The following is a 144,179-nucleotide window of genomic DNA, read 5'->3' as shown; positions in this document are numbered from 1 at the left end:
TCAGCAAATCAATCAGACGTTTATACGGCCGTCTGAACAGACTATGGGAAACTACATTAGGCTTTTCGTGCATGTGTTTTATTCATAAAACAGCTTTAACAGCTCATCTGTTATATCTGAATACCTTCAGACTGAAGCCAGAGTCGTTTCACAGAGAAATACGCCAGAAACATTCACTAGATCGACTAAAAACCTCAAACCTGCTGGATACTAGCTGATATTATATTATATTATATTATATTATATTATATTATATTATATTATATTATATTATATTATATTATATTATATTATATTATTGTGCACTGATAAATCATTCAGAATACAATCATGAACATAATTATTATATTATATTATATTATATTATATTATATTATATTATATTATATTATATTATATTATTGTGTGCTGATAAATCAACATAATTATTAAATCATGTTATAATAAATATTTAAATACGATTTTTTAGAATTTAAAAATATATTTTGCTTTAAATATTTAAATTCAAGGAAATATATTCACATATGTCTCAAGAGTGAAGAAATCTAAATGTCATCTAGCTTGAATACAATTCTTTTTATTGCAATAAATGCTTAAGTTTGGATTTTAGTTTTAGTTAACGATTATACGCGTGCCACACTGACAGATATTTGTTCTTGTTTTGAGCAGAAATTCATTTAATATCTCAGTCTATGCACATCTCAAGTAAATGTGTCTTGCATCCAGTCCAATCTAAATAAAACATTTAAGAAAATAAGAAAAAACCTCTTCATCTGAAAGCTCACAGACGAGCAGAAAAGCTCACGGAGGATGAATAACTTCTCTTGTGTGGAAGATCATATTTGAGGCTTTCTAGCAGTCCCAGCGTTGTTAATAAAGCGCTCTAATGTTCTCAAACCTGCTGAACTCACACACACTTCATCTGCTCAGAAACACACCGAACACAAACGCTCCTCTGGATCCTGAGACGCAGGATCAAGTTTAACTTTATAAAAGTGAAGCTACAGATTTCATTGCGTTTGCAGAAACCACAGCAAAGAACAAGAGAGAGGCTGACATCACCAGAAAGATCTGAGCCATGCATCACTGCGATGCTTGAGCCGTGACGTAACCACACACACACACACACACACACCGCTGACCCGGCGTCGCTCCAGAATACAGACATTCGAGAAGCGTTTAGGGAAGCAAACATGATGAAAATCACTCAGTTCTTCCTTCCTTTCTTTCCTTTCCTCTTATTGTGTTTGTCAGTGATTGATGGACGGCCGTGGCCAATCAAAACGTCCGAAACAGTCCATGTCTAATGAATGAACTCATGCATGACCTGCGTAAAGACTTCATCCTGATAGTGTAAAGCTTAAACTCATGTCTGCTGAAAATACATCCTCTTATTTTCACTTTATATTCACACAAAGAAAACACTATATCAGTAACGTTTATCCAAATTACATCTAGATGCAAAAGTCTGACCAAAAGGATAATATAACAGCTCAAGTATAGATAGTATGTTTGGAATCAGCTAAAATACTTATTTTTTTTTATTAATTTTTATAAGTGCATTAAAACAAATACGATAACATGTGTTAATGGTTAAATTAAATTAAAAATTATTTGATTATTATTGTAATGACAAAATATAATATAATATAAAATAAAACGATTATCTTATAATTTTATATAAAAAAAGACAAAACACAAAATTATTAAAGATTTAACTAAGACAAAAATCAAAACAGAAAATGTAAAAATAAATACTAAAAACTATACAAATTTTAAATGTCAGTAAAAAAGTATAATATTATCTCACTGATACTAAAATAAGTCTGCAATTGTGTTAGAATATAAATAATTATTTGCATTATTTTTTTTCCTTATAGATTTAAGCATATTATTTATTTGTTTTAACGATAAGCTTTCTTTGATTTTAATAAATATTTCGAGGTGCACTGGGAAAAAAAATCAACACTCAATACCTGTATGGATATAAAAAACCAAGAATATGAGTAATAAAATCACTTCTCAGACTGTAAACTCATTTCATTCAGAATAAGAATACATACATTCCTGCCAGTGAAGCCAAAAATAATGAATGTATTACATCTTGCATATTTCTGATTCTGTTTGTCAGAAATATTTTACACTGTTGCTCATCCAAAGGTTGTTTCATGACCGATGTGAGCGATGTGAGAGACAAACTCCTTGCTATTGTTGGATCAGATACAAATATGAGTGCAGATCATCATCATAACTCATTCTGGGAAATTACACTCATTATATTTGTCCTCTCCGTCCAGATGTTCATCCACATGTTTTAGCTAAATATTCAGGTAAATATTAAAGGGATATATTTGAGTAATGATGTTACTGTGAAATATAAACATGTGTAGAGGCCAAACAGGTTTAGACAAAGTTCATTTGAGGACAGGGTTATTAAAGGTAACTAAAAACATCAGCATCAGTAGAATAGAATAAAATAAAATAAAATAAAATAAAAACCTTCCAAAGAGAAGTGACATTTTCATTTAGTTTAACTTTTTCATTTTAGGCCAGGGTTATTATAGTTAACCAAAACTAAAAGGATAAAAAGAATCAAAATAAAATAAAATAAAATAAAATAAAAATAAAAACCTTCCAAAGAGAAGTGGTTTTTCAATTAGTTTAACTTGTTCATTTTAGGCCAGGGTTATTATGGTTAAGCAAAACATAAAATGTATTAACTAAAAACTAAAACATTAAAATGAATTAAAATGAATTAAAATGAATTAAAATGAATTAAAATGAATTAAAATGAATTAAAATGAATTAAAATGAATTAAAATAAAATAATATATATATATATATATATATATATATATATATATATATATATATATATATATATATATATAAATAAATAAATAAATAAATAAAATATTAAACAAATTTCATATCCACTAAAAAGTGTCTCATTTTCTTTTAGTTTAGCTTAAGTTAAATATTCGGATAAAAACTAATTGGATTTACTGATGATTAATATACAGACCTGGTTATTGTGCATTAACATGTATTACAGGAATCTGAGCTGTTTGATTCGTGCATGACTGACAGTATTTAGCACATTGAGTTTATTAGTGTTAAACCAGACGCATGGAAACTAGACATGCACAGTTTACAGTAATCTACTGCAGTGTGTGCTGCTTCTGTCAGGTTCAGGTCATCTGCAGTTGTGTTTCTCTAAGATGGTGTAGTTTCGTTCTCCAGCGGTGTGTGACGGCCGGCCTCAGGCTTCTTCACAGCATCTGTCAGTCCATCTGTGTTGGACAGGAACCACGGGCTGATGTTTGGGTTCGACTCTGAGCTCTGTCTGCGCTCAGGAGCTGAATCAGAGATGAATCCGTGTCTGTTGAGTTCAGGACGGTTTCATTACATTCGTGCATTCAGCAGTGACTTCACACTCAACACATTTGATCAGTCCATGCATTCTCTGGGAACCGAACCCATGACCTTTGGCGTTTAGAGACATTATTTGATTATGCTCCATGTATTTCTGAATCTGGAGTTGCTTGTGTTCAACAGTGATGTTTGTCCGTCGTCTCATTCAGACTTCTCCACAGTATTCCCGTAAGTGACCAGCTCGTCCAGCACTGATGGATTTGGTGGTTTCTCCCGAACTATTTCTGCTGCTGAAACTCCTCTGCAGCTCTTCTGTCTTCGTAGGTTTCCTGAAGGCTCTCTGTGTCTGGTTTTGAGAGATATGTGGATCTACGATGGCCCACAAATAACCTGGACACTTTCTGTGCTCAGTGCGTTTGAATGAGCGGCCGTTTGGGAGTTTTAGTTCATCTCTTGGTTTCTGCATCTGCGTGTGCAGTATGTTTGTGTTGTCAGTCTTTAAACTGCATTCGCATTCATGCTTTTATCCAAAACTTTTACCCAAAGTGACCTTCAATCCAATCCAATCCCATGAGCTCGATCCACCAGCAGAGCAACAGGAAACAAATCTATATTGTTATTAACTGATTAATTAAATTATTAATATTAATAGGAAACACAGACATAAAAAAACATATGCATACTCTCACTCTTCTTCATATTTGTTGTTGTAATTATTATTATTTAGCAGTCTTCAAAGTGTTAAAGACACTTGATAAAAGCATTCAGATCTTGTGCTATAAGATATATTTTTGCATGCTATTGATTTTATTGTGCACATTTCATCCGTGCTTGTTCCCTTTCTTCTTCTTAGTGCCACACCTAGACTTGAAGAAAGAGAGAAAGCCCTGAGTGTGTGTGTGTGATGTCCAGACGTCTGACGGAGTCTGTGTTGTTGTGGTCACTCTGAGCTTGTGGTCAGATGCTTGTTTGATGACTCTGCTGTTTGTGTCTTCACTGGAAGAACATGATGTGCAAACATCAGAGCAGTGACAAACCAAAGATGCTACAGAAGTATCATGTCACTGCGTGCTTAAAAATATCAATAATTACTTTGTACTCATTCACTTTGTTAGTTTAACTTAGTGAAGTATTACTTAATTCCATGTCTAAAATCGACTTGCAACATCTGAGTGCAAAAGAAAAATGTATTTTGATTTGTTTATTATTATTCTTTTCCACAATGCGTCTCAGGGGATGTTTGCATGACTCAATTTTCAACTAAAAACCAAACATTTGATGTGTTTTTTCCATTGGTGTATATGAATGCGATCTGAGGGCTTTTCTGACTTCAGCTCTGTGAGTCTCTGTGATAAAAACTCTTAGTCTCAGTGTGATCTGCTGCTGCCGGAGCGTGGCCATGTTCTTCACGTGTGCGTCTCTGGTGTGGAGCTGAGAGTCTCAGTTTCATGTGGTTTGTGGATCGAAGCCAAACTATGGGAAGCAGCTCCTCGCTCTCTGAGAGCAATCCTGCAGCCGCGTCCTTCTTCTGTCTCTCGGCTCTCGCGTCGCTCCTCCTGCTCTGCGTCTTGTAAACCGGCTCGAATAATCAGGAGTGTATGTGGAGGCCCAGAGACCCACAATGCCGTGCTGTCAGAGTTCAGAGCAGAATAAATAAATCCTGAAGAGAACACACACACACACACACGCACACACACACACACACACACACACAACGCTGGACTAAAGCCACTGCATATGGTAGTAGTCACTCTCTCTCTCTCTCTCTCTCTCTCTCTGGCAGAAGAGATTCAGGCAAGCTAATTTCACACGTGTCACATCTCTGCTGTGTCTTTCCACTGCCCTGGCCAGACACACACACACACACACACACACCACTGACACACACAAGTACACACACACAGACTCTCACACACACACAAATACACACAAACGCACACACACACACACACACACACGTTTTTTTGTGAAAAGAAAGGAACTATGATTATGTTCAGAATCACATTGTGTGTGTGTGTCTTTGTGTGTGTGTGTGTGTGTGTGACTACACAAAAAGTTGTTGTAGAATTGTTGTTTTACTTTGAAACCATTTTCACTCCAAATTTTTAAAAATACTTTTCACAAATAATTACAAAGAAATGGCAAGAAACACACATGAGATTTTGAAGTAGAAAAACTGAGATAGTGTTTTGTTTTTGTAAAACATACTCCGATCATCTTTATTTACAAATAATCTCATGCATGTTTAGTAGAGATGCAATGACATTATCCTAACAATATCAGCCATACTTATATTATCTTTAATGCAATTAAGTATGTGTATGAAACCACTGCTGTTGTAATTCAGCCTTATTCGAAATAAATCATTACAGTGATATTACCTGAAAATGAATGATAATTCAGATCAGGACTTCGGATCGCGATTCACTTAATTTAGATCGGGACTTCGGATCGCGATTCACTAGTTCGGGACATCGGATCGCGATTCACTATATTGGGACTTCGGATCGCGAATCACTTTATTTAGATCGGGACTTCGGATCGCGATTCACTAGTTCGGGACATCGGATCGCGATTCACTAGTTCGGGACTTCGGATCGCGATTCACTAGTTCGGGACTTCGGATCGCGATTCACTAGATCGGGACTTCGGATCGCGAATCACTTTATTTAGATCGGGACTTCGGATCGCGATTCACTAGATCGGGACTTCGGATTGCGATTCACTAGATCGGGACTTCGGATTGCGATTCACTAGTTCGGGACTTCGGATCGCGATTCACTAGATCGGGACTTCGGATCGCGATTCACTAGATCGGGACTTCGGATTGCGATTCACTAGATCGGGACTTCGGATCACGAATCATTTGATTCAGATCAGGACTTCGGAGTGTATATCACAAAAAAAAAAAAATCTGATTTGTTTTTTCATTTTTTTTAAACAATCGGATCGCGAATCACTTTATTTAGTTATGTATCTAAATACATAACATCAAACTATTAAGACCATGCAGTTATGAAAAACAAAGGAAAAGTAAAAAAATAAGAAAGGATACACAAATAGAAATCCCTAAGCTAATTAACCGTGGTTACTAAAAGTGTGATAACCATGTTTTGTTTTTTTAGCCTTGAGGGCCATTTAACTCCAGTGCATGATTGTGAAGGTCGTATTAGAGCAGCTCATGATCAGATAACCCACAGAGACGTGAAGGTTTTCATTTGGATCTTGTAGTTTGTCTTTTTTAAGCGTGTTGTATTTGCTGTTCTTGCAGTCAGTGTTATATTTCCCGCAGCACTGATGCAGCGTGTGTGTGTCTGGTTCTGATCTTCATGGCCGTCGTGATGGTTAAACATTATTTCTGGAGCTCAGTTGCTTCAGCACAGAGCAGCCTCTATATTTACTGGGACGGCTGTGAGCTTTACACCTGTTAAAAAAGACAATTCAACAGTTGTGTGAAACCAGACTCGCTCTGAATGAAGCTGCAAGATGCTTTTCAGCATGAAGATTTTAAATAGAAGGTGTTTGGTGATCGGTTGAAGGCTGTGAAGCGGGACGGCCCGTATTTTGAGATGCCACTGCTTTTTTTGATGGTGTCACATTTACAGAAACAAGAGACCAGATATATATATATATATACATAAATATATATATATATATATATATATATATATATATATATATATATATATATATATATATATATATATATATATATATATATATATGCTACTGGTCAAACATTTGGAATAAATTATGTTCTTGAAAGAAGTCTCTTCTGCTCATCAAGGCTGCATATATTTGATCAAAAATACAGTAAAAACAGTGAAATATTATTCTAATGTAAATCATCTGTTTTCTGTGTGAATCTGTGTTAAAGTGTAATTTATTTCAGCATCATTCCTCCAGTCTTCAGTGTCACATGAGCTTCAGAAATATGAATAATATGATGATTTACTGGGCAAGAAACACACTGCAACTCAGTTTTTGAAGAAAACAAATTGATCAGAAGTGACAGTAAAGACATTTCTAAATTTAACAAGATTTCTATTTCAAATAAATTCTGTTCTTTTGGACTTTCTGTTCATCTGTGAATTCTGAAAAATAAGATGCATCACAGTTTCCACAAAAATATCAGAAATGTTTCTTGAGCAGCAAATCAGCATTTTAGAATGATACACACACACACACACACACACGCACACACATACACGCTCATGCACACACACACACACACACACACACACACACACACACACACACACGCACACACGCACACACGCAAACACACGCACGCACACACACACACACGCACGCACACACACACATACACACACACACACACACACACAGCTCAGCCTCAGCTGTTCAGATTAATTAGTTCCTGGTTTTAACGAGCTTCAGCTGAACTGGTTAGTTGTGTCAGTGATTAGGTTGAGAGCGACTCTAAATGTTTAAAGCAGATGAAAACAGGCTTAATCTGCTCCTTCTGGAGAACGCTGCAGTCTGTAAATTTGATCTTCTGGGATTTATGATCTCCTTCTCAGAGCTGATTAACACTTCAATTAATAATAATAATGCACACTTTTGATGTTTTCTATCCAGCGTTCTTGAGCTGTTTATCTCAGTAAACACATTCTGGATTGATAAATACTTTATTTTATACATTTATTAAATACTGACCGAGATACTATTATAGTTTTTATTTATATTTTGAATCCGTTTTTTTTTTTCGTTCTGAAGTTTTATTAATTTTATTGTATGTTTTTATAATGTTTTTTTTATTTATTAGATTTTTTTTTTAGTTTTAGTAAATCAGGTTAAATTATGATGAGAAAATAAAGTAATTTTGATTATTTAAAGTTAAAAAAATATGGTTTTAATTTTAATTTCAGTTTTAGTTACTGTAATGACAATGTCTTGTTCGGCTGCATATTCATGTTCATGAGGATGAAATGATCTTCAAAGCCTCGGTGTGAGTCTAACCTCTTTATTATTCCACAAAACATGAGAGAATATGATGATGAGTGTTTGAGGCCATGATTAATAATCGAGAGAAACAAATGTGTTTTTTCTGTTTTTGATCTTGGTTTATTCTCTCTCAGATTGTGATGGTGATGTTTCAGACGGAGTTGAATGTGGTTTTGTCGGCTTGTTCACACAGTTAAACCGTCTCTAAACAATCTCTCTCTCTGTTTCTCAATTCAGAACATCAGAAACATCCCGAACCATTTCACTTTCCTCCAGTCGTTTCAGGAAAGTTTCCCGATCTAGTGAATCGCGATCCGAAGTCCCGAACTAAATAAAGTGAATCGCGATCCGAAGTCCCGGTCTAAATAAAGTGAATCGCGATCCGAAGTCCCGAACTAAATAAAGTGAATCGCGATCCGAAGTCCCGATCTAAATAAAGTGAATCGCGATCCGAAGTCCCGAACTAAATAAAGTGAATCGCGATCCGAAGTCCCGAACTAAATAAAGTGAATCGCGATCCGAAGTCCCGAACTAAATAAAGTGAATCGCGATCCGAAGTCCCGGTCTAAATAAAGTGAATCGCGATCCGAAGTCCCGAACTAAATAAAGTGAATCGCGATCCGAAGTCCCGAACTAAATAAAGTGAATCGCGATCCGAAGTCCCGAACTAAATAAAGTGAATCGTGATCCGAAGTCCCGATCTGAATCAAGTGATTCGCGATCCGAAGTCCCGATCGAGGTTGGTTTGATCTGCTGCAGTATTAAACATCTCAGCATCACACTTTCACGTGTTTTCTAAATCTTAAACACTACATGAGATCAGTCTGATTTACTGAGTCTGTTTCAGTGTAAGAAATCATTTCTCAAAGTCGTAAAAAAATAACAAAGATTGTTGGAGTATGTGTTACAAGAAAATATAATTTCAGTTTTTCTCTCTAATTCATTGTGCTACTTGCTGTTTCAGAAAACCTTTTTTCTTTACACCAAATTTTCTGGTTCAGTTTGAAAATAAAACCAAAAAAGATTTATATATAGAATTATATTTAAGACACACAAACACACACACACACACACACACACACACACACACAAATATATCTATCTATCTATCTATCTATCTATCTATCTATCTATCTATCTATCTATCTATCTATCTATATATATATATATATATATATATATATATATATACTAATAAATATACATATAGACTTTAAAGAACAATTACTATTTATATTACAAGTTAAATTTATATTGAAATATTGACTCTCTAGCAGTGTAAAGACGTGGATGTGAAGTCTTCTGTGGGTTGGTAATGAATCTCTCTCAGGATGAGCGCAGCGCTCAGGAATACAGCGATGGCAAACAATCAATGAATCATTTTTCCATCTTCAGGAACAGCTCTGAAGACCAGATCCAGTCCTTAAACCAAACCAAACCAAACCAGATCACTCACATCCTGGTATTTGTGCTGAGCTGAGCTAATAATAGTATCCCCTGGAATATCTCTCTCTCTGTCTCTGTCTCTCTCTCTGTCTCTCTCTCTCTCTCTCTCTCTCAGGTCCACCATCGTCAATCAATCCGGGTTAGTGGGGAATGTTCTCTGGAATGACAATTAAACGAAACAAAGACGAAGCAGCGCAGTGAACCGGGACAAATGAGAAGGTGAGCAGCTGCCAAAAGCCATAACTGTGTAGAGATCGATTTCATTCACTGTAAAAATACATGCAAGAGCATCAGCGCTGATCTAGAGCTTATCATTCCTGAACACAGACGCATTACAGTCTTCAGGATCACCGGGCACTGATGCTCTTACCTTCCCAGTAATATCAGAACATCCTTAAATCAAGACACATTTACTGCAGAAGTGAAGTGGCATGAGATAAGACGTCTGATACTGATATAAACTGATGTAAATATGAGTCTGTGCTCTATATCTCCAGTAATGTGTCGAGATGTAAATGATCCGCACATATAACACAGTGATCAAGAGCTGAAGAAATCAAGGCTCCTCAGAAGATGTGAGATGTTCTGGAGGCTTGTGAAGATCATTCCTCCGCTGAGGAACAGTGAAAGTAAAGCTTCTGGAAACAAACGCTCCTCAAAAGATCCTGAGGATCAGATTTGAGACTCTAAAACATGATTGATGGAGAATCCAGTAAAGCTGAGCTGCTTCAGTCCAGGAGGAGTTCATCTGGAGATATTACTGACCTGATTCTGACCTTTACTGGATCAAAATCAGGAGAGATCGGAGTCAGTTACACTAGAAGAGCTTTGAGTCGATAAAAAAACACTTGGAGACAGAGGACACGAGGAGATCGAGAGAGAAACAGCAGAGTTTTGATCATTAGGAGGCCTTAGAAATCATGAAATTCAAAGATTAAAACTATTCAATGGTTGAAATCTAAAAAAAGAGAAGTGAAAAAGAGGTTTTAATGACTAGCTGTGAAAGTAAACAGTAGGATGTGTGTGTGTGGAATAGTAATGTCCTGATGGGCTTCTGTGTCCGTCTCTGAACAACCTGAGCTAATTAATCCTGGTCCCTCGGTTGACGAGCTCTCGGCTGGACGTCTTTGTCTCTGCGTTCTCTCGTCTCGCTCCAGTGTGAGAATCGGCCGCTTCAGCTTGTTTGTGAGAGAGTTCAAAGCCACGGAGCAGAGATTAGACATTGTTCCTGCTTTCGGACGCTCATCTACAGCTGAGAGGAATTAACAGCTTCGACACAACGAGAGCGGTCATGTGTGAGACCGAGGAGACGAGCGGGATATCACTAATGAACACACACTCACACACCGCAGACGCTCGGATGGACGGAGAGTTCATCAGGAATACAACAAAAGTTATCTTTAAAGAAATCTTTAATCAGACTCACAAATACAAAACCATAACTTACTTCACATCCATCTATCATCTGTCCCTGGAGCACAAACCAGTCTCTGGGGAATATTTGTAGCAATAGACAACAATACATCGTATGGGTCAAACTGCATAAAATCATCAGGATATTAAGTAAAGATCATGTTCCAGGAAGATTCTTACTAAATTTCCTACCGTAAATATATAAAAACCTAATTTTTGATTAGTAATATGCATTGATAAGAACTTAATTTGAACAAATTTAAAGAAGATTTTCTCAATATTTAGATTTTTTTGCACCCTCAGATTCCAGAATTTACAAATAGTTGTATCTCAGACAAATATTGTCCTCCGAACAAACCACACATCATATATATATATATATATATATATATATATTAAAAGTGACAGTTGGGCCTAAAATTTTGTTTTCTTAACTTTTTTTGTTATTTATATGTTAATGTTAAGAAAACATTCAATTTATCACTTCAAAAACATTGTGGGGACGTTACTTTGGAATGTTCTGAAACAAGTTGTTACATTTAAAACTTTTTTTTTTTTTTAAAGGTTCCATGAATAATGTTTTTTTTTTTTTTTTTTGCTAACATTTCAAGAACATCTTAGAATGTTCTTAACCAAACGTTCAGCTGACATTGTATTTTGGGTGGAAATAGAAGATTTCAATGTAAATGTAAATAAAGAAATGTTCAAAAAAGAACATTTCAACAACTTTTCAAAACACAGTTCTTATAACATTATTATAACCTAAGAACTTCAGGACTGTGGATCTGTGCAGAGAGTGTGAGAGAGGATCAGTGTGTGATGTTCTGTGCGTCTGCTGTGTGTAACGTGAGCAGCTCAGTAAAGGAGCTGCACAATTTCCTCTGAGTTTAAGGGCACGTTTACTTCATTACCGGAGCTCATAAGAGCTGCTGGGTTTGTCTGTAAAATCATTCTTCAGATTAGCAGCGCCGCGCTCATCTGGAGCTCATAAATGTGCAGCGTAAAAAGACACGGTGCTTTGGAAAGGCGTGAGATCTCCATCAGCTTACTGAAGCACGAGCAGCAGTCATGTGAACAGGTGTGTGATGATGGAGATATTACAGGGATGTCTTCATAAGCTCAGATTCACTGTGTGCAGAGCGTCACTTTCACTTTATACAGCATATAGCCTACAATATATTTCTGCAATTTGCTTGACAAATTATTCATATATTCACCATAAAATTCACCTGAATATAAGTGTGCTGAGTGATAATTCAACCTAGAACAGGTTTTTATTGTTTAGATTTGAATACCTTTTATTATTCAACTAACAAAAATATGTTCTAAGTGATGAAAATGTTATTTCTGATTTTTTTGTTATGTTTTAAAACCTTTTTTTTAAATATATTTTTATGCAAACATTAAAGGAACATTTTATAATTTTGCTGATCATCATCATGTTTCAGAAAAAAAACTCAATGCTTAAAAAATATTTTCATACCAGCATTCCCTAACAAAATTTTATTGCTATATATTCTCTTTATGTAGGTTTTTTTTATATATATTTTTTCTTGGTTATATGAATGTTAAGAGAACATTTCATTTTGTCATTTTGCGAACGTTACTTTTCGTGAGTGTTCTCCGAATGTTCTGAAACTTTGGACAAATGACGGAAATGTTTCTGTGTTTTGTGTGAGAGCCACTGTGTTTTCCTGGAGTTTATCAGACAAACTCAAACGCACAGGAGCTGAACACGCATCACGTGTGGATCTTTATGATCAGATCAAGCTCTCCTGTCCTCCCTGAGCGTGACACAGGAAGTAGTTTTCTGCTTAATGCCTCATGATTTCCTGCCGGCAGGAGAGACTCATATAACTAGAGTTAGAGAGGCGCGTCTAATCCCCACGGCTGCAGAAAAATCATATTTGGGCTGTAAAACATGACATGTGCAGTGATTCTGGCAGATGATTCACTGTGGAGCCAGCCGTTTTTCTTCTCTCCGGAGACGCCCACAGCTTACTATCTGCACTCGTTTGGGGGATTTGAAGATTTCATGCTCTCTGTTTTCACTGCAGATGGAAAAACGGCCCACAGAGCGTCCGGGGGGAATGTGACACGTCCCACTGGAGTTTATCATCTGCTTAACCTCCAGTTATCCAGTCTGAACCACAGTCACTCCTCTAGCTGCTGTTATCACTAAACACACACACACACACACACACACACACACACACACACACACACACACACACACACACACACACACACACACAGTTCCTGCTGGAGTCCTGTCATACACCCACACTCAACTTCACACACTGCACAATACACACTGTACACTACACACTAGACACTGAACTCTGTACACTACACACTAGATACTACATTAGACAATGCACACTAGACACTGCATACTACACACTAAACATTACATACTAGACATTGCGCATTACACACTAGACACTACATACTAGACACTGTACACTGCATACTACACACTAGACAATGCACACTGTACACTGCATACTACACACTATGCAATACACAATGTACACTGCATACTACACACTATGCAATGCACACTGTACACTGCATACTACACATTATGCAATACACACAGTACACTGCATACTACACACTAGACAATGCACACTGTACACTGCATACTACACATTATGCAATACACACTGTACACTGCATACTACACACTATGCAATACACACTGTACACTGCATACTACACACTATGCAATACACACTGTACACTGCATACTACACACTATGCAATAAACACTGTACACTGCATACTACACACTATGCAATACACACTGTACACTGCATACTGAACACTAATGCATACTAGACACTGTGCACTGCATACTACACACTAGACAATGCACACTGTACACTGCATACTTCACATTATGCAATACACACTGTACACTGCATACTACACACTATGCAATAAACACTGTACACTGCATACTACACACTATGCAATACACACTGTACACTGCATACTACACACTATGCAATACACATTGTACACTGCATACTGAACACTAATGCATACTAGACACTGTGCACTGCATAGTACATACTATACACTAGAGTGAGTGCCAGCCCATACAGACTGGGGGGGGGGGGGGTCTCATTTCTAGAGGGGGCCTTCATAAAAATTGGTTTCTGAGGGGGCAGGTTAGTGTGCTTAACAGAGGTGAGGGGGCACAATGAACTAGGTGACACCACACACTGCACACACTACACTTTGGTAGACTAGACACTGCACACTACACATTACAAACTTCACAATACACACTGCATACTAAAACTACACACTACACAATGTTTATTGCTGTGTATTACTGGCACCATTGGTCTATAGAGACAGTATTAGTACTGAAATCAACCAGCAGATAATATCGGGCAACCACTAGTTTGAACCTTATCAGTCAAGTGCTTTTACCATCTGAACAATTATAAGCCCTTCTAGATTGACCACTCACTCAACAACATCTCACACACATGAGAATACATTCAGGACAGGATGCTGAAAATATGAGTAATTTATCATGCTGGAGCGGTCAGGATTTACACTCCTGTCAGAAACACGTCCGAACTCCAGCGTTCAGAATCTCTCCAAATCCCAGATCCACTGCGACAGACTTTACTACAGACGTGAGGATATAACGACAGCAAACATCTAAACACACTACTCCTAAAATGATTTACCAGCTGTTTTCCTCAGGACACCTCAAAGTCTACCGCAGTTTCAAACCTTCCTTCAAACTCTGCATTTTTGTGTTTATAATTTATAATGAATGCAGTGCAGAAGTAAATATTCATAATGCATTTACATGCACTGCACAGGTGTGTTTGAAATGAACTTCCTGAACTGCTGCACATCCACAGACACTCCTCATGAACGAGTTCAGAGCTGCTGAAACTCATGACGGGAGGAATTTCAACATCCATCGCTCGGCTCTGAGTTCAAGACTGAGGATGAACCGCAAACCCAGAGACACAAGCCACACAGAAAGAGATGGACGGGAGGAGAAGAGAAGGTGTGATGCAGTGAAAAACTGAAATGATTATCCACTAACACACAGACACACACACGCACGCGCGCACACACACACACACACACACACACACACAGTAGCATACTTAAAACAATAATACAAAGAAATTAATACACCAATATAAATAATAAACATTATTTAAACCCCTTTTAAAAGCAGCTTCTCAAAGTGCTTTACATATTTTTTTTATTTGACATTAAAAAATATAGATTAATGAAATAAACAAAAATGAATAAAAACATAATAATACATGACCAATTAAAACAGTGTTTTAGATAAGTTTTAAAAATACAATAAAATGATATGTAATATACAGGTCATATAATTAGAATATCATCCAAAAGTTCATTTATTTCACTAATTCAATTAAAAAAGTTAAACTTGCATGTTATATTCATTCATTACACAGAGACTGATATATTTCAAATGTTTATTTCTTTTAATTTTGATGATTATAACTGACAACGAAGGAAAATCCCAAATTCAGTATCTCAGAAAATTTGAATATTGTGAAAAGGTTCAATATTGAAGACACCTGGTGCCATACTCTAATCAGTTAATTAACTCAAAACACCTGCAAAGCCTTTAAATGGTCTCTCAGTCTAGTTCTGTAGGCTACACAATCATGGGGAAGACTGCTGACCTGACCGTTGTCCAAAAGACGACCATTGACACCTTGCACAAGGAGGGCAAGACACAAAAGATCATTGCAAAAGAGGCTGGCTGCTCACAGAGCTCTGTGTCCAAGCACATTAATAGAGAGGTGAAGGGAAGGAAAAGATGGGGTAGAAAAAGGTGTACAAGCAATAGAGATAATCACACCCTGGAGAGGATTGTGAAACAAAATCCATTAAAAAATGTGGGGGAGATTCACAAAGAGTGGACTGCAGCTGGAGCCAGTGCTTCAAGAACCACTACACACAGAAGTTTGGATAAGAATCGGAATCTAACCCTGATAAGCACAATCGGAATCGGAATCAATAAAATTCAAACTATATCTAACCCTACTGATGAAAGTAAATTTAGCATTTCATTTGGATATCAGGGTCCCAGAGTCTGGAGGAAGAGAGGAGATGCACACAATCCACGTTGCTTGAGTCCAGTGTAGTTTCCACAGTCAGTGATGGTTTGAGAGAGTTTGTGTGTGTGTGTGTGTGTGTGTGTGAGCGTTTGAGTGTGTTACTGTTTGTGTGTGTGTATTTCTGTGTGATTGTGTGTGTGTGTGTGTGTGTGTGCGTGTTTGTGTGTGTGTGAATGTTTGAGGGAAAGTGTGTGTGTGAGTGTGTATGTGTGTATTTGTGTGAGATTGTGTGTTTGTGTGTGTCTGTGTGTGTGTGTGAGTGTGTGTGTGTTTTTGTGGGTGTGTGTGTGTGTGTGTGAGTGTGTGTATTTGTGTGAGATTGTGTGTTTGTGTGTGTTTGTGTGTGTGTGTGCGTGTGTGTGTGAGTGTGTGTGTGTGTCTGTGTGTGTGTGTGTGTGTGTGTCTATTCTATTCTGTTAATGTTCATACTGCTGTGTTGTGTCTCTTTCTTTTGTTTCCTGTATCGGCCGCTTCACACTGAGAGAAGCTCATTTATCGTCTTCTCGTTCTGCTCGGCTGCTCTGAGGGTGTTTCATTCCTGCTCTCCCATTTAACACACACACACACACACACACACACACACACACGCTTCCAGCTATTGTGGAACAGGATACGAGAGCTGCTCCCAAACTTCCTGCTTTCCATGACATCTGGCACAGACGCTGCCACCGAACACACTGAACCAGCTGATCCAAACCTCCACAGATTTAAACAATAGTTCAGCCAAAAACATCAATGTGTTGAGAATCAGAGATCAGGATGAGTTTGTTTCTTCATCAGGTTTTGAGAGATGTATCATTGTATCAGAGTCTCATCAGTGAATGCTCTGCAGTGAATCGTCTGATAGACAGAAGAGCAGTAAACTCACGCTGGACATGACACGGTGCTCAAAAGTGACGCTGAATTCTCAAACAGTTCAGTGTTTCACTGCTGACTGAATTCTGGCCAATTCAAGCAAAATGACAGTGTTCAGATTTCATATTCTCAAAGACCCTTTGAACGGGTTTATTTTTCCTCCAGAAAATGACTGACCTCAGTTTAGTCTTTCTGCTTCCCTGCTGACATGATTCACTCTGACAGCACACACACACACACACACACACACACACACACACACACACACACACACACACACACACACACACGCACGCACGCACGCACACACACACACACACACACACACACGCACGCACACACACACACACTCTGATGTCTGATCACAACACGTTTCCAAAGTATTCATTAATGAGGCCCATCATCTTTCATTGATGTATGAATGGCAAATATGCATCACATTAACTTTACTAGTTTATGGTGAAACTGTGGAATCCAAATGGATGGAAATTTGATTTGCAATAAAAAAAAAGAAGTTATGAACAGACATTCCAGTAATGTTGACAGAACGCTTAATTAATATCATTCTCAAGACATTATTTATGTCTGATACATTTTAGCGGGAAATACTTCTGAGATGGTTTAGAGAACATTCAAAAGTGACATTCCATAATGTTTGCAAAATAATAAAAAGGAACGTTTTAAATATTGTCTTCAACGTTCACATTAACGTTTATTTAAAATCCAAGAACATTCAGAAATAAGAGTTTCAGTTCCTTTAAAGATAGGTAGCTATATAGAAAATATATGCTGAAAATAAATGAAAAATACAATGAAAATCACAATAAATAACAAAATAATTAATAAAATATAATAGAAATAAATAATACAAATATACAATAGAATAAAGAAAAAATACACACACACACACACACAAAAAATAAAACAAACAAAAAAATGCAAAAGTACATTAAGATATATATAATAGACAAATAACATTCAAATAGAAATAGAAAATAAGCATAAAATGAAAATAAAAATTAAAGAGAATATATAATATCTAACCAAACTATACATTAGCAAACACATCCAAAGAATCACAAAAACAGTTTATATAAAGAGTATAGGACTATAATTATAAAATATATAAATGCAAAAGGTTTTAATGCTTTTAAAGGTTAAAAATGCATCTCAAATGGGAATAGTCGCACATTGTTAAATGCTGACCTCTGATTTTTCATGCATTTCTATTCATCCATTTAGATGCACATCCAGTTTATTCCTCAGACACAAAAGTCTCATGCATCCTCGTTAAATAATAATGTTAATCTGAATGCTGTTGGCTCTCGACTGGCTCCTGACACAGAGACTGAGATCCAGTTTCTCTCATAAACGAGAAGTGTGAGCGAGAGAGATGCAGACAGAGCAGGAGAGAGAGAGGATCCTGTGATGTGGATCTGTGGGTTCACTGAGTGTCTCTCAGCTCCGCTCCAGAACTGTGAGGAAGGCTTTGGACCGCTCAGATACCACAGTATCAACCGCACAGTGTCTGTCTTCATCTGCTGACCTCCTGAAAACACAGGAAATCTCCTGAAGAATGAGAACAGAGTAAGAAGAACGCGCGGTTCATCCATCGGTCAGTCACACCGAACAAAAACAGCTGAAAGTCAACAGACACCAGCACATTTACTTCCATCATGTGACCGAACACTTCCAGTGATATTATTCTAGAATAGAATGATATTATTGTGCATTATTTAACACCAGGAACGTGATTTAACGTCAGCAGAGTTCAGGTGTGATGTTAATGCTTCAGCTAGCACTACAAATACAAATACAAATAGAAATGGAAATGGAAATGTAAGAAAAAAAAAAAAGTAAAACATTTTTTTTTTAAATGGATATAAAATATTTTTGACGTTTTCTATCTAAACATTCAAGATACATTTAATGGATATGAAAAATGACTTTTTTTTAAGGAAAAGTGAGTTTATGTTTAAAACAAGAACAAATATCTGCCAGTGGTATAAAAAAAACTAAAAAAAACTAAAAAGAAATATATATTCTTAGGGAAAACAAGATTATTTTCTGAACCTTTTGAAAAATATTTTGTCTTGTTTTATGCATTAATTTTTTCCCTTGTTAATTATATATATATATATATATATGTTAAAATACATTTAATAAGTTAACATTTAATTTATTTAGCATATATACACTCACACACATCATATTAATATGGATTCCAACCAACAAAGATCCAAGTAATCAAATAATAATAACAACAACAACAACAACAACAACAACAACAATAATAATAATAATAATAATAAGAAGAAGAAGAATAACACCAGGAACTCAAATGCAAATGCAAAAAAAAAAAAACATGAAAAAAAATAAAATTAAATGGATATAATATATTTTTTGACGTTTTCTATCTAAACATTCTTAAATCAAGATACATTTACTGGACATGAAAAATGACTTAATATATAAATTTTTTTATGGAATAAAAAAAATATATTTTATATATATTTTATTCAATTTCTATTGCATCAAGCAGGACAGTAGCATTTTGATCTGTCTGTCATAGTGATGCATCAAATCAATACCTCACAGATAAACAAAAAGTCTATTAGCTATTTCTTGCTAAATATCTTGTTTCAGCTATAAAGTTTTATACATCTCCAGTAAATCAGTAGATATCTGTACTGGAAAACAAGACCAAACTTCTGCAGATTTGACACACACATACTGCAAGAAAAACATTGTTTGCTGATGGAACAGTGGTTTGTGTGTCGCTGAAAGTAAATGTAGTCGTTCTGTGAGTGTTTCTGTGAAGAAAGCGTGTCAGACGCTGCCAGCCGAGTGTTTCTGCTCCGCTTTAGATGGAAATGACTGTTTAGTCATATTTGGCATCTGAATGGCTGTGTGACATCAACAGTGACCAAAGAAAACACTCGGAGTTGAGAAAAGAATTACAGCGTATTATTATAACCTTCCTTTCTGGATCTGCTGGTTATAAATTGGACTTAGATGAATTAAGGCATGAAATGACAACAGAGCTGAACTCACAGGACGAGCGAAGCAGAACTGCTTTCCTTCGCCTTTTAACACGCGGCTGAAATCTGAGGTTTGTTTTTGAAGCGTGTGGGAGAAGAGATCTCTGAGGGACGGGGTTAAAGGTGACGAGGAGGGTGAGACGTCTGGAGGAGTGTGGAATTCTGGGACGGTTTGAGCAACATCTGACCACAGTCCAAACCAAGAAGAGTTGATCTTAAATGATGGATGGATGCTCACTCTCAAGTCTTTCGAGATCAGGATGAGTTTGTTTCTGTAGAAATGTAGCATTTCATCAATGGATGCTCTGCAGTGAATGGGTGCCGTCAGAATGAGAGTCTGATAAAAACATCCCAATAATCCACAGCACTCCAGTCCATCAGTGAACATCTGGAGAAGACAAAACCTGAAACAAATCCAGCATTAAGATGATTTTAACTCAAACACATAGAGTCTATAATCCAGAATAACACTTCCTCCAGACGTGGAAACAAGAAAGTCAATATTTATCCCCCATTTTAATTAAACAGCAATTTCACTATAAAATGAAGCATTTCAATCATAATTTAAACAAACATGAAGCTGATGTTCTGATCCTTGAACGCCGGCGTTTCTAAAAACGAAAATGACACAGAAATAGCAACAATGTGGAAGCAATTGATGCTAATGAAGCTTTATTTATAACTCAATAATTGAGACGTGGAGGTGTTTGTTCTGCTGGAGTCTGTGATCAAACGCTCTCTGTGTGTCTCTCTCGAGGCTGCGGAGGTCTGTACGAACACAACGAGTCTTCTTCACCCCTTTAACCCATTAAAGTCAAGATCTCTCGCTTCTGAAGGGCTTTTATTACCCAGACTGCCACGGTTTGTTAGAGACGCTGTTAACTTCACAGAGAGACTGATTGAGTCGTGTTTTACACCGTCATACACAGATACACAGCTGTCACACTCCTGGAAGAAGATGTGTTTAACTTACTGCATACATGACTTATATTCTGTCATAACCACGAGATACTTTACAAACACTGACACATCAATTATTTAAAAAAAGGGTGCAATTTCCTTTATTTACATTATTTTTAGTACATTATTTCAACATGAGATAAAAAACTTTTTTTTTTTCCTGAAATTATTTCTTGATTCTGGGTTTACATCACAATTCTCTCTCTCTTTTTTCCCCCCCAAGATTGTATCTCAATTCTAAATTTCACATCTTAAAGTTTACATCTTAATTCTCAATTTTTGTCTTGCTTTTTTTCACACATGAGAAATTATGAGATAAAAGCTTTCCGAACAAGTGTTTTACTTCTTAATGGCCTTCATTGAGCGATAACAAAAAAACCCACAACATTTTGTGAAAAAATGTAATTTCTTTTTTTTGCATCCAAGCAACCACGAGATACTTTACAAACACTGACAGATCGATAATTTTAAAAAGTGTGCAATTTCCTTTATTTACATTATTTTCAGTAATGTATGGATTTTTTTTCTAACATTGAAATTATGTCTTGATTCTGGGTATACATCACAATTCTCTCTCTCTTTTCCCCACAAGATTGTATCTCAATTCTATATTTTTTGACATGGAATTCTATATGTTTTTCTAAGTTTACATTTTAATTCTCTTTTTTTCTCACACATGAGAAATTGTGCGAAAAAAGCTTTCCGAACAAGTGTTTTACTTCTTAACGACCTTCATTGAGCGATAACAAAAAAGCACAAAATTTTGTGAATTTTTTTTATTACTTTTGTTTTTGCATCCAAGCATAGGCGAGTAGCTCACAATTTATTTGATTAAAATGCTTTAATATTAACTGCATGTGTTATTAGTTGTCAGAAAGTAACTTAATGTCTAATAGGTGTGGGATTTTTGTGTGCAAACATTTTTTAATGCCATTCTCATATTTCTCAAAGCCTTGCTTTGTGTCTGCTTCAGATTGACTCCAGAACCGACTCCGAGCTCGACTCGGTGTGTGTGTGTGTGTGTGTGTGAGCTGCTTTATAGCAGTGGGAGGAGACGCTCCTATTGAGAGACAATTAGCATGAAGAGCAAAGCTTTGAGATCTGACAGATGAATGCACGAGAGGAGGAGAAAAGAGACGAGAGCATGGGAAAAAGCCTGCGGCTAAACACGCCGCTCACCGGCACAGACGCACAATTAGCCAACGAATGTTATTGTGGAAATTAATGTCGTCTAAAGACGCTGCCAAGAGCCCAGTATTCTCTGCATTCTCCCGTTTCTCAGGCTGGAATGTGGACCGTGCAGGATTTTTTGTCTTTGCTTAAATATGCACGAAATGTGTCAAAGACTGCAGAGAGCGAGATGGACGGAGCTCAGGGATTGTTCTGCTTGTTTTAGCACCATGAGCTCATGAAGGACAGTATTGACTGTTTGAGAGACTGTTCTCAGAGCCTGCACACAAAACAGCTCTATCATAGTATATACAGCTCACCAGGCTGTATTTATTTGATAGAAAATACAGAAAAAAACAGTTATCTTGCAAAATGTTATTGCAATATAAAATAATGGTTTCTATTTTAATATCATTTAAAATATAATTTATTTCTGTGATGCAATGTGGAATTTCCATCATCATTACTCCAGTATAAAGTGTGGCCAAATTTAAATAAAGAAAGAATAAAAATGTACTGACACCAAACTTTTGAATGGTACTGTATATTGTTAGAAAATCAAAAAATCCTAAAAATATGAAGCAGTTGATAACTAGTTGAAACTGTTGATAATTCTAATAATAAATCATCATATTATTCTGATTTCTGAAGATCATGTGACACTGAAGACTGGAGGAATGATGCTGGAAATACAACTGCACATCACAGATATAAATTACACTTTAATAAATATTAAAATAGAAAATGCAATGCAATATTTCAAACTTTAACCCACGATCTGATTGGAGCGCTTCGAAATGTGAATAATTTTGTGATGCAATGGTTTAAAAGGGTCCTTGATTATGATTTGACCTTTTTAACTTTAGTGAGCATGTATTGTTGCTGTTTGAGCTCAAACAACATCAACGCTCAAAGTTCAGAGTAAAGATAAATATTATATTTGACAGAATTAGCTTTTTTAAGGCCTACAACACACGGCTGGTAAAGACTACAACTAGTTTCTTCCTGGGTTGGTGACATCACTAAACCTAAAATTTGCATAAACGCCGCCCCCGGAAAGTCAACAAAGTGGGCGGGGCCATGTTGGGTTTCATTGACCCAGGAACTCAACGGACCCAAGAGACTGGGAATTTAGTAGTCACTGGATATTGGTGGGGACTTGTCTCGAGTTTCTCTGTTAAATTCTACACCCTCACTGGAATCAGATACTTTTTATAAAATTATTTTTGATTGTTCGTATCGATTCCTTTGTGCACATTTTAAAGAGATACTCCACCACAAAATGAAAATGATGAACGGAGCTTTTATGGGTTTGGAACGACATGGTTAATGAAAAATGGAGTATCTCTTTAAGATGACAAAATCATTCAAGCACAAGAAGACTTGTGTCTGTATAATGGATTTCCTGGAACATCGTAAGTTTAATACTTCTATGAGTCTCGCTTCTGAAACAAACATTACACGAGAGTGTTTAATGCTCCATAATGCTCACACCAGCACATTTGGGTAACAATAGAAAATGAATACTGAAACCCTTTTTTTAACTGTTTTTTACCTAATTACTCTGATGTTCTGAGATGAGGCAGAACATCTTCAAAACACACTTATTGTGAAAGTTACTGCTGTAGCTAAGGTTGTGTGTGACATCTACATGAGTGAATATATATATCTGTAAATATATGGCAGCCAAAACTATTTATTACTGGCCATGTGTTATTATGTTAATCAATATATTTTGGTCAGTATGTATGACAATGCAGTTGTTTGTGTGTGTGTGTGTGACCAAATAAATATTTGAATAATTTCTAGATCACCTGATTGGTGTAGAAGGAAAGGCAATCAGCATTAGCCCCGCCCCTCTCTCCCTGTGCTCCAATCAGCTGACGGGGAGCAGCTGTTGTTGAGTATAAAGATCAGTGTTCTGTGAAGAGTGTTGATGAAGACACTGGTTCTCGAGCATAAATCAGCTTTTATTTTCTGTCTTTTCCTTCCTGCTGCTTTGATATGTTCACCACTTTTGTTTATATGGTTTGAGCCTGATTTAATTCCACCAAACAGATTTTTGAGTTAGTTTCAACTTTTTGGTTCCCTCTTAAAGCTTAGGCCTGTTTGAGTGAGAATAATCAGCAGACAAATCTTTATATTTATGCAGCAGATGCTTTTATACAAAGCAGTCTACACTGAGTTCAATGCAAAGACGTCCTCTTCACACTTATGGACAGGAGATAGACGGGACGTGTTTGGAATGGGATGGTCAGGCAGATTGTGGGAATCAGACGTTCAGAGAGAATTAAGGGTGTACAGTCTCAGTAACTTTCTGAAACCATCCTGAAAGAGATTACCTTCATCAAAAATAAAAACCTGAATTGTTCAAAAAGTTCCAAATCAATGTGACCACCTATTTGGAAATTGATTTAAATGATCATTCTCATGAAAGCCATGCTTGTGTAGGTTATATACTGTAAGTCTGATAAAATATGTGTGATTGTTAAAACTTCAAACCACAGGAAAAAAATCCAGTCACAGCAACAGTTTTAAAGTAGCCCAAAACCGCAGCGTTGGCGTCTCGGCAGCATCAGTGACACGCTGGTTTATAGAACGTGTGATTGTTTATTCACAGTCGCTTCCTGTAAGTTTGTGCAGAATCAGCTGTGTTGCTTTAGCAAACAACAGCTCCGTCGCTCGTCTTTTGCTCATTCTGGCTGATTCTTCATTTACAGTTTTAAATTATTATAATTAGCTTTAAATGTGTCTCTTTTGATTTGACATATCCTGACTTTTAAGAGTGTTAAAGCTACATTTGCCAGATTTTTGGGAGAAATTGTCACTCAGACATTTGAACCTCCCTTCTATAATTTAAAGTGTCTGTTGTTTTTGAACAGCCTCTTCTTAAAGCTACACTGACAGATTCAATAGAACTTTACTTAATTTACAGTGAAATGTGCTGCTCAGACTGTTATGTGTCACCTTTAATTAAATACTACTATTACTACAGTAATTGTTTCAGTTTTTTTTGGTCGTGGATCAGGACTCATTTTCATCCAAACTCAGCTTTTAAATATTTTATTCTCTTCATATCAATTTCTTTCTGTCTACAAAAGCAGCTTTTCATAGTGAAATGCATTGAAGCTTTTTTTTTTATTTCCTTGCTTTCATTCAGTCTAGTCTCATCACATCAAACCAAAATTGAGTTTTTTTAAATAAATATTTTTTTATTCTGTTATTGGCTTTTACACGTATAAATCAGACATTGTGTTATAGTTTTATCAAAATAGTGGAAAATACTGATGTTACATAAGTAACAAATGTAAAAACAAAAACAAAAAAGAAGTTCAATTTTACTTCCGCTGAAAGTAAGAACCTCATTTCCAGCATATGAAAAATATCCATAAAAACGAACCTTTAAGTTAATAAACAGTAAAAAAAAGTACATTTTAAAAACACTGAACAAAATAAAACAACAACAAAAAACACAAAACCACAGAGAACATTGACTTCCAAGAGCTTCCACATTAATACAAAATGTACACAAGTTCATAGTCTCTTAGCAGGTGGGCGTTGCGTTAAACAGGTCAAGCGTGTTTGTACGAAACCTGCAACACACCAATACAAACAACCGTTCAAAGCCATAGTGTCCGTGCTCCCACATGTAAATCCTCAAATATCCAGAAGGCAGAGGCCTGATTAACCTCATATCTGGAGGTTTTGTTGTTTTAGACGGCAGCCAGTTATTCAGGATGAGAAACACCCATTCTTGGCGGATGGTTCCAGAGCTTTTCTTTCTATTTTGGCTGAAGTGTGCAGAACCGGAGCCAAATATGGCCTTGCTTTTCACACCGAGCTCATGGATGTGATTCCTAGAGGTCGAGGCACTAACACAAAGGAAAATCAGTCCAACGGATGGAGCCCAAACTCCAGGGCTGCAGCGCCGGACGGTCACAACGACCTTTGATTGTGGCCAACTTTATTTTAGCACTCTGAACTCACAGGACAGAACAGACTGATGGACTAAAACTGATTCACTTCATATGTGTGTTTGTGGTAGTGCCTCACCTCTCACAGTTCCTCTTCCAGACTTTGTGTTGTTGGTGTGTTTGTAAGAAGAGGTTGCACAACTATTCGTTTACATGTGGATTTCTGTTTATCTTAACATAAATGACTCATAACATGGTATCCAGCATCAGCGGTCTGTTGCTGCTGGTAAATGCAACACTCGGAAGACCTTAGTCATTACATAGCACCAGTGGGGTTCACTTACAATATGCTTTGTGAGCACAAAGTGCTCTAGGTTCACTAAATTACAAATAAAATTGGCCAATACTGTACAAAAAAAAAATGGCATGCAAATATACTGGGATGAACCATTGCATAATCCACGATTAGTCAACCTAACACACCAACTAATGGCAAATGAAATGACTAGTCTGTGCAACCCCTAGTGTGTTTCTTTATTGCACTCTGTGAAAGGTATTTGGTGCTCGTCTTTTGAATCAGTTCTCTGCCTTGCTGCATTTAAGTTCGTCTTAATCAAATTTCAGAAATTAATTTTGTGTGTTTCGCAATGGCTCCTGAATACAGTCTTAGAGGGCGAAGAGATGAGGACTCAGTGCTTCTCATACATACTGCTCGGTTTCGCCCTCATTCAGAATCGTGATGGAGCCATCGCCACTCTTCATTTCGATGTCTTTAGCAGCAGAGTTCTCTGGTAGCAGTGCTAAGTCTTTAAAAACATCCACGTAGTGGGTGAACCCCGGACCCCAGTTCAGTAGGTTGTCCCAGTTGAAGTTGTTGGACCCTTGGCCCAGTTTGTGGGGTAAAGTGTGGTGCTGATACTCCGATAGTGTGTTGTGGCCACTGGCAGGCCCACCCTCGGCACGTCGACTGGAGTATCGCCTCTGTCGCATCCTCCCTCCATGATCCTCATCATCTGCATCCGATTCGTTGACCTGCGAGAGCTTGGGCATGCGAGAACTATAAGAAACTGGTTTCTCGCGATCATACTCCATCTCCGAGCAGGTGAAGGAGTCATGGGAGTCGCTCTCGGAGGAGGATTCCGGAGCAGGGATGCCATCCGCAGGGTTCCTGACACGTGAGAGAGGTCGACGGCAGTCTTCCTCAGATGAAGAGCGCCCGTGATCGGCGCTGCAGATGCTGGGATTCCTGGGTCGAGGTGTGTTGAGGCGTTCCACCTCCTCTATGGACAACCCCACAGGAGGGCCGCTCTCCAGGGGAATCTGCTCGATTGGCTGTTTGAGACGACTCCCAGGCCGAGAGCCATGGCCCGCCATGGTCTGAGGGCTCTTGCTGCGCCTTCCCAATCGGGTGGCATAGTTGAACATACCAGGCTGGCACACATCGCCGTGGAAATCTAGAGGGCTTCCCTCACGGCGTGCCAAGTTGAGTTCACGGGTGGGAGTGTTGCGGTAGAAGGAGGGTGGCTTGTTGAAGGGTGCTGGGCTGTGACGGGACAGGGGATTGGGCGTGGGGCAAGCTGAATGGCTGAGAGGGGTGGAGCGTAGCCCCTGGGTGTAGGTCGGCTGATAAGTGTAGCTTGTGGCACCTAGAGGAAGAGGGGACTGGCGAGCAAATCCCAGTGGACTGTGGCGCTGAATGGAAAACTTGGGAGTATGGCTTCGGAAGTGTTTGTAGTGTTGGATGATGTCTGCATCTGACGGAGCAATGCTGCTGGCGTTGTCAATGTCGTAGTGTTCCATGTCTGCTTCTGGTCCTGCACATGGAGCACAAGGAGCGCTGGGAATGGTTTCATTGTTGTGTGCAATGTCAGTTTCGTCATAGATCAGGTAAGGATTCTCCCGCTCTATAATATCAGGTTTGGGGTTTCCCTCTGGCTGTTTCCGGACTGTCATGTCATCTCCGTAAGGCGGAATATTGTCTGGATCATCGAATGCCACATTCTCGCTGCCTTTCTTTTTCTTTTTCTTCTTCTCCTTTGTTTTCTTCTCATCCTTTGGCACTTTGGTTTTCTTGCGGCCCTTGCAGTGGTTGCACAGGATGAGACTCAAAACCACCAACGCCAAGACAGTCGCGCTGCTGCCCACTATTGCAGGAACGGCCCAGATGGGCAGAACCATCTCCTCGGTGGTGGGGCTTGGACTACAGGTGAATCCTCCATTGGCTCCTAGCTTACACTCCGTACCCTGTGGACACCGGACTCCCAGACAGGCCACCAGGCTCTCGCAGACTCTGCCCGTGTAGGACTCCTCACACGCACAGGTGAAGCCTCCACGAGCGTTGGGCATGCAGCTGCCACCGTGCTGGCAGGGGTTCGAGGCACAGTCACCTGGTGGGACACACTGGTAGGTGTACCACTGGTTCACACACATCAGCCCATCCCAGCAAGGGCTGCTCTCACAAAGATTTGGGCCACGACAGCCGATCTTCACAGAGGGATCAGTCTTGGAGATGGAGACAGTCCTGTGTTCACCACTGAAGGGGAGCATCTCTCCATTATATTTCACATAGGCGTAACACCCATCAAAACCTAGAAACACAGAGAGAGGAATATTAACTAGCACTCAAATCAACTCAGAAACAGTTGAGTACTATTTTAAGATGTACCCGCTCCTAAAAGGTGGATAAAAGGTCACAGTTTGTTTTTATGTCAATCAAATAGTCCTAAATGGGTGGATTTTTGGTCAAAAGCTACAAACTGCAATAAAATGTACAACGCAAGTCAATCGTTTGGCTAAATGAGAGACTAGAGCTTCCCCAACATGACAAAGAAATGAGACTGACTGGAAGAAATGGACATTGCTTAGTTTAACGCTACACAGGAAGACATTTCGTTTGGCATTGTGATTGCTGTAGTATCAGCCAACATTTAACAAAATACACCCCTGGGAAACATATCAACAAATCATCACTTTTACATCAGGAGGAAAAGAAACAGACTTCTCTTCAGCACAAGTATCCTGCAAGCCAAAAATGCAATCTTTTAAGACTACACCATCTGGGAAAATCTTAATGTTACTGATTCAGACCTGCACTATCATGTTGCCTAACGATTAACCATCAACAATGAAAATCAATGTTTATTGAATTTATCTCCCATTCAAACACAGAACATTTGGTTCTGTTTAATAGAATGAAAAAGCAGATTGGCCCAATTCTATTTCACGTTCTCCCACTTCCAGACCTGGAATCTAGAAATGGCATGACCTGACGTGCACAAAACATGTTTACATTAAAATAGTTCGAATAATTTCATTTTATTATTTGGATTGCCAGTAAAGAGTGGGTTACAACCCAACAGCTCAATTTGACCATATATGAACATCTGCTTGTGGTATTTTTGCTCTGAGTTTCCTCAGTAAGGTTTCATTTAGATTTCAACTTTGTTTTATTTCACCCAAGAAATATCAGGAGAAACGTCTGAGATGGACAAAAGTTAGTCAATAGTTGACAAAAGTAATGTGGATAGCAGCTCAGATTATGTTCATATAAATGCCGTTTGAGTCTTGGTGAATCAGAGCAAAGTTTGAAACATTGAGATCTCTTCTGAAACTACAGACATGAGCGAGGGACACTAAAGAAAACCCAAAATATTTTAAAAGATTCTTTCCCTATCCTATGAGACTTCACCGAACACATCTTGCTCAGCCTGTCTGGAGCTCTAATAAAGATTCCAGTCTTATCGCAGGCTAAACGGTTGTCTTTTCTCTTTGTGAGAGCTCTAGTCTGAAGTGTCTACAAGTGTCTGTGGATTGCTGCACTTTGCAGGTCCTGCAGAGAAAAGTTCAGACATTTTTTCCTGTTGGCAGTCTGCTGTTTAACCTAGTTAGCACACAAACACGCACACTTTCTCTGAACTTTCTCCTGTCACTTTCACTCGTGGAGGAAAACACTCTCAAGATTGGATTCGGGAATAAAATCTGAATGAGCGTGCCAACTATGACACATCCTTTGCCTGCGAGTCAGATGTTACTCAATTGTAAAATTGTTTAGTTCATAGCATGCAATTTTGTCAGAGTCGTTTCTGTAGATTAAAATATTTACATAAATTATTGGAAGCAGCTTGCAGTGCAAAATTCTCCACAATGAAACTTAAAGCCATCATTATGAGAGGTTTTATAGAACGTGGACTGAAGGAACTGACCTGGGCTGGTTTTTTGTTGTGCTGATCGGGTCGGGACGCCCCCGAGAGACAGTGTGTGTACGTCAATCCCTCCGAAGTCTTGCGTATTGTGCAGAATGACTTTCGATCTTGACTCGTCGATCCGCAGAACGGTGGAAGATCCGTTTCTCTGAAGCAGGAGTGTGTGCCACTGACCGTCAGACAAAACAACATCTCCCACAATCCTCTCCACCTTACCGGCGACACCAGCGTCAGACACGTACTGCAGCAGACCGTTCTTCAGCTGAGACACAGAGAAAGAAGACCAATGAATGTGATGTGTGTAAGCATTTCAATAATAATGCACGATTTCACCTGTAGTATGACGCGATGCATCTTGCAGCATTTCGACAATGTTAAGACACTCATATCAGCTCTGTTCCAAACTATATATTTTTATTTTATCTTTAAATATTTTGATTTGTCTGCAGGTGTGTTTACACTCCCCCCCCCCCAAATGCATGCATCCGGGTATAGCCTTCTTAGTAAAACAAACATGCAATGATAACTAGTTTGAAAGAAAGAAACAGTATTGTAACTGAAAACTACAACTAGTGTTGTCACGGTACCAAAATTTCAGTATTCGGTACCGATACCAGTGAAAATCCACGGTTCTCGGTACCAATTTCGGTACCAAAGCAATACAAAAAATATGCTAATACATGTTAAAAATGTTGTTTTTTGAAAATGAACACCTAAATGATATTCGTAATAACTGAAGTAATGTTGCGTTAAATGGCATATGTCAGAATTACTGCGATTACAAGATTTCTCGTAGACCTCGTAATTACAGTTTTCTGAGAGCTACGACTTGCTCCACTTGACTGCAGCAGATTCACTTAAGTTCTATGTTAAGGAGTTGGCAGTTTTTCCATTGAAATGCATATACTTCCGAGTCTGAGGATTTGAGCATCTCCGAGTAGAACGTCACGTTAAATGCAGAGTGTAATGCATGTGCTAATCTGACTGTTTCATTACTGAAATGGAAAAAACAATTTTGTTTGGGCAACAGAACTGCAGTGGAGAAGAAAAATTATTTACAGACCTATAAATCTGGAATTGGAGAATCCATCTTGAACAAAGAACAAATCTGAGATGTGCGAGACTGAGATACTGTGAATGTGTTTGTGTGTTTTTGAGTAGTAGCTCTCTGCGGCCTCACTAGTTGTGCGGGACGTCCTGTCAGCAGCTGCTGTGGATGCAGAGGCGAGGGGAAGCGAGTTCAGCCGGTTGGCCGTGATCCCAGAGCACACTTACCCTGACGGTGGTGTAGTTGGAGCTCTCCTGTGCGTGCAGCAGCGTTCCCGAGCCGCTGCGAGTGCGGAACTTCAGCTCCAGGCTGCTGTATTCCGGGACGGGTCGGCCGGGGTCCTGCAGCGCTCGTGCCAACAACACATCTCTCCTGCGGCTCTGACTCAAACCGTAGTCCAAACGACCCGAACCGTCCAGAGACAGAGCTGTATCTGCAGTGATGTCTGAGAGAACAACACAAAGACTCTGGTTTAGACTCCATGGATCTGTGCATGTCACGCGATAAAGAGAAAAAGGACAATTCTTAACTCTCACATAAAATATTTGGTGTTTAATACACTGTTATGAAGATTTCAGCAGCATATATAGAAACCAAACAACATGCTTTCGACTGGTTCTGATGTTATTTTGTCATTTGTTGCTCTGGCCAATGGAAAACACACTGTTAGTATTTACTGTATATTGTGGTGGAGTCATGCTTTTCAAAGTATTACTGACGCTACAGGTGAACAAAGTCAAACTGTTTACATCCCCAAAAATGTATTTCATGTTTTCTGAAAGGTCACATTTAAATATGCAAATGAAGGCACTGTCCAAATTGAATATGCATATATATGCAAATATGCATACATGCTCATTTGCATACATTTCCAGAACAGAAATGTGGATAAAGCCAGGTTCAAAATTAGTTTGATGCTGTTGAAATATAAGAGTTAAAGGTTTTTCCGGAGGGGATTGTGAATAACTCTCTTCAACACATCAATCTGAAAACTGTCAACAGCCAGAAAAACAAAGATAATAAAATGTTATACAAATACACGTGAATTATATGTTAAGAAAAAATTAGATGTAATCATTCCAGATCGCAAAAACTCACATTTCTCACAGGTGTGTCCAGTGAAACCCTCCATACACTGGCACTGCTGCGATGACCACATGTCCAGACACGTCCCACCGTGTCTGCAGGGCTCGGCGACACACACACCCTCTAACCTGGGACATCTGTGGACGGAAGACACACCAAACCTTCAGCAACACAAGAGTCCATGACTCCAACATTAGCATAGATGCAAAAGAGCTGCATTCATTTCAAAGCATCAGTCACCTGAAATAAAACCAACACTATTCAACCCGCTCCAGAAAATTCACAGCAGCTGGAGCCAGCTTTCATTTTGCATTCACAGACGTCCAGAGAGCCGAATGAGCCGTCGTTCAGTGACACGGCCCGTGTTTAGTGTTTGTGTGTGTGTGTTTGGTGACAGACCTGTCCAGGATGCCGTGTGAAGCCAGAGCTTGAGATGGTTCCAGCGGACGTCCATTGACAGCAAACTCCATGATGCACCCCACAAAGTCATGCGTGGCCACCTGACCTCGACGATGCAGGAGGGCTTCAATCGAGCGAACGCCTCCAACAGACAGACGGTTCGGCTGGACATCCAGAATCCTGAGAGACGAGACACAGCAGACCGACACTCAGCTTCCAGAAGAGCAAGTGACTTTCACTGGCAACAATAAATCTTTCAAGACGACTGACCGTTAGTTTAAGTGATATTTACAAGAGCTAACATATGTCAGTCGGGTCAGAAAAATCATTTTGTCTTCCCTTTGAATAAGGATTATTTTTTTTGACTCCATTGGCAAATATTTGTTTTTGTTTGAAGCAAAAACGAACAATTTTTTTTATTATTTTTCAGAAAACTTAATACCTTAAGTAATTTTGCTTCTCAAGTAAATGTATCTTGATTTAAGAGTGTTTAGTTATTTATACTAGAAAATAAGACCAAAATACTAAGAAAATATTTTTTTCTTTTTGCTGACATAGCAGTCCAAACATTTTATTTAAATGCTCTAATTTCATAATTAAAGAACTTCTCATAATTTTGAAATGTTTCAAATTTTGAAGCCAACCATCTACCAATAATTGTAACATTTTAATAAAACAACATGTTACTATATATCAACGAAGAAATATATACACAACATATATTGTGTAATATTTTATGTATAATATTTGTTTTACTTTTACAATATTTAAAACTTTTAATTCTTATTTATTTATAATGTTTATAAATATTTATAATTTTAAATTATTTATAAATATTTATACACTCACATTTCTGAAGTGAGATCTACCAATAATATATTTAAATTAACAAAATTATTAATAATTAAAATTATTTTCTCTCTCTCTCTCTCACACACACATAATCATATCTATTTATTTTGTTTAAAAAAATGCAATATTGTGATTCATGTCAGACTCTGTGGTGAAAATGAACAGTGAAAATGGCCTCAAAACCCAGGCCTCTTGGCATGTGGTCACTGTTGCGCTCTACAGTGGGACACACAGTATAAAAGGAACTGTATAATGTGTGTTTCTCACCAGTCAGTATGAACAGCCACATTGCTGACGGCACAGTATCCCGGTTCCTGTTCCTCTCCACACAGGTCCACAGTGAGAGATGCAGCCTTTAACAAAGTCAAAGCATTCTACTTCAGCATCTCAGAAATCCATATGCATTTTTAAATCAAAGTAAAAACATATTGGAATGTATCTGGATATTAAATGACATGAATAAAGTGACCTGTACGTATTTGTCAAGTCTGAGTATTTTGTTGAGCCTACAAAATACTACACGGAAAAAAACGACACCCAGATGCTGGTGTATAAATTACCGCAAGACATTCTACAGTGATCTGTCCTGTCCTCACAGTGCTTTATGAGTCCCGTGCAGACATTTGGGAGAAAAACATCTCAGAGGAGGAGGAACAAAGAGTACAGAGGCACTGGGAAGCAGGACTGACATCAGACAACAGCACGACCTCAACGTACAAATAACACAGACACTTCACTTCCGTAAAAGAGGAATTTCAGCTTATAAAAGGAAAATCCTACACTAACAATGGAAACAAGACGTGTTTGTCTTCTGTGCTAAGTGCTGATACAGAAGACTTCCTGCGTGGCTCGAGCGTCTGGCCATCGCATTAATGCACTTCAAAAAGACTAAACCAGACCACGACGTGCTCCTTTTTCCAGGAGTCGCACACCGCTGCAAAGAATTTCCAGCCGAGGAAAGGGTTGCTTTCAGAAATGAGTCTAAAACCAATTTCATGCAGCAGAACTTAACTAAATTGTCTTGTTAACTTTGAAAACTGGGCAGTTGATTTCTACACAGGTAATATTCAGGTATATAAATAATGATGTGGGAACATTGTTTTGAAATGTTTCTAAAACGCTGAAATATCCAGTTGATTTTTCTTTCTTGATTGTGATAAGAACGTTTTTTTAAAGATTACAAAAATGTTTCCTTTAACATTCTACCAACTTTATTTTCACCCGAAATGTATCATTGTGTATTTTCAATATTCTAAGAATGTTATGATGTCTAGTTTTCCTGTTGTGAGCAGATTTACTTTTTGTTTAAAGGTTACAAATAGTTTCTTTGAACGTTCAAGTACAAAATAACATCATAAGGACTTTCCAAGAATGTTGATCTCAGAACATTTTCTCAACATTATGCGAACGTATCTCAAATACTAATAAAGTTATAGGAACATTTCATAAATATTACTTTAAGAAAGTTTTGGCCCTTTAAAAAGTAAAAAAAAAAAATACAGAGAAAGTTGTGAGATTGTTCCCAATTGCTGGGAAAACCATGCAATTGGATTGAAATTAGTTGAAAAAACTTAGTAGTCAACAAATGGTTAATGCTACAAATTAAGTTCCTCAATCATGTTGTCATAACTCAAGAAGATTGATGCAAACTGTTGCACGAGTGGTTTAGTGTGCATCCAGTGCACGACTAGACTGCATTGGTCTGAAAATCTGAAACTGGACCCAGTCGAGGTCAAAGAGCATTCTCAGAGTCTGTACTAAATAGATTTGGCTTTGAGCAGCTTTTTTGGACGGTGTTTGGAAACACATGCTGCATGTGGGTGTGCGAGCTGATTTCTAATTTTCTATTTATAATCCATCAACCATCTAAGTTGCAACACACAACGCAGAAACAAGTGAAGAGCAAAAACATGGACGAAGCCCAGCTCTCGATAAACTCCGACTCTCTAGTACACACACACACACACACAAAAAAACATGAGCTCGAGACAGCGTGCCAAAATCCAACGCATCTGGCTGTGGGGTAAACTTGGACATCTAAACTAAACAAAAGTACCCTTGACTGTCAGAGTTCGGCTTTCTCCATGAGGGAAAACAAGGGGCCATGTATGACTTTAACATCTGCTCAAGCTCACGTCTAGAAAGAAAAGGAAGAAAAAAGAAAACGGTCGCACAGAACCACAGAAGTGACCCACATCCTCTTCTCCAAACACACAGATCGGGTTCTCTTTATTGCACCGCAGGGGCTGGGTTCTCATGACACACGGCTCTACTCTCAGGCCTTCAACAGACTTTCAGACCATTTTTCAGGGAACATTAGTCGGATCACACAACGCTAAGGTGTTGCAGTAATGCCGTGCTGAAGTGTTTTTACAAGCCATTTACAGAGAGATTTAATGCTACAAGTCCAGGAGAGTTAAGAGTTTAGACTGATATCTTGGAAAAGGATGCAGAAATAAACTACTAGAGTACCCATGTGAACAAAAACACTTTAACTTCAATCCTGCGAGATCAGAGTAAAGCATCTTCATTACCAATCTGAAGGTTCCTCTCAGACTGATTAATAGACAGATCGAAAGTACTCACCATTCCTGCCCTCCTGGCGATGACCGTGTGGAACTGTCCATCTGAGATCCTGATGGTGGTCATGAGCTTGTATGTGCCGCTCCCCAAGTTAAACGAGAACCTCATTCTGCCTTCGAAGATCTCGAGGGCCAGGAACTCCGCCTTGTCGCCGGTCTGGTTGTCATGATTGTACAAGAGCAAGGCGTTTTCCTTCAACGTGGCAAACTTGATGTAGATGTAGTTGTTGTTGGGGTCGAGGCTGGGGAACTCCATGAAAGACAGCTCCTCAAATCCGTAGCTGTTCAGTTCACAGTGCTTTCCAAACACACCTGCAGAGCGAGAGTGATTTACTTTCAGTCTGCGGTGTAATAATTTCAGGCAGTGAAAAACTCATGACATTCAGAGAACAACACACAGAAAATATGGTTGAACATTTACCACAGTATGTGTCAACTGACAAATTCACACTGCAATTCATTCTTTGTAATCTATAACACATTTGTTTCTGCATTGCAGTCTCACACACAGTCCAGAATTAATAGCAGCAGTTGAAGGACCTTGAACTGGTCGTGGGGCTGAAATGATGACTTACCAAAAGGACAGTGACAGTAATAGCCTTCCACCCGGTTCTGGCAGGAACCCCCATTAAAACAGGGGTTACACTCACAGTAATTGATGATGGACTCACAGGCTTTCCCTGAATTCATGAAACAACACCAATGAAAACAATGAGGTGAGCACGACAGACGAAGAAGACCGTTCTCATATGGGGCTCCCAGAATCCCATGTGTTTTCTTTCTCATATCTCTGGTACACTTTATCTTTCTAATACAAACAGCTCGAAGACTTACACCTTGTAAATGGACCCAAGTTTCGAAGAAAGAAAGGGTGAAAGTCTGTCATGAAGGTGCATCAGCTGCACTGGTTCTGGGAGACCCATAAAAGAGGCGCTGATATAAAACACATAAATACGCTGAAGACTGACAAAAACAGAATGGCTGTACATACAAATGATCAAGCATAAACTTAAGTTGAGTTCTTTCCTTTTCTGCTCCCTGTATGTAACGCTCTAAGACAAATGGCATGAAGAACGAAAACCCAATCACCGCTAGCAAAACAGGAAGTGTGGGGTTCAGCTGGAGTGCATGCACACTACTGTAAGTCAATAGGTGTAATTCTCTAGCAGCCCCATTTATCTGGGGCCTCCGATGTGAACACACTGCAGTCATTTGTTATGATCAGAATAAAAAACGAATTGTAATGACTCAGAGCCTGAAACAAAACGTCTGTTACAGCTCCATTTTGAAAACATTGTCCAAAAGCTACAGCCAACACCTGCGCAAACAGAGCAGATTCAAGCTAAGGCTGTCACACATGCTTATTCAAAGGCAAACATCACAGACAGATTCATACTTAAATACACCAACTGATTTTAAAGTCCCTTCAACTATGTCATCTTTACAGATTTAAAAACTCTGAAATGGCTTGACCTAGCTAGCTTTACAAATGATCTCTGCATTCAAAAATGTATATATATTAAAAAAAATCTATGACTTAACCTGTCTTAAAATGGACTCAAAAAAGCCACATGGTCCTTAAACTCAGAGACCGCTTTGTACAAACAAAGTATAAGCAGTTTAACTGCACAGCACAGGTGAAATCTGAAGGTGGTTTATGGCCGTGTCCTTATTAGGTTGAAAATCTCATCATCTACTTTCATTACAGTAAACATGACAATTTGATCTGCATCACAGCTGATACCTCCCAGTCTGTGACCCTAACAGCAAACTGCTTTTGGCAATGGCCACTGTATGCTTGGGTTACAACACCCCTCCAATTACTTAGAAGCAAATATTTTTCTTGGCCTAAAAGGATAACAAACTTGTGTGCAAGCTGCGTGTATGTGCCTTGCTAAACATCTGTGGTTGTGTTACTGGTAAAATAAAATAGATGACAGACTGTACCTGCAAATCCAGATTTGCACAGGCAGTTAAAGCCCCCGGGGTAATTCTGGCATAGTGCCCCATTTTGGCAGGGGTTTGAAAGGCACTCGTTGATGTCCCTTTCACAAGCCATCCCAGTGAAACCTTCTGGACAGGAGCAAGAGAATCCACCGACCAGGTTTTGACAAGTTCCTCCATTGTGGCAAGGTGTTGGCTGGCACTCATCGATGTCAGTCTCGCAGAGGGCACCGGCATAACCTGGCCTGCAGTTACAAGCGTATGGCTGTAGGGGGCGATTTGACACAAGGATGACCGGGACACTCTCCTCCGTCTTCATGTCTTGGCCAACACCCAGCCGCCTCTTGCAGCTCCCCCCATTTTGACACGGATTGTGGGAGCAGGGATCATAGTCCACAGAGTCAATCTTAACTCCACTTTGTCTGTGAAGAATCTCCTTTATGCTCTGGAAGAAAGTGGCGACTCCACTTGGATTGACGTACTGGCCATGACCACGCTTAACAGCTGCCATTAGGAAAGTGCTGTTGTTTAGGTCAAACACCCCATAGATTTGGACTCCAGTGCCCAAACCAGCTAGCTGTGAATTGGCGATGCGCAGGAAACTGAGGTAGTAATTAGTAAGGAAGTCACTGGCACTTTGGGAGATAACACGTATAAGGATGCTGTTGTCTACTGTGGCATTACTGAATCCAATAAAGAAAACACGGACATGGCTGTTGACAGCATCATGGACACCATCGTTGCTACGCACTGATAAATCAAAGGTGCCATCTGTGGAGCGACTGTTTGAGCGGAGGTCACAGGTTCCTGTGGGAATGCTAAAGAGGACAGCTGCTGATGGAGTCAGAGAACAGTGGAATGTGTCTTGTGTATCTGGATCCTGTGGCTTTACCACCCCCAGTGATCCTCCAGGGAACATATTTCCAAAATAATGCACGTAGATCTCTACGGAGCGAGACTCTGAGGGATTATCATTCTGATCATTGACTTTGATGTGGACAGTTCCTGTTGAGGACATCTGAGGAATACCAGAGTCTTTGATTATGACAGAGAGGTAGAAATCACTTGTCTGCTCTCGGTCTATCTCTCTGCTGGTGGTCAGCTCTCCAGTTGGACTGAGAGTGAAGTAACTGGATGCTGCTCCAGTGCTAACGAGGCTATAGGAGAATGGTCCTTGATTTGGTGCAAGATCTGGATCACTTGAGCTGAGTGTGATCACGGGTGTTCCTGCCCTCTGATTTTCCATCACTTCCCCACTTGTAGTCTCCAAAGTTGGTCCATTATCGTTAATATCCTCAAGGGTCACAATTAAAATGGCACTGCCGGTGGCAGCTGGAGAACCCGAGTCTACTGCCAGGATGGTGAGGTTGTACACAGGGATAGTTTCCCGGTCCAGTTCTGAAGCCACAGACACCTGTCCTGTCTGAGGGTTGATGGTGAAGGTACTTTTTTCATAGTTGGCAGCGATGGCATAGGTGAATCTGCTCCAGCTAGGGACAGAATCAGAATCCTCAGCACTGACGAATGTAACCAGGCCTCCAGGGGATAGTCCTTCATTCACCTGAACATCATAGAGTTCCTGGGTGAATACAGGGGGATCGTTGGCATCCAGAATTGTGATGTTTACAAGCACCTCATCAATATCTGCCCCTCTTATGCTTCCCTCATTCTTAGCTAAGACTTTGAGAGAAATCTTTTCTTCTTTTTCACGATCAAGTGGTCCTGAGACATAGATCTGGCCTGTCTTTTTATTAATGCTAAAACCCCTTTTTCTGCTTCTGCCAAAAATCAAGTAATACACTATGCCATCTTCTCCCAAGTCTCTGTCGCTAGCAAACACCTCCCCAATGACTGTGCCTTTAGCTGCTGCCTCTGAGACCTCAAAGTAGTACTGCTTTGACACAAAACGAGGGACGTATTCATTAGCACCTTTCAGCTGAATGTTAACATATGCAAAGCTGCATCGTTCTTCATCTGGAACATTGAAGGCTTTGATGGTAAGGTGATACACCTGTTTAGCTTCATAGTCTAGAAATCCTTGCGTGGTGATGATTCCTGTGTTGGGATCAATTATGAACAAGTCACTGTCTGATGACTGAATGACATATGCCATTAGAGCATTTGGCCCAGAGTCTTTATCAGTTGCATTCATTTTTACCACAGTGGTGCCACTGGGGACATTTTCCTGCACGACTGGAAAGTACTCCACGGGGTCGAACACAGGAGGGTTATCATTTATATCAGTAACTAGGACATTAACTGTAACATAGCTTGTTTTGGCAATCCACCCACCATCTGTTGCAGAAACTCTGAGTTCATGCTTCTGTTTTGTTTCGTAATCCAGTGGCTTTGCCAGGGATAAAACGCCTGTTTGACTGTGAATTGAAAACAAGTCATCGTCATTACCTGAGGAGATGTTATACGTAACAAGCCCATTCATTTGTTTGTCCTTGTCCTTATCTCGAGCTGAAAGTGTGCGGATGGCTGTGCCGACAGTCAGACCTTCAGACACAGTGACTGTTACTTGGTTCTGTGAAAACTCTGGAGTATGATGGTTCTCTTCTGTAACAGCTACTTTGACTTTTGTCTTAGCGGACAGAGGAGGGTTCCCTTTGTCACTTGCTGTTATTTCAAGCAGGTAAACTTTATCTGAGTCTGCGGTAAGCGAGGATGCTACTGTGACCAATCCAGTTTCTTTATCCAAGCGGAACTTGCTGGAACTGTTGCCTCCAGATACTGCATACTCTATTTCAGAGTTCAGGCCAAAGTCCATGTGATCATGGGCTGTAACTTTGAGGAGTCTGGTGCCAACTTTTACGCTTTTAGTGACAGGGGTAAAGTAAAAGGAAGATTCAAATTTGGGTGGGTTATCATTGCTGTCAACTACATTTATGATAACTGTGGTTTCGCTCATGAGTGGCTTGATGCCTCGGTCTGAAGCGGTGACGATGAAACTATGACGGTTTACATTGATGTTACTGTGGCCACTGGAGTTTTGATACCTGAGCTGCTGTTTAATGAAAATCTCACCAGAACTGGAGTTGATTCGGAAGTACTCTGTTTGAGATCTGATAAAGTAAAATATTTTTCCATTGAAACCCTCGTCAGGATCTGTGGCAGAGACTTGAGTCACAATGGATCCGACCTCTGTCAGCTCAGGATAGTCTAGATAATATGACGGCTTGCTAAATTTTGGAGCATTATCATTCACATCTGTAACAAAAATTGTGACATCTGTGCTAACAGTCCATCCTGAATCGTGTGCTGAGACTTTGGCAATGTAGTGGTTTGTGTCCTCTCTGTTTAGAGGTCTACTGATGGTGATGTCTCCTGTGCTGGGGTGGATAATGAAGGGAAGACTTGCATCGCTAATGGAGTATCGGCTTATAGCGTTAGCTCCTGCATCTTCATCGGTGGTGGTTACTCGGGTAACAGTGAAGCCCACTGGTGCATTTTCAGGTACAGTGGCACTGAAGATTTTGGAGAATCTGGGAGCATTATCATTAACATCCAGCACACTGATCAAGACTTTGACTGCCGTGCTTTTAGGAGCACTACCTTTATCCGTTGCCTTCACTCTCAAAGAATACTGAGCGACCTTCTCTCGATCCAGTGGTCGTGTTGTGCGGATTTCACCAGTTGCTTGGTTGATGCTGAAGCTGTTTTCTTTGTTGCCTTCAATGATGGCATATTCCAGTTGCCCATTTGGTCCACTGTCCTGGTCGAATGCAGATACTATCAGCACACGTTGAGGAGGGAGGTTTTCTAAAATCTCAGCGCGGAATGGATCTTGCTCAAAAGTAGGATGGTTGTCATTAACATCCAGAACTGCAATCTCTACTTTCTCATAGGCTGAATAAGGAGGAAAGCCTTGGTCTCTGGCTTCTATCCACAAGACATACTTCTCAATATTCTCATAGTCCAGAGACTTTTTGATAGACAGCTCTCCTGAAAGTTGATCTATGTGGAATGCATTATCCAGGTTTCCACTTGCAATGTAGTACGACAAAGAACCTGCCCTGGGTGAAGATCCAGTCACCTTAGTCACAACAGTGTTTGTGGGTTGGTTTTCTGGGAAGGTGAAGGCTTTCTCCTTGATTCTAATATGGGGAAAGTCTCCTCCAGTAACAAAGCGAACCGTAACAGTTGTGCTGTCTGTTTTGGGGTTGGTGCCTCCATCTTTTACGTGGACCGTGAAGGTGAGCTCTGAACTCCCACTGAGTTTTTCATTAGCAGTGATGGCGCCTCTGATTGGGTCTATCTTGAACTTTTCTGAATTACGTCCAGTGAGCGAATAGTGAAGTTGGGCATTTGAGCCGGAATCTTCATCTGTTACTGTGACGGCAAAGACCAGCGAGCCTTAAAAAAAAAACAGAACAGAATTGATTAGATGTTGATCAGACAGACAACAACCCAATGAAACCATTAACCCCTGCCACAGAAGACGCACCTGTGGAAGTAGAAGCAGGTATGTGCGTAACATATGGATGATGGTGAAACCTTGGAGGGTTATCGTTGACGTCGGCCACAACCACAGACACTGTGGCAGAGCTGGAGAGTGGAGTGGGCTGTCCACCGTCCATGGCCACCACCAGCAGCTCATAACTCGCCCTTGCCTCTCGATCCAGCAAGGAGCTGGTGATGATCAGGCCTGTGGATGGGTTGATGGAGAACTGACCATCCCCACCACTGAGACTGTAACTGTAAATCACAAACACAACAGATTCAATTCATGCATGGAGACCAAACAATGCTATTTGTCAACCACCCACACACATCAGTGCTCACTGTCCCTGGGAATCAAACCTATGACCTTAGCATTGCTACTGCTTCAGGTTCAACCATTTGAGCTACAGGAAAGCTGTATGTTTTGGTGTGGTATAGTGTCAGCACCTGCCCCAACCCAAATTCCTCATAAGCAAGAATTCAGAACTTTGTTTGCCCAATATCTTATCAAATGGGCAGCAGTAATATTAATTCTTTATTCATCTTTACTTTCAGATTTCCCGCAGCATGTTTTCTCAGCTGTGCATCATGAACCAGTCCTGATCAAAAACACCCCATTCGAGCCGTTCCCATGCTGCTTTGAGTTTCAACAAGGTTCACTTTCGGGGCCTGTGACACAAACTCGTTCTGACAGTAACATGCACACATGACAACTTCACTGTGTGCATGTGTCGGTGAGACGGGAATTCCACAAATTACAGAACAAAGTGTGAAAAACAAACCCTTGCGAGATGACAACATCACCAACATCCACAGTCACGCATCATCCACCTCACGCCAGTTCGTGATCGGTGAGAACTATGATGTCGTATTGATGCATGAAGCTGGTTCTGTGAATTAAGAACTGAAGCCCTTCACTTTCCCGCTGCCCCCCACAGGGCTCTGATCTGTCTGTCATACTTCATTATCATCCTCATTAGCATGTTTTTGAGAAAGTGGAGCATGTTGCCCCCATAGAGCTCATGCAGGGGCACTTTCGAGAAACATGATGAACAGGTAGTGCTATGTGTTTGTGTGTCACTGATCGTTTGAAGACAAAATTGCAAAACACATTAAAAAGCATAGATTATAGTTTTTGTGTTGTACCTGATCACTCCATTGAGTCCCACGTCTGAATCGGAGCTGTTGAGCAATAGGACATCCGTTCCAGTGGATGCATCTTCAGGAATGGTTGTGTGGAAAGACATTGAGCTGAATGATGGGATATTATCATTCTCATCACCAACCAGCACCATCACAGTACCAGAACTGCTCAAAGATGGCGTTCCTACCAACACAGGAGAAAAATAAGTTCATCTATATATGAGTGTGAAGCAGTACATGACTTAATTCCAGGGTCCAGAATTAACAATCGCTAAGTGGCGACAGTGACAAACTGGCTTTGGAAAGTAAATAATACAACATTATGCACCAGTTGGCTGGTGGCTAACATATATGGAGTAAGAATGATACTCACTGATGTAAACAAATGAGAGATTTAAATCAATGACACACAAACATCTCCCAAAAAAGAAAATACCTCATTTACCTCATTTACACCCATTCATAAGGAATATACCTCATATTAAGCCACAAAAAAATACAAATAAAATAATAATAATAATATTTTTTAGGAACAAATTCATTATTGTTTTTTTGCTTTAGATGCAGCTTTATTTAGTCGTCTTAAATATGAAAGTAACAAGATGACCTGTGCTGATTATGGGTTAATTAACTAAAATTTAAATGATTAAAAACTATTTTGTTACTTTAAAATGACAAAATAACTTTATTACAGCTAGTTGCCATGATAACATTTCTCATTATAAAAAGTGATTAAGATACTCAAAAAAAAAAAAAATATATATATATATAAAAATAACCAAAACAAAACTTTAACCAAAATATAGACTGAAATGTAAACCATAAAATTTGAAACTGAATGTATCAAAATAAAAACAAATTCAAAATATTAATTCAACTTAATAGTAAAAATAACAGAGGAACGTGCATGAATGAAAATAAAGGCTAACCTAAAAATAAGTCTTTAGAAAAGATCTAAATATATGAATTAAAAACAGTTTGTTGACTGATAAGAATCTCTGGCCTTTGGCAGGTGTGACAAGTTGAGTTCGGACGCTCTTAACTCATTAAACACAGATGGTTTGATATTCTAGCAGCACAGATTAACTTCTCAATCCAAAGCATCTCTGCTGAAATCCTGAGCTGGAGTCGGTGCCATCTGTCTGCGCTCCTGTCCAGCGCTAATCTCTGACTCACCGCGTGCTTCTAACACTCAGGAATGTTTAAATATATATCGGGATCGTTGCAGGGGGCAGCACGGTTTACAGATGTAATCCTGCTGTTTAAAACAGTGAGGCACACGGCAGAAAGAATGCTATTTTCAGCGAAAATCAAGCCGCAGTGATGAGAAGCGGCCTGATGGGTCTGAGGGGAGCGTGCTAAATCAATAGCAGATGACAAGAAACACAGAGAGCTAAAGTGATTCAAACATCTGCCCCCTCTCGCAGCGAATGAACGTGATTCAAATGAATTTTCTCCGTGCATAAATTCAGCCTCTGATAACATCGTACGCTTCTACACCGCAGCAGAAAATCCTGCTCGTAAAAACAAAAGGCCGAGAGAAGAAAAATGGCTGCAGATTTCCCCCTCGCCTGCAAGCGATCCGAGGCGTTTTTCAGAGCGTGTTGTTCCTGCAGGCCTCCAGCAGATTAGTGTAACTAATAACACATGCTAATAAGATGCTAGCACACGCTTTAATCGCCTCATCCTCACTGCAAAGAAAAAGAGATTAGCATGGTGTCAGATTAGCATTTATCTGATGAGCACAAGGAAACGTGTCTCATTCAGAGCTAAACACTGTGACTTGTGTCTGATACACAGTTTAAGACCTAAACTATTCTGTTTAATGTTATGCACACACTTTATCTAAATGGAGACATTGCACAGATTTCTAATGTTATATTATGTATATTTTAAGTACTGTTATAAGTACTGTAACCAAATCCTAATAAAAAGTAGACAATTCTGAATAAATGTATTATTCAATGCATTAGAAAAAAGCATTAATATTACTAAATGATGAAATAAACATTGTCTTTATTGTTAGTTAATGTAATACAGGTCCATTAATCAGTTTTAACGGATATAACTTTTTGTTTTAAAAATGCATTAGTAAATGTTGACATTTCATAATGCTATTTAATAATACTTAAAGTTAACTAGTATTAAAAAATAGAATGTTATTGTAAAATGTAACCCAAAAATTCACAACCATGAGCTCATTAACATAATTGTCCTCATTTGCATATAAAAGCCTATTCAGCATTCATTCAAACTTGAGCTGCTTTAATGTATGCTGATGTGCTACTCAATTACAGCTATTTTTGGTGCAAGAAACCTTTACAAAGATTACAAAATTAGTTACATTTACACTTTAATAACTTAAGTTTTCAACTTGACACACAGTCGATGCGCAAGACGATGGAAAAACAGCAGCAGCCAAACTGGATTGATTACTCATATATGTGTTTAAGAATCAGCAGAGTGACGCAGCCGCTGACTCACACACACACACACACACACACACACACACTAAGACGCAGGTGTGTGTGAACGTGACAGGACTCTCTAACTCAACACTAATCAGACGTCTGATCCGGTTAATGTGATCAGTTCAGATCTGTGTTCCTGCACAACTAAATCTCTCTTCATCTGTCTGTCTCAGATTTATTACGTCCAGCTGCATGACAAACTATTTCAAACCATTTACTCTTCTGTCACACATAAATACTGCAAAACCACACATTGTCAACATCGACGACACTCTTAGGAAAGTCTTTCTGAAATCCAGGCACAATCCACCCTGTTATTATGAAGGAATTTAATTTTCCATATTGGTTATACACAAGTTTTTACCTGTCTTTTGAATTATGCATTGACTAGACCCATCTGTAAAAATGAACGGAAAATGTACTGGCTAATCCTTTTCTTACAGCGAGTTCATTGAAAAACCATGTTTTACTAAGAAATGCATCACTTTATGAAAACAAAACGAGTTTTCAAACTGTTTAAGACAAAAACTCTCTCCGGACATAAACAGATTTAATTTTATCAAAACGCGCGCACAAAAACACAATCTATAATGTTTTCATTAAGTTATGAAAATGTTACTTCTGAATATGCTCAGAAAGTTCAAAACATTTTTTACTGTGTCATTTGATTGTTTTGCGATCATTATTTGAATATTAATATTGAATGTTTTGGGATGTTCCCACAATGTTTTTAGAACCTAAATGTGTTACCTGTGTAACGTTTAAACTACATTAAATGAACGTGTGTTTCTCAGTGTCTGTGTGTGAAATCAGAGATGCATTGTTCCTGTTCTCCAGCATCCTGCTGGACCAGATCGAGGCACTTCCTCTCTGACTACAGGAAGTGACATCATTACCTGTTTATGAGCAGGACCTTAGAAACCGAACTACAGCTAACCCGACTTCAGTTCACTTCAGAAACCTCTGCATGTAAGACTGAAGAGTGTGTGTGTGTGTGTGTGTTTGTGTTTTCACCAAAAGCTCCCATAATCCCTCACAACCTCAGCTCAGATGTGAGTCATCAGCAGATGTGTTTGTATCATATTTACTGCAGTTACAGGAACACTGATGAATCCAATCAAACACACGAAAGAGACTGAAACGAGCGAATCTCTTGAGCAGAACGTGTGCAGCTCAGGGTTCATGACAACATCAGAACAGATCATGACATATGCTGGATTTCAGAAAAACTGAAGGATATTAATAAACTGGAAAAAAGTTAGAAATGCACAGAATTTGCTAGTAAACAGTTTAAAAAACAGTTACAAAGAAATGGCACATAACACTGAATTAAATGAGAAATTGTGAAGCTGAAAAACATATTTTTCTTGTAAAACTTAAAAACAAATTACTTTTGTAAAATGTAGAATGTGATTTTTTTCAAAACTGACATTATTCTTATGACAATTTCTCACAATTACTCTCAAATTCTTAGTTTTTCTTGCATTAGTAATGAGAAATTCTGCAATCTAAAAGTTTTAGTATAAAAACTGGATTCATTTTCTGTATGCACAATAGTTATTTTTCTTTCAATTTTGAGGTGAAAAAATGACACACTCAAATGAGACTCTCGCACACACACACACACACACACACACACACACACACACGTATCAGGTCAGTTTCACCTCAACTGTCCTCGTCTGACTTCAGATTAGAGTATGAACTGAAGGACAGTGTGTGTGTGTGTGTGTGTGTGTGTGTGTGTGTGTGTGTGTGTGCATGAGAGAAACACAAAGCAGTATTCATGAAGCTATCAGTGATGTAAACTCCTCACTGGACGCAGAATCTCTCCACGTGTTCTTCACGAAGGTTCGTTTCCTCCCATAATCCAAAAACAAACACACAACGTTTCTCTTTAAGAACACACTCAAGCCAGGGTTAGTATTGTTCACTAAAACTAAAATCATTACTTGAACTGAACATGAATGGGTTGATTTGGTTTGATTTGGCTGAATGAGTTGAACTGGAGTTGTCAGTGATTCTCTCACAGTGTTGATGCGGCTCTGATCGTGCACTGACTGACTCTCAGAGATCAGGAGTCTCTCTTCTGAGCTTGATCTGGACACGAGCGTCTGACCACAGTAAACCTGCTCCATCTGTCCTGCTTCTCGACATTCAAAACATTCAGATGTGTGCTGCATCTTAATACGGCTGTAAGCTCACACACTCTGTCTCTCACAAACATATGGAGCTTTATAAGCTGCTTATTAGACACATTACTACTGACCTGCTGCGTGTGTGTGTGTGTGTGTGTGTGTGTGTGTGCATATAGGGATATTCTAACACACTAATATAAATATTCTGAATTAGTTTTCAATTTTCAATATATAACATTTAAATAATTTTCATTTTAGTTAAAATTTAAGTAATTTTGCTGTGTTTTGTCTTTTTTGGGGAGTTCTGGGGGGTTAGGAAATATTGCTTTGTAAACTGGTTGAAAGAAAAAGTTTAAGTTATGTTATATTTTAGTACTATTTTATTTTTATTTTATTTAATATTAAAAAAATATGTTACTACGACTCTGATGATGACACAGCATAGACTTCAGATAAATAAAACGCTACGAGAAAACGTTTTAAAACTTAAACTAGACTTTCACGTTTCTAGTAGAATGTGTGAGGATGAATGCAGGGTGAATTTACAGAGCAGTTCATTTACTCCAAACTAAACTCTGAGACGGACAGAACGAGAGCCAGAGTCAATAAAGCTGCAGTGCACTCTGGGAAAGAGATGTTTGAGCGAGAGCGGATCTGTTGCCCTGTTACTGCTTTATTAACTGTGTGTTTGGAGAGACTCGGGAACGACAAAGACTCGAAGCTGACAAACACTTCCTTCTCTCGCCCAACAGATGACTCAAACGATCACAGAGTTTATTATCAGTCAATCAATCAATCAATCAATCAATCAATCAATCAACCAATCACATTTATTTCTGTAGTACTTCACCATACAGTTCAAGCTGACCATACCAAGAATCTTTTTAAACAATTATAAATACATTGTGTGTGTGTGTGTGTGTGTGTATAATACTATATTATACAAATTATATACACATAAAATGTCAAATATAAATACAATTCTTTAAAATTAATAAAAACATTTGATTAAATTTATGTACATATAATAAAATCAAATCTATAAAAAAATCTAGAAAATTTAATTCTTTCTACATATTTATATCTACGTTATATGAAAATATGTAAATATTAAATACTTGCTTGTTTACCAGAATAATTCTCTATCATTTATTATAATAATTCCCTGACTAGCTGCTTTCAGACATCTGTAAACTGCATTAAATCAGTTAATCTCAACACTTAATTAATAAACATCTGCATCTTTCCAAACGAAGAGTCCCGAATGAAAAATGGACCCAGTTAGATTTGAGCGGTTTCCACTTGATCAGACGAGGTGTGCTTCCACACGTGTACATTCATATCAGATTAATAATAAACGCACTGAAAACTGTGCTGACATCTGGTTTAGAGAGTGAAAACGCTCAGGAACACGTCTACCCCAAATTTAAAACAAGAAGACAACAAGACAACTGAAGTATGTAAACGCTACAAACACTGTAAAATACCGTAAAAGATGACATTATTTCTGCAACATTGTGCTTGTTTTAAAAGTGTCAGAAAACGTCTCAAGGCTGCCGTACTTCATGTGCTGGAACGATAAAGAAAGGCTGAAGTGAAAGAGCTTTTATAAGGCGAGCGAATCTGACACATTCATGGCTCTTCACGTTTAAATGAAAGATCTGGAGCGCTTTAATGTGCTGCGAGAGACGAAACGTGAGAACGAGAGCAGGAGGAAGAGAAGCTTTGGGAAACACTCGCGTATAAAAGAGTGTTCAACATTCACACACACACACTGTTTGGTCACATTTATTAAAGAGCCACAAATCCCTTAGAATGAGCCTATAGAAGGATCACACACACTCACACACACACACACACACACACACACACACACACACACACACACTCTCAGGGCCCTATAGCTGCTCTGTTTGCCCTGTAACTTCTCAGCGTTCAGCAGATAAAGAATGTTAATGACTGGAGGTTCGTTTAAAGCTTTTCGGTCTCCTCCTGGAACTGAATCCAGCTTTAAACACTTCTAGAACTCAGACCCAAACCGTCCATCTGTCCGTCAAACCGTCTAAATTTAACTTAATTTAATTTATTGTCTAATGAGTTTATTTGTCGTTTCGTCTTTAGCCGACGTCTTGGTTATGTTTCAAGGCTCTCAAAATCAACAAGTGGATATCACGCTTTTAAAACATCAAATTCATTTTAACGGCACTCATTTTATTTTACGTGCGTTTAACGCGACGCACATTTTCTGTTTGACTGAGGTCTTGCATGCTTTCTCACTCTGTGCATCTGCATTGTTCAGCGAACGGATGAAACGAGCAAAAAGATAAAAACACATATTATGGTGCTTTTACATGCAAGTATATCTGAAATCACAGCACAGATATTGTCTTTATCGTATGTGTATTTGATTTCATCAGACGACGCGCGATTATCAGTTTTGTGCATATTAACTTCTTGGAAGGGAGAGCTGGTTATGAAGTCTTAATGAAGTCACGTTTCAGTCACTATTTCATAATCCTTCTGTTGTCTGAAAATAAAGAGAAGTAAAGGGAACCTGGATCTATGATCTGTTTTCATGTTTTCATGAAAAAGTTATTCGTCAAACATCTATGACCTTTAAAACATTTCTAGACTTCATGCTCTATGTTGAGTATGGTTTCAAATTAACAATAAACATACATCTGCATAAAGCATCCATATTTGTCAATGCGTATGTTAATCAGAGTATTAAAAACTTGAAAAGTACAGTAACGTTGAATTAAGTACAGTAATGTGAGATTAAATTGCGATTAATCGTGAGTTAACTCGTGACAATCATGATCGATTGACAGCCCTAGTGTGAGTGAGAGTTTAGCTTGTATTCATTTTAAATTTAATACATTTAATGATCAAATGATGCATTGGCAACTAGCTGAAATAAAATGTTTTTTATAGTTATAGTTAACGATGATAACTAATCGATTAGTCGCAGCTGTCTATAAATCTACAGTAAAACTCTAGATGAGACTCGTGTGAGATTACTGGATTACATTTCTCTGCTGCTGAGGAGAAACAACTGAGATATTAAAGATCTCTCTCTCTCTCACTCTCTCTCTCTCTCTCACTCTCTCTCTCTCACTCTCTGTCTCTCTCTCTCTCTCTCTCTCTCTCTGTCTCTCTCTCTCTCTCTCTCTCTCTGTCTCTCTCTCTCTCTCTCTCTCTCTCTGTCTCTCTCTCTCACTCTCTCTCTCTGTCTCTCTCTCTCTCTCTCTCTCTCTCTCACTTATTTGCCAAGCAGTGCATGTTTTCCTCAGAAACTCTGCCAACATCTTTCCTCGCCGCGCAGAATAAGCCCTCGATTCTCTCTGTCTCTCTCTCTCTCTCTCTCTCTCTCTTTCTCTCGTAAAGCACCTTTTTACTGCTGGCCTCTCCGCCACACTCCACAGAAAAACACACATTTCCAAATAATGACTCCGGCCTGCCAAGATCTCTCCCAGCGCTGCCAGCTTTCCTTCAGAGACACAGATCATATGGAAAGATATTGTGGAGATTTCTAGGGACAAAGGAAAGCGAGAAGTTAAGGGTCGAGACTATAGGAGTGGAAAATTAGGAAGTAGAGAGCGGCGTTCATTTCAGAAGAGCTCGGTAAAGTGTGACAGTAACAAATATACAGAGACATCCTAAAACTGACAGAAATCCTGCTGCCAGACTTTAACATGAGGCCTGAGCACATCACTTATTTCGTCTAATACTTCAGTTCCTGACATGAACAAGTGAAGCTGGAGACAGTAGCTTTCACATCATACTGTACGTGAAACTGTACGTGATACTGTACGTGATAAAGATCTGTATGTGATACTATACGTGAAACTGTACGTGATACTGTAAGTGAAACTGTACGTGATACTGTAAGTGAAACTGTACGTGATACTGTAAGTGAAACTGTACGTGATATTGTACGTGAAACTGTTCGTGCTATTGTACGTGAAACTGCATGATACTGTATGTGAAACTGTACGTGATATTGTACGTTATACTGTAAGCGATACTGTACATGAAACTGTTCGTGATACTGTATGTGATATTGTACGTGATACTGTACGTAAAACTTTACGTGATACTGTACCTTACACTGTACGTGATACTGTACACGATACTGTACGTGATACTCTACGTAATACTGTTCGTGATACTGTACGTGAAACTGTTTGTGATACTGTACGTGATACTGAATGTGATATTGTATGTGAAACTGTTTGTGATATTGTACGTGAAACTGTATGTGAAAATGTTTGTGATACTGTACGTGAAACTACGTGAAACTACGTGATACTGTACATGATACCGTACATGATACTGAATGTGATATTGTACGTGAAACTGTTCGTGATATTGTACGTGAAACTGTTCGTGATATTGTACGTGAAACTACGTGATACTGTATGTGAAACTGTACGTGATATTGTACGTGATACTGTACGTTATACTGTAAGTGATACTGTACATGAAACTGTTCGTGATACTGTACGTGATATTGTACGTGATACTGTACATGAAACTGTTCGTGATACTGTACGTGAAAAAAAAAAACGCGTCAGGAAAAATGTAAATGATTAAGTGTACTGTAGGATTCAAAATAAAAAAATACAATTTAAATTAAAAAATAAATAATGGTCCTGTGGAAAAAGTCAGATTTATGAGATATAAACTTGAAATTGTGAGAAATCCGAAATTGTGACTTTTCCTTTAGTTTCTGCCACATAATAATAAAACAATGAAATAAACAAGGTAAGTGCACCTTCTTATCTTACAATTCTGACATTTTCTTTTTACAGTTCTGGCTGTATTTCTCACACTTCTGAGAAACAGTCAGAATTGTGAGATAAAAACATGCAATTGGGTTTTTTACTGTAGATTTTTTATCCTGTGGCAGAAACAAGCTTCCATAGGATGAGCTTTAATAACCGGAACTAAAGCTGATTATTAAAGTTGACACAGTGAACAAAGTCGTCTGAGGAATAATGGCTTCCTCCGCGCCGTCTGCTGAACGTGTCAATGAAACGCCTCTGATCTGAATCACAAATCTGCTGGAAACTCAGGAATGGGAAAATCATTGGGCTGCTCCAGGAAAGCGTTTCAGACGGCTCCGGCTCCATATTTCACTATCAGCGCACAATGAGCTCTTTCTGCGGCGTTTAGGGAGTTTGTTTCTGCTTCGCGAGTGTTGGAGGAGACTTTGGAGCTTTTTGGCAGAGAGCAGACAAACACAAGTAAACATTTGCAGCATTAATCACGCTTTATTTGTGATAAACGTATATGCTGCTGCAGATTCCAGCAATCGTTGCAAACCAGCCATCCTGAACTGCCCTAAACTGGTTCACTGATCTACTCAGGCTGGTTTTAGAGAAGAAAACTGGGAGTTTTGAGGACATTTCAGACCATTTTTTTCAGCAGTGAGTTAGTTTTCGTACCTGATTGTGTAATAGAGCACAACTGTGAGTCACAGTGAACACATCTGATCGCGTTTAAACCCGACTGCAGCAGATTTACTAGTAAAACCGGGGTAGAAAATGTGAAAAACGTCTGCAGATTGTGTCCGGGCCAAAACATCAGTCATGGTTTGACTGGCTCTCGGCGCTCCAGAGCCGTTTCCTGCTCTTGGCAGATATGGGACAGTATTTATTGTCGAAAGTTCTCTCCGATGTCCAGAGCAAATCCCTGTCATTACAGCAGGTCACGTGACCTCAGAGGAATGGACGACAGGCACCAGACGGCCGAGACGGGTTAACCAGAGAACTGGAGTTAACCAGAACACACACACACACGCACACACACACACACACTTGGCTTTCTAAACAACACACAGATTAACATCAGCTCCAGAGCAACTGAAGGTTAACTGCAGACATATTTACTACAAAGTTACTTTACAATATATGGGTGAAACCTGAGTCATATTTCATCCTAAAATCAAGACCGAATTAAAACCAAGCCATGTTTTCTCACACATTTTTTTTTTTTAACCATGGCTCCATTTCTCTAAACTCTACACACAAACCACAGAGCATGCACACCACATGCAACACACAAACTATGCTTACAAATATGTTTTAACTCTTATAAAAATGAAAATTCATCCCAAAATAAAGAGTGAAATTAAAGCCAGGCATGTTTTCTCACACATTAACCGCACTGGAATTCTGACAACAACACTGCAAAAATAAATATTTTCTAGTACAAATATCTACTGTGAATATCTATTCTTAAATCAAAATATGTACTTGAAAAGGAGAATGTGTGAAACAGGTAACATTAGTTATAAGTTATAAAAACGTTGTGGGAACATTGTTTTGCCGTTTTCTTGTCGTTAAAAATGTTTCTTGCAACATTTGACTAACTTTATTTTCACCCAAAATATAATGTTATTTCAAACTTTATTTGACATATCCTGCGAACATTAAAATCGACAGGTTTTTCGATGTGATTATAACGTTATTTAAACGTTACAAAAACGTTTAAGTACAAATAACATCATTAGCATGTTTTGAGAATGTTATTCTAAGATTTTTTTTTCAACATTGTATATATGAGAATGTATAACAATATTAATTTGTTATATTAATTTGGAAAATATTAATTAATTAAGTATGTTTAGATATTTGTGCAGGAAAACGAGACAGAAACACTGAGGAAGAACAGAGCCAAAACAGCACTTTTTGAAATAGTTCAGGAAGCTGAGATCATTGGGTGTAACAGTGATGTTTAAGGTGTTTTGACTGTGCACGATCTTAGAAAGCCTGTAGTGCTGGATTAACAGAAGTGAAGTTTCTTACCTGCGTCGTGTGCCGTGATGACGAGCGTGTATTTGTCCAGAGTTTCCCGGTCCAGCGTTCGGATCAGGTTCAGCTGGCCGCTGGATGTGAGGCTGAACGCTCCCGCCTCGTTCCCGCTGCTCAGGGAATAACTGATCTGACCGTTAGAGCCCAGATCATCATCACGGGCCAGCACCTGCCACACAACACAAACCGCACAAATAAAGTCAATACCACATTAGAAAACACATAGTTCTGGTCCTTGATTCTGATTGGCTGAGCTGCGTTCGAAGCTGTTGTAAATTACTCTACGAACATACACCTTTGTTTACATTTGTCTGTTGCTTGTTTGGCTTAAAGTCCCAATGAAATCAAAGTTTTTTTGGTGTTAGTATCAATATGTTAGTCTTAAGTTTATCTGTAAGGCAATGTGCTACAAAATACGCATTTAGAAGATAAAAGCATTCAAAGCTTGCAGTTCGTCACTTCCGCCGAAACGGCACAACGATTTTTTTTTATCGTACTTTATCTTTTCATCAAATCTTCTGACCAATCAAATGCTCTCCAGAATCTGAAGACTCCGCCTCCTGCATTATAAACAGACTCTGAAGCGTCGGTCACTTGTTCACAGTGTAGTGTTTCTGTTCAGTGAATGGCTCGTAGTGCACAATGGATCATATGAATGACTCGCAAGTCGTCATATATTAAAAACTTTTACAACTACATATTCTCAGTATGATTATGACCACTATTTTGTTTTACTAAGTGTTTCATATTGAATCTAGCAGGTAATCCATTAGACTGTGGCTGTCAAATCCGGCTTTATTGAGTTCTACGGTTCTGGCTCAAGGAGATATAAACAAAACGCTATTGGCTATTTTTTAAAAGGGGGCGGGGCTGCTAGATATGTCACGCCCTCTCTTCCTGTTTCAGTTGAAATTACATCACCACACAGAATAATGCTTTGTGTTTCAAGGCACTTCAGATACCTTTAAGAATAATGTTTTTATTAATATAATTACGCTTTATTTGCTCAGTTTCATTTTGTGATACTTACTACGTATATGCAATAACCGTTTTATAAAAGCAATAAGCCCAGTGATTCCTCTAGGAATTGTTGAATGTTGAATGAATGTTGCTAGCATGATTAGCAAGTAACTGGCCATTTTAATGTTCTTAGGATAATATTATACTTGGGGTGAAAATAAAGTAAGTAGATTGTTGCAAGAAACATGCCAAAACAATATTCTCACCACCTCAGTTTTATAACGTAAAATGTTGCCTGGTAGTTAACAATTCTGATTTGATGTGGACTGGCTGGCTCTCGTTCTGTGTTTTAGGTCTGTGAAGTGCTTCGGCTGGGTTCAGTGTTGGTTTGCGTGAGACTTGCGCGCTGGCGCACCTGATGGAGCCGTGACTCCAGCTCATTTCCCGCTCAGGTGAGGTTTGTTTTGACTCAGACATTGGAGAACACCCTCATTATGTCATTTAGCCGTGGCGTATTACTTTCTGCACTTACACTCTGTCCCCCTTCGCTGGAAGCCAGAGCCCAATTCACGCCCAGCATTTATCATTCCAGCCGCGAGCCTTTCCAGTTACATTTCCAATCAAGATTGTGCATTTGTGCTGGAAATTTAGTCTTGTATTTCTTTATGTTCAGGCAAAAAATGTTTTGATGTCTGAAAATGTCCCAAATTTATGACTTCAGGGCCTTTTTATGCCAATTAAAAAAAAACTGGTTTCTCTTTCATAAACCACTATGGGAAAAACCCATAATCTGAATGCATGACTGTGGGTGTATTTCTGATCGCTTTGATGGTGTAAATGCGGAGCACTTGCCTGTAGGATGTTCTTGGGCAGGTTTCCTAAGTTCTCTTGTACGCTGACGCTGTACGGCGAGAGCTCAAACACAGGTGTGCAGTCGTTTACATCCAAAAGCACGATGTTAACGGTGGCGCGATCCACTCGAGGACTGCTGCCTCGATCCGCCGCCTGCACCAGCAGAGAATACGCAGAGCGCGTCTCACGATCCAGCAGCCTCGCCACAGAAATCACTCCCGTCACCGAGTCGATCCGGAAGTCTGAGTTCAGGTTCCCTCCGGCGATGGAGAAGCGTACCTGGCCGTTGGTTCCCTCGTCGGCGTCGCTGGCGAACACCTGCAGGACGTCGGTGCCACTGAGCGTGTTCTCCTCGATCTCGATGTCGTAGATGTTCTGCGAGAAGCTAGGCGTGTTGTCGTTCACGTCCAGCACGATCATCGTGACCTCCATGCTGGAGGAAAGCGGCGGCTCGCCTTTATCCGTGGCCACGATGGTCAGCGAGTAATTGGCCATCTCCTCGCGGTCCAGTTCGCCCACCAGAGTCACGCCGCCGTCGATGTTCCCGATGCTGAATTTATTCCCAAACGGCCCTTTGAGGGAATACTCCACGTAGCTGTTGGGGCCGCTGTCGGCGTCGCTCGCTAGCGCTTTGAACACCAGCGTATCCACCGGCGTGTTCTCTTGAATATACGCCGTCGTTTGCGATGTGAATGTGGGGGGGCAGTCGTTGACGTCCAGGAGGATGATGGACACCTGTGCGGTGCTGGTGAAGCGGCTCATGGGAGACGGAGCCAGGTCGTTCACGGTGATGACGAGGTTATAAAACGACTGCGTCTCTCGGTCCAGAGCTTTCCTGGTTTGTAAGACGCCGGTGTTTGTGATGGTGAACTGTGACTGAGGGTCTCCTGAAGCGATGGTGTAATGCAGCTCCGCATTCGGCCCTGAAACCAACACACATTATTAGATTTAATCAGGGGTCACACCTCTGCTGTGGTACAAAACTAACACTGTTTAAAATGTTGAAAAGGGGCAAAATACAGAAGATGACTATTGCACATAACTGAATATATTAAAAACGACCATTTTTGTGTGAATATGGGTTATGATTAAATCATGATCTAAAAAAAAAAAAAAACGCTTAAAAAAAGTATTTAACATGTGACAGTCAAGGTAGTTATAAACTAAAACTAACAGACATAAACTAAAAAAAAATATATATATATATATATATATATTAAATAAAAAACATTTAACTCTTTTTGTATTTGTAAAATACCATTATAATTTTTATTAATATTTTTTATAAGATTTGTTTTTGTCCTTTTAGTAGTTTTTGTTTTTTCTATATAGTTATTGTTCATTTTATATTTAGTTTTATATTTGCCTCCAAAAATATGCCACACCTGTGAGGTGGATTGATTATCTCGACAAAGAAGAAGTGCTCACTAACATAGATTTAGACAGTTTTGTGAACAATATTTAAGAGAAATAAGACTTTTGTGTACAAAGAAAAAGTCTTAGATCTTTGAGTTTAGCTCATGAAAAATGGGGGCAAAAACAAAAAGTGTTGCATTTATAATTTTGTTCAGTGTATATTAAAATATTATTTTCAACTAAATATTAAATATAAATACAAATATAAAATATTCATGTAAATAATTTCGGCTGACAAAAAAGTTTGGGAATCTCTGAGCATTGTGTTTTTAGTCGGTTATTATTATACTAGAGGTCACGAAGCCCTAACAATGTTGTCTCATATGGTCATAAAGACATCGAAGACAGCGTGTGTGTGCTTGGACACACTTGCAGAAGAGCCACAGGCACAACTAAAGGTCAGAATAACCACATCAGAGTCTAAATCTCACAGAAACATGTGTGGCTCATACTCCAGCCTTCAGCTTCTTTGTGCAAAATATCTGCTCTTCTTTGCTTTTATTCATTTTGATATGAACCAGACATGATTTAGTCAGAGTCACCCAAACACTGGCTGTACTAAACTAACCACAGTCTCTACTAGACCAGACTAGGAGTGTAAAATACGTTTGAAATATGCTGATATTAAATGAAAATTTAAATCCTCTTTTCAAAGGTGATGTTTTTAAAAACTAAGGCATCAATATTAGCATTGGTCAACGTTATTACATTAGAATATGTTATTAAATAAATGTAATTTACTGTTGTAGAAAACAGCATAAATAGTTAAATTCAAAAAGTCATTCATATCATTCAAAAAGTGACAAAATGTGAAATTCAAAATATAGAGAAAAATGTTAATTATTTGTATGCATTTCATTCAGAACAGATAAAAATACATTTAAAAATTATATATATATATATTGGTAATTGGATAATTAAACTAATGACCTAATGACCTAATATTTTTTTTTTTATAATAATTTATGTATTTTTATATGCCTTAGAGCAGGGTTTATGTAAAAAATATTTACATAATAAAATAATAAAACTTGTAACTGATTGTTGAAAAAAAAAAGTTGAAAAAATAAATAATAAAAAGTTAAATTAAAATAAATATGTTTTAAAATAAAAATATAAAATACAACCAAATATATACATAATAAAATATAATAACCGAATAATAAAACTTATAACAGTGAATGAAACTGAGGTTTGAAAGTTGAAGATAAACAAATAATAAAACAATAAAAAATAATAATAAAATACTTTAATGACTGGAAAAGTAACTCAGAATCTCACGGCGGTTTTAAATGACTATTTAAGTCTTGTATTGTGTTTTTAGGACCATAAACACACGTGTAGTGTCATATGTGTCTGATGCAGTGAAATGTGTCCAGCTGTGGTGGATCTCTTCATTCACACAGTGATAATGACTGGGATCTCGTCATCTCACCGTCGTCGGCGTCAGCGGCGCTCAGGCTCAGGACGCTCGCTCCAGGACTCACGCTCTCCAGGACCGAGCTGCTGTAGACGGAGCTGCTGAAGCGCGGAGGGTTATCATTGACGTCCAGAAGATTGAAGTAGACCCTTACAGAGCTGGACAGACCGCCTCCGTCCCGGGCCTGGACCGTCAGGATGAAGTACTGCTGAGACTCGTAGTCCAGCGCTCGGCTGACGTTGAAGACACCGGTGACGGGGTTCAGGAGGAAGGTGGCGTCCTCATCATCCTCCTCTATAGAGTACGTGATCTCTCCGTTTGATCCCGAGTCAGAGTCACTGGCCAGAATCGCCGCCACGATCGAACCTCGATGGAAAACCAACAATATTCACTGACCAATCACAGTCAAGCATTCCACAGACATTAACCTGACATGACACAGAATTACTATTTATTCATAAAATTAATTAATTATAGGACCAGGTAAATACACTTCATTTCCCAGAATGCCATTGTCTGGAATTGTTTCCAGACGCAGGGTTTTTAAAAAGCAACCAGCTTCAAGGAGAATTTGGACAAAAAGACACTTTAGTTAATGGCTTTCATTCGGGGAAAGAACTACAATCCCATGAAGCACTGCAAATGACAGAATAGAATTAAAACCAATGGCTAAATATAAAACTGTTGATTTAAAGATGTTGACTATATGACAGATTTTATTGTAAACTATGGATGTGTACAAATATTTAAATATTTCGAAAGCATTGTTCGCAGTGCTTTGTGGGAGTTTTGGCGCAATTTGAGTTCTCTGCTGAATCATGGGTAATGTAGTTTTTCATCATTAATTCTAATGTTAAAAATATTCTTTAAAAATGACTGATGGCTTCAACAAATCTATGAATGATCACAGCAGGTTTTCCTTTAACTAAAAAAAAAAAAAATTCTAATGAATATTTAATATACAAATAATAATATTTAATGAACTAAAACTGAATTAAAATAAATGATCATTACTAAATAGTAATATTTAATTTAAAGTAATAAAAGCACATCACTAAAACTATAATAGTAAATAAATAATACTAAAATAAGTGATGTGCAAAATATATGCGGTTGTGTATAACATCACGTTGATACATTTCATTGAAAAAAAACCTGAAATAAAATATTATAATTTGAGAAAATTTGAAGTTTGCATTGGCAACTTACTAAAATACATTTGAAGCATTCAAGTTACTAACTAGAAATAAATAATAGTAAAATGTAATAGTAATTAATATAGAAAATACAAATAATAATGTCAGAACCACAACAAAATTATGTAAAAAATATGTAAAAATTACTATGATTCAAAATAAAAATTATTAATACATGTAGATTATTAAACAATTACAATTATTTAAAATTAGTTATTTAAAAATAAAAATTATATAAAAAAAATTTATTAAACAATTAAATTTATTAAAATAAAAATTATAAACAAATAAAAATTATTAAAAAAATAAAAATTATTAAACAATTAAAATGATTGAAAATAAACATTATTAAAAAATTAAATTATTAAAAAATTTAATAATTTTAAATTAAAATTATTTAAAACTATAAAATTATAATTCATAATTATAGCTGAAAATATACATATTAAAACTAATTCAAAATGCTATAAATGAGACATCAAGTCAGAAAATGAATGGAGTTTTTACTTCCTTGAGCGATAACTTTCTAGTCGTATGCTGGTGTGTTATTCTGAAGTGAGTCTGCAGCAGATTGAGTGTTTAATAAGAGCGGGTCCAGTAGATCTGACCGATGATGGTGTGGTACCTGCGCTGGTGTCCTCGGGGATGTCGAAGGAGTAGACGCTGCGGGAGAAGTGTGGCGTGTGATCGTTGACGTCGCTGACGGTGATGTTGAGCCGGACGTCGGAGGATTGCTGGCCGTCGTCTGCTCGCACCAGCAGTGAGTACTCAGATCTGCGCTCGCGGTCCAGACGCCGAGTGTTGGTCAGCTCGCCGGACTCCGGGTCGATGCGGAAGCAGTCGTCTGCGCCGCTGATGATGGAGTACGTCACCAGAGCGTTCGCCCCCTGCACACAAACCAGCAGCACGTGATCACCTGTCCTCGTCTGACATCACTGATCCATGTGATCACCTGAGGACGCACAACGCTGCTGCTCTGAACAGAGAGAGTGATCTGATCCTGACGAGCAGTGAATAACGCCTACGACAGAACAGGACAGTCTGAGTTTGAGCTGGATGTGGGCAGAGACCAGGACAGGAATAACCCTCACACATGCTGTTAGTGGAGCCCAAACATCCCATAATTTCTGCCCATCGTGCCAACATGAGATTCAGTTTGAGCTTTTCATTTAGAAAACACTGGACATGAAGAACAGGAGAGAAAGACCACAGATCACAGCTGCTTCTCCTGGACTGCTTTATAATGTGTTTATTCACATTTAATAATTAATGTGAATTGTTAACTGACGAATTCAGAATTGGATGAATAACAATTAATTTTTAAAATAATTTATCTTTTGTATTCAGGCTCTTTGTTTATTATCTGATCCGCATTATTTGTAAAAACAAATTTGTCATATTTTAATTTACATAAACACAATGGTTTGTAGTGCAAAACATTTATTTTAAAGCAATTATTTGCAATGATGTGCATAATTAATTTATCGAATTAACAGTGTTATTTCATACTATTATTATCTATTTTTATTTTATATTTTTTTATATTTTGGTTTTTCAGTTATTCTGTTGTATTTTTTTCAGTTGTTACCTAAATCGTAATGTCTGTATACTTAATATACTATATACATTTTTATTTACATTTACATATTTGTTATAGTTTTAGTAGATCAAGTTACATCTTAAATAAAAATGAGAGGTTTTGCATTGGTAGTTAGATTAAATATACTTTTTAGAATTATTAAAAAGAATATTATACAATTATTTCAGTCCACATTTTTTTAATTAATTGTTTTTCTTATATCTTACATTTTAGATAAGCAACTAGCAGAAATTAGTTATAGTTATAGTTTTAGCTAGAAGTATCCAGCTAATTATCTGCTCTCTGATGAGGAGCCCCTCCCCCAATGTCACCTGACACCAGTAGCCAATCATAGCTCACGAAATGCAGCGCCGGGAGCTGAACTCGAGTGCTCACTCTCTCAGGGAAAACACCCCTCATCTGGAGATGAATCTGTATGTTTGCCAGAGGAGAATCACTGGAAAGGAGCTCTAGAGTCTGAAAACTCTTACCTGATGATTAAAATCAATCTAACACTGCAGAAACGCCTCAAACATTGTGCATCGTCTGTGATGGGTGAGTGTTTGGGGGCGGGGCCACACAGACTCCGCCCACACATCTGAGTGGTCATCATCATGAGTGACAGCTGTGGTCTGTACCTCGTCTGCGTCTGTGGCCGTGAGCTGCAGGATCCTGAAGCCGTCGCTGATGTTCTCCTGGACGGTGATGTCCAGTGCGTCGGTGGGAAAGACCGGTGGGTTATCATTCACGTCCTGAAGTGTGATTTCAACCTGAGACCGAGAGAGAGAGAGAGAGAGAGACAGAGAGAGAGAGAGAGAGAGAGAGAGAGAGAGAGAGAGAGAGAGAGAGAGAGATTAACACACACAGAGACCCAGTGATAATATAAAACAGCCTGTGAATTACAAGTTAATGCAATTCCCAATAGCATGATAAAAGACACCAATGTTGTTGTTTTTTTATATATTTTTTTAATTATATTTCTAATATATTTCTTATATGTATATTAATTTATGCATGAATGTCATTTTTCATCTCATATTTAAATAAATTAATACATAATTTATTAAATCTATTTAATAAAGTAAAAGTGCAAAACTGACAGTTACAACTTGTAAAATGTTTTTCATTTATTTTTTTAAATATATATTTTTTTTAATTTAGTTTTATTTATGTTTTTTTTATTTTGTTATTTTAGTACTTCAGCTAGCTAAAATAAAATAAATAAATAAAAATTCTTCAGTTAACATTTAAAAGTTCAGTTTACAGTTAAGTAGTCAAGGTCATGGGTTCGATTCCCAGTAAATGCATGACCTGATAAACAGTTTAATGCAATGCAGTTCACTTTGGATAAAAGTGTCTGTCAAATGCATAAATGTTGATATGTTTTTGTAGCCGTGCACTTTATTTGTTAGTTGTAATTTATTTGCACTTCAATATGCACACTGTAAAAAAAAGTTAATAAGTAGATAATACAAGAAAATGCTATTTCAGTCTTTCTACTTCAAATGACATCCTTAATTCAACATGCTACTTGTGCTTTTATTTGCTATCGTTTGTTCAGTTTCTGAGTAAGTAAATTCTACAGCAATATTCTTTCAGTGCAATAAATCACTACTACTAGTAATACTATTAATAATAATTATTATAAAAAAATGCATGCATAAATTCATATTTGCATTGCAAAATATTACATTTGCATGATTCAGAATTAATTAACTATTAGCTTTTCATGAATCTACAAACCTTTGGGACCCCCCCCCGCCCCCCCGCCCCCCCCCCCCCCCCAAGTATAGATAGTATGCAAACTGTGATGCAACTCATAATCAAATTTCCCCAAATGTAGACTCATATCTAGAGTTTCAACTGAGCTCTAGAGCTTTATAAACTAAACAAGCGGAGCTGTGAGCAGAATAAGAGAAATATGAGGACACACACACACACACACACACACACACAGGAGCGTGAATCATTGTTCTGGAGTCTCTGGGTTCCCGCTAGTCTTTTGTTTTAAGAACAGAAGATGGAAACGCTGCATGAATCAACTGGACGTGATTAGTGGATGCTGAAAAACATCATATAACAAACACAGCGCTAAAGTCAGGAAGCGTCCGACCTGCAGACAAACCACTGCGAGACTGAGTGCCCTCATTAGTGTGCTCCCGTGACTCTAGTGAGATCATCTGCAGCTCTTTAACCCAGCTAACAGGGAATGTGCCCAGGACGTTCAGAACAAATGTGTTTCCAGTTACATTAATAGAACATTTGTTCAACGTGATCTGATCTTTAACAATGTTCTCAGTTTCTCTTTTGAAAGTAACATTCCCACAATGTTTGCAAAATAACAAAATGTAACATTCCCCTTAATGTGGCCTCTAATGCTCACATAACCAATAAAGAAGTTTTTTAAACGTTAAAATGCTGTACATTTAGAAATAACATTTTCAGGACGTAACGGAAAGCGTCTCGTTGGCCGCAGAGACTCTGACCTCCGTTCAGAGGTCAAAAGCTGATTGTTTTCACACCAGTGTGATCCGCGCCGTCCGGCCGCCAAGAATAACGCAACAGCAGAAGAAATATGTGTCCGCGCAGCATCCTGCTCGCGCTAAAGTCAACACACATGAATATTTACGCTTGCTCGCTCTGAAGTGTAAATAACCCCGGCGCATCATCAGGAGGGACGGGGAATAATTACTCCCACAATCCCCTGAGAGAATCGAATCAAAGCACAGGCCGCGCAAAAATAGCAAAGAGAGGGAAAAGCATGTGTGTGTAATGAGAATACACACAGGTGAAACACACACACACATAGATTGAGTTTCAGGGGTTTAACTCTATTATTAAACACTGCGTCTCACGTGTGTGTGTAGTATTTGGCTGAAGTTACAGATAGAGAGGTGAGTCTAAGTTCACCTCACTTCAGCAAACGAGAGAAGTTTGTGAAGTTTCATCGATCCTTCAGTTGGGTTGATGTTCACAGTGCAAACAAAATAATTTATCCTTAAAAAGAAATAAAAAACACATGCTCATCATAGCCATCATTACATATATTTTAATTAATAATATTAATAATCATAATTGTTATTAATTATTCACATAATTCGTAATTATCAGCTTTTCATCAACTTGTTTAATTTTTTTTATTTGATAAACTATTTATAAATATTACACATTTATAAATTATGCAATTATATATTATAAAAATACATGCAAAAATTGCGTGAATATGTGTATTCATAATTATTAGTTTTTCATCAGGTTGTTTTTTTTATGTTTCTAATAATAATAATTATTTATAAATTATTTGTTTTATAAATGACTATATCAGATTTTATAGAAGAATTTATTATTATATATTTTGCATTGCATTAGGTTATTTTCTGGAAGTATTTTTCTTTTTAATTTTCACCATAGCCATTTAAGCACTATGAGTGTCCAGAAAAGCACTATATAAATGTAAGGAATTATTTAAAACGCTCTCTTCTATAAAGAGTAAAAAAATATTTGAGAACCAATTCATATTGAGAAATAGCAATATTTGTTTACACATGAAAATGGTCCATGTAAGAATTGAACATATCATATTCAGTTTGATTTTGCTGCCATCCATGAAACAAATATGTCACATGTGAAATAAATCAGATTTGGACCACAATCAGCTGCAGTGTGAATGATTTAGCATCCACTCATGAATAAATGTTTTCATTTGCACAAGCATGAGTTCGTTCACTGTGTTAATGAGTGAAGCAGAGCAGTTCATGGGTCACTGAGATGATGTCACTGTTGATGATGTCACAGCATGAGGTCAGGGGTCACGCGTTTGATGTGAGGAACACCAATCAGTGATAAAATGCACAGCATCTCACACCTCATCATACGCGAGGTGCTGCGTCTAAATTAAATGACTTCACTGTTGGACGCGTCGCAGAACACGTTCACCACGTGAGAAAACCAAAGCCTCTGGAACGAGAGCGAAAATACAAGACAGACTTTGGCAGACGCGAGCACAAATTCAGAACGGAGAATCTAAAAGGGTCATTACTGCTTCAACATACTGCTGCTTGTTCTTATGTTTCACAGACCGACACTTGTGTGTTTTCATGTGATTTTGTCTGATATCAGTCAAATAAAAGTTTGCATGTTTTGTATAATATTTACTCCATCAGGCTTTTATGGCTCGTATAGTCTGAAAGAGTCAGAGTATGACTCTAAAAATGCTTGTGATGTAAATCAGTGAGATCTTTCTAACACTAGAGCAGATACTGATGTAAATAATGAGTCCGTGCTCTATATCTCCAGTAATGTGTCTCCGTGAGATGAGATGTAAATGATCCGCAAATATAACACAGAGATCGAGAGCTGAAGAAATAGACTCTCCTCAGAAGATGTGAGATGTTCTGGAGGCTTGTGAAGATCATTCCTCCGCTGAGGAACAGTGAAAGTAAAGCTTCTGGAAACAAATGCTCCTCAAAAGATCCTGAGGATCAGATGTGAGACTCTAAAACATGATTGATGGAGAATCCAGTAAAGCTGACCATCACACTGAGAACACGTGATCATGCTGGATACACACTTCACAAGATCTCACAGCTGGATTCGACTAAGTTTGCAAGGTTTGTGAAATTAAATGTTCATCAGTCATTCAAAGATTTGTTTAAATTTTATAAATGTGTATTTGCTTAATGCTGACGTCAAACGAGAAAGTATTATAATGTTTGCCTTTCTATTACTAATAAGCCTAATATAAAAGCAATCATTATAATACTTTCTGTATACATTAATTCCTGTTTAACCGTTCTATCTGATTATTAGACAGACTTCTATCCGTATTAGACAGAACTGTTAATGAAGACGACGAATAAGAGAGAGAGTGTGAGCACTGTGTGCTAAAAGTCAAAATAAAAGTCCTGCCATGAACACATCGGCCAAGCAGAAATACTTATTGGCGATGCCGATATTAGGAAAATGACAAATATCGGCCGATATATCGGCCAGGGCAATATATCGGTCGACCACTCTCAATGATGAACCGTCTCAGAGACACACGATACAACAAACACACTTCTGCAGATCTAATCAATCCCTGATGGAGAACATCAACTCCCATCATGCACTGCACTCAGTCAGACGTCACATGACAGCAGTAAAACCAGTTCTGAAGAGCATCTGAGGCACTCGAGGGGTTAACACTCGACTCAAATCATGAAATTCCACCCTGTCTCTGGTTCTGTGTCAATGAACGGCGCTAAAGCTGATCTGGGTTCAGTCTCAGATGTGGAAAATGAACAGAGAGAAATGTTGATGTGTTTAACATGAGCGACTCTCGACGAAGCTCTGCCAAACAGACAGTTTCCCCCTCGCTGAGACTATTCACGGAAAACAGAGAGAGAGGGAGAGAGAGAGAGACAGAGAGAGAGAGAGAGAGGGAGAGAGAGAGAGAGAGAGAGAGAGAGAGAGAGGGAGAGAGGGAGAGAGAGAGAGAGAGAGAGAGGAGGGACGAGTGAGACGGAGAGCAGCGAAAGAGAGTGAAGCTTCTTTCAGTAACTTTAGACAATGAAGCTCGTCTGTTTTTCATCTGAATGGAGTCGTTAATCTTCATTAAGACGAATGTTTCATGGCCTTCAGTTTAGCAAAGAAAACACTTGATAATTTAATAACTATATTCCTCCCTCATCTGATTACCTCCACACACTCACTGCCTCTCACCTTCAGCTGCTGGTCAACAGGAAACACTCACCTGCTTCTGTGAAAACTCTCACACGTACACACACTCACACACACAAACACACACACACACACACACACACACAAACACACACACACACACACACACGCGCACACACACACACACACACGCACACACACACTCACACACACACACACACACACACACACACACACACACACACACACACACACACACACACACACACACACACACACACACACCTCAATGACACACTGTTGAATGTGAACGATTCATCAGTATTTCAAGCTAAATAATATGCAGATGTAATAAAGCGATGATCAGCGTGCTCCAGCACTGACGTCAGCGGGGTCAGAACTCACTGTAATTCATGGTCTAATAGCTGTTCAGTCACTGTTTTAGCAAACGCACGTCTAATTGATTCCTCATGGATAAAGTCCAGTCCAGCCCTTTCTTTTGTCTCATTAAACATCGCGCTGCATTCAGAAATCCATCACATTGTTGAAGTAAAATAGGTTTCATGTCATGCACAATGATGCCTCACTGTTCTTCATAAAACGATGATAAATCACGTAAAGTTAAAGTCGTGATGTAACAGAAGTAGCCTCAGATCTTTTCTTCTGTATTGTGTCGTATAAATGTAATGGATTGTCAATGAAGAAAAATATAGGGCGGGACTATGTATCTTTTTATGTGTTATTTTCTTTCATTATAATTAAAACCATGCAATAAAATAAACAGTAAGTATTGCAAAGTCAATATTTCTCATTTTTATTTAGTTAAAAAAAAAAGAAAATAATAAAAAATGACAAAACACAGCTGAATTACTATAGTTACTTAAACTAAATTTGAAATTAAAACAAAACAAAAAAATCTAATTCACATTATTAGATCAACTTTTAACAAAAACTGTAACTCCTACAATAACACTGCTTATAAATGCTTTGAAATGATTATGTCAAGTACTTTCAATCACCACTGGGTCTGAAGTGTAAATAAATAAACGTGTCTTGGTCAGAATCACCAAAAACATCAGTGTACAAAACAACACACAAACCATTAATGACTCGATATTTAGCCAAATACAGACGACAGATTAATGACACTAATCTCAAACATTTCTCATCAAATGATCCAAACACAGAATGATCTCAGATCTAATGCAGCCCAAACTAAAGTGAGCTCATCATCTGAACTCTTCAGAAGATCATTAGTAAGCCATAGATGTGAGCCTCTTCCCGTCTTTCTCACGTTTGCTTCAGTGAAAGTCAAAGAGGAAGAACAATCAGTGAGAATCTCTTTCACAGAGTCAGTCATAGAAACCCGCCTCTCTCTCTCTGTCTCTCTCTCTCTGGATGTGGGGTCGGTCAGGAGGTCAGAAGCCGGTGATTTGTCGTGTCAGAGGTGACGGTCTGGAAGCGCTTGTGACCCTGAGGTCGTGACCTGACCTCAGTGCAGTGCTGTCATCCGTTATTTGACCTGTAATGTGACTTTGACATCTTTCTTTCAGTTCCTCAGAGTTTAGATTGAAAAAAAAAATAATTAAACATGGGCATGATTCCAATGAAATCCCATTTGTCATTTGTGATCAACCCTACTGGCAAAGGGCATCTCAGGAACCACACTTCAATGGTTTGAGTCTTACCTATCAGATAGCTTCAAAGTATCTTGGAGAGGTGAGGTATCCAAGTCTCAACATCTAACTACTGGGATGCCTCAGGGCTCGGTTCTTGGACCACTTCTCTTCTCTGTCTACATGGCATCATTAGGTTCTGTCATTCAGAAACATGGCTTTTCATACCACTGCTATGCTGATGACACTCAACTCTACCTCTCATTCCATCCTGATGATCCGACGGTAGCTATTCGCATCTCAGCTTGTCTAACAGACATTTCTTCCTGGATGATGGACCATCACCTTCAACTCAGCCTTGCCAAGACAGAAATGCTTGTGATTCCAGCAAACCCATCATTTCATCACATTTTAAACCTGAATTCTGAATTAGACATGCATTTTTGTAATTATATATATATATATTTCTAAGAAATGCACAATTTTATACACACAGTACCTGTACAATGATAGGACAGCAAAATATTTTTAATTTTAACTCCCATTTAAACACAAGCATTTTTTAATTATAATAATTATTATTTCTGATATATTGATAGAAATGCACAAATCTATAAATGATAGGACTATAATTTAATAAAATATTGTATTCTGAATTAGACACGAGCAGTGTGTTATGAACACAACGACTGTTAAAACAAGCATATGTTCTGATTCTCTATTAATATAAATCTGTGCATTGTTCCAGACGTCTGGCGTGGAAAAGAGGCTTTAAACTCACGCTTTCTGTGACATTACTCTGTGTTCCCCAACAAAGAAGCCGTTTGTGTGTGTGTGTGTGTGTGTGTGTGTGTGTGTGTGTGTGCGTGTGTGTGTGTTTGTGTGTGTGTGTGTGTGTGTGTGTGTGAGTGCTTGAGGGTTTCTCAATTACCTGTAGCCATGATAACGAGAAAATTAACCCAAATAACCAACACTTACACACACACAGGTCATTATCATAGCTAACTGCAGCTTTGACTAAACCTACAGCTCAAACATGCTCGAGTTTGAGTAACTCTAATTCAATCTCTGTATGTTCACATTAACATTGTGCTTCTCCAGTAAACGTATGTTGATTTAAGGACGCTTAGGTATTTGTACTGGGAAACGAGAATGGGATTTTTTTTTACAGTGCACCATATTAATTTACATGCATACATGCTACAAGTACAACTCTGGGCATGTTGTGTTCATGCATGATTGCAATAGTAGTCTTAAACTGCAAGACCGAGGACATTTAACACACAATATGGCAGTAAAACTCATTGCAGTGTTGTGTGTGTGCTTTTGTTGTTGGGTTCAACAGAGCATGAAAAGAACGAAGAATGAAGCAGAAAAAGAAAGAAAAGAGCGTCCGAGGGAAAAAGGGAAGGTTTGTTTACGCTGAACCTTCCTCTGCTGTTGTGTTTGGCATCGGCGGCTGAACTCCCGTCTCAAACGCATGATTTTACCCTCGCTCTCTGTTCTCTTTCTGCTCCAACGACAGACTCCTCAGAACAATCACTGCTTCCAAACCTAGACAGCATTACGCTCTCATGCCTGTATTTCCACCGTCCTAATGCAGATGAGTGGAGTGTGATCAGGACAGGTTTAGGACGCTCCCTCAGGAGACGACAGAGACTCAGAGGAATGAAGGTCTGTCCTCGTCATCAGAATCAAACGGCCCAGAAACTTCCACGAGCTGGTTATATCTAAGAGAGATGAGAAACGCTCAAAGCTCAGGAACTTCATGAGATCGCCATAATTCTCTGTTGAGTTTAATCTGAAGTATCAACTTTGTCTCAGATGTTTCTCTTTAAAATAGCATGGACAAAAATGAGTCCCTAGTTAGCATCCGGTGCAGAGAGTATAGGTAAAAAAAAACAAAGAAAACAAATTCAGGTTTGATGGATAATTTGGCCAAATATTTGTGATTATCAAAAGTAATAATAATAAATATTATTATTATTATTATTATTATTACTAAATAAAAGTATAAAAATGACTAAATAAAAACAAAACGAGACGCTATTTAAAAAAATTAAATAATTTAAAATAACAATAATAATGATATGACCAAATAAAAATATAAACAAATTACTAAATACAAAAAAGTTATTGCAAAAATATTATGAATACAAAATTTTATTTAAAAGTACTACTTTAAAATTATTAGTAATTTAAATAGTTTTTTTTAAATATTTGTATTTTTGAATTACAATTGTAAAAGTATAACATTAATATTGATCTTACAGAAGTTAAACCATCAAACCTTAAATGTGTGTGTGTGTTTATTTTTTCTGGTTAATAAGCAGCAGTCTTTGCTAACTTGGTAATCACACTAAGCCATATCACGATTGTGTTTTTATTCCGATTAATGGTTTATCTCTAATGTGTTTTGTCTTTGGTAAATCGGAGCACAGTTTGAGACATGTTTGAGATCTCTTCTAAAACTCTGTCTAGAACAAACATCTGAGATGTTAAAGCAACTACTTCTCTGATTTTCCTTCCTATGGGAGAGCAATGGAGGAGAAAAGAGGAAAATAGTTTGGGATGGAAATTTCTGAAATGCCGAACACAAATACCATCATGTGATCCGTGTGTTGGGCTAATAACGCATGAGGAAAACACTTTCTAAATGGCTGTGTTTCCAGAGACGGCTCTGTCAGTATCACACCTCGTCATCAGTCTGACTGATAAAGCTCCACTTTGTTACGGTCGCTTCCAGCCGGGCGTCGATCATCTGTGCCCTGATTATTCATGTTTTGAATCAGTCTGGTCAGTGGCACGAAACTCAGAGAACATTACAGAACACATTACAGTCTGGAGCAAACCCAGAGAGAGCTCACCGCTCTTTACCATCCACACATCTGAAGAAACTTCTAACATCTATAGACTCAAAACAGGAAAATGCAAACAGTCCGTGCTGAGAGAATGCATGAGCTGATGAAAAGCAAGCATTGAACGCAAAGAAAATTGCTAAAAGTGTCTGCAAAATGCACAAACATAAATGATGAAAAGTGAGCATTAAAGACCAGACTCAAGTAAGAACTGAATGTTTACTTAAAAAAAACTACATTTGTACGATGATTGATTAACATTATATAATCCTTTGCATTACACAGGTGCTGTCAGCAGAAATTAAAAATAATTTCACTCCCATTAAAGACTAATAAAAAAAAATAAAAAATTTTTTTAATGCACATCACTCCTGACTTTATTTACTTATGAATGTTTTCATGCATAAATCACAATCTATCAGTAATTTTACAAATGAAAATATATTGTAAAAAAAAAAAAATGAATGCAATCAGTTTACACTGATATTTAATCTTAAATATAATATATATACATTTAAATTAAATAATTAAATTATTATATATATAATATTTTTGTTGTTTTAAAAATAATATTTAATATAATAATAATATAATAATATAATAATATTTTTTTAATAATATAAATATATGAATGCTGTTTCCTCTGTAGATGCACACACACACACATATATATCTGTATAATATAAACCAGTCAGTCTGAGGTGTTCAGCAGGTCTGGTCAAATCATCACAGTCTGGGCAGAAAACTTATATGAGTTCAGTCTTATCTGGAACAGAAACTGAGTCTGAACTTTAAAACAGAGTCTGGGTTCAGTGACGGGGAAACACACACACACACACACACACACACACACACACACACACACACACACACACACACACACACACGTTATCAGTCTTTACTTCACACATAAATCTTCCAGATTAAAGCGAGAGAGAGAGAGAGTGAGAGAGAGAGAGAGAGAGAGATGGCCGATGAAAGCGAGGAAGGCCTATAGAAATGCAAAGAAGTGGCCTTCTTTTCTCCACTTTAATTCTGTTCATTTGCTGCTGGACAGGGGAGGAATGATGGGACATTCTCAGAGAGGAGACTTCATTAATGCACACTATTTAACAGCTTTGTGTGTGTGTGTGAGTGTGTGTGTGTGTTTGCATCCGTCAGACCTCCATTCACACACACACACACACACACACACACACAGAGAGAGAGAGAGAGATGTGCTCATCTGTATCATTCAGAGACTGAAAGAGAGAAACACACTTTCATCCTGAAGTCACTTTCACAAAGAGACTGATTCAATCATTCTTCAGGAGCAAACGCAGACAGAAATGATCATAAACTAAAGTTTGGATTAAAAAAATACTTTTATTAATCAAGGACGAGTTAAACTGTTCAAAAGCAAAGACAGTAAAGACATTTCCAATGTTATAAAATATTTCTGTTTCAAATAAATGCTGTTCTTTTGAAGAGATTCACACAGAAAACAGCTGGATGTACTGTCCCTTTAAGGTTTTCGCGTCTGGTGACATACGTGACATTATTCACTGTGTTTATGTTTGATTCATCCACAGCAAATCCTGACACAGAGAGAGACGGTGTGTGTGCGTGTGTGTTATTAACCCCGCGCTCTCTCTCAGGACAGTGAGCTGTAATTGCTGCTGTCTCTATTAACGGCTGGTATAATGAGCTCTCGGAGACCACCGGGGACGTCTGTCTGATCTCAGAGCACTTCACACTTTTACTAATGTCACTTACTAATATTAGTTCTAGACTCTTTAGTTTTGTGATGATGATTACAGATTTGCAAACATGCAAACCGCAAACTACTCCACTTCTTTTGTGTGTCAAATTAAGCAGTTTTCAAATAAAACTAGTCACATTTATTTCTATAGCACTTTCTACAAAAACATTGTTTCAGATCAGCTTCAATCAAGTCTAATGATGACGTTTGTAGAGCCGCTTTCGCCACATTAGGATTGTGTTATATCAGATTGGGATTTCGTGATTTTTTTCCTTCAATAAAAATCATTATTTGCAAATTGCTTAGTGATTATTTACAATAAGAAAGTCAAGCATTTTGAAAAGATCAATGATTAAGACATGATTATGAATGGAAATGTTAAAAGCACATCTCATATGATATGACAATGTTAACTCATAACAGATAATGAAAAGCATTTACTTACAGTTAAGACATTCATCAGAAGTGTTTTGCACTGTAATGCAATCGCAGTGTGCTACTTAAAGGGACAGAACGACAAAAATAATAGAAATAGTCTCCATCATGTTGTTTCAAGACTTTCTTAAATCTATATATATAAAACATACTGTATAATTAAAGTCCATTGTTGTGTAGACCTCAGCGTTATTCAAAATATCTTCACAGAAGACAAAGTCATGGAGGTTTGGAACAACATCATTTAGTGTATTTTTGGGTGACCTGTTCCTTTAAGAAGCACGCTGCCCTACACTTCTTCAGTCATTATTGACTGATACTCTTCCTCTCAAATATCAGTGTCCATCCAACACGCTTCACTCTTAATGAAATAATTCACAGCGTACCTCAACACTGACCGCTGGATGGATTCCACCGCTGGATGGATTTATGACTGAATTCAGCCATTCTGCTAAACTCATAAATCATTAAACACAGAAGGATCGCAGAATTACTCAACTAATGACGCGCACTTTAGGACAAATACATGCATTTAAATCATTTCAATACTCAATGCAAGTTCTTGTCTTTGTGTGTGTGTGTGTGTGTGTGTGTTATTTGCTGTTAAAATACTAAGATTAATTATGGAAGACTTAGAAATACAGTCTTACATTTTTAGAGGTTGATTCATTTCTATGAATCACTTCAAACTCTGTTTCATTTAATTGATTAAAAAGTTCTGATTCAATTATTTTACTGTTCCAACATTTTACAACCACAAAAATACTTAATTCCTCTTCATTTTCAACACTAGATGTTCATTGTAAAAATATATAAAAATGTCATAAATAATTGCTAAAAAAAAATAGCAAGTGACACTTTGAATTAAACTTTACATTTTAAAGAGGAAACACTGAAATAATAATTTATTGTAAAAAGTCATTTTATTAATTTTTTATTAATAATTTGGAAGTTAAATTTTTTTTTTTACATTGTCAAGCCAAACTACATGATTTTCTCTTTTACTATTTCTGTCTTGTTTTCTAAATAACCATCTAAACATCCTTAAATCAAGACACATATGCTGGAGAAGGAAAATTATTTAAGATATTAAGTCTAGTTTTCTCAAATTGTGATCAAAATGAAGAGAGTTTATGCTTAAAACAATAAAACAAACCAGTGGGATCTGACTTTTTTTCCAGTTTTCTTTTGAATTCAGTTTATTTAAAACCAAAACGATCCACTTTTTGTCAAACGTTTAGCTTGAAAAGGTCACTTGTGCTCGGCTTGTCCAGATATTTTTGGGGTCCACTTTCACATCTGTAATACACAGTAAAACGCTTATCTGTTTACAGGATCAGATCTGATAAAAGAGCAACAGCGTGAGCTAAAAGTGCGTGTTTGTGCTTCATCAGAGAAACAGTCGTATAAATCCTGACGTCATTTCAGCTGCATTAGTCTGCGTGTGGTTTCCATCAGTTTAAGATCTGGCAGGAACGAGATCTTCTCAAATGCATTGTGTGTTTACGTGAGTCCAAACACTGGCGGAAACTCCAGACACACAACCAGCGCTCGTAGTTTCTGTGCAAATCGAACATTAATGCATGCTGAAAGGCCCCAAATCTGTCTTTCTTCTGCTGCCCTCTTCTTGACGTTTCCCAGAGAAAACGAATCCTTTCAGAATGATGTAATACAGTCGATGTAAATGTCATGTGACTTAGGCTGAGTGACAGAACACACTACAAATGTATGAATTAAGTTTATTATTCTGACCTCACAGGCAAATATTTTTTCTTGTTTCAAGCAAAAACTTGTTTCTTTTAAATGCATTTCTCATTTTAAGTCATTTTGCATCTCCAGTAAATGTAGCTTGATTTAGGAAATAATTTTTATATATTTTTACTGGAAAACAAGACTAAAATATTTTTACTTCTCTACACAGTAAAAATGTTCTTATGCTTTTATCTTTGACTTATTTTACAGTACAGTACAAGCACAAACTCTTATTTTTGTTAAATTTCTCAGAAAGTAAAACTTAATATCATACGCATCGCAAATAAATATATTTTGATTTAAGAATGTTTAGATATTTACACTGGAAAACAATACAAAAAAAATAAGAGGTAGAGCTTCATTGTTTGCACTGTATTCAAAATATCTCATAATTCTGCCACATTCATGAATAAAATATAAAATACATGCAGTTGCTGTATCGAGACTAATTCTGAATGAAAGGCCTGATAATCGTTTATAGAAACACTTCCTTAAATTACAGCACCGTCATATTTGTGTCTTGTTTGGTCTTATTTGGGAGCACTGGCAAGTTCACATCTGGATCAGACTCGTGCTCAGAGAGCCAAACGCTGTGAAAGACTCGTCAGCCCAAGAGGAATCTTTTCACATTGTTTCCAGTTCCCTATTCTTCAAGAGAAACACACACAAACACACACACACACAGAGTCTGATGATGTGACAGCAGCTGTGCCACTGCTTTGAATCATGTTGAGTTAGAGATTTTTACTTTTAGTGCTTGTGCAACATGAAACAATCTACAGCAAATCTTAAAACATAATTCATTCCATCATTGGATGAATTTATGGCACTTGCAGGTGTTTTGTTCAACCGTCTGTGATCTTTATAACTGCAAGGATGTTTACTGCATAATCAGTTAAACAATACTGAGAACATGCACTTTTTATCTGGCCTACAATTTTGCTCTGATTGCGTGTCATTAGTCAACTAATTTTGTGATACTTCTTTGTTTTGCGACTCACGAGTATATGAAGGTAAAACAGCCTTGATTTACACTTCACAAGCAGTTGATGAGTCTGATTCATTTTCATAGGAGCGCGTGGTATGATCAAAATCTTATTTCATGATAAGAGTAGGGATGGCGCAATAATCAATTTGGTGACGCAATATAATCAGCCATTGTATTTACCTAAAAAAAAACACTATAAAAACACACACACACACACACACACACAAAGGATTTCACTTGCACCTGTGTCTTCTCGTACATTACATGATGTAGTCATGAGGTGTTAGTGAAAAAAAAATGCCTCTAAAAAGTTGATCATATCGAATCTATTGGAAATCAATTATAGAAATTTTTTTATGGGGCAATATATCGGACAATAAATAATTGTTATCGAGTCAGGCCTAGAAAATCATATACATCATAATATACTTATTTTATCTTATTTTAGCTTTGTTATTAGCAAAATTCCTGCAACTGACTGAGGTTTTTATATTAGATTTCATTTCACTTTATTTTATTTCAAATAATGAAAAGTTTTATATATATATAAATAAATACATAAATAGATAAATAATGATATATATTTTTCAGCCATACACTTATATATCTCTGAACAAATGTGTTCAAATGAAACAAATCTTCTGTCTTGGGAATGGTCAGGCTCTCTCAGGACATCTGACCCATTTCGGCTCTTGTTAATGTGATTGATTCTGGGTCGGATCAGCACATTCCAGCACGGGTCTGTCCCTGATACGAGGTTCCCTGATGCCCCGGCGGAGATCAAACGCCCTCGCAGCGATTTACAGTCACATGCGTCCACACACACACACTGCTGGAGTTAAAGCTGCTCTACTGAGAGCTGTAACTTATTCACTGTCATGACACGGCCTGCTCTCGCTCAGAGGTCAAAGGTCAAGGTGGCTTCCTGCTCTGACCCCTGGGAGTTTAGAGGTCAAGAAGTGTCCCGTGAGGTCTAGTGGGGTTACGACGGCAGAGTGTCAAAATTATAAATACAAATCCAGATGTTTCTCCTAAAACTCCCTTGGAGAAATTAAAACACACAAATGAGTCAGCAGTTACAGTAGGAGTCTAGAGCTATAAATCAACGTGGAGAGCAGCAACTTGCAAAAAGTTCTCCAAACCATAGGATTTTTTTTTAAATAGTGAGAGGAGTCAATTAATTATTTTGTTAGAACTGAACTTTAAAACTCTAAACATTTATAGCAAAAGTTGATTTGTTGACTTTACTAAGATACACAAGATTTTGTTCAAAACTTGTCCAAATGTTGTTCCAACTTTCCAAATTGAATTTCTGAACAATTTCACCTTCACAAAGTTGTGCTAGTTTCCAGCTAAAGTAGTAGCTTAAAAAGAAGTGTAGTAAATATTATTACAAAATAATCATTGCTTTACTTTTAATGGCTTAAGAGAAGACAGGTGAACAGGACACACACACACACACACACACATACATTTATATATATGTCCCTAAGTTGATTTATCATAGTACATACAGATAATTGTTTTGTATTACAAGTTTTATTAAATGTTATGTTTAAATATGCATATTCAAGTATGCTATTTTGAATGCATTTTTTGAATTTGAACACAACATTGGATAAATTAAGGTTCAAAATCCTTTCTTGATTTTGTTGGCATATAAGAGTTAAAGGATTTTTTTAGAGAGGGATTTTGGATTTCTCTCTTTATCACTCCATAAATCAGAATATACTGTCAACAGACACAAAACAAACACATTTTCACCATGTGTTTTAGGAAATGAAATGTTGTATAAATCAGTGTGAACTAAACATGAACAAACCATTCAGTAAAAACCTTGAGAATATAGAAAGGAATAAAACTCTAAGTTTTGGTGTTTGTATGTGCTGCTGAAGTGAAGAAACAAACTCATTTTGATGAAAAAGCCTGAAATCTATAGATGCAAATAGATAAAGTGTAAATATTAATACAGGTGAATGATATATGAACAAACCCTTCAGTAAAAGCTTTCAGAATATAGACAGGAATAAAACTCTAAGTTTTGGTGTTTGTAAGTACTGCTGAAGTGGAGAAACAAACTCTCAGCCTTTAAAAATACGCATTTTTACTATGTTTTTAGGAATAAGGTGTTGTAAAAATCAATCTGAATGATATATAAACAAACCCCTCAGTAAAATCCTTCAGAGTGTAGAGAGGAATTAAACTCTAAGTTTTGGTGTTTGTACATGTTGCTAAAGTGGAGAAACAAATTATCAGCCTTTGAAAATATGCATTTTTACCATGTTTTTAGGAATAAGGTGTTGTAAAAATCAATCTGAATGATATATGAACAAACCCCTCAGTAAAAGCCTTCAGAGTATAGAGAGGAATTGAACTGCTGAAGTGCTGAGTGCTGCTAAAGTTGAAAAAAAAAACTTTAAAGATATTTATTAGAATTGAAATCTACAGATGCGAGTAGATAAAGTGTTGAAGCATCAGTGTGTCGACCCTCAGAGAGCAAACACAGAAACACACTCACACACACTCAGCGCTGACCGGGGGGGAAGTGGCACTTAAACTTTACAAGAGAAACACACACACACATGCAGCAGCACACTGGGGCCTGTGTTCAGCTCAAAGTCTTTGTCTGAACCCTCTCGTGTCCCCCTCCATTCAAACAATCACACAACACCCCTCCATACATGCCTCTCTCGTGCGCGCACACACACACACACACACACACACACACACACACACAATATAGGCTGTATACAGCAGGTCCAAAAGTCTGAATCTGGGAAATAGTGCCATTTAAACCTGTAAATAGTATTTTTGTTTGATGTCCATTTAAAAATATTTCAACATTCTTAAATAAAGATAAATTTACTGAAGAAGCAAAATCACATAAGATATTAAGTCGTGTTTACTGAACAATTTATAAAAATTAAGTGAGTTTAAAACATAAAAAAAAAAAAATCTGTCAGTGGGGTCAGAAAAATATATTTAATTTAAAAATTTTTTTTATCTAAAGTAAATATGGTAAAATGCACTGTAAAAACATGATGTGATGAATAAATCAGGGTAAAAAATTTTTGTCTATTATTTTAACCAGTGTATTTTTAGTATCATTGAGATGCTATATTTTTGTTAATATTTTGAATTAGAATTCTTCTTTGGTTTTGCTTTCATGTTAATTACAGTAAAAAAAAAAAAAAATAATAATAATAATAATTTTTGTTGTTTTAAAATGCCCATAGACTAAATGAGAATGAGAAATGCTGTGTTGGAGAGTAAAACAAACTAAAATATATATATATACATTTTTTTTTCTGCAAACAAATGTATTTATACTTTTAGTTGTAGTTAACTATAATAACCCTGACTTTATTAAATAAATATTCAAACCAATTTCAACTTTTATAAAAAAGTTATATGAGATTCAACTAATCTTTTAACGTCAGTTTAATTTAATTTAAATGGAAATGTCTTGAACAGCTAATTTGATTACATTTGAAGTAGGTAGATTTTTTACAAAGATTTTTAATAATATTTTGACGTATCCTGATTTTTTTTAAATGGTCTGCTCTGACATCAAATATATTTCCATGAATATTTCATTAAAATGTTTATGTTTATTCATGAAATAATTTATGGAATTTCATAGCCTCACTGTGCAAGGGCTTATCATAGATTAAAGCAAATATTTTGTTCCTCATTCATTCCCCGTTTGGTTCCCAATCGTCCGTCCTTTTCCCATCATGCACTGCTCTCTGACCCATCCTGACCGTCCTGACACTGGGGGCCTCTCCTCACCTCTCTCTTTCTAACGAAACGCCTTCCTTCAGAATGAGTTCACTTATAAATGATGTGATTGTGGTCGATTCGACATAGTCCTCCTCTCGCATCCCCTCTTTATCTGGCTGCCCAGAAGAGGAAGTGAATATGGCGGGAATGCGAGGAAAGTTAAAGAGTAGACATCAAGAGCAACTTTCTGACCCAGCGGAGAGAGAGAGCCAGAGATGGACAGGAGATGTAAGGCTTTTTCACGCTTTAAGAGCTCCTTTAGTTCGCTGCTGTCAGACGGAGACGATTGAGAGAAAAGCTGAGCGACTGAAAGCTCTTTCTCTGCACACATTTCTATCTGCATTTGCATGTAAAAGCTTGCGGTCGGCACTGAATGCTCCTTGCTTCCCCGGAGCCATGGAGACGGCAGAAAAGGTGCAAAATTCAGTCGGCTGAACTTAAAACGACTTTATTAAAGTGTCAGTGATCAGAGAGCAGACACAGAAACGCTCAGTGTTCGATTCGAACCGCCGTTACACGCTCAAAGAGCTTAATGACCTGCTAAGAGCATTACCCTCTAAAGACTTGTTGACGGAGACTCGATGCTCATGCCTAAGAAAAAAAAAGATTAATTTGCTGAAAATTGCAGGAATTTGACAGAAACACAAGAGCTTTTGTGCTGGAAGAGCCATGGGAAGTTTTAGATGCTACACACCTCGTTCAATTCGTTCAATTAATTGGATTTGTTCCAATTAAACACAGCTCGGCTTACAGAATTTTAGCTAACTAAAACTAAAAACATATTTTATTTACTTAAAATAAAACAAATGTTATCTGCAACAAAACAAAATATAAGAAACCTTTTGTAATTTTTTTCTATTTTAGCTACTTTAAAAAAATTGCTTAGTTTAACTTGATGTACTAGAATAATAACAGCTAAAAATCTAAATCTAAATAAAATCATAAAAAACATACAACAAAAAGTCTAAGTAGAAAATATGAAAATAAATTCTGACTTCTATACTTGAATTGTATATCAATGATACTAAAATTACACCGTTTACAACTGATAAATAGATTTTAGAATATTATTTGCTTTTTGATTAATTTTTTTACAATAACTTTGTAAACTGTATATATATTCTACACATAACTCGTTTTCTCTTTTAATTAAGTAGATTTTTTTGACTAACGGCAGATATTTTTATCTTGTTTCAATTACACTCACTTAATTTGATTAACAAATATCTAAATTTATTGACTTCATGCTTAATACAAGAAAAAATATCTGGCAGTGCAATAAAAATAAAAAATCTTGTTTCCCTTTGAATTAACTTTTTCGGACTACAATGGCAGATATTTACTCTTGTATTAAGCTGAAACTTCATTGGTTCTTAAATGCATCGGCTTTGAAAAGATTGACTTTTCTTTGCACAAACCATCATGTAATTAATGCATTAACCAATTTTATAGTAACTATATGGAGCTATATGGTTATAATATACAATAAGTTGTCCTAAATATCAAATAAAATCAAGAATATTTGGAGATCAACATTAGTATTTAGAGAAGACCCACTGTCACCAAAAAACTCATTGTCTTCTCTTCTAAATGTTGTACGTGAACACGCCCTGGACAGAATGAATGGACGTCTGAGGAGCTGTAAAACGGGATCAAACTCACACAATAACCACATCCTTCACGCAAAGAGAAAGAGCGAGAAAAGCGATTGAGAATATCTTGTGAGGACGGAGATCAAACTCTTTTCGGGACGCCCTGGGGTTTCTCCGCTCTCCGTCAGCTTTGTGTAATTAATGAGTTTCTAAATTAATGCACATAACTAACAACAAACAACATCACAAATAAAAAGCATCTCTAATGAAGCTCCTCATAATTACCCAAATGAGAGTCGTAATGAGCCGGAAAAACAGATGAAAAGTGTCAACTTCTCTGGAATGATGAAATATGAAAGATGCAATCAGTCTTTTACTTTATATTGTTGTTTATGATGAGACGTGATTAAAAGTGAATGCTGGATAAACCCAAAGACAGAAGGATGATTTGACTAAAACCAGCAAACGCTGCAGAAAACAACAGATCTGGCAGCTGCTTCTAAACACAAAACTAATTCTGTTTGAGTCGTTCTGCTTCAACAGCACACACCACACAAATAAACACGCTAGCAATGCAACATCTAAACCTCACTCAGAAATCCCCTTTAGAATAGATGAGATCCACACAGAGCTCGGGGATAACGTCCAACACTAATGTTTCCTGAGAACAAACACTTCAATCAACCTTAATCAGAATTTACTCACTATGTCCTGCTTAGTGCTCTTATTTTACTATCACTGAAATACTATTATAGTTATATATTATTATTATTATTATTTAATATAGTATTAAAAAAATATATTAAAAAAATATATACAACATATATATATATATATATATATATATATATATATATATATATTTTTTTTTTTTTTTTTACTGCTAAAATACACATGTAAAATTTGAAAAGATTTGAACATTTTTGAATTTTCTATTTATATTTAAATTGTACAGTTTTAGTAAATGTTGTGTTTTTGTAAATTGAATGACATATATATGTACATTTAGAAAAAAAATTAAATGAATTAAAATAAAATGAATTAATACAAAATATTTATTTAGTTAAATATTTATTCATTTTATTTCAAGTAACACACTCGTTTGGTTTTAATTTTAGCTAACTGTAATAACATACATGTTAAATGTTTAGCAGAATAAAAAGAACAGAAAAAGGCCATAAGATTTTCACACACACACACTCACACACACACACACAAAATCACATAAAAAACACATACAAAATGATATGAAGAAAATTAAGCTATTTTTTACTAAGTCTGCGGCGAGTCAAAAATAACGCTTTATTGCGTAACGACACTGAAAAAAACTGAGCATAAAAAATAAGAAAAATAAGAAGTTGCTAACAAATTTCACAAAGTGATGCACTGAATTGAACCTCAAATTCTGAAGTGCTTTTTTATAAATGTACTCCATTAATCTTTGTTTTATTTACAACTTCAAAAACATTATCAAGAAATTCATTAAGCTATTTTTGAGGAGCTCTTAAACACACACAGGTCCTGAAGGCTGAGGTACATCTAAAGCGGCGTGCTGTGTCTCCACAAGCCTTTTCTGATTATTTTATGAACAGAAGGAAAGATTTTCAGTGAATAACACCATAAAGATTTAGTGCAGAGTCATATGAACTACTGTTGAATCTTTGGTAGTGAATCTTTCACCACACTGAGGAAAGCGCCTCAGAGATTCGGCTAAACGTCTTCTCCTGCTATTGACTCAAGAAAGAAACTCATACGTGTTTGGAAGGGTGAGAAAATAATGACTGAATCTCCATTTCGGGCTGAAGTAAGCCTCCAAACAGAGCTGTGATATTGAGTTATCTGAACGAGCCGCCTGAGAATTCATATTCACCGTCCAAGAGCCACATGGAAGACATTAGCATCTGTAAGCAGCTTTCTTTCACTTTTCGAGGCTGTTTGAAGGATTTGGAGCCTCACAATCCTGGCGACTGTGTAAAGGCTGAAATAACATTCGTCCTCATACAGTCACACACACACGTAATGCAGGGGTCAGACGACAGATCAGCTCCAGATGAGCAATAACAGCCCAAACACCTGAAGCAGGTCTGAGATCAGGTCCACACGCATTAAACCAAGCGTTCAGAAGCACAGCTCGTGAAAACAGATCCAGACGTGAGGATGATAAACCAGCTGAGACCACGCATCTCAGGTTACGCTCACAAATCAGATTCATTTAAGAGCTAAACCTGATAATGCATGTTAGGAACATGAGAACCGTTCTTTTAGAAAACAGTCACGACTTCATATCGGTCAACTAAAACCATTCTGAAGGAATGAATAAAGATTTGAGGGAAATTCATCTTGGACATGTCAGTGCACAACATAAAACTCGCATATAAACTCACCCAAACTCTAATTTAAAGCTGTCGCATACCAATAAAACATCAGATTTCTGCAGTTCTCTATTGTTTATGCACATCATTTTGTACCTGATCAGTAACTTCTCATTAATGAGCAGCCTAAATGTGAAAAGATTTAAAGAATTAATTTTACCATATTATTACTGCACTTATTTTTTATTCGTTTTTTAGTTTTATTAAAATCTTAATTTCAAATTATACAATTATACAAAAAAAAAACTATGATGCAAATATATATATATATATTTTTTACATTAGTGAGAAATTTTATTTGATTATATCTTTTTTTTATTTCTATGAATGTCTAATTTGAGAATTACTAATATGAAACCCACTGGAATGAATAGAATCTAATTAATAATTCGGTTTCTATCAAAACGACATAAATATGACTGAAAAATTTTTTGTGCAGCAATTGTTTGTCGATAAACGTGCATATTCATGTTCATCAACAAAACCAGTCCCAAAAGTGTCAGAGGAATGAGGAAAAGGATAAATATATTGAAAAAAATGTTTTTGACACTAATTTAACTTCATAGATCATTTTCAAAAAAGTATTTTTGACATATAATGGGCTCCATACATGCCCAGGTCAAAATGAGTGTTATATCTAGTGTTAAAAAATCTGAAAAGGAAAAAGATGTGTATTTTGAGGGTCTTAAAGCATGTGCAGAGTTTCACATTTATTATAAATCTGTTCTTGTCTAAACAGACCTGAAGGATTATGATTAAACGTGATGGCCACACTTCATACGTCTGTGAATGAAAACATGAGAGTGACATAAAAATAATCTTCTGACCACAGGAGCAGACGTGTGTGTGTGTGTGTGTGCCTGCAGAGAGGCATGATGGGAAATAATGAGCACACCATGATTTGAGTCACATGGCTGTCAGTTGTCCCACACACACAAAGGCGACACACAGAGATGACACACACACACACACAGACACACACACACACTCCCGACCGTCACGCTGTGAGCCACACAAACGCCTGTGAATTAATAATTCATAATCTCGAAGGACTGCCCAAACACACATTGATATTAGGGCAGAGCGATTCATCATAATAAAACTGAGATTGCGATATGATTTTGTGAGATAAACACATGCCCACTGTGTTTCAGAGCAGACCGCAGCACTGTGTTCATTTACACGAGCGTTTAGAAACCTGTCGCCAACAAAAGAGAAGCTTTATGAAGCTCCCTGCTTAATTGTTAATAGTATAATACAAATGCATTACACATATTGCAAAAGCAGTATTTCTTATTTTATGTAATATTTGTAATTATACAAATATGCATAATGATACATAATAAAATTATAATTTAAAAATAATTTTGTTATTTGAAGTAAATCTTAAATAAAATATACATAAATTATTTTTTTATTATTAAATATAATTTTTTAATTATGCAGTACAAAAGTATTATTGCAATAATAATAATAATGTTTCTTATTACATTTTTTTCAATATTTGCAAGCAATTATATATTAAACATGCAATATGATTTTTTTGGGGGGGTTGGGCGAGTTAACTCTGGAGCCCCACAACCCTTTTTTTAATTTAGTTTTAAATGACAATTGCAAAATTTATCAGAAAAACTGTCATTTGATTATTTTTTTTAAATGGAATAATGATTATGAAATAGTGTTGTTATTGTTGACTAAAACATATAATAAAATATAAATATCAGACGCAAAAGTTAAGCTTAAAAATAATTAGAAATTGTTAATAATTAGAAATGTTGCATTGCTGACTATTTAAAATAATATTAATAATAATAATAATAATAATAATAAAACAGCATGTACTAAGACTAAAACTGAAAAAAAAATGTATCTAAAAAAAAACTAATAAAATGACAACACAAAGCATGTCACAAAATATTTAAAAAATATATTAAAATAAAAGCTAATTCAAAATATAAAAACATTCCATAATAGTGCTATAAACAGTAGTAAAATGAGACGTATGAAGTGGTTGTGTTCTGATGTTGTCTTCATTAACTGCTCCTGCACAGGGTGTGTGTAAAAGTTTGTAAAAGTACAGCTCAGAAACACACACAGCTGTTTTCAATTAAGCAGCCAAACACACACGCACAAGCTGCTGCAGTGTGTGTGTGTGTGTTGTACAAACACCATTCACTGTCTATTTAAGGTCAGACTATTACAGCAAACACCTTTCTATGAGTGCTAGGGCTGGGCGATATGGGCAAAAATTCAGATCTCTGTATTTTTGGCAGATTTGTGATATACAGCATATATCTCGATATTTTAGTTCTTGTATTTGGATTTAAAAAAAATCAGTATTAAAAAAGCTTGTCACATGTTTAGATGGACTGGATGATGCACTTTCTCCACAGCAGCTCTGTCTGTGTCCTCGTCTATATTCTCAGATGCGCTCGTATCAGACTACTGTATATTGATATAAACGTTATTGCCTCATATCGAATCACTTAAAAAAATGATACATATCATACAAATTCAATATCCCGCCCATCTCTAATGAGCACAAACAAAAGCATTCATTTCTCATCTCACATGAAAGAAAGATCCAGACAATATCAGATTTACTGCCGTTAGTGAAGTCAACCATCACTGCGCTTGGTCTCGTTTTCAGAATAAATCTCTCAACATCCTTAAATCAGGCTACATTTACTAAAGATGCAAAATGACTTAAGATTATTAAGTCTCGTTTTCTGAGAATTTGATCAAAATAAAGTGAGTTATTGCTTAAAACCTGATCAAATATCTGCCAGTGAGGTCAGGGAAATAATCAGGTTTTTACTTTGGATCAAGTTTATTTCTTCTGACTCCACTGAGAGATATTTGTTCCTGTTTAAAGCATGAACTCACTTCATTTAGATGCATTTTCCAGTTTAGTTTAATACAGTTTTCAGAAAACAACACTTAGTATCATCTGTAAATGTATCTTGATTTAATAATGTTGAGATGTTTTACTGGAAAACAAGACAGAAATACTGAAGACTTCAGATACTTAGTGTTGACTAAGGAAGTAGAATTAAAATGAACTTAAATGCAAAAAAAAAAAAAAAAAAAACTTTTTTGGAACACTGGAAAAACACTACATTTCCCAGAATGCATCAGCTGTGCGAGTCTTCCTGTCTATCCATCTCAACTTCCTGTGGATTCTGGCCTAATCAATTCAAATCCAAATTTCTGATGAACTGAAAGAAAGAGCATTCTGTGCTCAGATTTACTCAAGATGCTCAAGTCTCAGTATGAACTCCACACTCACTTTATAGCTTTAAACTCTAACTAGAGGCATTTATGCTCCTCATACTTTGTGCATTAATTGTTGGCTATTATATTTCAGTAAGTTTTATCTTTACAATAAACCACCACATAAATAGACCAAAGACACTTTTAGAATAAAAGATGTTTCAATGGAAAAGAAAATGACAGATAAATCCATAAAGATGTGGCAAACTCACTTTGCTTTTATCCAAACACTTAATCAGTATTTTGTCTTGTTTTTCAGTAAAATGTTTACAAGTTCAATACTTGTTGTCAGAACATAAACCTTAAATTATATTTCTTTTTGTTACCTCAGTGGCAATTGTTTTATGTTATAAATCTATCAACACTTTGTTAAGATTTGTAGTTAAAACAATTTGTAATTGAGGTCCAAGAAAATACACATAATTTACATAATTTTTAAACGGTCATATTGTCTGCAATAATAATGCAATTAATGCAATAATGCAATTAATGCAATAATATCTCTGCTGCTTGATGCAAGGGTTATTATAGTTAAAAAAAAAAGAAAGAAAAAAAAACTGTGTGTGTGTTTGAAAATACTCTAGTTGTCCGTTCACTTTGTTTGTTAACTATCTGCCTGAGTTCCACCACAGTTTTGTGTTTTGTCCTAACTCTAACAAAATACTGAGAAGAATAGTGTGCAGGTGAACGGGAGAATATCATCTGTGTCCGATTAAACTTTCTCTACACCTTCAGCGCAGCACAATCCATGCCTGATTTCAAATCACTTTCAGCTGCAGTTCGGAGTAAACAAACCTCACCACGAGAAACAATAGCACACCATTACACTTAACCCATGAGTGCCTCACAGAGTTCCTTCAGTCACTCACAGGAACACAGGGCAGCTCTTTACCACGTCGCTGTTTCACACAAACTCTGGTGTAGAAACGATTTTCACTCACATATTGCTAGTGGATTTCACAAATAATTACAAAGAAATGGCAAGACTTAAATGGTGTTATACATAGCATAAACTGTAAAACTAAATTACTGTAAAAAAAAACGACAGCTGCGGTTGCCAGAATTCTACCATGAAAAATATGGTAACAACATTTTAGGTTCTACTGTTTTAACTTAAATTTACAGTTAAATACCGTAATTTCATTAACTGATATCATGTTAAAGGGGGGGGGGTGAAATGCTATTTCATGCATACTGAGTTTTTTACACTGTTAAAGAGTTGGATTCCCATGCTAAACATGGACAAAGTTTCAAAAATTAAGTTGTACGTTTGAAGGAGTATTTCTGTTCCAAAAATACTCCTTCCGGTTTGTCACAAGTTTGGGAAAGTTTTTTTCGAGTATGGCTCTGTGTGACGTTAGATGGAGCAGAATTTCCTTATATGTGTCCTGAGGCACTTCTGCCGGAAGAGCGCGCTCCCGTATAGCAGAGCACTGAGAGCACAACAGACTTCACTGATCAGAGCGAGAGCGTCGCCAAATGACACAAAAGAAGTGTGTTTTTGGTTGCCAGAGCAAGACAACCCTGCACAGATTACCAAAAGAGAAACAGCATTAAGGGACCAGTGGATGGAGTTTATTTTTACAGAGCATCAACGGAGTTGTGCAAGTGTTTGTGTTTGTTCCCTGCATTTCGAAGATGCTTGTTTTACAAACAAGGCCCAGTTTGACGCCGGATTTGCGTATCGTTTATTTCTTAAGGATAACGCAATCCCAACGAAAAAGGGTCACGATCGTGTGTTGGAACTGCATGCGGTGAGTAAAACTGCTTCAAATATCTCTGCCTCCTTGTTAGTGCGTCCCCTCCCATGCCGGAGACCCGGGTTCGAGCCCCGCTCGGAGCGAGTTGTTGCTGCTGCTGCTCTCGTTCAGTTTCAGCCTCTGGATCTGATTCTGGATCATAAATAAACGCTGAATCTGACTGTTAGCCATGGTTTGTTTTGGATGTTTTTTCCCTCACGGTAATGTCACAGTTTCCAAACGCTCTCAACACAAAAGCCTACTGGCGCTCGTGATTCTTTAGCTCCGCCCACACGTCACGCCTCCAGCCGCTCGTGTTTTCCGGGAAAAATCGGTACAGACTATCTTTCTCTTATGAATATAATAAAACGAAAGACTTTATGGAGTTATGAAGGATGCAGTATTACTCTATAGGTACTCAAGATTAACAGGAGATTTGAGTGAAAACGAGCATTTCACCCCCCCCCCCCCCCTTTAATATACCAACCTATTGAAGTGCTGAAATCCGTTTTGTACCTTTGTAACACACTGATAACCACAGAGTCATTCACACAAGCACTAAACACTATCATAGTGGGAACACATTCAACTGAAATATGGAATAAACATTAATTTAACAACATTATATGTAACATACAACCCTAATAAACAACAAATAAGAAAAAACTCAGAAAAAACATAGCTATTTCAAAGAAAAAAACATCAAATTGAAAACATTTAAAATGCAATGCAGAGAATTCTGGGAACGTCATTTTACATTTTTTTCCCTGTAAATTTACAGGAACTTACCGTTAACCATTTAACAGGTTTGTACTGTAGCAATTTCACTGTTTTTTTTACCGTTAGAATCACAGTAATTTTTTACAGTGTTACAACTTCACTAATGTCCACTTTAGAAGCCTGCTGTAAGTGATGCCAGTTTAACTTTAACCACACGCCTGGTCTCCAAATCCTGTCACAGGTGTGATGCTCAGGTAGAGGCCTACACACAGATACTGAGCCCAGAGAAAGATGGTTCAGAGAGGAGTGTGGACGTGTCTATCTGTCCAAACCCTCGTCCTCCCACCATTAAACCAGAAAATAGAGAAAGGAGTAAAGATGAAGAAGAGAGAGACGGCTAATCAGCCTTAAATCAGTCATGTGAGAGAAACCACACGCAACACAGCAGCAGACAGACAGAAATAAGAGGAAGACGTCACAGAGAGAGAGACAACATCAGAAACGTCCTGTGGCGTTACTATAGAACAACAGCAAAGCTATTATATCCAATTATACTGAATGATTAGCATATAATAATAATAATAATAATAATAATAATGTAAAGAAGAGTTGAGCTGAGGAGAGAAGTGATTTTACCAATTTTATCTCATAGGCAAATGAAATATATCCATATATATTAAATATACATAAAAACATACATAAAACCTTTTAGAAAATGGAACAATATCAGAAGCAACAATTTTATTAAATATCGTTTATCCTATCGTTTAATAGATTTTTTTCTTCTTTTAAGCATCAACCTGCGTTTTGTTATGTTAAGTTTGTAAGATTTCTCAACTTGAAGATGTTTTAAAGGCAAACAAGATGCAAACAAGAATGTTAAGAAAACAAGTTAAAACATTTTGCGTTGGAACTGTGAAGCCCAATATTCACTCCAACACACACATATATGTGACTATTCAAACTATTCTTCTATTGTTAAACACACACACACACTCCTAAAAAAACTGAACAGAAAACAGAAAACTCAAAATAAGGCTAAGTATGTATTCACACACACACACACACACACACACACACACACACAGAGAGAGAGTTTGAGCAGGTCAAATGTCACACACATCTGCTTCCATTGTCACTGATGTGGTATGATCTTCACATCACATGGACGCTTTCCTACAACCTCGGATGAGTAACTTCAGCTCACCGTTGTCTGACACAAGCGATGACACCCCCTCACAAAGCAAAGCAAACAGTTTTGGCTTTAATTACGCTCACTCTCTGTCTCTCGGCATGGAGAGCAACGCCTCTCAGAAAGCTATTTTCAAAACTCTAACGCAAAGCACATTTCATCACAGCACCAAAGAACGAGGGGAAAAAAATCCACTTTATAAACGCGAATCATCAAGCCTGTAATAATATAACATTTTCGGTTCCAGTTTAAATTTCCAAAACACACACACATATATAGAATCACATTTGTTTTTCATTTGAGCAGAGGCCTGCGCACACAAACCCACAAGCCCAGTGTAGAATTTCATCTGGTTCCTGCAGCCGAGAGTTTAACTCTATCCCTCGAGGGAGAGTTTAGCGGGAGCAATGCAGATGCGTCGCAGTGTACCAACTGAACGTGAGGATTAAGTTTCAGTTTTAGAGATTCCTCTTCTTACTCGGCTCAACCACCTCTGAAAGGAAATTTCTATTCACTGAGACTTAGAGGGTCAGCTGATTTTAATGGTCACTTATAGCCTGTTCAGGCAAAGCTGGTGGCACAAAGCAGGGTTTCACGGACCACCCTGCTCCGACATCGCCCGAGGCATTCAAACCCCGGCTAATTCCTCTGCTTACTCGGCGGGGGACAGGTATCTGAGACCCACACACGGATCTCCCTCGCTCATTTCCCTTTTACCCCTGCATCTCCTTGGCCAGAAAACTATTACAATAACAAAGAAACAAACAATTCCATCCTGTGGTTTCGTGTTATTAATATCTGCAATCATGCTGTCTGGGCGTCTGATTTGTTGAATTTGTCGCTGCTGATAAGAGAGATTAGTTCGCTCGCAGCAGGAAATACAAAGCAGCACATTTTACCCAGGATTCCCCTCTCTCTGCCTCAGCAACTCAGAGCACAGCGAGCGCTCCACTCTGAGATTAAGACGTATGCTCTCTCTGAGCTGAAACAATACAGCTAGCCTGCCAAAAAACAAAGCCCACATTCTCAAGTGCAAAGCAATTTATACTTAATACAACCCAGATCGTCTAAAAAAGATCGCGGGGTGGGGGGGTTTGGGGAACAAGTAGGAACTTTAGTAATGCACGTACGGTTATCCAACACTCTTTAGTTTGGATATTCTCGCTTAGGTTTTTCCACCACATTCACACAAATGACTTCAGCACATGTTTCAGAATATGTTCCCTTAGATTTCCTTTCATACAATATGCAAGAGCCATCAAAATCACTGACACCTCCCCCCCAAAAAAAGAAACGTTATTACTCACCTCAGCATGTTGCGTTCTGGGCTGGCTGGCGTCGGCTTCGATGGCGTACACGTCTATCAAGTAGAGGTCCGAGCCTTGCTCCCTGTCCAGTTCTGCAGCTGTTTGGATCATCCCAGAGTGGCGTCCGATGGTGAAAAGCCGGCCTGCGGCCTTCCCTCCGCTCCGGACTGAAACAATAAAAAACTCCACTTTTGTGCCGGTGCCACGTGGACTGGAGGCATCCAAAGAGATGACATTGGTTCCAGGTGGTTGGCCCTCCTTTAGAATAGTGATGTATTTGGGTTGGGAGAAGACCGGGCCTTCCGAACCCTGGAGGATAATGGTCAGCTCCGTCCGTGAGGTCTTGCGGTCCGTGCCGTGATCTGTAGCAGACACGGTCAGACTGTAGATGAGCTTTGAGGGAAGGAGCTGAGAGGCTAGTCTGATATCTCCACTGTAGCGGTCCATGATAAATGTGTCTGAATCTCCTCTTACGAGTTCATACTCCACCTCCCCGTTGGCACCCTCATCGGGTCAAAAGCCACTACTGTTGTCAGAATGGAACCGATCACTATGTTAGATTCAGCCACTAGGGCGTTCTGGGAGATAAATAATGGCACGTTATCATTTTGGTCCGTCACCCATATGGTAACATTTTTCAGAGCAAAACGTCGGAACTCGACCGGCACGGCCTGGTCCGTTGCTTTGATGGTCAGTTCAAAAAGGTTGGAAAACTCTCTGTCAATCTCCTTGTTCGTGTAGATTAACTCCAGACGCGGGGTCAATGCGGAAATGACCTCCTCTAGGAGTCTGCATGACGATGGAGTACTCCAGCTGGCCGTTGATGTCAGCATCCGTGTCGTGAGCTGTTATAGTCATGACGGAGGTGGAGAGCGGGAGGTTTTCAGGGATGGACTTAAAAATGTCACCTGGTGTAAAAACAGGAGGGTTGTCATTAAAATCCCTCACATGAATGATGACCGGAATGGTGGAAGATCTGGGCGGCCTCCCGCTGTCTTTGGCTGTGATGTTGAGTTTGTATAGGGACTGCGTTTCGTAATCCAGTTTTTTGACCAGGAAGATGCTGCCAGTGTTGGGACTGATGCTAAAAGTGCCATGGTTGTTTGTGGCAGAGATGCTGTATGTGATGTCAGCATTGGATCCAGAGTCAGCATCTGTGGCGGTTACAGAAGCGACCAGCTCTCCAATCCGCATGTTCTCCAGCACATCCACTGTGAGAGTTGATTTGGGAAATGACGGAGAGTTATCATTATCATCTAGGACACTTATGCTCAACACACATGTGGATGACAGAGGCACAATCCCAGAATCTTCTGTTATAATTTTGAGGGAGTAAAAGGGTGTTGTCTCATAGTCTAGTTTTCCCACTAGAGTAACTTGACCAGAAGTGCTGTCAATGCTAAACTGTTTCTCCTCATTTCCCTCCACGATGTCGTAGCGAACAAGGCCGTTTTTATTTTCGTCTACGTCTGAGGCAGAGACTCGGAGCAGCTGCGTCATGTTCTGGGCGGATTCTGAGATAGAGGCCTGGTAAATGTCTTTGGTGAATTTTGGTGGGTTGTCGTTGATGTCCTGTATGTACACTTGAACTTTGGCCTGGTCTTTGAGAGGCTTGGGAAGGCCCTGATCCGAGGATATGACTGTGAAACTGAACACCGCTGCACCTCTCTGTCTCATTAGAGATTCGCGGTCGAGCTGTAGCGTGCTGGTCAACACACCTGAGATGGCGTTCAACTCAAAATTTGGCTGCGGTGTTTCAAAGGAGTAACGTACCTCACTGTTCGGCCCAAAGTCTTTATCCTCAGCGAAAACCAGCCCGACAAAAGAGCCTCGCTCCTGCTCTTCCTCGAAGTGGAACACATAATTAGTGCTGTTGAAAAGCGGACGGTTGTCGTTGACATCGTCGAGAAGAATCGTCACATTAACGCTGGCGCTCAACGGCTCGACAGCTCTGTCTTTGGCCACCACCACTAAACTGTACCGTTCCTGTACTTCTCTGTCCAAATCTGCCTTAATATATAACTGCCCATCAGGGAAAATCCCAAAAACGTCATTTGTGTTACCACTAATGATGTCATACACAATTTCCCCATTGAGTCCTGAGTCTTTATCGCTGGCCTCCACCATAAAAAAACGACTATTAACCGGCTCGGATTCCAGAATGGTGACTTCATAGGAGAGCTGGTCAAAAACTGGCGCGTTGTCGTTGACGTCGTATACGCTGATGGTGAGAATGAGGATGGAGGTGCGCTGAGGGACACCGAGGTCAGAGGCCATGACCTCCACTTGGTAGGAGCTGGTGGTGACCTCTAAGGGGCCAGTGAGGGTGATCAACCCATGTCTTTCGTGAATGTGAAACAAACCTTTGGGGTTCTGTTTGAGGCTGTACACGACCATACCATTGGTCCCCTCATCAGGATCCGAAGCTTTAGCCTGGAATATTTGGTGACCGGTGGCCCAGTTCTCCACAGCACTGACATGCTCAACATTGTGAATGAAATGAGGTGCATTATCATTCAAATCCTTCACTGTGATATTAACTAATGCTTCCCCTGTAATCTCCCCACCCCTTGCAATCACCCTGAGCTGGTAAAACGCCTGCTCTTCTCTGTCTATCAGACCCAAAGCTGTGATCTGCCCTGTGCTGCCTTTGATAGCAAACAGACCGCGCTGGTCTCCTGATGCGATCAAATAAGTGATATTTGTGTTCAGATCTACTGTGGTGGCCGACACGGTGCCAATAATGGTATCAACAGCCACGTTCTCAAACATAACAAAGCTGTACTCTTTCTGACTGAACACGGGCGGGTTATCTTGTGTGTCTACAACAGTGACTGTGACTATAGCTTGCGTGTTCGAGCGCAATCCGCCTCCGTCCGTCGCAGTGACCTGCAGCTGATAAGAGGTTTTCTCCTCTCTGTCGAGTGGCACTAGAGTCGTGATTTTACCAGAGTTGCTATTGATGTGAAACTTGTAAGAGTCACCAGCAGTGATGGCATATTTTACAGTGCCATTGCGGCCAAGGTCAGGGTCGGAAGCTGTTACAGTAGTCACAAATGAGCCCGAAGGCTCGTTTTCTTTAATATTGGCAAAATACTGCATGGGGTAAAACACTGGGCTGTTGTCATTAACATCCATCAGTGTGATATTGACTTTGCAGATGGAGTAAAGGGGGGGCATGCCTGCATCTGTGGCTTTGATGTGCAGCAGATAGGAGCCCTCTTCTTCTCTGTCTAATTCTGTGGCTGTACTCAACCGGCCTGATATTGCATCTAACCTGAACTTATTCTGGCTGCTCACAGGGTTTTCTGAGTCAAATGAGAATCGGACCGAGCCATTTGCACCGAGATCTAAATCTGTGGCAGATAGCACCAAAAGCTCAGAGCCAGCAGGCGAATGCTCGATTAAGGAAATGTGATATGTGCTTTGAGTGAAAGTGGGGACCTGGTCGTTAATGTCTGTGATATTCACTATTAATTTGGTGTAGGAGATTTTCGGCTGCAGACCTTGGTCTTTAGCACTGATATTCAGCACTATTTGAGAAGCTAGTTCCCTATCGAGCTCCGCTGCGCTGGTAACCAAACCGCTGTTCTCACTGATGGCAAACCAGCCCAAACTGTTTCCAGACACCAGTGAGTAGCGGAGATTGGCGTTCTGCCCGGAGTCTCCATCTGTGGCTGAGACCCCTTTAATGTAGCTGCCTTTAGGAATGTCCTCGCTGATGTCTACTCTATACACAGCTTCCTGAAATATGGGCGGATGGTCATTAATATCATTCACAAATATAACCAGACTTGCAAAAGAGGAGCGAGCGACAGGCCTGCCGTTATCTGACACTGAAACGGTGAGGTTGTAGGAGGAGATTCGCTCTCGGTCGAGCACACTGGCTACTTTGATTAGGCTCAGATTGGGGACGGGCGAACTGTGGACATCAAAATGTCTCTGTTCATTTCCACCAAGTATAGAAACGGAAATATTACCATTAGCTGTGGACGAATCTGAATCGGAAACTGTTAATAATGCCACTACGGTGCCCACCTGTGCATTCTCATCCACCGAAGCGAATTTGGACGTGGTAGGGAAGTATCGAAATTTAACTACAGGGTCATTGTCATTCACATCAAGCAGTTTTATAGTTGCTTCTGACCTGCCTGAGAGAGAGGGGACGCCGTTGTCTACTGCATGGATAGTGAGAGAATACTCTTTCCTGGTCTCATAATCCAACCCCTCCTTTATAATCACAGTCCCAGCCTTAGGGTCAATCTGAAAAGGAGTTCCTTCATCTAAAAAATATGTTATTTCAGCATTTGCACCCTCGTCCAGATCTTTGGCTGTTATTTGGAGAACACTGGAGCCAGTGGCAGCGTCCTCAAACACACTGGTCTGGTAATGATCCTGGTCAAAAGCAGGAGGGTTGTCATTTATATCCTGAATGGTGACGTTTACCTGCAGATACCCGAATTTTTTAGGCTCTCCTTTGTCTTCCACTTGGATGAGGAGTTGATAGAAGGGGGTTAATTCTCTGTCCAGCCCTCCTGTGGAGACCAAGTGCAGAAAAGCGCCCTCTCCGCTCGGATTGACGGTGATATCCAAGCGAAACTTCCGCTGCTCGTTCCCGCTGACGATTCGGTAGGTGGTGTGATCCACTCCGTTACTCCCGATGTCCGCGTCTGTCGCGGTGTCCAGAATCACCTGACGCCCGCTGCTCGCGTCTTCTTTGAACGACACGACGATCGACGCGTCAGGAAACACCGGCGCGTTGTCGTTAATATCCAAAACCACGATGCGCACCTCTGTGGGGTAAGTGGGCTGACTGGACAGAACCACCACATTGATGATGTTACTAGGCAGAACTTCTCTGTCGATCACGGAGGATGTGTAGATGACGCCCGTCGTGGCGTTGATGGAAAAAAGTTTGTGGTGTTCGCTGAATCTGTAAGTAAAAGAGGGTTTGGTGTCGATGGTGCCCACATATGTGCCCAGCGGCTGCTCCTCCAGAACCTCAAACTCCTGCCGAACTTGACTGGATAAAGAGTAGCGCGATAAAGTCCATAAAACGAATAAAATAAGATGCAAAGTGTCCAAAGGTCTACCTAAAAGCGCCATGATCGCTGATCCAGTCAGGGTTTCTCCGAGCCTGATACATTCACCTCAGATTTGCAACATTGTATCCAAAAAAAAGAAAGAAAGAAAAAAAAAAAAAAAAAAGGCGATCAATCGAAATGTATCCAAAGCGCGCTTGCCGCTTCAAAGAAACTTGAGGTGAAGTTCCGCTAAAGAGTTCATAGAGAGCTGTAGATCCACGGGGATATCCTTAAAAATCCGTTTTAGGGAGGAGAAAGAGTTCACTCGCTGTAAAATCCTGTCAGAAAGCATCCAGCAAAACTTCGCGTTCTTCTCATGATGATGATGATGATGATGATGATGATGATGGAGTTTCCATTGTGAGGAAAAGAAAAGTTCGCTACGATTTAATCCTCCGATGAGAGTTTTTCCTCCAGGAAATAAAGCAGCTCTAATGTTCTCCCTGTGTTTCTGATACGGGATGTCCCACGGAATAACGGTGAGCAAACTTCACTTTACTGCCCTGACAGAGAACAAAAGCCCGAGTTGAGAAAACTCCCGCCCTGCTGGCCTGTCATTGGCTGTCCTTGCATGGCCCCGCCCCTCTCTGGCACACAGTTCTATTGTAAAGTCATCGACTCGGCTGCTGATTGGATGAGGCGGATGTCAATCATCGCGTGGACTGAATATTATAACAGAGCTGCGCTCCAGGTATTGAGTGTACCGTTATGTGCCCACAATAACACCAGCCGCTCATTTACATTCCTGCCTGCTTTTTCCACTCTCATAAGTGTTTGCAATACATTTGTGTATTTTTTCAGCATATTTGTGAATGTTGCGTGAAATGTATCACAATAATTATATGTTTATATAAATAACAACGTTTTTGTGTGCCCATTTTGTTGAAATAAAAAGATTTCTGTTCTGTCGCAGATTTTAAATGGTCTTTATGTTTTTGTTTTTGTCAAATCACGCAATTTTAAAAAATATTTTAAAATAATATAAAATAATACGTATAAAAAGTATCTTTTTTACTTGTTTTACAGTCCAAATACCGTTTTTTTTACATTTGCCTGAGAACCAAATTATTTAGCATATTAAGATTTATCTATTTATTTATTTAATAAAATAAAATAAAGTAAGATTTTTTTTCAATGAGGTAAAAAAATAAAATAATAATAATAATAAATATTAAAAGGGTAAACGCGATTTTTTCCCCAAGCCTACTGGCAGATATTTGTCATTTTTAAATTTTAATACGTTTTACAGAAAACAAGACTTTATACCTCATCCTGTAACATTTGTTAAGTAAATCTTGATTTAGGAATGTTTAAATATTTTACTGAGAAACCAGACAAAATACTGAGAAGGATATGTTTTTATAAGAGAAAGAAAATATTTATTTATATATTTTATTTTAACAGCAGTGTGTCTGAAGTTTCTCGTGCTCTGTAGGGCAATGTCTTGAGTTTTATCAGTTTATTAACAATTTCAGATGCAACAGTTTATCACTGAACGCTTATATGCATATATACACATGTCCATAGCGTCACCTAGCGGTCATATAAAGTACCTCTGACGAAACCAAGCGGTCAAAACAGCTTAATTTCCTTTATTGGTTAAATAAGCCTTCAGTTTCGCATGACCCATTTCTTGTCAGGAGGAGGATCTGGTTTGGATCTGTTGGTCAGACAGACAGACCTCGGTGAAGCTGATTATCTGCAGTCTCTCGGCCTCCTTCACTAATCTCTGTCTTCAATCCCGTGTCGTTATTCTGTTTGTGCTGATCTTTTAATTGGGCCCGATGCCTTGATGTTTGTTTCCTCTTTAATTAAATACTTCTGCTGGGTCTGATGAGGCTAATTTGAGCGCATTAATGCAGCATTGATGCTCCAGTGACCCACTTCAGGAACAGACGAGCACACATCGACACTGCACTGATCTGAAGAACAACTTTTAATTGATTTAAAATAAGAAATTAGGCCGCTTTGGGAAGAACTAACCACTCGTGCAAACATGCTGAAAGAAATGTCCTCCTGTCTTTCTTTCCGGGTCTAGTTGTCACATCATTTAGTTTTCCAGCAGTGTTTTCTATGTTGGTTTCAGACATCTAGTTCAAAATTCATTTTTGTCTGTCGTCCAACATAAAACATTCATATAGTGTCATAAGGGAACAGAATAATGAATTGGTTGAACTGTGTTTTCAGGTTAATAATTGTAAAGTTATGCACAAATATCATGTTTAATGTATTCAGAATCAGAATCAGAAAGAGCTTTATTGCCAAGTGTGCTTTTGTCTCGTGACAGAAGCTTCTAGAGCACGGACAACAAAATAAAAATGTGTAAAAATAGACATTAAACAGTATTGAATTATTTAATATACAGATGTGCTATAGAGAAATTAGGCACGAGAGTGTGGAGAGATGTAAGATATATTATATCAGTATTTATGCTATAACAGCAAGAATTCTTGCTTTAATCAAATGATAATATTGTTATTATTATCATTATTATTTGTGTTGCATAAATATACTGATTTTGCTAATATATATATCTCCTATATATATAGGATTTTTAATCACAGGATCTAATCAAACTGATTAATTTATTAGTAATGAAAACTATTTTATTTGCTTATTTTTTAAATTTACTTATTCATTAATTTATTTATTCAGAAAACGATATTTATTTATTTATTTTATTGGTATTTTATTTACTTATTTATTTATTCAGAAATATTATGATTATACAAATATGATATTATTAGAATATAATGATTATTATTAATATTTATGAAAACTATTATATTAACTTGCTAATTTATTTATTATGAAAACTGTATTTATTAGACAAATAGTTTGTTTGGATTTTAATTTATTGATTTTATTTACTTTTTATTCTGAAACATGATATTATAATAATATGATATTATTGTTAGATTATTATTATTATTTATAAAACTCAAACTTATCTTCTCAGAAGAAAGTGACTAACCCCATCCTGAAATATTTTCTCTGTATGAAGTGTGTGAAGTGTGACGACCTGCCCCGCTCTTAAATGTTTAGTTCACAACACATCAGTCCTCAGTCTGTGAAACACAAGCCCAGTGCTGTGTGTTTGTGTGTGTGTGTGTGTGTGTGTGTGTGAGGAGCGTTATATGAGCGACTGTGTTTGCTTAACATGCACTCAGACTTTAAATCGTCCTTTTAATTTCCCCTGGATTTTCCCTCCGTCGTTCTCTCTGAATGTTCCTCTGTGTTCCTCAGGAAGCACAGTTTGATCAGTACGTGTGTGAGAGTCTGGGCTGCTGATATACTGACATGACGCTGAATAAAACACTTACTGTACTCAACCGCAGAGAGACTGTGTTCACAGAGACAGGATTGTTCAGTCTCTCACTATCAGCTCCATCTGAGTCTCCAGTGTCTTCTACATGTGAGTGAAGGCACACGTCCAGATCATGTGTGTGTGAACCAACACAAGACAGATCAACCTAAAACACTTGAGATGAACATACGTCAAAACCTGTGGCATTGTGCTGCTTCTGTCAGTGGGGTCAAACAAATAAGCAAGACCTAGATAACATAAGATTCATTTTTCTTTTATTTATTATCTCTAAACATCTCTTTTCTAGACAAGCATATATGGAAACTGTCCAAAGTTAATCCTAAATCCGTGAAAACTCTGTCTCTGTATTCATGCTATGTGTCCTCTTCAAGGGAATGTATCTGTGTATACTTTATTTCTTTCTTTTTCCTTCTGTGTTTTGTTTTTATAGTTGTACTGTCTTGTTTGTTTGATGTTTTGTACTGTTTAATAATAGAAGATTATAATAGAGGATTGTCGAACCCGCTCCGAAGTCCCGATCTGAATCAAATGATTCGCGATTCGCGATCCGATTAGAGCGCTTCGACACAGTGAATCATTTTGCGACATTTTTGTATTATCTGATTCGGAGTTTCGGAAAGCTCGGTATCACCCATCACTTCAAGCTTTTTAAGCAATGTAGTAATACGAAAATAAATGTTTCATTTTAACTGGTTTAGGCTATCGCTTGAACTGAATAATCGGAAATCACAAGTTTGAATCAATCGGAGCGGTTCCAGCGTAAGTGACTCACTCAACTGAATCGGTTCGTATGTTCCTTCTTTTTCTTCTTTAGTCATGTTTACACGACACTGTGAGCACTATTACAGGATTAATTCGGTAGTTTTATGACATTAACTAAAATAATAAAAAAAATAAAATAAAATAAATAAATATAATAGTAAATATTCCGGTGATTTACCCGCTAACTAGTGAACCGCTCCATTAACATGACGAGCTGCAGCTCAGAACACATGTTGGATGGAAACATTGTGCTTTAGGATCGAGTTCACAGCTGAACTGACTATATTTGAAATAGTTTGACTCTACAATTCAGTTGAAAACCATCTGAAAGCTTTCAGTCTCTCGTATCATTGAAGTGAATGTTAAATTTGTTGCATTTCTCCTCCACAACTGAAAGTATATGATTACTCTAAACTTTTTTTTAACTGTTGGCTGTTCAACACATGAGATGTAATTGTCGGTTTTCCTGCAGAAAGCTGAACTCTAGTGTCTGATGTTTTCTGGATCATTTTTTGGTAAAGGTAATTTCTTGCATGATTTCTGTCTCACAGAACAGCGCCGCCTGCTGACACTAAATAAATATTTTCAGTGTGAAACAGTTTGACCGTTGTCTACTGAGAAAAAAATAATTCTGAAATCAAAATAAAGTATAAAAATAACCAGTAATTTAAAATTTTAACTATAGACTATAATAGTTTATGTAGAATACTAAAATAACACTGCTCTGTAAAATGCTGTCACTGTCTTTGTTATTGTATTTAATAATTATTTATTTTTAATGGCTCGGGTGACTAGAGAAGTTACCTCTGTAACAGTGAGTATCTTTAAAATCATTGTTACAAGTAACTTAACTACAATACTTTAAACATTTTGTGGATGTTATTGTTGCAGTTTATTTTTAATTGTGAACTAAGATATACATATCTCTAAAAAGTTTACTAAGTAAGCCAGTTTTTTTAATATATATAAAAAATGTAAATGCATATTTTTTATATCACAGTCCTGACTTACTCTCACAATTTCAAGTTTGTCTTGCACTTGTGAGTTTATATCTCACATTTATATAAAATATATAAAAACAGTCAAAGTTGTGCAACATAGAATCGAAAAAAAATGTGAGGGAAAAAATATGAGAATAAAAAAAAGAAATTGTGAAATATAAACTCAGAAATATGAAAAAGTCACAATGTGTCAAAAGAAGTCAGAATTCAGAATTACAAAAGAGTAAAAATTAAATTCAGAATGGACAGAAACACAGTCTAAACTGTGAGATATAAACTCAGAATTGCAAACAAAAGTCAGAATTGTGATATAAATTATTTTTTTATGGCGTGGTGGAAACGAGCTTTCATAGTTTGCTGATTTTATTGTTTTATTATAATTTTTTTTCTTTTTCTCATCTTCCCAACATCATGCACTGAATTAGAGAAGCACCAGAGGACACCACTGACTAACACATGAACATCATCTCTTATTCTGTCTCTTATGAGATGATCAGACTGACGTTATACATGCTGAAGATGTATTTCTACAGGAGAAGCTCGTCTCTACACAAGTGTGTGTATCTGCTCCAGCTAATCTGAGATGAGACTGAACATGATCTCACACATGATCTGAGAGGAATGTGCTGTCGAGGAGAGAGAACCATAGAGAGACATAAACACGGGGGGGGGTTTTCTGAGATTTTTATCCCTAAATGCTGCTAACTGTCATGAATACTGTGTGAGAGAGAGAATGTGTTCATGAACGAGTCCCAGGTGCTTCATTTACTCTCTTTGACTTATTTTTAACATTGCTGTAGTATCAGATCCACCAATTAAATCTCAGCCAGGTTTCCTCAGATTCTGACACAAACTCCTAAAAGATCCTTTCAGCAGTTAAAGATGATATTGAACAACTCTGTACAAATTAACACAGATCACGTCTCAGACAGTTAATGATCTACTTTTTCAAAGGTGTAAAACATTTTGGACAAAAACAGGCTTATCCATGTACACTAAAATATTGAGAAAGTGTTAGTAAACACTCAGAAATTGTTAGTAATTTTCACAATCAATAACAAAGAAACAGCAAGAAGATTTAAGATTTTTGTATTCGTCACATACAGGATTATATAGATCATATAAAACCAGCAGTGAAGTGAGAGTCAGGTCCGCTCCATGGACAGTGCGATTATTAAAGAATACAAAACAGAGGAAAATATACATAAATATAGGTATGAAAAATGAAATAAAAGTAAACAATAAAAATATTTGAAGAAAAAAAAGTAAACTGTAGAATTAAATAGAGAAAATAAAATAAAATGTGCATGAAAGTATACTGTAGTCTTAAATATTAAGATACACAGGAATGTACAAGAGCCGAATGTTCTAACAGGTTGTGACACTGTGAATATGAGGAAGAGAATGATGAACATCTTTCTCATTAAGTGATTATTAAGTGGAGACATGGAGATGTTAAGAGGCTGGTTTTGAGTTTAGGATCCTGATGGCCTGGGGTAAGAAACTCCATGTTTTTGCCATCAGGCTACAGAAGCGCTTACCAGATGGCAGCAAAGTGAAAAGATGGTTACTGGGGTGGATGGAGTCCTTGATGATTTTAGCAGCTCTGCTTTTGCAGCGTTTGAGGTAGATGTCCTGCAGAGAGGGGAGAGCAGACCCTGAGATACGCTCAGCTAAACGCACAACTCTCTGCAGGGCTTTACTTGACCTGACTGGAGCTGTTCCTGTACCACACTGAGTCAATACACTTTCTATGGTCCCTGAATAGAAGGTTTTCAGGATTGCTGGTGAGATGCTGAATTTCCTCAGCTGCCACAGATGGTACAGTCTTTTCCTGGCTTTATTGACCTGTGTTTGAATGTGAGTAGTCAGGTCCCCAGAGATGTTTACACCAAGGTACTTGAAGCTGCTCACCCTCTCCACAGGTGTCCCGCTGATCATTGTCCTGGCACCTTAAAGTAAGGTTCTCTACCTCATCCAGGTATGCGGTCTCATTATTGTTGGAAATGAACTGGCCTACTTTCACCACTTGAGGTCTGCAGGTGAGGAAGTCTTGAATCCAGTCGCAGAGTGAAGAGTTTAGACTGAGGTCTATGAGTTTAGAAGCAATTTGATGGGGACTATAGTACTGAAAGCAGAGCTATATTCAATAAATAGCAGCCTTACATAGTTCCCGTTGTTGCCATCAATGTGTGTGAGAGGAGAGTGCAGCATGTGAGAGATGGCATCTTCAGTGGATCTGTTGAGGCGATAGGCAAACTCAAGAGGGTCTAAAGTACATAGTACATTTTAAACATAAAAAATTGAGGAGGAATAACTGAAACAGCATTACCTTGTAAAATGATAATCTTTGAAAAAATATTTTGTGCAGTGTACATTAACTGAAAAATACTGTGCAAATATTTGTATGTAAAAAGTATGAATTACCATTTAATGTTAAAATGTATATTATGTTAATAAGAAAATACATGTACTTAAAAATAGTAAACGGTAAAATATGTATTTTATATGTATTATATGAATTAACAGTAAAAACGTTCTCTGATGGAATGTTGTGGCAAGAACAACACTAGGGGTCGCACTTGGGAGCCCAGACACCTCTGACATCATTGTGAAAAGGACAGTTGACAATTGGCGAGCAAAATCTGCATAGCTGGCCATGCCCGGGTATAAATTGGCCAGCGTGGCATTTTCTCAATCGTGTTGTTCTGAGGAGTTTCTAAGCAAAACTCAACTTCGCAAGAAGTGCTTAAGTGACGGAAGTGTATTCCAGGGTTCATAAGAAGGACTGAACTGGACTAAGGGCATACAATACCATAGCGAAGATTCTTCTGGCAGGACACATCGCTCGTCAGGATGCTCTCGATGGTGTCTCTGTAGAAGGTGCACATGCTGGGGGCCAGGTCTCTGGCTCTTCTCAGTTTGCAGAGGAAATAGAGACACTACTGTGATTTCTTGGCCAGTGCTGCGGTGTTGTCGGTCCAGGACACCCAACTCTACTTCTCTTTCCAAACAGATGAATCGACGGTAGCTGCTCGCATTTGAGCCTGTCTGAGTGACATTTCTAGCTGGAAGAATGACCATCACCTTCAGCTACACTAACTAAGACAGAACTGCTGGTGATTCCAACTAACCCATCGTTTCTTCACAACTTCTCTATACAGCTGGGTTCGCCAAACATTACTCCTTCGAGGACAGCCAGAAACCTAGGAGTTGTGATGGATCATCAGTTAAGCTTCACAAACCATATTGCTACAATGACCCGGTCCTGCAGGTTTGCCTTATACAACATTAGGAAGATTAGACCCTTCCTGTCTGAGCAAGCCACCCAACTTCTTGTCCAAGCTCTTGTTCTCTCCAGACTGGACTATTGTAATGCTCTCCATGATCAATCCTGTACAACTGGTCCAGAATGCAGCAGTGAGCCAAAAAAAGCTCATGTTACTCCTCTCCTCATTAGGTTACACTGGCTACCAGTAGCCACTCACATCACATTCAAGGTACTGATGCTAGCCTACAAGACGACCACTGGCACGGCACCAACTTACCTAAACTCTCATGTGCCAAAGAAGTTCAAAATCACTCTCACGGACCTTTTCCTGGAATGTGCCCAGCTGGTGGAATGACCTCCCAATCTCAATTTGAACAGCTTTACTCATTTTTAAAAAACATCTAAAGACTCATCTTTTTCGCCAGCACTTAACCACCTCATACTAGCACTTACCTTTTCTTTCCATTTCTTTTCTTGTCTATTATATTCTTGAAAAAAAAAAAATAACCTGGCTACATGTTCTGTGCTAGACTAACTGAGACTTGTCATGACACTTGTATGCTGTTGTTGTTCTCTTGTTGGTCAGATTACTATCGAGCGGACAGAGCTCTCGTCGCGGGAGGAAAAACCCGCGGCGGCGGGCTTTGTGTTTACATCAATGACGCGTGGTGCCACGATACTGTTGTGATCAGCAAACACTGCTCACCCCTGGTGGAGTTTATGATTATTAAGTGCAGGCCGTTCTATCTGCCGAGGGAATATACTGCTATACTGCTCATTTCAGTGTACATTCCCCCATTCAACATCACCAGCAACAGGAACGACGCACTAAATGAACTGTACCAACACATCAGTGAGCAGCAGACAGCACACCCGGATGCTTTTCTCATCATAGCTGGGGATTTCAACCATGCTGACCTTAAGAGTGTGTTTCCAAAAATACACCAGCACATCAACTTTCCAACACGAGGTAATAACATCTTGGACTTTGTTTACACCACACAGAGAGGAGCTTACAAAGCCCTCCCCCTCCCCCACCTCGGAACCTCAGACCACATCACTGTTATGCTAATGCCTGCATACAGACCGCTCATTAAAGTTGCCAAACCAGTTCATAAACAGATTAAAGTGTGGCCAGAAGGATCATCAGAGATTCTTCAGGACTGCTTCAACACAACTGACTGGGACATGTTTAAACAGGCTGCCACATGCAATAACACCACTGACCTCCAGGAGTACTCGGAGACTGTTACTGCCTACATCAATAAGTGTATTGATGATGTAACAGTCACAAAAACATCACTGTCCGGGCCAACCAGAAGCCATGGATGACAGGGGAGGTCTACAGACTCCTGAAGACACGGAATGCTGCCTTCAGAGCTGGAGATGAGGTGGGCCTGAGAACAGCTAGGGCCAACCTGTCCCGTGGCATCAGAGAGGCTAAGAGACAGCACTCCAGGAGGATAGCTCATCAATTCAGCGACAGCAGAGACACTAGGAACCTGTGGCAGGGGATAGAGACCATTACGGACTACAAGCCCCCACCACGGACCTGTGACAACAACATCTCTCTGCTGAACGAGCTGAACACCTTCTTCGCTCGCTTTGAGCAACAAAACAGCACCACTGCACAGAAGACTCCACCTCCTCCCAGCGACCAGGTGATGACGCTGACCCCAGACAGCGTGAGGAGATCCTTCAGCAGGATCAATACCCGCAAAGCTCCGGGTCCTGACAACATCCCTGGGCGTGTACTGAAAGTCTGTGCAGCAGAACTCACTGATGTCTTCACAGACATCTGAGTCAGGCTGTTGTTCCCACATGCTTTAAAACTACCACCATCATCCCAGTCCCGAAGAAGCCATCTCCATCCTGCTTCAATGACTACCGTCCTGTTGCACTTACCCCCACCCTAATGAAGTGCTTTGAACGGCTAGTCATGCACCACATCAAGTCTGCCCCCCCCCCCTCCCTTGACCCCTTCCAGTTTGCATATCGGTCCAACCGGTCGACCGATGATGCCATCTCCACTGCCGTCCACTCAGCACTCACGCATCTGGACAAAAAGGACTCATATGTCAGAATGCTGTTCATAGACTTCAGTTCAGCATTCAACACAATCATCCCTCAACAGCTCATCTACAAGCTGATCCAGCTGGGGCTCAACACTTCGCTGTGCAACTGGCTGTTGGACTTTCTGACTGGAAGACCTCAGGCAGTACGGGTCGGCAGCAACACATCCAGCACCATCACACTGAACACTGGGGCCCCCCAAGGATGTGTGCTGAGCCCCCTCCTCTTCACTCTGCTGACCCACGACTGCACACCATCACACAGCTCCAACCTCTTCATTAAGTTTGCAGATGACACGGCTTTGGTGGGTCTCATAAGCAACAAAGAGGAGTGAGGTGAGCCTCCTGGCCATGTGGTGCAGTGACAACAATCTGTGTCTGAACGTGGAGAAGACAAAGGAGATTGTTGTAGAGAGGAGAGCACACACTCAGCATGTTCCTCTGACCATCAACGGTGCGACTGTGGAGAGAGTGAGCAGCACCAAGTTCCTGGGTGTGCACATCACAGAGGACCTCTCCTGGACTGACAACACTGCAGCACTGGCCAAGAAATCACAACAGCGTCTCTACTTCCTCCGCAAACTGAGAAGAGCCAGAGCCCCACCCCCCATCATGTACACCTTCTACAGAGGCACCATTGAGAGCATTCTGTCAAGCTGCATCACTGTCTGGTATGGAGCCTGCAACGCGTCCTGCCGAAAGACTCTGCAACGCATAGTGAGAGCAGCTGAGAAGATCATTGATGTCTCTCTACCCTCCCTCCAGGACATTTATGGAACACGTCTCACCCGCAAAGCCCTCTGCAACACAGGTGATCCCACACACCCATCACACAGCTTCTTCAGCCTGCTGCCATCAGGGAGGAGACTGCGGAGTCTCCAGGCCAGGACCAGCAGACTGAAGGACAGCTTCATCCACCAGGCTGTCAGGAAGCTGAACTCCCTCCCGAACCTGCCCCCCCCCCCTCTTCTTCCCCAGGCACCACTGAACTATGAACCCCCCCCCCCCCACTAATTATATGATGACATGCACGAGTCACTTGTGCAGCATTGGTCTGCTCACTCACTGCTCACCACCTCATTCGGCATGGAACTACCTCATCAGTCAGTTAAATAACTGCTCTTGGTCACTTGTCACTTGTCACTTTAATTAGACTTAATAAGGTATTCTTAACAAGTGATTTTTGCACTAAAAAATCTTTTAACTGCACTGTTGTTCAATTCATTGATTTGCACTATATCTGTCATTTACCTTGAACTGCTTTATTTAACTTTATTTTTAACTTTATTTTTAATATTCTTTTTTTTTATATCATTCCCTTATTGTATAGTTGTATCTACATTTTATATTTGATCTAGTTATTGTTTTAGGCTTTAATGTTAATGTTATCTGTATGCACCGGGGTCTGAGTGTAACGCAATTTCGATTCTCTGTATGTATGTACTGTACATGTGGAAATTGACAATAAAGCAGACTTGAACTTGAACTTAGGGATATAAATCTAAGAAAACTCCCCTCTGTGTTTATGTCTCTCTATGGTTCTCTCTCCTCGACAGCACATTCCTCTCAGATCATGTGTGAGATCATATTCAGTCTCATCTCAGATTAGCTGGAGCAGATACACACACTTGTGTAGAAACGAGCTTCTCCTGTAGAAATACACCTTCAGCATGTATAACGTCAGTCTGATCATCTCATAAGAGACAGAATAAGAGATGATGTTCATGTGTTAGTCAGTGGTGTCCTCTGCTGCTTCTCTAATTCAGTGCATGATGTTGGGAAGATGAGAAAAAGAAAAAAAATATAATAAAACAATAAAATCAGCAAACTATGAAAGCTCGTTTCCACCACGCCATAAAAAATAATTTATTTCACAATTCTTTGGTAATTCTGAGTTTATATTTCACAAAAGATTTTTTAAGATACATATGTTAGTTCAGAATTAAAAATAAATGAAATTAACTGCAACAATAACATCCACAAAATGTTTAAAGTACTGTAGTTAAAGTTACTTGTAACAATGATTTTAAAGATGCTCACTGTTACAGAGGTAATGCCAGGATTTACTCAGGAGACAGAGGTCGGTGAATTCAGAGCAGTGTTTCTTTCTTTATATGTACAAGTGCTCGGTGAGTGCTTCGTGTTCAAGTGCTGGTAGTATGGTAAACACAGGGGACGGGACAGTAAACAGATGATCTCGCTTGATTCAGGAGTGACAAAGCCACAGTCACAGATCACTCACTTATATTCTCTTCCTTCACATTCCACCTGTTTGGGGTCCATTTGACTATCACTCTATATAGACTAAAACAATCAGATATGACAATCATTTCTAAAAGATTTAGCCTACTGGTAAATGTAACATTCACTTCAATGGTACGAGAGACTGAAAGCTTTCAGATGATTTTCAACTGAATTGTAGAGTCAAACTATTTTAAATATAGTCAGTTCAGCTACGAACTCGATCCTAAAGCACAATGTTTCCATCCAACATGTGTTCTGAGCTGCAGCTCGTCATGTTAATTAGTTCACTAGTTAGCAGTTACCTGGTTAACATCCCTTACCAAAAAGTAGTATACTTCAAGTTTATTTTATGAAGTATACTTAAGTAAAGTTTACTTCATGTAGCAAGTATACAAATATCAGTGTTCTAGTAGTATACTTGTAACTGTACAGTTTCAATACTCCTTGGGACTAAATTGGGCCACTTTCTAGTATATAAAATTATACTTTTAAGTATACTTTAAGTATAACTCTATAAAACTGGGCATACTTTCCCATTTTTAGCTTAAAAGAAGTATACTAATAGCACACTTGAATAAACCGGTTTATACGACCTAAATAATGCACTGTTTTTATGAAGAAAAAGTACATAATGTAGCGTAAGCTTTGGGACATTTGCTCTCTGACACACAGTAAATCATAAATTATGTTATCACAGTTCATATCTGCATATCCACCTTATTTTAAAGTATTTTAATGCATTTGTAACTTTCCAGCTAACAGCAAACTACTCACAAATTTTACTAATGTTTCTTAAAAGTTATATAAATGTTCGGACAAAACATTTCATTGTTGAAAATGGGCTTCTATATGATAATGAAGTGCACGAGGGGAAAGTAATGACTAAACTCACGCAAGATAAATACACAAATATGAATTCAAAGTCACTCAAATATATTTATGTTTAGGCCTACAGAATGTTATTCTTCTATTGTGCGACAAAAATAAATGCCTGAAATGTGCTCATATACAGTGAATTTATGTCACATCACAGTCCAGAAGTCAGCACAGCGCTTTCAGGAAAAATAACATTCTCTGAAACTTATGAACATGAAAATTCATTTTGATAGGAAAAATACAAATTGTGACACTAAAGTAAAACTAAATGACTTATTTCATTCAACACAAATAAAAGCAGAGAAACACAAGGTCACTCAGCAGGAACAAATGACAGACACGGTGCGTGTGGAGTCAGGCTTTAGAGAGGCTTTTATTAACAGAAAATAACCAAAATAACCAAAACAGGGAATAAGAGTGTCCACAGGGAAAGGGTGTTCAATATAAACAGGGGATCTGGTGTCTTCTTCGTGCTGTGAGGTTTGTGAAGGACAGGTAGTGTTCAGGAAGGAAGGACCCATCTTGGTCCTCCGTGGCCCACAGCACTTCCCGGAAATAAACACCCAGCATTCTGGTCCATCAGTCGTATAACAGGGGCGGTTCTCGTCCTCATGGCTCTGGTGCGGGGGAATCCCTCCACACACCCTTCCTGGACCCACGAGGACCCCAGCGATCATTCACGAGGAAGAGACCGGTCTCCCGAGGAGAGACACACTCGGCATTTAAACAGCGGTGGTGATGATTGTGACAACTCACACACACTGATCTTACTGTTTATATGAGGAATTATTACACATTTATTCTGACTGTTATTTCAGTGACAGAAGTTCAGCTGCAGTATTAATGTCAAGAAGAGAAAAGAAAAGACTCTATAACATCTCACTGTTACTGATTCATCATGCAGCTCAAAGCATTATGGGTAGAATCTCTCGTCAGTCTGTTCTGATTCATCAACACAGTTTCACTGATGATCCAGGATTAACCCTAAACCCAGGATAGAGCGTCTGAGTGAATGTGGTCTGGACTGTGTGGATGAGGCTCATTGTGTCAGAGACGCTGTAGAAGGACAGAGTTCCTGCTCTGTGATCCACAAACACTCCTATTCTGCTGCTGATGGGCTTCACAGAGAGATCAGTCTCTATCTTATTGTGTATAAATGAGTAACTGGAGCAAGAGCAGATCAAACTCCAGGACTGATCATTAGATCCAAACACACACTCTTTACCCCGTCCCTTCCTGCTGATGCTCTTATATGACACTGATATCTCCACACCATTATATCCACTCCACTCAATCTCCCAGTAACAGCGTCCACACACACTCTCTCTACACAACACCTGACGCACATCATCAAATCTGTCTGGATGATTAGGATACGACTGGACTGGGACAGTATTAGTAATCACTCTGTTGTTCTCAGACAGATGGAGGTATTCATTCACTGTGTTCAGATCCAGAGTGAACTGATGGGAATCTGATGGAGATAAAACACATCAGAATCAGGAATTATGAATCTGTTTGATCTTTTCATGTTCAGTGTATCATCAGTGTCTCAGTACAGATGAACAGATATCTGTGAACATCATCATTTACATCATCAGTTATAAAACTCTTCTTTCTCCTTCTACAGGAAGAACATGAAGACTCTCAGAGAGTTTTCTGCTGGTTTTCTTACTGACTTACATTGTAGGAAGTCGTTCCTGGTCCAGAGATCAATGCTGGTGAATGTAACTGTGGAAATCAACAGACATGAACAGTGTGATTCTCATGATCCTGTATCTATTCCTAACACATTTCTAATATGATGTTCTCCATGATATGAGATGATGATGGACTGGTTTCTGAGAGCAGATTAATCTCCTGGACTTTACCTCTGTCTGAGATCTTCTTCAGCTGCTCTTTGCAGAAATCCTCCAGTTTGTCTCTCAGCTGATGGACAGATTCTCTCAGATCATCAGAAGAGAAGAGAGAACTGAAGAGATCATCATTAACATCTGTAGATTCAGGAGGAGCTGAGAGAGACTGGAAACTCTACAGAAAACAGAAATCAAACTCATCAGCTCCACACTTCACTCAATAACCTTCAGGAACATCAGATTTGATCTTTAGTAACTCTCCTCAATCCAGCACTTTCACAACATCAGCTTCATTCTTCTCATATTCATTAAATCACATTAGAGCTAAAGAGTCTAGTATTTTTACACTTACACTCTCTGTGAACTTTCTAGGAAATAGTTTGGATGATAAAACATTTGCTTACGTTATAAATGAGAAAGGACAAAAAGTTTAAGTTTTGAACAGTTGGTGGCGCTAGCAGTGTTTCGCAGCTAAATACATCTTCCAGAAGAAAGAGTTCAGAGAAATGATTCCTAACAGATCTCCAGAGCTGAAAGCCATTTGTAAGCGGCGTCTCTTTCAGAAGAAGATGATCAGATGAGAGTCTGACTGATGATTATATAATAAGACACTCATGAACTGTTTCTCTGTGAGTCTCTGTCACAGCAGGATCTGCTCAAGTCCACTATGATCCTGTTCTTCTAGATCTGTGTTACCTGCAGGAACTGGATGTGATCCTGTGTGTGTGAAAGCTGCTCCAGCTCAGCGTCTCTCCTCCTCAGATCATTGATCTCCTGCTCCAGTCGCTCCAGTCGTTCTTCAGCTCGACTCACTGCAGTCTTTTCCTGATCTCTGATCAGTCGTATCAGCTCAGAGCGGCTTCTCTCAATGGAGCGGATGAGCTCAGTAAAGATCCTCTCACTGTCCTCCACTGCTGTCTGTGCAGAGCGCTGTTAGGACACACAGTGATTCAGCTTCAGTGAGTCTGAACTGAGACGGAGACAAACTTCTCTTCTTCTCCAGACTCACCTTATGAGACTCCACAGTCTCTCTCAGCTGCTGGAGATCTTTCTCTCTCTGCTGGATTCTCTGCTGGAGCGTCTTCTGAGTCTCCTTCAGCTGCTTCTGCAGGACAAACAGATGATCGTCAATCTCACAGAAAACTACTGACACTAAATCATCATGAGAACAGATCAATCCAGTAAAAGAGGAGCTGATAACTAACAGCTGTAGGTTCAATCTCCAGAAGTGATGATGAGTTACAATCATCATATCAGCATGAATTACTCTAAGTGTAAGTGTTATTTATTTTATTTTTTATTTATCCTTTATTTTACCAGGATAGTCCCCCAGGGAGTCCTGGCCAAGATGGCAGCACAGAAAGTTTCACATAAACAACATACAAACATAAAACTCATAAAATATTGTCCAGCACTCAAAATAACAACAAAAACTACTTAACCAAACATACACACGTTTCCCTTAAATTGGTCAATAAGAGATTTTTAAAAACTTTTAAAGAGGGGAGTGCTTCTATCATTATTATACTCTGCAGCTCATTCCATAACCAGGGAGCATAGCAAGAGAAGGCAGTTTTACCAAGCTCTGAACGTACCTTTAAAAGCAATTTAACTCTAGATCCAGAGCTTTAAGTACAGGTGTAATACAATAAAAGACGACAAATATAAATTGGTAGTTTTCCTAACAATGCCTTAGCAATAAACATCAGCATGTGTATTTTTCTCCTTTGAAACAAAGAAGTCCAACCCACCAATTCGTACAAGGTACAATGATGAGTGCGTGAAGAGGCACTCGTCACAAAGTGCAAGGCAGCATGGTGTACACAATCTAACTTTTTAGAGAAGATGAACTTACATGCATATAAATCACATCACCGTAATCTAATACGGAGAGGAAACAACTTTGAATAATTCTCTTTCTTGCTTCTAAAGGAAAACATTTCTTTAAACGAAAGAGGAAACCCAGTTTTGGTCTAAGTCTTTTCAATATGTACATTAAAACCTAATTTTTCATCTAGCCATATGCCTGAGTATTTATAACAATTTACTCTTTCTATACAGTCCCCTTCTAAAGTTAAAATCAGGCAATCTGCTTTAATGGAACTACGGGTGAAAAGCATATAATTTTGTGTGTGTGTGTGTGTGTGTGTGTGTGTGTGTGTGTTTTAAACCAGTTTCAAATTTGACAATGACAGTTGCAAAGACAGAAAATAATCTTTCAGAAACTCCATGGCTTGGTTCAAAGAATGTGCTACTGTGTAAATGATTGTGTCATCAGCATATAGATGAATTCTAGCTGGGGTTATCCCACAACCTATGTCATTTATATAAATAGAAAATAAAATTGGTGCTAAAACAGAACCCTGTGGAACACCTTTTTTAATTGTTTGTTCTGCGGATATAAAATTTTCAACTGAGTCACATTTAGTTCTTTCAAATTAGTAATTATTAAACCAATTTAGAGCTGTTTCACTAAAACCCACACAACTAAGTTTCTGCAACAGTAGTTTATGATCCACAGAATCAAATGCTTTGGAGAGATCTACAAATAAAGCTGCACAGTGATGTTTACTATCCAAACATTTAATAATATCATTAGTGACCAGCTGCAGTTATAGTACTGTGACCTGATCTAAAGCCTGATTGAAATTCATTTAAAAATTAATTTTCAGTTATAAACTGTTTTACTTGATCATTTATAAAAGATTCAAATACTTTTGCCATCACTGACAACCTTGAAATCGGACGGTAATTATTCATCTCAGATGGATCACCACCACCTTTATAAAAGTTAAACTGACACAGACGTAGAGCTTCACACTGACAGTGTTTCTGCTGCGTAACAGAGCTTGCATTTTGACAGATGGATATATATACTTATACACAGAACAGGTGAATAGTATTATCAAGGCTCATTTTAAGAAAGATTGTGTTGATAAAGGTTTATGGTGCATCTTCAGCAAACAGTTAAACTTTTCTTGCAAATACTGTTCATTTCTGCTGCCATGTGACGTGTGAATGCTGTGAGATGTTAATATGGTGCCGATACAAACACAAATGAAACGAGTGTCAGCAATATTTCATCAGTGTCTAGTGTTAAATACCTGTTTCTCTGTCCTCTGTGCTGCAGCTGATACAATGTTGTGGTTTTTATGGTCATCCATACACAGCACACATATACATTTCTGATCAGTGCGACAGAAAACCTCGAGGATCTTCTCATGTTTCTGGCAGATCATCTCCTGCAGTCGTCCAGTGGCTTCAGTCAGATTGTGTCTCTTTCCTCTAAAGAAACTCTCATGTTGTTCGAGGTGATTCTGACAGTAAGAGTTCAGACACACCAGACAGGACTTGACGGCTCTGTATTTTCTTCCAGTACAGACGTCACACTGCACATCTCCAGCTCCAGCGTAACAGTCATCAGAGAGTCTGGTCTTCTTCAGTTTCTCCACCACTTCAGCCAGCATGGTGTTTCTAGATAAAGCAGGTCTTGGACTGAAGGTCTGTCTGCACTGAGGACAGCTGTAGACTCTCTTCTGATCCTCCTGATCCCAGCAGTCTGTAATACAGATCTTACAGTAACTGTGTCCACAGGGAATAGCCACTGGATCCTTCAGCAGATCCAGACACACTGAACACAAGAACTCATCCTGAGAAACTCTGGCTTCTGCCATTTTACTGCTTGAATACAGAGACACAAACACACAACAGCTCAACTACACTTCAGTTTCTCTTTCTCTGAAATCAGGTGATTCCTGCTTCCTGGTTCTGTGTCTGAGTCACGTGTTTGTCTGCACATTCTCTCTTACTTTAACCCCTTCATGTTCCTGCAGTCTGTTAGATGTGCAGAATATCTGTGTCTTGTGTCAGGTGTTAAAAACATACTGTGCACTCACTTTTACTACCATACACTGTAAAAATAATCCTGTATATTTACAGTATGTTCCTGCAGAAAAACATTATCAGCTGTGGATGCCAGAAATTCACTGTAGAAATATGTTGATGGCCTTTCAGACACACTGGATTTACTTTAAAACGATTTTCACTCAGATGCTCCTCAACGACAAAAATACAAAGGAGCAGCAAGTAAATTAAATTAAATATGAAAAATAGCATTTTCTACGGAAGTTCTAAGCGGCCATGCATTATAATATTTTTTCTTCTTGTTTTCTCGTTATAACGACTTAATTTTCTCGTTATCTCGACATAACAAAGTTCGTTTTCTCGACATAACGAAGTTCGTTTTCTCGTTATAACGACTTCATTTTCTCGTTTTCTTGACATAACGAAGTTAGTTTTCTCGTTATAACAACTTAATTTTCTCTAAGAAGTTACAAAACTGCGCCAGCAGGTGGCACTATAGACCTGAATATAACTGATGGGGTGTTGTACACTATCCACTTTACTGTACGCGGACCTTCCTCGTGATCGCTATAATTTGTGCAGTCTTCATTACTGACATTAATTAATTCATAAATGTTAAATGCTTGAATCAATATGAATATTTTGTGTATTACGTTCCTGCTAGATGCATGAGTTTCACCAACGCGTTCTGTGTCATAAAATAACTGCTTATCAAAACCAAGGTTGACATCACTGTATTCTGTTTATCTACAGTAGGACGGGATTTAACGATGTAGGCTGATGTGCTTCTTTTCCTTATTACTAATCTTTATTGTTAACCATATTGATGAGAAATGTGATGTATATGTAAAATCCATAGGCTAAGTTAATTCAGTTTTGTTCTATAATTAGGGGCCAAGCACCGAAGGTGCGTAGGACCCTATTGTGTTTGTTCCCGTTCTTATTATTATTATTATTATTCCGACTGGGAGTCTATGGCAGCCCATAGAACCAAATGCGGGAAAGTTGTAATGGTTGGATATTCTGATATAGGACAGTGCCAACATTAAGTACACCAATTTTGGTGTGTCTAAGACATTCCCTCTAGCGCCACCAACTGTCCAAAATCTCACTTTAATTTTGTTAATAACTTTTTAACCGTAAGGCCAATCAACAAAATTTTTCCTCTGATTTCTGAGCTCATGCCGATTCGATTGCACTCTATGAAGTCATTTTCCGTCATAAAAATATGGCCGGCATTTTGAATTTTTTGATACACCTACTTTTTCGAACTCGTCCTAGCCGGTTTGTCCGATTCACACGAAAATTGAACCAGATCTTCTTCAGTCAGTGCTGACCAAAAGTTATGCAAATCAAATTGATTCGTCAAACTGTTTTCGATAAACGCTCAAACAAATTTTACGTGACGCTTACAAAAACAGTCATAAGGCTGTATCTCTGCAACGATTTATCATATTCAGACCAAACTTGGTACATGTCATTACAAGCATGACCTGAGGCTACTTGCTGCGTTTCAGCGCAGCGCCACCTACTGGTCCGGATATATGAACAATTTCTATTTTTGCGTATAACTTCTAAACAGTTTGTCCAAAAATCATAAAAATGGTCTTGTTAGATTCAGGGCAACATGCCGAGTTCACTGATATCCAGTTACGTGCTAGGTTTCGCCTTACGGTTTGTGTAGCGTTGTGATTTAGCGCTTAAAAACCATTTGATTTTATCTTCGAAACCGCTTGTCTGATCGAGACGAAACCACCGTCAGAAGTTCGAAAACAAACATAGGTCGATAGCAATACAAAAATGCCCAAATGCAAAAATATTGATAGTAAGGGGTAGTACAATTCAATCAAAGTCAAAAGTCAGTCATTTTTTACATGTTTTTTTCATATAAATGTCTATAACTCTGAAGTGAATTGAGATATTTTCACCAAAATTGACACACATATGTATGGGCTCACTCTGATTACACATAAAAAAATGGTGGGATCGAGCCTCTTGGTGGCGCTATAATAGAACAAAACATGAAATTCCCATTGACTTCAATACAGTTTTGTGAAATAAAATGCTATACTAAACAAATGCATTGGTGTAATATTACGAAACTAAGAATGTGCCAACAACACCATCCCCTGAAGTTACTCAAAATATTTTGAAACACCGCCACATTGTGGTCAAAAGTTATAACTCAATTTACATAAAGGCTAATAACTTCTGAATAAATCTGGCTATTGAAATGCCGCTGGTCTTAATAGATTCCTTGGGTCAAGCTGAGAACATAGATATGAAGATAGATACTTACCTGGCAGGGGAGACACCATGATCAAGAAGGCGGTTCACCCAGGGCGAGGCTTGTCCATTGCACTCCGGCCATGCTGACCCCTGCGAATTCCTCAAATGCGGGAATCTCGACTGCATAATTTATGGTAGTGGGGGACTGCGTTCGCGCTCTCCCCTGAATTTTTTTTTCGTGGCCTAATGGTAAGAGAGTTGGACTCCCAATCGAAAGGTTGTGAGTTCGAGTCACGGGCCGGCAGGAATTGTGGGTGGGGGGAGTGCATGTACAGTTCTCTCTCCACCTTCAATACCACGACTTAGGTGCCCTTGAGCAAGGCATCGAACCCCCAACTGCTCCCCGGGCATGCTGCTCCCCGCAGCATAAATGGCTGCCCACTGCTCCGGGTGTGTGTTCACTGCTCTGTGTGTGTGCACTTCGGATGGGTTAAATGCAGAGCACAAATTCTGAGTATGGGTCACCATACTTGGCTGAATGTCACGTCACTTATGAAGTTTTCCTTATTTGGCTGAACTTCCTGTCTGCCATCTTGATTTTCAGTCCAAACCTACTTTTTCGAACTCCTCCTAGACCGTTTGTCCGAATCATATCATCTTCAGACTGAGACAACTGAAGGACATGGATTTTGTGTCGATATACGAAACGGTTCTCATTTAGCGCATCAACAAATATGCTGGAAGGATGTCAAAATGCATTTGAGGCTGTATCTCAGCAAAGCTTTGACATTTTTGCACCAAACATTGTATGTGTCATTGTCACCTCACACTGACCATTCCACACTAATTTGGTAACAGCGCCACCTATTGGTTACACGTGATAAACCAATAAATCCTATTACTAGTTGTTGTGTTTATTGTTTTCAAGCCATTTTGCCTAAAATAATCTTAAAACGGTTTGAATTACTCATTCCTGCTGTTCGTCTGAAGCTTGCTTCTGTAGTGCTTGGCCCCGTTATTGCTGCTTGCAGCTATATTGTTGTAATCGTTTTTTTCTACACACACACACACACACACACACACACACACACACACACACACACACACACACACACACACACACACACACACTACACGTACACATGGATGCTCTTTTCAAACAGAAGCTTCTAACACACATGATATCTGCCACATCATATAATGACTACTACAAATTACAAATTATATATAATTTTATTTCAAATAAAGGGAAAATGAAAAGTGAGTTTAATCCAAGCAGCTCTAATTTCGCGGTGTTGCCATTTAAACATGTTAATTACAAAAACAAAACGTTCGTTGTACTGTCTCTGGAAAAATCAACAGTGATTGATCAGCCTTTATTAATATACAGTATTGTAGACGTTATTACCTAGGCGAAGCTACATTTGCTGAAATATAGGCTACAGTAAGAGCGCCTGCATGGTCCATCAGATGCCTGTCAAAGTTGAGTTCATTACTATAGCAACAGTAAAACTGTCATGTCGTTATAACGAGAAAACAAACTTTCGTTATGTCGAGATAACGAGAAAAATAAGTCGTTATAACGAGAAAACGAACTTCGTTATGTCGAGATAACGAGAAAAATAAGTCGTTATAATGAGAAAACAAAAAGGAAAAAAAAATTATAATGCATGGCCGCTTAGAACTTCCGTAATTTTCTAATCCAAATCATCTTTCTTTTACCAAAGTTCTAAGCGGCCATGCATTATAATATTTTTTCTTCTTGTTTTATCGTTATAACGACTTAATTTTCTCGTTATCTCGACATAACGAAGTTCGTTTTCTCGTTATAACGACTTCATTTTCTCGTTTTCTCGACATAACGAAGTTCGTTTTCTCGTCATAACGACGTAATTTTCTCTAAGAAGTTACAAAACTGCGCCAGCAGGTGGCACGATAGACCTGAATATAACTGATGGGGTGTTGTACACTATCCACTTTACTGTACGCGGACCTTCCTCGTGATCGCTATAATTTGTGCAGTCTTCATTACTGACATTAATTAATTCATAAATGTTAAATGCTTGAATCAATATGAATATTTTGTGTATTAAGTTCCTGCTAGATGCATGAGTTTCACCAACGCGTTCTGTGTCATAAAATAACTGCTTATCAAAACCAAGGTTGACATCACTGTATTCTGTTTATCTACAGTAGGACGGGATTTAACGATGTAGGCTGATGTGCTTTTTTTCCTTATTACTAATCTTTATTGTTAACCATTTTGATGAGAAATGTGATGTATATGTAAAATCCATAGGCTAATTTAATTCAGTTTTGTTCTATAATGTTGTAATCGTTTTTTTCTACACACACACACACACAAACACACACACTACACGTACACGTGGACGCTCTTTTCAAAAAGAAGCTTCTAACACACATGATATCTGCCACATCATATAATGACTACTACAAATTACAAATTATATATAATTTTATTTCAAATAAAGGGAAAATGAAAAGTGAGTTTAATCCAAGCAGCTCTAATTTCGCGGTGTTGCCGTTTAAACATGTTAATTACAAAAACAAAACGTTCGTTGTACTGTCTCTGGAAAAATCAACAGTGATTGATCAGCCTTTATTTATATACAGTATTGTAGACGTTATTACCTAGGCGAAGCTAAATTTGCTGAAATATAGGCTACAGTAAGAGCGCCTGCATGGTCCATCAGATGCCTGTCAAAGTTGAGTTCGTTACTATAGCAACAGTAAAACTGTCATGTCGTTATAACGAGAAAACAAACTTTCATTATGTCGAGATAATGAGAAAAATAAGTCGTTATAACGAGAAAACGAACTTCGTTATGTCGAGATAACGAGAAAAATAAGTCGTTATAACGAGAAAACGACTTTCGTTATGTTGAGATGACTAGAAAATTAAGTCGTTATAACGAGAAAACGACTTTCGTTATGTCGAGATAACTAGAAAATTAAGTCGTTATAACGAGAAAACAAAAAGGAAAAAAAATTATAATGCATGGCCGCTTAGAACTTCCGAAATTTTCTAATCCAAATCATCTTTCTTTAATTCATGATTTTAAAAATAATTTTTATAGTGCATAATGAGGGAACAGTTTGGTGCACAAAACATAATAAAACAACACACATGGCATTAGAATAATGCAGTAAACACAGAAAATATAATATCAAACAAGAAGCAACATTACCCACATAGCAAATGGACTTGGTCGTCGGCAATGGCATGTACCTTTTCAGCCAGAGCTGGGCCATGTGTGGCAATGACGGCACGACGGGGATCTGACAAACAACATGAGGGCCGAGTGTTGATGGGAGGAGTGTGGCCCAGATCAGTCCAGTGATATGTGTCCCAAATCAGGCTAAGATCTGCCAGCATATTATGTGACCCATGATAAACAAGATAAATACAATATTGCATGACAATGGTTAAATGATCACATACATTTTAATGTACAGTGTAGTATTGTTAAAATGTAGTCTTTGAAATGGCAAGTCAAAACAGAATGAAACATTATCATTAAAAAATTAGCAAATCAGTCAAGTGCATTAAACTTAATTATAATTTTATTACATTTTATATTAGTATTCTTGGCACAAATAATCTTAGAATCCTTACATGAAAAGAAAGAGAGAGAGAGTATTTAACTGTTATCATGTAATATTTATTTGGTTTACCATGGGACACACACTGATCTATAATAGAGATTGGGTGCACATAATTTGTATTAGTATGCTGTCATGCACAAGCATTAAATAAAATGATCATGAAATTATTTTATTTTAATTTAAATCCTGTATCCGTTTGATACTTTGAGGAATAGATCCAAATTCAAACCGCATTCATTGGCGATATGTATCTACTTCCTATGTAGCTATAGTAACTATTTAAAAATGTGCCATTAAGAAGTTTTACAACAAGTTTTACGGCCAGCGATATCAAACGCTCATCGGTTCTCGCTGGTTTCGTCAGAGATTGCGACATGCCTTGTTTCCGGTGATACGTGTTTTGAATGAGAAGCACACGTCTTGAGGGAGTGGATAGGGATAGTATTTTCAGCGTTTAACAACTTAAACTATGACCTGCTCCTCACACTACTATTATATTCTGCCAGAGAGGAATGCAACTGCAATGCATCGTCTTTTAGACTACTGTGGTACTGCTCTTTGTCACATCTGTAATAAATTATTATGATTAAGTTACATGTGTCTATCTGTTACCTTTCTCTTATAGGCTGTGTTCTTTATAAAAATAAATAGAAAAACTAATGCAATACGTTTTTTATTGCACAGTTACATGATTTGTGGGTTTTAAGTCTGATTTTCTATTGAGTTTAATGTACTTTATTGGCATAGATTGTGTGTACATTAAAGCATGTCACAAAATGAGTAATTGCGATCAATAGTAATATACAAGGTAAAAATATGAAATATAAAAAATTCCCAGACAGCAATATAGTGTTGGCCCAGACCCGGCCCACATCTGGCCCACGTGAAATCCATTCGGCTTGACACGGTGTGCTGTCTGGGTTGGGTCTGGGCTATATAAGGCTCAGGTGTGGCTCAGATTTGGGGATTCTGGTTTACTTAAGGCTGAGAATTGGCACCAATAATAAAACCTGTTTTGGCCCAGATCAGGACCAGCTAAGGCTGATTAACTGGCTGAGATTCGGGCTGTTTATGGACCATGTGTGGCCCGAGTCTTTAATCTATTTCTGGGCCACTTCCGGGCCGTCTTTCTTTGCGGTACTTGGGCCGAGAGAAAAGTCATTGTGTGGCCCGGAACTGGGCCAGAAGACATTTGCTATGTGGGATGTTTCTGTGAACATAAAAACAAAACAGTCGCTTCCCTGACAGCAACATAGTGTTGGCCCAGATCCGGCCCACATCTGGCCCGCATGAAATCCATGTGGGCCAGATTGTGGACCAGACCTGGGCCGAAACTGCTTGCTGTCTGGGTTACAGTCCTCTGAGTTGAGCGTAGTAATCGGATGTAGTCCAGTTTATTGTCTGAAGAGTGTACATTAGGAAGTATGATGGTGGGGAGAGTTGGCTTGTGTGGGCTGATAAAATAGGCCAAAGGTCAAGTAATAGCTTTTGGACAATGGATGCAAACAATGCAGACAGAGTAAGAGGAGTTGGAGGGAGAGCCAGAGGACGAGTTCGACTAAGAGGAGCAAGGGGAGGAAGAGGACGAGTCAGAAATGGAGGAGGACAAGGAACAAGAAGAGTGGTCTCGAATGAGATTAGGGCTACAGTAGTCGATCATGTGATAAACCACGGTTTAACAATGAGAGAGGCTGGACTGAGAGTCTAATTTGAGTAGATTTACTGTGGCGGGTATAATTCAAACCTTTAGAAATGAGAACAGGTATGTAACAATCTAATGTAATGTACACATAATAGCTTTTTACCATAACAAACAATAGGCCTATAATCTGACCATATTGTTAAATATTATATATATTGTTACAGTTTATGGCACACACTTACTGTTCCTGAATCTTTCACGGAGTGGAAAGGCAAAGGATTCATGGTGGGCGAGGCCACATGTTCACTGAAGTGCAGGAGACGGCTATTGTGATTTTGGTTTTGGCCAATAATGCTATTACAATCTGTGAAATACACAACCATATTGCTTAATGATGCCACAACTTTTGCCGAACATAAATGCTGTGAGTGCCTCAACAATACATCGCGTCCTCCAGAAAAATCGAATGAGCATGAAACAGCTGTACAGGTTCCCTTTTGAAATGAACTGTGACAGAGTCAAGAATCTTTGACATGACTTTGTGAGTGTAAGCATTTCTCCAATATATCAGACTTGCACCTACAACACATGTGGAGACATTGATGCTGCCTCCATCCAAGGTCGGATACGCCATACAAGAAGGTTCTTTCCCTGGTGTCTGGAAAGAGAGAATATAGCATGTGACGTGGATGACGTATGTTGGCCGGACCCAGCCCGGAGGAGAGATGGGGCTAGATACACCCAACCATCTCCACATGCAAGCACACACATTATGTTTGGTTTTTACACCACATGCTACAACACTACATATTCTTTTGTTTGTTTTTTTCTTTTCAAACGGTGTACACTAATACTACATGTACAACCACAAAGAGCAAAAAAATTAAAACATGAATAAAAAGTTTGGTTTCAATTTTACTTTTGTTTTTACTTTATATATTCAACAGCTCTCTCCCGATTACATTTAATCATGTACATGTGAGCTTTTAAAAGAAGAGCTTTAGGTTTTGAATAACAGTGTGCATATGACACATGTTTTTGTTTTATGTTATATATTCTGTGCTACTGCATTATTCTAATGCCACGTGTGTTGTTTATTATGTTTTGTGCAGCAAACTGTTCCCTCATTATGCACTAAAAAAAGTATTTTTCAAAAATCATGAATTAAAGAAAGATGATTTGGATTAGAAAATGCTTTTTTTCATATTTGATTTAATATACTTGCTGCTCCTTTGTATTTTTGTCATTGAGGAACATCTGAGTAAAAATCATTTTGAAGTAAATCCAGTGTGTCTGAAATGCCATCAACATATTTCTACAGTGAATTTCTGGCATCGACAGCTGATAATGTTTTTCTGCAGTAACATACTGTAAATACACAGGATTAGTTTTACAGTGCATGGTAGTAAAAGTGTGTGCAGAGTATGTTTTTAACATGAAGGGTTACAGTATGAGAGAATGTGCAGACAAACACGTGACTCAGACACAGAAGCAGGAAACAGAAATCACCTGATTTCAGAGAAAGAGAAACTGAAGTGTAGTTGAGCTGTTGTGTGTTTGTGTCTCTGTATTCAAGCAGTAAAATGGCAGAAGCCAGATTTTCTCAGGATGAGTTCTTGTGTCCAGTGTGTCTGGATCTGCTGAAGGATCCAGTGACCATCCAGTGTGGACACAGTTACTGTAAGATCTGTATTACAGACTGCTGGGATCAGGAGGATCAGAAGAGAGTCTACAGCTGTCCTCAGTGCAGACAGACCTTCAGTCCAAGACCTGCTTTATCTAGAAACACCATGCTGGCTGAAGTGGTGGAGAAACTGAAGAAGACCAGACTCTCTGATGACTGTTACGCTGGAGCTGGAGATGTGCAGTGTGACGTCTGTACTGGAAGAAAATACAGAGCCGTCAAGTCCTGTCTGGTGTGTCTGAACTCTTACTGTCAGAATCACCTCCAACAACATGAGAGTTTCTTTAGAGGAAAGAGACACAATCTGACTGAAGCTACTGGACGACTGCAGGAGATGATCTGCCAGAAACATGAGAAGATCCTCGAGGTTTTCTGTCGCACTGATCAGAAATGTATATGTGTGCTGTGTACAGTTATTGAACATAAAAACCACGACATTGTATCAGCTGCAGAGCAGAGGACAGAGAAACAGGTATTTAACACTAGACACTGATCAAATATTGCTGACACTCGTTTCATTTGTGTTTATATCAGCACCATATTAACAGCTGACAGCATTCACACGTCACATGGCAGCAGAAATGAACAGTAGTTGCCAGATAAGTTTAACTGTTTGCCGAAGATGCACCATAAACATCAACACAATCTTTCTTAAAATGAGCCTAGATTATACTATTCACCTGTTCTGTGTATAAGTATATATATCCATCTGTCAAAATGCAAGCTCTGCACAGCAGAAACACTGTCAGTGTGAAGCTCTACGTCTGTGTCAGTTTCACTTTTATAACACTTACACTTAGAGTAATTCATGCTGATATGATGATTGTAACTCATCATCACTTCTGGAGATTGAACCTACAGCTGTTAGTTATCAGCTCCTCTTTTACTGGATTGATCTGTTCTCATGATGATTTAGTGTCAGTAGTTTTCTGTGAGATTGACGATCATCTGTTTGTCCTGCAGAAGCAGCTGAAGGAGACTCAGAAGACGCTCCAGCAGAGAATCCAGCAGAGAGAGAAAGATCTCCAGCAGCTGAGAGAGACTGTGGAGTCTCATAAGGTGAGTCTGGAGAAGAAGAGAAGTTTGTCTCCGTCTCAGTTCAGACTCACTGAAGCTGAATCACTGTGTGTCCTAACAGCGCTCTGCACAGCCAGCAGTGGAGGACAGTGAGAGGATCTTTACTGAGCTCATCCGCTCCATTGAGAGAAGCCGCTCTGAGATGATACGACTGATCAGAGATCAGGAAAAGATTGCAGTGAGTCGAGCTGAAGAACGACTGGAGCGACTGGAGCAGGAGATCAATGATCTGAGGAGGAGAGACGCTGAGCTGGAGCAGCTTTCACACACACAGGATCACATCCAGTTCCTGCAGGTAACACAGATCTAGAAGAACAGGATCATAGTGGACTTGAGCAGATCCTGCTGTGACAGAGACTCACAGAGAAAACAGTTCATGAGTGTCTTATTATATAATCATCAGTCAGACTCTCATCTGATCATCTTCTTCTGAAAGAGACTTACAATGGCTTTCAAGTCCGGGTCTCTAACAACTCTTAAGTGGTCAATCTGATCAACGTTTTTTAGCTGCTATTCCTGAGCAAATCTATTCAACTCTACAATGAATCTCCATTGATGTGCTTGAGCTGTTAGAAATGAATCTGTAGCTCTAATGTGATTTAATGAATATGAGAAGAATGAAGCTGATGTTGTGAAAGTGCTGGATTGAGGAGAGTTACTAAAGATCAAATCTGATGTTCCTGAAGGTTATTGAGTGAAGTGTGGAGCTGATGAGTTTGATTTCTGTTTTCTGTAGAGTTTCCAGTCTCTCTCAGCTCCTCCTGAATCTACAGATGTAAATGACATTCCCTTCATTTCTCTCTTCTCTTCTGATGATCTGAGAGAATCTGTCCATCAGCTGAGAGACAAACTGGAGGATTTCTGCATAGAGCAGCTCCAGAAGATCTCAGACAGAGGTAAAGTCCTGGAGATTCATCTGCTCTCAGAAACCAGTCCATCATCATCTCATATCATGGAGAACATCATATTAGAAATGTGTTAGGAATAGATACAGGATCATGAGAATCACACTGTTCATGTCTGTTGATTTCCACAGTTACACTCACATTCACCAGCATTGATCTCTGGACCAGGAACGACTTCCTACAATGTAAGTCAGTAAGAAAACCAGCAGAAAAACTCTCTGAGAGTCTTCATGTTCTTCTGTAGAAGGAGAAAGAAGAGTTTTATAACTGATGATGTGCACAGATATCTGTTCATCTGTAATGAGGACACTTCAAAGATCAAAGAGATTCATAATTGTGTCATGGACAGATGAGGACCCAAGAGCGATTATGCAAAAGAAAGCGTCTTTAATAGAGTAGCGTTGAAACAGAAATGAGTCTTCGAAATTACAACAAAAGGCGGCCGATGAGCCGGTACCCAAAAATGGTAAAACACAGTCTTCTATATGAAATGGGCAAACAGGATTCTTGAAGATACACAGGCCGGCGCTCGGGCAGCGTGTAGAGATTAGCGTTAGCTGGATAAACACACGCGGCTGTCATGGTAACTGTCCAGAGTACTCGTCAGCACCAGCAGGACTGGACCAGAGAGCAGAGCAATAGGTTAAACCCAGAGCACCGTTAGATCTGACCTGTGACTGGAGCACGTAAGGCAGGATAGGGGTCCGACACGACAGGACAAGACAGGCATAAGATGAATGCGAAGCATCAGCATCTACAGCAAACGAAATAATCAAGCAGAGAACACACATAATGGGGACTTAGAAATAGCCAGGGTGATTAAGGAGAAGCGAGAACAGGTGTGAATCTATTAGCGAGACAGAGGAGCGATAATGAGGAACAGTTGAGGAAGAGTGTAAGTGTAGCGAGGAAAAACAGCAGAGGGGAGGGGGGAAGGAGAGAAGGAAAACCGAAAACATGACAGTGCCCCTCCCCTAAGGAGCGCCCCCTGGCGCTCCCAAGGGAGGAACCTGGCGAGTGCGGAGGAAATCATCGATGAGAGAGCGGTCCAGCACGTCCCGGGAGGGGATCCAACTTCTCTCCTCAGGACCGTAACCCTCCCAGTCAACGAGAAACTGGAGACCCCGACCACGACGACGCATATCTAGGAGTTTACGCACAGTGTAAACGGGAGCATCCTCGACACGAACTGGGACAGACGGGGGGGTGGGAGCAGGCGCGCGTACGAACGGTTTAATGCATGAAATATGAAAAAACGGGATGGATGCGACGCAGATTGGGAGGGAGTTTTAGTTTGACCGCGACAGGACTAACGATCTTAGACACCTGATAAGGTCCGATAAAGCGGGGGGGCCAGTTTGCGGGAGGGAGTCAGGAGAGGTAAATTTTGGGTGGATAGCCACACTTTCTGACCACAATGATACTTAGGCCCTCTGATACGATGCTTATTGGTGTACTTTCAAGTACGGGACTTGGTGCGACAGAGCGCGGATCTAACTATTCTCCAGGTGCGCTTACAGCGATTGATGAACGCCGTCACTGAAGGGACATTGGAGTCCGCATTCTGCGAGGAGAATAAAGGAGGTTGATAGCCAAGGCAAGAATTAAACGGGGATAAACCGGTTGCGGACGTAGGTAAAGAATTATGGGCATATTCTGCCCAGGGCAATTGCTCTGACCAAGATGATGGGCTACGAAAGGCTAAGCTGCGTAAAAGGCGGCCAACGATCTGATTGGTGCGTTCAGCCTGGCCATTAGTCTGGGGATGAAACCCAGAGGAGAGGCTGACGCGCCCATGAGGCGACAGAATTCTTTCCAGAACTGGGACGTGAACTGAGGGCCCCTGTCCGAAACGACGTCAGAGGGGAGACCGTGTATCTTAAAGACGTGATTGACCAAAACCTGAGCCATCTCCTTGGCCGAAGGAAGTTTAGGAAGGGGAAAAAAGTGTGCGGCTTTAGAAAATCGATCCACTATAGTTAGAATGACAGTATTACCTGCTGACGGGGGTAAGCCAGTAATAAAATCAAGGGCTATGTGAGACCAGGGCCGGGACGGAGTGGGTAGTGGTCTTAAGAGACCCGCCGGCGGAGAACTGCTAGATTTGGTCTGTGCGCAGACCGTACATGACGCAATGAAACGTCGCAAGTCACGGTCAGAGTAGGCCACCAGAAGCGCTGGCGAATAGTGGAGAGTGTGCCCCGAACGCCGGGATGGGCGGTTAATTTGGAGGAATGAGCCCACTGAAGAACTGCTAAGCGTGCCGAAACGGGAACAAAAAGGAGGTTCTTAGGGACATTACGCGGAGCGACGGAGTGAGACAGGGCACGTTTAACTACCCTCTCCCTATTCCCCAGACCACCGCACCAGAGATTATTCCCTCAGAGGTGGAGGGTGAGTCTGAGGAATCAAAGAGGCGAGAGAGAGCATCGGCCTTCACGTTCTTAGACCCAGGGCGATATGAGATCGAGAAATCGAAACGGGCGAAAAAATAGGGCCCAGCCAGCCTGACGTGCGTTAAGCCGCTTAGCGGAGCGAATGTACTCTAGGTTACGGTGATCTGTCCACACGATAAATGGTAAGGAAGCACCCTCTAACCAATGACGCCACTCTCCCAAGGCCAAACGTATGGCCAGCAGCTCACGATTGCCTACGTCATAGTTGCGCTCCGCAGGCGAGAGACGGTGGGAAAAAACAGCGCAGGGGTGCAACTTATTGTCGGATGAGCGTTGGGAGAGGATGGCTCCCACCCCTACCTCTGATGCGTCGACCTCAACAGTGAATTGTTTAGAGCTATCAGGGGTCACGAGAATAGGAGCTGAGATAAAGAGAGACTTTAAGTGATCAAATGCCTTCTGAGCGGACTCTGACCACCTAAAACATGACTTGACTGACGTTAAAGCTGTAAGGGGAGCCGCTACTTGACTGAAGTTACGTATAAAACGTCGATAAAAATTAGAAAACCCCAAAAACCATTGGAGCGCAACACGAGAGTCATGGATTGGCCAATCGGAAACTGCCCGAACCTTAGCAGGGTCCATACTAACGCCATTTGCGAAAATCACGGAACCGAGGAAGGTGACGCTGGGCGCGTGAAAAGTGCATTTCTCAGCCTTTACAAACAGGCGATTCTCAAGTAGGCGTTGAAGGACTAGACGCACCTGCTGTACGTGTACCTCGAGAGATGGAGAGAAAATCAATATATCGTCAAGATACACAAACACAAAGATATTAAGCATGTCTCTAAGAACGTCATTGATTAATGTCTGGAAAACAGCTGGGGCGTTCACGAGCCCGAACGGAAGCACCCGATATTCGAAGTGCCCTAACGGTGTATTAAACGCAGTCTTCCATTCATCCCCCTCCCTTATACGAATGAGATGGTACGCGTTGCGAAGATCCAACTTGGTGAAAACTCTAGCCCCCTGAAGCAAATCAAAAGCGGATGACATGAGCGGTAAGGGGTAGCGATTCTTGACGGTCACGTCATTAAGCCCACGATAATCGATACAGGGACGTAAAGAGCCATCTTTTTTCTTAACAAAGAAAAACCCTGCCCCGGCTGGCGAGGAGGAAGGGACTATGGTACCGGTGTTAAGAGACTCGGACAGATATTCCTCTAATGCCTTTCGTTCGGGCGCGGATAGAGAGAACAATCTACCGCGAGGGGTTGTGGTCCCGGGTAAAAGTTCTATACTACAGTCGTACGGCCGGTGAGGAGGGAGAGAAGTTGCCCGTGAACGACTGAAAACCGCCCTCAAGTCATGATATTCCTCCGGCACTCCGGTCAAATCACCCGGCTCCTCCTGAAACACAGAAACAGAGGAAACAGGGGGATTAGCAGACAATAAACATTCGACATGACAAGACAGGTTCCAAGAGAGGATGTTATTATTAGATCAGTTAATGTGAGGATTGTGTTTAACTAACCAGGGATGTCCTAAAACTAAAGGAGCAAAGGGGGAGTGGAAAATTAAAAAGGAAATGGTCTCGTGATGATTACCAGAGACAGTGAGAGATAAAGGAGCAGACTGAAAATGAACCCTGGGTAGTGGACTTCCATCTAGGGCAACAAGGGGAGTGGCCTCCTCCCGCTCCCTCAAAGGGACACCTTGCTTGCGGGCCCAGGACTCATCTAGGAAATTCCCCTTAGCCCCAGAGTCTATTAAGGCATTACAAGAGACTGACAAACCAGACCACTGCAGGGTAACGGGAATGACAGAGCGCGATCCTGAAGGAGAGATTGAAGTAGCGCTCGCCAGTAATCCCTCACCGACTGACGAGCGTTTGCCCATTCCTGGACATGATGCCACGAAGTGGTTGGCTGCGCCACAATACATGCAGAGACGATGAATAATGCGACGTTCCCTCTCCTTGGTGGAAATGCGCAGTCCACCTAACCGCTTGGGCTCTGGTTCAGGCTGAGTAGGTTGGGGGGAAGAGATAGGTGCAGCGGCGGAACGAGTGGGGAAATCCATGGGCCTGGAGCGGCGGCGGAGATCAAACCTCTTCTCTGTACGTATGGCCAGATCAATGAGGAGGTCGAGACGAGTCGGTAGATCATGGGCGAGGACCTCGTCCTTGATGTTGGAACTGAGATCCCTCAAGGAAATGTGCCACGAGCGCTGGCTCATTCCAGCCACAAGTGGTCGAAAGGGTATGAAACTCAATGGAATAATCCACGACAGAGCGTCTGCCCTGATGGAGGGTGGACAGGATGTGAGACACCTCTTCTCCGCGGGCCGAACGGTCAAACACCCGAATCATCTCCTCCTTGAAGTAGTCAAAAGCTGGTGATGAACTCGACCCCAGCCTCCCAAGCGGCAGTTCCCCACTCGCAGGCACGTCCAGTCAGGAGCGAGATGACGTAAGCGACCCGAGCTCGCTCTCTAGCGTAGGTCACTGGTTGGAGAGAGAAGACAAGTTCACATTGGGTGAGAAACTACCGACACTGTGCGGGCTCACCGGCATAGAAAGGAGGGTTGTTGACTCTGGGCTCTGGGGATTCCAACCCCTTGGAAGCAGGAGGACCCACCTTAAGTTGGTGAACCTGCGAAGACAAATCCGTGAGCTGGGCGGCCAGAGAATCTACCGTGCGCCGAACAGTGGCTAGCTCGATGTGATGTCTTCCGAGCATGACTCCTTGCAGCTTAACGGCAGTCTGAATCGGGCTTGCACTCGCTGGGTCCATTATTGGCTTGATTATTCTGTGGTATGGACAGATGAGGACCCAAGAGCGATTATGCAAAAGAAGCGTCTTTAATAGAGTAGCGTTGAAACAGAAATGAGTCTTCGAAATTACAACAAAAGGCGGCCGATGAGCCGGTACCCAAAAATGGTAAACACAGTCTTCTATATGAAATGGGCAAACAGGATTCTTGAAGATACACAGGCCGGCGCTCGGGCAGCGTGTAGAGATTAGCGTTAGCTGGATAAACACACGCGGCTGTCATGGTAACTGTCCAGAGTACTCGTCAGCACCAGCAGGACATTTACATTACATTTACATTTTTTCATTTAGCTGACGCTTTTATCCAAAGCGACTTACAATTGCTATATATGTCAGAGGTCGCACGCCTCTGGAGCAACTAGGGGTTAAGTGTCTTGCTCAGGGACACATTGGTGCCTCACAGTGGATTCGAACCCGGGTCTCTCACATCAAGGGCATGCGTCTTATCCACTGCGCCAACCCCACCCCAGGACTGGACAGAGAGCAGAGCAATAGGTTAACCCAGAGCACCGTTAGATCTGACCTGTGACTGGAGCACGTAAGGCAGGATAGGGTCCGACACGACAGGACAAGACAGGCATAAGATGAATGCGAAGCATCAGCATCTACAGCAAACGAAATAATCAAGCAGAGAACACAAAGAATGGGGACTTAGAAATAGCCAGGGTGATTAAGGAGAAGCGAGAACAGGTGTGAATCTATTAGCGAGACAGAGGAGCGATAATGAGGAACAGTTGAGGAAGAGTGTGAGTGTAGCGAGGAAAAACAGCAGAGGGGAGGGGGGAAGGAGAGAAGGAAAACCGAAAACATGACAATAATTCCTGATTCTGATGTGTTTTATCTCCATCAGATTCCCATCAGTTCACTCTGGATCTGAACACAGTGAATAAACTCCTCCATCTGTCTGAGAACAACAGAGTGATTACTGACACTGACACAGTCCAGTCGTATCCTGATCATCCAGACAGATTTGATGATGTATATCCTCAGGTGTTGTGTAGAGAGAGTGTGTGTGGACGCTGTTACTGGGAGATTGAGTGGAGTGGACGTAATTTGTGTATATCAGTGTCATATAAGAGCATCAGCAGGAAGGGACGGGGTAATGAGTGTTGGTTTGGATGTAATGATCAGTCCTGGAGTTTGATCTGCTCTTCCTCCAGATACTCATTCAGACACAATAACATAAAGACTGATCTCTCTGTGAAGTCCATCAGCAGTAGAATAGGAGTGTTTGTGGATCACAGAGCAGGAACTCTGTCCTTCTACAGCGTCTCTGACAAAATGAGCCTCATCCACACAGTCCAGACCACATTCACTCAGCCGCTCTATCCTGGGTTTAGGGTTTGGGTTGGATCAGTGGAACTGTGTTGATGAATCAGAATAGACAGACGAGAGATTCTACCCATAATGCTTTGAGCTGCACTGTAAAACCCGACAAGTTAACTCAACTCAAATCGTTTGAGTAAACCGATTGCCTTGACTGTAATACCTGACAAGTAAACTTAACTCAAACGGTTTGAGTAAACAGATATCCTTAAGTTATGTTAACTCAAACGGTTTGAGGAAACCGATTGCCTTAAACTGTTTAAGTTAAAAAAACTAACAGTTACGAGTACTCTGAATTTAATTCAGTTAAGTTCATTGAAAGAAGATATACATTGCAATTAAGTAATTAAGCGATTAACTAAGTGCTGATTGAGAATTGATGAACAGCTGCTGTTAACAAACAGAATCACTGAAGAAAAGAGAAACACAAGAACTACTACAACTGACTTCAGACACAGACTTGTCTCAACTGAAATAAAATACATGAAATCTCTCAAGATCTGATTAAACAACCCCACAAACAGCATCACCAGCTCCACTTATTAATAACCAGACTGACTTTATTTCTGTCAGACGTCTACAGAAGATCTTATTGAGAATGAACTAAGGTTTAGATGTTGATTTATTGTTTCATTTGAAGTAACCATGTTAGAGATCAGTGTTTGCTTTAGTTGGGCTCTTGACCCTTAATTTCTGTCTTAGTCTTTTCTCTGGCTGTTATAACCGTGTGTTTCTAAAACATGTTTGTTGTAACTCAAAAGCCCAGAAGAAATATCATCAGGTGTTAACCTGTACCTAGGTGTAGGTTGTTATACTTTATATAGGTGATGATAGTCTGGTTATTAATAAGTGGAGCTGGTGCTGCTGTTTGTGGGTTGTTTAATCAGATCTTGAGAGATTTCATGTATTTTATTTCAGTTGATTTCATCTAAGTCTGTGTCTGAAGTCAGTTGTAGTAGTTCTTGTGTTTCTCTTTTCTTCAGTGATTCTGTTTGTTAACAGCAGCTGTTCATCACTAATTCACAATCAGCACTTAGTTAATCACTTAATTACTTGAATGCAAAGTTTTAAAACTTACATGGTTTAAAATCAAGGCAATCTGTTTACTCAAACGGTTTGAGTTAAGTTAACTTGTCAGGTTTTACAGCGTGCATGATGAATCAGTAACAGTGAGATGTTATAGAGTCTCTTCTTCTCTTCTCTTTCTCTTTCTTCCTCCCTCTACAGAGTCTGCTGAGTGACCATGTGTTTCTCTGGTTTTATTTGTGTTGACTGAATTCAGTCATTTAGTTTTTAATGTAGTATCACAATTTAAATTTTTACTATCAAAATGAATTTTCCTGTTCATAACTCACAAAAAGAGTGCATTTCTTTAGATTGTATAAGTAAGCAAACTGGAATGCATGTGATATCTTGCTGTGTAACGGATGAGACGGCTGGTGTTCAGCGAGTGGACACACACACACACACACACACACACACATTTGTTACTTAAACCGTCTCTGTAGATAATGAGTGAGTGGGCCGCTGCTGTTAACACAGACATTAATGCTTCTGGCCTTCAAATCCTCAAGTCTTTTCAGTGTGTTTATAAGCCAGTTCTCTAGATTAAAACAATCGCTGCCAGTTCTGATCTAAACTAATAAATTAAAGCAAAGAATAATGAATGCATACACAGAACGCAATGAATGAATGAATGCATTGATGGTTGCATGAAGAACCTTTAACATCCATAGAACCTTTCCATTGCAAAAAAAAAAAAATGCTTTTTTTCTTTGTATTTTTTTTTTTTACACTATAAGAAAAAAGGTTCCTCTATGGCCTCACTGTGAAAATCTGTTTCTGGAGCCTTTGTGTTTAAGAGTGCATGAAATGACGTGACTGTTCAGACGGATGTGATTGTGGACGTGTCTCATCTTCTCTCCAGTCTCTAACAGACAGACAGAGAGACAGAGGTCTCCATTCCTGCTGCGGTGATTGTATTATGCTTCTATTTAATGGAATAAAAAAAAAAAAACAGCATGACTGAAAGTGTTTCCTCTGCCGCTCTTAAAATGTGATTCATTCTAATGTGTTTTAAAAGTTCACTGAAGGCTGACTCTGATCGATTTTGGTCTGACGTGTGGGACAATCCCAGAAATCCCATAACAACATTCCAGTTTATAATTTTGCAAATGCAATGGGAATGTTACTTTTCAAAGTTCTCTGAACGTTTTGAAACAAGTAGTAAACTATCATTTTTGTGAAAATGGTTTGTAACAATCCAATGTAACAAATTAAAGCTGCTGTAGGGAACTTTTGTAAAAAAATATTTTTTACATATTTGTTAAACCTGTCATTATGTCCTGACAGTAGAATATGAGACAGATAATCTGTGTAAAAATCAAGCTCCTCTGGCTCCTCCCAGTGTCCTATTGCCATTTGCACAAACTCCATCGCTCCCGGTAAAAACACACTCTAAATACTGCTGGGTTATTTTTTAACCCAAAATGCTGGGTTGAGTCTGTTGGGTCATTTTGTTGGGTTATTTTATTTATTTTTAAACACTTTTGGGTAGTTTCAGTTTACCAGGTGTTTGGTTAAACCTGCTGGGTTGCGTCGCTGGGTTGTTTCAGGCCAGCGCTGGGTTATTTAAGGCGCCTTGAAGATGTTTAAATCGCTCCCCAACTGTCATTTTGGAAGAACAACGGGGCAAAGACACAGCTTTCAACTATTTTAAGGTAAGTTTATTTAATGTTTTCATTAATAATTATTTTAAGTTGGCAGAATTATAACCTTTTTGCGGCTACAATACTGTTAAACTTCTACAGGCCAACATTATTTACGTTAAATGATGAACAGTTTACCTCAAACGGCCAACCTACGTTACGTGACTCGCATAATCGTGTTAAGGTATCTGAGACGACAGATTAATACAGTTTTATTAAGTTTCAGACAGTTACAGATGGCTGAAATATGCGAATACCTGTGAAAATAGAGGAAAAAGTTGTTTCTGACACTGAAAAACGAATTTAACATTTAAGTGAGTGAAATGAGTTCAAAAAGCGAATACGACTTTCTGCTCTAATGTAAACGCCTGCAGTTGTCCATATCGACATGTAAATCATACAATTACGTACGATATAGTCGGACCGCAGGTCTAAAAGAACCGACGATCCGGTTCAAATAAACCGGTTCAGTAATTCTCGAACAAAGTGAATCCCGAAAAAGAATCGGCGTCTCTTCAAAGTGCGCGCACGCACAGCGAGGGCCGCGTTAGTGAGGTGATTTGATGCTTGTGTGGTTTATAAAGTATTTTTACATACAAATTATATTTCAAAATGTGTTTTTTTCCTGTCAGAAAAGCACATGGATACATTTGTGAGAGAAAAACTCGTCAAATGCAGTCTTATTGAGGCGTCTAAAGGTAAGTTCGTGTTTATCAACTAACGTTATATGGACTGTTTTAAAGCTGCGGAGTAACACAGTAAGTTACCTACGTGACTTGTCATAGAAATGTCTGTGTGCGCGCATGCAGTGTGATCTCCCTTATCTGTGCCAGTGACTGTGTGTGTTTGATATAGCCAGCATATTAACATAAAACTGTGATGTATAATGACTGGAACATCCCATTGATTAGACAGTTTGAAAGCACACCTTTCAGCCAATCACTATATCATATTCTGCTTCTGTAAACCAACTCATAGGTGAATATCACAAATAATCATGATTGGTCAATTTCATGATTAACTTCACACAGTTAATTGAACTTTTTTTAAAAATTTATTTTAAAGGTCTGAACAAACCTGGAATTCCTTAACCGAACAGAGTCCACAAAACCCCATCCAATTGTTGTGGCGATTTAAAAATGCCAGCAGATCTCTTAGGCATTATCATAATCAATGGACAGGTAAGGATATTCTGGACTATTTTCAAAAGGAATTGCAAATTGTATATTTAATTGCATTTTTCCACATGTGGATGCATACATTGTGACATAGTCCAGATGCAATTAAAAAGCATTTGAATTTCAGATGCTTTACACAGAAAGCTGTCATTTTGTGTCAAGTGTGGGACTATACTATGGGGCGTGTTTTTTATTGGGATATATTCTGTAGTTTTTACCCCAAATCTCTCACTGTTTGCACTCTGATGCACGTCAGCAAAACAACATTGCAGTTCTACTCTTATTTACTTATTTGCATCTTACCTTATATTTTATTCCTCAGGTGAAAAGCATTTGGTTAATGGTGAATATTGACCAATAGTACCATGTGGCACTAACTGTTAGCAGGGGATAGTAGCTGCATTTGGGGTAAAAATGACAGAATTATTTATTGTGTGAGGTGCCAAGAATATAGGGAGATCCGGGTTGCACTGTCTGTTCTTTATCACACATCTCTCGGAGCGGCAGATGCCTTAAGTAGTGCCTTAACCTCCATTGTTCAAAGCATTTGGCACAATTGTCTTTTAGTGACGTCACCTCCCAATACAAACACTCTCCATAGTATGGTCCCACCACTGACAAAAATTGACAGCTTTCAATGTGAGGCATTTTAAATTCAGATGCTACAGTAATTGTGATTCCATTTGTGTTTTCTCAGGTAACATGTGCGAAACAGTGAAAAAACAGACGTGGTAATTCATAAAACCTCATGTACTTGTTCTTATGTTGCATCTATGCTAACATTAGTCTGTTTCTCTCTTATTCCGAGGTCACCGTAGCCACGAGATCCAGTCTGTGTCCAGATCAGAGGGTCACTGCAGTCACCCGTATCCAGTACGTATCCAGACCAGATGGTGGATCAGCACCTAGAAAGGACCTCTACTGCCCAGAAAGACAGCGGAGACCAGGACAACTAGAGCCCAGATACAGATCCCCTGTAAAGACCTTGTCTCAGAGGACCACCAGGACAAGACCACAGGAAACAGATGATTCTTCTGCACAATCTGACTTTGCTGCAGCCTGGAATTGAACTACTGGTTTCGTCTTGTCAGAGGAGAACTGACCCCCAACTGAGCCTGGTTTCTCACAAGGTTTTTTTCTCCATTCTGTCACCGATGGAGTTTTGGTTCCTTGGTTTTCCTTAGTTTGAGACAATTAATATCAAGCGATATCATCGACTTGATTGTACAGAGGGACGATACATCACTGAATCAATGATGAACTGACTTCAACTGAAAACTGAGTGTTTACTTTTGTCTCTTTGCATTATTACACACTATTTTCCTATTTAATACTGTAAAGCTGCTATGATGCAGTATTTGATTAATATGACAGGCTTATTACTCATAATACATGGAAAATACAGCTGCAAATGGACTTTGCTTTTCTATTTGAAATTTAGCAGTCACTGTGCATTCATGAATGCATCAAGTAATTTTTGTTCAGTGTTTTTGTTCAAGATTTGCAATTGTGTTTGGATTATGTCACAATTTGTCACATGTGGAAAACACAATTGAAAATTTAATTTGCAATTCCTTTTGAAAATTGTCCTTCCATAGACAGGCTCTATAGCAGACTACACTGCTCTCAGGTGTAGATCTTTGCTTCAGAGCTTAAGTGTTTGACAATAGTACACCCAAAAATGAAAATTGTTAATTATTCACCCTGGTCTGAAATCTCTCGAATATCATCGAAAATATCTTAACTTGTCTTCTGAAGATGAACGAAGGTCTTACGGGTTTGTAACAACATGAAGTTGAGTAATAAATGACATAATTTTCATTTTTGGGTGAACTATATGTTGAACTACACTAAGCAGTGCACATCTACCTACATAGGAGTCTTTATATACTTGATATAAATTTAAGGACATCTTTAAATTTAAAGAATGTTAATTGTTAATGTCATTTCACTGTGTATTTAAATAGCTAAATATGTCAAAATGTAATAGTTAAACAGCTAGACACAGGTCATTCAGAAAAAAAATTATTATTTATTGCAACTGTAATTCTGTGATTTTTATTTTAATTATTTATTTTGCATTTGCTGGAAACAAAAAAAGGGAAAATTCCATGTTGTTTGTCATTGGTACAAGTTTTTGAATGTCAGATGGCATTAAAAATATTTTTAACAGTCTAAATAACCTGTATTCTTCATTATTTATTAATCCATGATTGCTTTGTTAAGTAAAAGTGAAATTATGAGAATAACCCAGCAAGAATAACCCAGAATAATAAAAATGCAAACCCACAAATGGTAAAAATGACTCTATCTTGGGTTTTCTCAATAACCCAGCATGCTGGGTTAAAATGTGTAAACCAGCATGCTGGGTTACTTTAACCCAGCATGTGTTCTGTCCAATATTTACCCAGTGCTGGGTTGCCAATTGGGTTATTTTTAACCCAGCCATTTTTAGAGTGCAACCAATCAGAGCTGCGGTCCGTAACTTTGTTTGTGTTCAAAATGTAGAAAAGTTTATATAATAAGCGAGTACAGCATGAATCCATTTTCCAAACCGTGTTTTTAGCTTGTCCTGAATCACTAGGGTGCACCTATAATAAGTGTTTATATTCGGACTATTTTAGATTGCTTCGGGGGGTACCGCGGCGGAGTAACCCAGTACCTTTGTGATTCTTCATAGACATAAACAGAGAGAAGTAGTTCCGGCTACGATGTTCTTCCGCAAGACGCAAGCAGTTCTGTTTATTAACCGCTAGAGCGTCAAAAGTTCCCTACCGCAGCTTTAATGTTTTTAAAACGTCATGGAAACATAGTTTTCAAAATGTTTCTAAAACACTCACATTTCCAGTTTTCTTCTTGTGATTATAACATTACTTAACAGTTACAAAATGTAACATTCTACTGACTTTGAACATTTATTTGTAATATTGTAAGTACATTAAAATGTCCAGTTTTCTTGTCGTGATTAGAATGTTATTTAAAAGTTGCAAAAAGTTGTTTTAAAATGTTCATCGTTGATGATAGTTTTAGTATGTTGATCTCAGAATATTATAAGAACATATATTGAATATTAATTACATTTTAAGAATGTTCCACAAACATTATTTTATGAATATTTTCTTAACATTATATAACTTAAAAAAAAGAAAAAAAAAGAAAAACGTTAGTGAAAGTTGTGAGAATGTTATCAGGGTTATTAAAGACTAAGAGTGTGAGAGGGTTTGGGGTGAGATGTGACCCGACCTGTTAAACACGAGGGTAACTGTACGAGGTGTGATGCAGAAACTGTGTGTTAACTCTACTGTCAGAAGAACTCGAGCATGCTGTCTCCACACACTGATATAATCTGAACCGTCACAGTCAAAACAAGACAGAGTGTTCAGGGTGAAAGAGACGAATACTGCTGATAAGACTCAACACACACTTACACTTCACCACAAACCCTCAAACACACGCGTCTGGGGCGTCATGTACCTGCGTTCACCACAAGTTCTCAGTTATTTATCTAAAATATCAGTTTGGCTCAGACATTCCTTATAAAATTTCTCAAGAGAAATAAAACATGTTAGTTAACCCTGTAAAGTTTGTAAAATCACACTTTTTAAATGATTTTTCCTCCTGTGAATATGGAGGAAAAAACAGCTCACTTTTATTCAGAGACTGAGTATGAACATGAATTTGCTACAGATGCTGATATTTATTAAATTAAACTCTGCTGCTTGTAAATCAGTGAGATGTTTCTAACAGTAGAGCAGATACTGATATAAACTGATGTAAATATGAGTCTGTGCTCTATATCTCCAGTAATGTGTCTCAGTAAGATGAGATGTAAATGATCCGCACATACAACACAGAGATCGAGAGCTGAAGAAATCAAGGCTCCTCAGAAGATGTGAGATGTTCTGGAGGCTTGTGAACATCATTCCTCCGCTGAGGAACAGTGAAAGTAAAGCTTCTGGAAATCAAGAATCAAGTAAAGCTGAGCTGCTTCAGTCCAGTAAGAGTTCATCTGGAGATATCACTGACCTTATTGATCATCATCATTCATTAAGAGGCATACAGTTTTTGTTTGCTCAGTTTGCAGGGCTGGTGACAGGACGGAGATGAGAGGTCAGCACACCGTTAACCTTTGACCTTGAAACTCCAGAGGTCAGAGTGATGACACAAACCCATCACCGGACACCAAACAGAGAGACAGAGAGAGATTGTGTGCGGTTCACGCGAGTCTTCATCCTCTGATTGACTGTAATTATTCTTCTCTTCATCTTCTGCTTTACCTGATTGGTAATTGTCCTTCATTTACATGTGATCATTATTATCATGCTCTCATCCACATCACACTAAGGTT

The 144,179-nt window shown here is 38.8% G+C and overlaps 3 protein-coding genes, 1 long non-coding RNA gene and 1 other non-coding gene across 6 annotated transcripts; 3 read left to right on the top strand and 2 right to left on the bottom strand.

The window, feature by feature from the left end:
* Window positions 1-25,567: 25,567 nt before the first annotated feature.
* LOC113058041 (protocadherin Fat 4) lies at window positions 25,568-99,814 on the bottom strand. Its single transcript, XM_074559858.1, is given in 19 exon segments — window positions 25,568-28,874; window positions 30,489-30,750; window positions 31,764-31,981; window positions 32,635-32,759; window positions 33,022-33,201; window positions 34,141-34,226; window positions 36,460-36,767; window positions 37,031-37,135; window positions 38,403-42,758; window positions 42,850-43,100; window positions 43,992-44,172; window positions 55,410-55,584; window positions 57,228-58,150; window positions 60,079-60,429; window positions 61,885-62,146; window positions 63,477-63,608; window positions 93,868-94,382; window positions 94,385-94,610; window positions 94,612-99,814. Coding segments are annotated over 19 exon segments (14,907 nt in total). The 5' UTR covers window positions 98,974-99,814; the 3' UTR covers window positions 25,568-26,985.
* A 13,040-nt stretch (window positions 99,815-112,854) lies between these two features.
* LOC113058068 (tripartite motif-containing protein 16-like) lies at window positions 112,855-118,143 on the bottom strand. Its single transcript, XM_026225747.1, has 6 exons — window positions 117,466-118,143; window positions 115,371-115,466; window positions 115,058-115,291; window positions 114,377-114,536; window positions 114,189-114,236; window positions 112,855-113,979 (listed from the first exon to the last, which is right to left on the bottom strand). The coding sequence occupies exons 1-6, from the start codon at window positions 118,033-118,035 to the stop codon at window positions 113,456-113,458; spliced, it is 1,632 nt and encodes a 543-aa protein (XP_026081532.1). The 5' UTR covers window positions 118,036-118,143; the 3' UTR covers window positions 112,855-113,455.
* Window positions 118,144-120,516: 2,373 nt separating this feature from the next.
* Window positions 120,517-120,680, top strand: LOC113058169 (U1 spliceosomal RNA). The gene has a single exon (XR_003277935.1). It is a non-coding gene; the product is annotated as a U1 spliceosomal RNA (small nuclear RNA).
* Window positions 120,681-127,306: 6,626 nt separating this feature from the next.
* LOC113058112 (tripartite motif-containing protein 16-like) lies at window positions 127,307-136,054 on the top strand. Its single transcript, XM_026225804.1, has 6 exons — window positions 127,307-127,879; window positions 128,371-128,466; window positions 128,546-128,779; window positions 129,221-129,380; window positions 129,521-129,574; window positions 135,470-136,054. The coding sequence occupies exons 1-6, from the start codon at window positions 127,307-127,309 to the stop codon at window positions 135,988-135,990; spliced, it is 1,638 nt and encodes a 545-aa protein (XP_026081589.1). The 3' UTR covers window positions 135,991-136,054.
* Window positions 136,055-139,286: 3,232 nt separating this feature from the next.
* Window positions 139,287-140,697, top strand: LOC113058118 (uncharacterized). 2 transcript variants are annotated; one of them, XR_003277914.1, is made up of 3 exons: window positions 139,287-139,351; window positions 139,719-139,834; window positions 140,650-140,697. It is a non-coding gene; the product is annotated as an uncharacterized LOC113058118 (long non-coding RNA). The 2 variants fall into 2 exon arrangements; XR_003277913.1 differs by having other exon boundaries at window positions 140,640-140,686.
* The last annotated feature ends 3,482 nt before the right edge of the window (window positions 140,698-144,179 follow it).

This window comes from Carassius auratus, chromosome 39 (genome assembly GCF_003368295.1).
Source record: "Carassius auratus strain Wakin chromosome 39, ASM336829v1, whole genome shotgun sequence".
NCBI classification, from domain to species: Eukaryota; Metazoa; Chordata; class Actinopteri; order Cypriniformes; family Cyprinidae; genus Carassius; species Carassius auratus.
This window is presented reverse-complemented; position numbering and strand designations above follow the sequence as displayed.

Excerpts from the sequence above, each read along its gene's own strand:
- LOC113058068 (XM_026225747.1), bottom strand. The coding sequence starts at position 118,035 with ATGGCAGAAGCCAGAGTTTCTCAGGATGAGTTCTTGTGTTCAGTGTGT. Across the intron at positions 115,467-117,465 it reads CACAGAGGACAGAGAAACAG|AAGCAGCTGAAGGAGACTCA; the intron begins GTATTTAACACT and ends TTTGTCCTGCAG. Across the intron at positions 115,292-115,370 it reads AGACTGTGGAGTCTCATAAG|CGCTCTGCACAGACAGCAGT; the intron begins GTGAGTCTGGAG and ends GTGTCCTAACAG.
- LOC113058112 (XM_026225804.1), top strand. The coding sequence starts at position 127,307 with ATGGCAGAAGCCAGATTTTCTCAGGATGAGTTCTTGTGTCCAGTGTGT. Across the intron at positions 128,467-128,545 it reads AGACTGTGGAGTCTCATAAG|CGCTCTGCACAGCCAGCAGT; the intron begins GTGAGTCTGGAG and ends GTGTCCTAACAG. Across the intron at positions 129,575-135,469 it reads CAGGAACGACTTCCTACAAT|ATTCCCATCAGTTCACTCTG; the intron begins GTAAGTCAGTAA and ends TATCTCCATCAG.